A 121271-nucleotide genomic window follows, 5' to 3' on the forward strand; every position below is an offset into this window, starting at 1 on the left:
TTTTTTACTTACATTAAAAGCAAAACCATTAGACACTTTTATACTTATATGTTATAGGTTTAACATTTCAGAATATTTTTTTATTTTATTTTATTTCTTTCAAAAAAAAAGGAAGAGAAATAAGTGCTAATTAAAATAAAAGGGAACTTTAATAAAATGAAAATAAAACGAAACGAAAATAGATAAATAAACAAAAATAAAATAAAAGAAAAAGAAATAAAGACACAATAAAATAAAAAATTAACCATAAAGATAAAGATAAAAGTAAGATAATAATAAATAAAGGAAAAGGAAATAAAACAACAAAAACAAACAGACATCAACTCCTTTCTCCCTAAAAAAGAAAAATCAAGTTTATTTTTGCATTTTTATTATTTCATTTTTATTATTTTGTCTTAACTCCAGACTTCTTTTTTCATTTATCCGGACGAAATTGGGTATTGACACTAGGGAATGAACATTAACTCAATCAACTTGAAGAGAACCGCTTACACCTTTAGACACACTAAAAACAAGTTTCTCCTTTCTCAAGACTTGATCAAGCTAAGACTTAAACTTAAGAACTTTCTCATAACCGATTTTGTGCTCTCAAGAGTTTAGGTAACTTGTAAAACGTTTAGGAGGATTTTATTTATAGGCCAGGGTTCAAAAAATGAAAAGACAGCTCCCAACTACCAGTGATAATTGTTTATCATAAGTGATAATCAATTATTTCAGGCCGTTATGGGTTTTGGAAAAACGTGATAATCGATTATTCTTAGTGATAATCGATTATTCTTAGTGATAAATGATTATTGTCGAACCTTGGACAATATCAAAACTTGCGGTGATAATTGATTATCATAAGTGATAATCGATTATTTCAGGCCGTTATAGGTTTTGGAAAAACGTGATAATCGATTATCCTTAGTGATAAACGATTATTGTCTAACCTTGGACAATATCAAAACTTGCGGTGTTAATCGATTATCCCCTATGATAATCAATTATTGTCACGACAAACCCTTTTCTACTTTTGCTTGTGATAATTGATTATCTTATGTGATAATCGATTATTACCGAAAGAAATCAATAAGTTATAAGACTTCTAAGTGCTTACAATTGTAAAATTATTCTTATACAAATGATTTCTACACAAAATGCTTTTAACAATCAATGTATTTGTTTCTTCAAGTCTTCAAGTGCATCATCATCAAAATCTCTTCATAGCATCAATGCTTCTCATTGGTAACATTGGGTACTCTACCGATAAAACAATTATAAAAACAAGATATATACATACTAATTATATCAATAATAATCAAACACCTCATACATAATAATAGGATTACTAATCCTCTAAACATAACAAATCAATCATATCCAATTACTCACTCCCCGAGCCTCAATCATCCATCATCGACCCTCGATCCTTGATGTCATCACTAACGTCTCACACATAGACCTTGGTCTATCCACTCATCATCACCTATGATAACTAGTTATTATGATCATTATAGTAACACCACTATCAACATAGCATAACCTGAAGCATCTTCAATACCATGATCATCATCAGAGATACACCATCATCATAACTATCTCAATCATGAATAACACCAAGAGCATCACCAAACCATTAACTCTATCATTTTTAAGACTTAGTCACACTCTTGTACCCCACCTCAACTGACTATAGTCGCTCCTACAACCCAATCTGTAGCTTCCCCATACAGATACACTCGAGACATCCTTCTTCTAGCTTCGAACTTGTTCTCCTATCACACAAGGCATAACATTTATCCCCATCAACAAAGAAGATTCAACAGTCGAATATCATTCTCTTTTCTAAAACATTTACCAAAGAGAATGTCACTCTCTTTTCAACAATCAATGCCAAAGAGAGTCACCCATTTTTCACCAACCAATGGCAAAGGGGATATCCCTCCCTTTTCAGCAACCAATACCCAAGGGAACATTTATCCACAGATAGAACTAGGATTTACTAGGTACAATAAGTAGACTAATCTCACATGCCTCATGCTCATTATAACCACACACACTCTTGTGCATTCCATCTTTCACCCATGCTCCTATCTCAACCACAGGTCAAACCTGACCTTAAACACAACCACTAATCTCATTCTCTGATTAGCATCACATTCCACTACTCCTCAAGCTTAGTCCATGTCCATTCTTAATCAAAACACATTGTTTCTAGTAAAAACACTTTGGGATAATCGATAATCATAAGTGGTAATCGATTATTCCCGAAACACACATGTACATAAAATACAATATGATAATCGATTATCAATGTTTCCACTTAGTAAATCACCAGAATTCATCACACATGAAGGGATAATCGATTATCATCCCGGATAATCGATTATCATCTCAGATAATCGATTATTTTCGAAACCAAACTCAAAACAATTGCACAAATAATCGATTATCACTAATGATAATTGATTATTGCTGAATTGAAACACATCGTGGACATAATTCAAGTCTACAAACACACATGCAACAACCTTAAATTAGGAGGGAAACTCCCCCCAAACATAATGCATGCATGCAAGCCTCACGTATCCTTATGAATAGACCCTAATACATACATTACATCACTTGAATAATCCAAATCCAATTATTGACATGTTATACCCCAATAAAACCAAATTATACAACATATGATTATCACCACACCCTTACAATATATTTTTGCATGGAAAACCCCAAGCATCATAACTTTGTTCTCCCTTAACATCAAACCCTTTGTTGGAATAACCTAACAAAACATACATAATACATTCATAAGGAAAATCCATCACAAATATTACCAAAAATATACTCCTATGCACACACAATCTATTGTCCAACAATAACAATAGATAATCATAATCATAATCACATAAACATATATCAAATAAGGATTTTAATGCAAGTAAAATCAAGAATACATTACATACAACAAACAATGGTAAGCTTCCCCATATCCCTTAAGAAAATCAAGAATACCCATTTTCATCATACAATAAAACAAACAAACAAAGGTAAGTTTTCCCATAGCTTGGTCAATTCTAAGGCTTTCTCTATGCCCAAAGATCTTTTCCAATATAGTTGCACTCTTCTGTTCACTCTCTCTCCTTTCCTCTCACTTTTAAAGTTTGTCTTATATTTTTAATGGCTAGAGTTTCTATAGAAGGAGTCTAATATAGTTACAACTATGTGTAAAATATACTTATGATACTCTATTTATAATAAAAGTTCATAAGGAGTAATAACAACTAACTAAAATAAAAGATATAAATAAGATAAAATAAATTTATCTTTATCTTAATTAATTATGATAAGTCTTTAGATAATATATTTTATCTTAATATTTCTATTCTAATTAAGTATGATAAGTCTATCAATAATATATATTATTATTATCTAGCCATAATATCTAATTATATATAATAATATCTCAATATATCTTTTAGTTAACTATATAAAAATATCCAAGAATATATTTTAGAATATCTAACAATATCTAATATTATTCTTTTCTAATAGTAATATTCCTTTTAATCTCAAGATTATATCTCCTATTTTGTTTCAACTACTTTTTAAAATAACAACAACTAAATATTTAAAAAGATTTATATAACATCTTTTTATTAAATTTCCACATTATTTAATTTGCATGTTTTTCCTTTTCACAACCCTATTTTAATTTCTTACACCGCATAAATAAAAAGTAAAAGACCCTTTTTGCCCCTAAGCCAAAAATATAAATAAAATAACATAACAATTATGTTCTAATAAAAGTGTACACTCAATATATATATATATATATATATATATATATATATATATATATATATATATATAACCATTACCTTTCTATAGGATACATACATCGATAATTAACTAGACCTCCAAATTTTGCTTCCTTTATTAGATGGACACTTAAATGAACCATAATTGTGAAGAATAACGGTGAGAATAACATCTCTAAGTGGCATAACCATAATGTGATCTTAAAGCATTTCAAGTTCTTGTAGATTTAAATGTTTATTATAAAGAATTTTAAAGAATGGGGAAAACTCCACCAAGGTTTTAGTGACATGGTTCGATAAGAAATTACATATTGCCAACAATAGTAATTGTTCCATAATAATATGGTAATCGTGAGTTTTTAGTCCTCATATTTTATGTTGCACCTCATCAACACATTTAGAAATGTTACTTAAGTAACCATTTAGTACTAAAATATTTTTCAAAGTTTTGAGAAACAACATTTTGGTGTCAAGAGTTACTAAAAGTAAAGCAAGGTGATATCTTCCATTATCATCTGGCCAAAGATCCCGTCTTATGTCCATTTCCTTTAAATTTTTCCTAACATTAATATTTTGTTTGGATTTAGGCTTTTTATCAAGCAAAGTATATATGATATTGTGAAACACATTTTTTTCAATATGCATAAAATCTATATTGTGGCATAATAAATTAGATTCCCAATATGGAAGTTCAAAGAAAATGCTTGTTTTTTTCCAATATTGTGAAAAAATGAATCAAAATGTAAGTTAGGTTTAGGAAATTTTTCAGAGAGGTGGAAATATAAGAGTATAGGAGGGAATGTAGGTTTTTGAAAATTTAAGTCAACAAGAAAGGTGTAATGATGAAAAGTGTATTTAATTTGTGGAAATCATAAAACTCTTCATAAAACAATTAAAACTCTCACTATTATTACTATTAAGACAATTCTTTTTAATCATCTTAAATAATATTAACTTGTAGAGGGTTTTTATCACCTCACAAAATAATTGTCACAAAATAATAGTTTTTTTAATCCATTACTTCAACTATTAAGAAGAAGGATTTGGTTTTGTGGGAGGAAAACATAGTAGAGAGAACAATTATATAATGCATAATTTCAAACTTTTGAAGAACCAAGGACAGTTTTGGATTTGTGAGTACACTTCACGTTATTATTTATTGGAGAGGTGGTATAAATCAGAAATCAATGGCAAATGTGCCTATAAAAACATCCAAGTTTAAGCCTATAAAGGATATTATTGATGGGAATTTCTTCGTTATTTGTTGATTGGTAAGTTTAACAATGTATATTTCTGTCAATAAAGATATTGTTAAATATGACAACAACTAATCTTTATGTTTTTAACTTAAGATTTTATTGGGGTGGTGGATAATATCAGAGCAAATAGATTACCTTGAGATGTTTTAGCAAAGTCAGAGTCTAAGTACTGAAATAAGTGTATATTGGTTATAATAAACACATAGGAAATAATAGATTACAATCCAAAGTTAATACATGTCTCATACCACGGAAGAGGTTTGGCCATCATTAACCGATAAGCATTTTACCATTGAATGGTAAAAATCTCTAGGGTCATCGTGAGTAGTAGTTGAATTATCATCATTACTTCCATCCAACTCTTGAGAATATTTAATCTCAATGCCTTCAAACCAAAAAACCTTAAATAGGAAGACATTGTCTTCCACATAAATCATATGGATCATATGATTTTCCTATATATTCAACAAAATGGGAGATTAGAAAACTTGAACAATACACCATAACCACTGCCGCTCTAGTAACTCATAGTTATATATTGTTTGTCATTATTGATGTTTTCACTACTCGATAAGTTTTCACTAGTCTTTATTGTTGTAAATAGTTTTATTATTTTATTTTGGAATTATTTTTCTAATTCAATAATTCCTCTAAAGAAACTACCAACTTATAATAAAGTTATAAAAAATATTTATTTTATACTTACTTTCTAATTTTCTTTTTAAATTTAATAATAAAATCTATTTTTTATTTTTTTTTATTATCATAAAATAAAATTGTATCTGCTACCCACATTTAGTTTATATATATATATATATATATATATATATATATATATATATATATATATGTTTCGGTAAATTAGACCGAGAACACTATTCACCTCCTCCTTTCTTTGCTTCAAACTTGTCACTCCTTTCCTGTGGTACCGATCGGGGGTTGACCTGCAAAAGACACTCCGACGCTCAAGTTAGATATCTTTTATAGAGAGGTCTATATTTTATTATAATAGATCAAGGTGTCTTTACTTGGTCATTAACCCTATATTTATAGGGCTTATGGCAATCAAGCCCATTAATTCATATTTGATACGGCAATAAATCCAATAATACTTGCTAATATACCTGTTAATTGTCCATTAATACCATATTCTTGTGCAATATGACCTGTCAATCACTCATAAATAGTGTATGTTCGCATTTAATATGACCATTAAACGTATTAATTGGCCATTAATGATATTTATCTTTCTTGATTAGTATTTGTCTGACAACCGGTCGGTTGTCTGTTTTGGCTCCGGATTCTCCTTAGCCGATCGGTCACCAAGTATAGTACATTAAGCCCCCCAAGCCCCGAGTAGTTGTTTGCAGGTGCGAAGGGGTTTAAATACGCCAGACGAATTTAAAGTGGCGGGAAAAAGTGATTACCCTTTTGAATCACCGGACGGTGTGCTGTGGTTTGAGACCGAATGGACGAATACTTGTGACTGCTCGGTTTAGGACCAGGAGCTCTTAGAGAGCTTTCCCTAGGTTTTGTGGACGAGGGTGAGAGTTCACGAACACTCTTCACCGCTCGGTTTAGGACAGGGAGCTCTCGAAGAGCATTTCCTGGGTTTTATGGACGAGAGTGAGAGTTCACGAACACTCTTCACCGCTCGGTTTAGGACCAGAAGCTCTCGGAGAGCGTTCCCTGGGTTTTGTACCATCGCTCCGCAACCTGTGCTTGGATGGAAATTGTCTGGCTTTATTCATACCAAAAGTGTAGACACATAAGTCGTGTCGAAAGAATTAAATCGAAACAAAATCATGACATCAAAATTCTACTAAAGTAAATTTAAGGCGAGTCGCATTCCAAGTACTAGGAAGGACTTTATATTATTTTCTAGACAATATATCCTCGAACCGAGCGGTCAAGGCTATGACTACGGCTGCGACTTCGCTTGTGCCTTTGTTTCTCTTTTCCATACAGTCGTACGGTACCTCTCTAGGACCCTCTTGATGGTCGTTCTGCCTTCACATATTTATGGAGATGACCCGCACGAATAAGTTCTTCAATCTTATCTTTGAGATTTACACACTCTTCAATAGTATGTCCCAGGTTTTGATGGTAATGGCAATGCTTCCCTCCATCAGCATTTTTTGGTGAATGAAACTTTCTGACCGAAAAGAGTTCAGCACTAAGGGCTTCCTCAAGGATTTTTGCCCCTGGTGCATTTACAGTTGCGTAATGATTAAATTTAGGCATTCAGGAAAAGTCCTTTGAACGAGGACCTCCTTCCTTGTCATTGCCACGGACTGATCGTCTAACGTCCGTATTTTCTCCTACAAAAGTTTCATACTGTTGTTTCTGAAAAGCGCACATTTTTTCAATGCGTATGAATTTAGTAGCTATGTTCTGCAATTCCCCCATTGTCAGCGACGGTTAGGCATATAGGCTATCAGCGAAAGGTCCTGGCCGTAATGCAGTGGTTAAGCTGTTCAATATGAACTTCCTCTCCACATCCTTTACTTGCCGAGCGATTCTATTAAATCGGTCCATGAAATCTCTCAAAGTCTCATCCTTCTCCTGCCTTATCTTTACTAACGCCAGATACGTTAGTCCTTGGGTCTTGTTGGACGCGTACTGCTACCTAAAAAAATTACGCAACGTCCCAAACCCATCAATAGTCATAGGCTCCAAAAAATGGAACCAAGTCAAGGCTTCTCCCTTCAAAGACAAGGAAAAAACCCTACACCATACCAAGTTATCAATAGAATAGACAACTATTGCGTCTATGAACGATCTCAGATGTTCATCAGGATCGGTTGATCCATCATATTTCTCCATGGCGGGTAATGCCTTATTGTTAGGCATAGACACACCCAAAACTGCAACTGTGAAGGGATGAATTCCCTTTGCCTCATCGAGTTGTCCCGGCCGATAGGGGGAGACTTCTGGATTACGCCGATCTTCCTGGGCTGCCCTTGCAACACTGTTCGTCTCCTGACCTCCATCCTCATCCCGCACTATGCGAGGGTTCCCCGCTTCTCCAACTTGCGTTGGGATTGTCGACTGTTGGACCGAATGATCCCTTTGGCCATCACCTCGTTCTGCCCTTAAGGCTACAATCTCTGCCTGCATTGCCTCCATCTGCCGCTGCATCTCCTACATCATCACCCATGGGTCCGCCTAACCTACCATCCTTGTGATCTCAACTGGGTATCCTATATTGTCCTCGGCCCCACGACGGGCGCCAATTGTTTCGGTAAAGTAGACTGAGAACACTATTCACCTCCTCCTTTCTTCGCTTCGAACTTGTCACTCCTTTCCTGTGGTACCGATCGGGGGTTGACCTGCAAAAGACACTCCGACGCTCAAGTCAGATATCTTTTATAAATAGGTCTATATTTTATTACAATAGATCAAGGTGTCTTTACCTGGGCATTAACCCTATATTTATAGGGCTTATGGCAATCAAGCTCATTAATTCATATTTGATATGGCGATAAATCCAATAATACTTGCTAATATACCTGCTAATTGTCCATTAATACCATATTCTTGTGCAATATGACATGTCAATCACTCATAAGTAACGTATATTCGCATTTAATATGGTCATTAAACGTATTAATTAGCCATTAATGATATTTACCTTTCTTGATTAGTGTTTGTCTAACAGCTGATCGGTTGCCTGTTTTGGCTCCGGATTTGTGCAATATTACATGTCAATCACTCATAAGTAGCGTATATTCGCATTTAATATGGTCATTAAACGTATTAATTAGCCATTAATAATATTTACCTTTCTTGATTAGTGTTTGTCTGACAGCTGGTCGGTTGCATGTTTTAGCTCTGGATTTTCCTTAGCCGATCGGTCACCAGGTATAGTACAATATATATATATATATATATATATATATATATATATATATATATATATATATATATATATATATATATATATATATATATATATATATATATATATATATATATATATATATATATATATATATCCTACTTTTTAAAATGAAACTATTTAGTTTATTATAATAATTTTAGTAATTGTAAATTAAGTTATAATTACCATTCAGTTTAAATTATTATGATTATTTTTAGTTTAAATTACAATGTTTTTATGGTTATTTTTGAATAAAATATTTTAATGATATATTTGAACATTTTGATAAAAATTTATCATTTTTTTTATCCTACTTAAAACAATTAAAATATTTGAAAGAAGATTATAAATAAATATTGTTGATACAAAAATATAAACATCTCAAATGATATCATACATTGTCATGAATAAGAGTTTGTAACTAATAAAAATTTATTAATTTTAAGAAATTAAGAATAAGATAAGAAAAGTAAAATAATAAACCGACAAAATAAATAATACAAATGAAGGTTTTAAATCCCTACAATAACATAGTTATAAATAAAGGATGTTTTAAACATTCAGAAAATAATAATAATTACTTATAAGAGAAATTAAAACCCTTCACAATATAAATCAAATATTAGAAGTTGTTGTAAACCTATATAGTATGGATTTGATGAATATATCTATGGGGTTTAAAAACACTCTCAAATTAATTTGCAAAAAATAAAAACTCCCGCAATTTAAAATAAAAACATCGGTAACTTAAAATAAAAACATCTCCAGAATAAATTTTTTGTAGTGTAAGTTGCTATCATTTTAAATCTTTCACCTTTGAAACCAGTACAATGTAGATATCATTTTAAAACATCTCCAGAATAAATTTTTTGTAGTGTAAGTTGCTATCATTTTCAATCTTTCACATTTGAAACCAGTACAATGTAGATAGAAAAACTATATAAGTAGCTAAAAGGAAAAAAGGAAATTTGTTTAATATGATAGATTTTAGTTGGATAAAGTTTTAGTTTAGCATATTTTGTAGATTAATAGATTTCACCTTGACAAATGAAATAATAAATAAATAAATTTCTCCTCAATTAATAAATTTTCGAGTTTTTTTTTTTTTAAATCGTTATGATGATCAATGGACTAATTTATTTACTTCCGATTTTTATCAAATTGAATGTTTATTTATAAAACAATATCATTTATTTCGTAAATCAAACTTTCTCATGCGGCTTACTCACCCTATAAAGATTTGTTTCTTATAAAAAACTTATCTTTTACTATAATTACTTAAAAAGAACACACATTAAGATAATTTCACGAGTTAATGAAATTGTTTTTACACGTACAATACAGAAATATCAAATTAGTTTTTTTTTCTGACTTTTTAACTCGTCAAACATTATATGATCAATATTCCTTTAAATGTTATTAAAATATTATTTTGTTAATTTTATACTAGTTTATTGCTTAATATATGATACAAATAATAGTTTATAGTAGAATTTTTAAAAAGCAAAATAAATATATTTGACTGAAAAATAAAATTTATAAAATTTATGAATAAAATCACTTAAACTTTAATAGTAATATAAATTTATCTTACTTTTAATATATCATTTTTAGTTTCATATTAAAATATGTATGCGTAATATAATACTTGTATATAAATTGTATTAACTGAAAGTACTTATCATAAAAACAAATTATTTAAGTCATGACCGCCATCTTTGTTGATACGATGTGTGAAAATCTAATATTTGAAATTAAATTAAAACTAGGATGGATTATTATCGTAATAACATTATAATTAATTTATCTAAAGAAAATAAAGAGATCTTCAATTTGATATAATACCAAAAAAAATTCAAAATTTAAAGTATATCACAATTAAATCATAATACATGTGAATAGTTAAAATTACGGTTATCATTTTTGAAGATAACCTTACAGATAAGTAGATTATGTGACATTAATCTTTTAAGGATTTTATCATAATCTTTTATCTTCTATGCGAAAACCATGGTTACAATATTTTCCATTGCCTATATATACAAGGGACTCGTCTCACGGTTTTTACTCCTCTTAATTGCTTCAAATCTTCTTCCTCTTCTTTTTGGTGAATTCAGATTCTTCTTGCTTCAAGTTTGAACATTTTCGAAGCCAATTACACGGTACATTATATTCGATTTGATTAATGGTTGATCACATCACGTGTGAACTTTATGAGCATATTCGTTCTATTTCAAAGTTTTAACCGTTAAAAGTTGATCGTGCATGATGATTTGTATAAGAAAGCACAATGATTTCAGGGACAAATTTGCTTGGGCTTCAAGCTAATTTGTCAAACAAGTTTTGTAGCATCTTGCCCTGCCCTGTACCTACACATATATTCTTGTGCAAGTGTCAAAAAATGGTTCATAGATGAACCCTTTTTCATGTTAATGTAAAGTTCTTATTTTTCGTGCATTATTTGTGTGATCATTTAGCAGGACCAACACGGTACATTGATATCTAAGGTCTGTGGGTGGAAGAATGGAGAAAAAGGGTGTGAAGGCAAAGACGAAGATCGTGTGCACTTTGGGACCATCAAGTAGGTCTGTGGAGATGCTGGAGAAGCTTCTCAAGGAAGGGATGAACGTGGCTCGCTTCAACTTCTCTCATGGCTCTCACTCTTATCACCAAGAGACCCTTGACAATCTCAGGAATGCAATGAACAACACTGGCATTCTCTGTGCTGTCATGTTGGATACCAAGGTTTCAAAACTCTTTCACCTTTTACCTGCTTTTTCAAGTTACTTTGTCATGTTGTTTTCATTCTCGACTTTTTTCATTTTGGTTACATTGGTAAAAGAATACTTCAAGTAGGTATACATATACAACAAATTCAAATGAGTGAATTGTTCTTTTTGGGGATATTCTTTGACGTGCTTCATGGCATTGGTGGTGCTTCTTTGAGAACTTCATTCTGCATTGATGATTTGAGAATGATTATTTGACATATTTGGTGTTTGTGTTTATGTTTGATAAAAAAAATGGCAGGGTCCAGAGATCAGAACTGGGTTTCTGAAAGAAGGGAAACCTATACAAATCCATAGAGGACAAGAAATCACAATTACAACTGATTACAGTATAAAGGGTGATGAGAAGATGATCAGCATGAGCTACAAGAAGTTGGCACACCATTTGAGTCCAGGGAGTAATATTCTGTGTGCTGATGGGACAATCAGCTTCACTGTCTTGGAATGTAACAAGGAGAATGGCCTGGTTCGATGTCGGTGTGAAAATTCTGCAGTTTTGGGCGAGAGGAAGAATGTTAATCTTCCCGGAGTGGTTGTTGATCTTCCAACCTTGACAGAGAAGGACAAGGAAGACATTCTGGGGTGGGGGGTTCCTAATAAGATTGACATCATTGCTCTCTCTTTTGTTAGAAAAGGTTCAGACCTTGTAGAGGTCAGAAATCTACTTGGAGAGCATGCAAAAAACATACTTCTTATGTCCAAGGTATCCTTCCATCCTATTGTCAAATCATCAAATGAAATATCAACCTTTCTTCAAAGTTGCTAAATAAATGCAACAGGACTTGTTTTATTAGAGAAAATGTTTGTTTTTACCTTTGTTTTTTCCAAAATTACCTATAGAAATGTCCTGTTGTTTTCACTTTGATTCCCTTTTCAAAGATTCTCAAGTTACTTGAAAACAAGAAAAAAAGGATAAAGCAAAAAGCTCCTATCCTACATTGATCAATCTCACAAATTGTACTTATTAGTCATCTTCTTGTCTTTGTCAGGTTGAAAATCAAGAGGGCATTGCCAATTTTGATGAGATACTTGCAAATTCAGACGCATTCATGGTGGCAAGAGGCGATTTGGGAATGGAAATTCCAATAGAGAAAATCTTTCTTGCTCAGAAAGTAATGATTCACAAATCAAACGTACAAGGCAAGCCTGTGGTAACTGCCACCCAGATGTTAGAGTCCATGATCAAATCACCCCGGCCTACGCGAGCGGAGGCCACTGATGTTGCCAATGCAGTCCTTGATGGCACTGACTGTGTTATGCTTAGTGGGGAAACTGCTGCAGGAGCCTATCCAGACATTGCTGTCCAAACCATGGCTAGAATCTGTTCTGAAGCGGAAAGTTTCATAGACTATGATGATTTGTTCAAAAAAATTATGGAAACAGCTCCCACTCCAATGACTCCTTTGGAGAGCATGGCTTCAGCAGCAGTCAGGACTGCAAAGTGCATCAATGCTGCTCTAATCTTAGTGCTGACTAGAGGTGGCACCACTTCAAAACTTGTGGCCAAGTATAGACCCGGCATGCCTATTCTTTCTGTGGTAGTTCCTGAGATAACCACAGATTCTTTTGAATGGTTCTGCAGTGACGAAGCTCCTGCAAGGCATAGTCTTATCTACCGCGGCCTAATACCTGTTTTGGCCACTGGTTCTCTTGGAGCCTCCCAGACTGAGTCAACACAAGAAACCATAAAGTTTGCTCTTTCATATGCAAAGGAAAATGACTTGTGCGCCCCTGGAGATAGTATTGTAGCACTGCTCCGAGTTGAAACCTCTACTGTGATCAAGATACTGGATGTTTCTTAACTGAAGACAAAAGTCTAGGACTAGGACTGATACCTTGTTTTTCTGTTTAGTATTGTTTTTGTTTTTAGGCTTGTTTTTACGCTCTTGTAGTTTATTTTTCAGAAAATAGCTCTTTGCCTCTTTCGGATTTCATTAGAGGGAATCTCATTTGGGAATTAAGCATTAATGTATTGTTAGTCCTGTAATTTGAGCATTACAGAATTTACTTTTTGATCTTATGAAAATCTAATTTAGATCCTGTCTTTTACAACAATTAATCTGGTCTCTGAATTTGACGTCACCGCTAATTTGGTTCTTGAATTTGACAGTCAATTTGATCCTTGACATTAGAAATCAAATTCAATGTATAAAACAATGAGGGACCAAACTAATTGATTGATAATTGCTAAAGTCTGGGATCAAATTGACCAATGTACAACAATATTAGGGACCACATTGATTGATGTGAATCAAAGTTAAGAACTAAAATATCAGTTAGAGATCATGTGCTGAAAGTAGTTTTTGTGTATTTTTAAAAACTAATATTATTGTTTTCTCGGGAACTAAGCATTACCATGTTCATTTTCCTTTTAGATTGGTAAACAACAGAATGCACTATATTTTACCAGAAAATAGTACTGAAAAAATATTCTTTTTTTTGTAAATATTTACAAACATATGCGTATTTGAGTTGTACAAGAAAGTAAGACTAGGAAATCTAAAACATACATAGAATTAGGAAGGACTTAAGAGGCATGGCAGTGTCTTCTGATGAGGATGAAGACTAGACCCCAAAAGGGTTTAATTAAACGGTTAACTGATGCAATTTTAGCCAGAGCATTAAGTTGTTTTAGCTCTCAGCGACTGCGACTGTATCACAATCACAGTAACAGCTGCATCAATCGCATGTGTGCAATTTCCTACAAGCATAACAACAAGAGAGTTTTGATCAGGGAGAAGGAAGAAAATTGCTGAATGATTGCAGCACTGGAAACCAGTTCCTCCTTCCATTTCTTGGTCTCTCTTCTCCAGCTCTGACTAGCTCACTGTTTTGATTTTCAGTTCCATTTCCCACATTGGCTTCAACATTTGAATCCTCATATGGCATCTGAAACCTGCATACTGGACAAGAACCGTGAAGTTTTAGCCATGAGACAATGCAATCATCATGGAACATATGCTTGCATGGCATCTCCTTTGCTTCATTCCCAACCTCAACATCCTCCAAGCACACTGTGCACTGCAACTTCTCCTCACTAGTCACACTGGGCAACGCTTCAATTGCTGCCTTCTGTGCTGGAGGGTTCACACTAGCATACCCACCAGGACCAATCTGTGCCAAGTGTTGCAGCAACAAATCAAAGCCAGATCCTACCACAAGGTCATTCAGGGAGCTCCCAACAGCATTGTTCTCATTTGGACTACTTGTGTGGTTCATGTTAGGGCCTCTCACAATCAGTGCACCTTCATTGAATGGATCAATCACAAGTATGCTGCTGCCATCCATGTTCCTATTGTCTTCAAGATTTTCAGACTCAGACACCATCCTAACATGAAGTCCTCTGAAAAGATGCATCATGTAGGATGAAGTTCTTCTTCTTCTTCCAAGCACAAGCTCATTTTCCATCTGCTGCTCAACCTCTTCTTCCTCCCCCCTTGAGCTGCTTCCCCCATGTGGAGCAATCCTTGCTAGAGAAGGACTGAAAGCACCCATCAAACCAAGAAAAATTGGGGCATAAAGTGAGAACACCCAAGCTGACCTCAAGTCAATAACATCATTCTGGTCCCTTAGGTTCTCCATTACCTCAGAAACCTCTGTCTCGCAAAATGGGCATATGTTCTCAGTATCACTAATTGGGTTCACCATTTTAGAGCATATGTTGCACCAATGCACACCTTCCATGTCATTATTCTCCATCTCCCTTTCTGAACATAACTTGTGCCAATCTTTTCCCTTTCTTGTTTATCTAAATGTGCAACAATAATAGCTGATCAATAATAACCATTCAATGAAGGTGCCTTCTTTTCAAAATTTAAACGTATTTGGTAATCCTCTCTAGATACCTCATGTCATTTTCTGGAATACCTTCAAATGTAGCATAGTTGAAGCACCTTCATCCGAGGAAGAGGAGAAGAATCTGAAAGAGAGATGTTATTGCAAAGAACAAACAATGAAATATAAATTAGGGTTATGTGTGATTACCCCATTGGAAAATCAGTTACATAAAATAAAATGTGGTTGTCAACATACTAATCAAAAGGTTATTCATACCATTTTTATTTTTGGGTAGTGAAAGTGGATGAAGAATTATCATTCCATCGTGTAATGCCATCTTATACCCCTTGCAAATGTTCTTTTTTAGTTTTGGTTTGTTTTAGGTGGGAGGGTTACACCAATCATTTTTTGCTTTATTATGGCTTTTTAAGGTTAAATTAGAATTCAGTTTTTGCTTGATTCGTTATTACTATGCAAAGATATGTTGATTGGGAAGATAAATTTAGAATGTACTCTTTTTTAGCTTGATTATTACATGTTCATTTCAATATGGAGTTTTCTAAATTTAATGAGAACGAATTTAGGAGAAAATTAACCTTTAATTAAAAACTCAATCTTCATATGAAGGATTTGCCTCCATGGATTTAGAAGAGATATTTTACTGTGCTATTATGAGCTAATTTAACTCATACTCTTAAACTCCATATCATGCGATTAGTGTCCCACCATGGAATTTTAATATTTTCTTCTAAATTATTAGAAAAATTAATAATTTTACATTACTTTGAAATAAAAATTAATACATAAATTAAAAGTAAACAGTGTTATTACTATTCTAACCTGACGATGATCGAGTTTTTTTTTTCTATCTGTATTTTTTAAATGTTGAAAATAAAAAAATTCAATTCAATTATTTATTTATATATATATATATATTGAAATATCTCTTTGCATAATGTTTAATTAGTTGACCATCTTATTTCTTTCTACATCAGAAAAGTCGAATAATTTATGTTTACATATGGGTACTTAAGTGCGGCAATTAATTCAAATGTTGATATCACTACATGATTTGAATGCACTTTTTACGTACCACGTCCGGAATATTAATAGATATGTGAGACATTTAAATTAACTAGGAAAAGAAATCAAATTTAATAGGACAAAATTTATTAATACAATAAAAGTCAAGGACAAGGTGATAAAAAAATATCACCAAGGACAAGGTGACAAAAAAAGTCAAGTTCGATAGGCCAGTATGGTAATTCAACAAAAAAAAAATGCAAGTTGGAATGACATCTTTAACTCGAGAGCCTAATATAATCCATCTCACTTAATTCAATTAACGGCAAGCCAGTTTCGACATCATTAAAAAAATTAAATATAAGATATTTGCCTTCACTCATCCCTGCATGTTAGCTCAGTTAGTCCGTCAGTCACACATCATTATAAAAAACCTAAATGTAAGAAACTCGTTCTTGCTCAGCGCCCGTCCACCCAATCTGATATGGAATAACATGCCTAAATAGAAAGGACACTAAGGACTAAACAAACAAGAACATAAATGGAATTAAAAGTACAACAAATGAAAACGAGAAAGGAAAGGAAACTTAAAAGAATGAAGTCACACCACTTGGAAGGATCCAAGATAAGTGCAAGGCAAGATCACCACTTGTTCTTCACAAGATAAGATCCAAGATTCAGATTAAGAGATAGATTTTATCTCAAAGAAAAAATGTAATTTAATTTAAATCACTCTTGTTTTCATTCAATGAAAGGTGTGTGTTACAAAGGAGACCAAAGGTTACTTATATAGTACTAGGAGAGGAAGTAAGTTGAGTAAACTAAGGGATGTGGGACTTAGAGACCTTAAATATGAAATGTAACGTATAAAATAGGTTTTAAGTCCCACATCTCTTAATTTTACATCATCATAAGGGAATATAAGCTACCTAAGTAACCTAAAGATCAAAACTAAAGTTATACAAGAAGTAACTTCCATTACAATCAACTAAAGGAGAAAGACTTATTTATTCTTCTTTTTTTTAATTCAATATTATGTGAAGTCCCACATTGCTTGCACTTTAAAGAGAATAAGGATATATAACCTTCCCTACAACCAAACTAAGAGAAAGAAACTAGAAAGGAAAAATACAGGTCTATGAAAACCTATGCTACTAAAGGTCAAATTACATCCATAAAACCTATCTACTCTTTTTATTTCTTCACGTTTTCCTCAAGTCTTGACCCGTTTATGATCATATCATCCTCCCTAAGTTGGAAAGGATTTGACCTCAAATCTTGAAAGACTTACACAAAGAAAAGAAATCAGTAACTCTTGGATCAAAGGTCATTCTACAATAAGCATTAAATAGAAGTTTAATTACTTTTTGTCTTCCAAACAAAAGTATATAAACAAATAAAACTACAAGAAGGTCTCCTTAGATTTTGATTGAATTTTTTGGTGAAAATTAGGAGACCTATTTTAGAAAAACTTTAATTTTTATATTAAGTTAAATGTAAACAAAGAGATAACACTAAATTAAGATGTAGTTTGGAAATGGTTTTTGAATAATGCAAATAAGGGAAAAGTAAGGTGGGATATTCTCACAAAAGAGTTTGGGAACAAAGTGCGAAAACTTAATAATGGGAGAAAAGTGAAAGAATGGAAAAACTCTCATAAAATTGTTTAGATAATTTAGAATTATGGGTGGGGAATGTGCCTTGAGTAGCACTTCCTCTAAGACTCTTGCCTTCGCCTTTCCTCTCACAAATTCTTCTTGCTCTCCCTTTGCTTTCTCCTCTCTTTCACTCGTCTCATTTTCTTCTTTTGTTCTCTCATCTCTTTTCTATGTAATCTTGAAGAACCTCTTTATGAGAGATTAAACAATTGAGCTTGAATCACTCCTTTTCTTCACCTCTCTTGGACTTGATTATTAGGTGGTCCTTATGTATATCCTTTGGAGTTAGAGGTTTCAATATAATCTTGCACCCTTGGAAAGTAAATGACATCTTATTAGTAAGAGCATTATGTTGAACATTTCTATCAAATTGCCAAGGTCTACCTAATAGGATGTGAGTTGCTTCTATGGGTACAACATCACAGAGAACCTCATCTTAGTACTTTCTTATGGAAAATGAAATATGGACTTGGTTATTGACCAAGATTTCACCCTCCTCACTTAACCATTGAAGCTTGTAGGGCTTGGCATGCGCGATAGTGTAACTTGAGTTTGTCTACTACACGTGTGCTAGCCACATTGATGTAACTCCCCCTATCTATTATCATCGAGCAAACATTGCTAGCTATAAGACATCTAGTGTGAAAAATATTTTCCCTTTAAGTTTAATCAAAGTCCTTGTGGACTTGTCCCAATAAACGTCTTATAACTAGCAGGTCTCCATCAAATGAAATCACTAGAGGAAGAAGAAAAGTGAGAAGTGTGTGAAAGTGAAGAAGGAGGATAATCATTGGTGACAACCTCTTCTCATTTAATGCACATTGCCTTTTTGTTGGGGCATGAAAATGCAATATACCATGGCCTAAGCACATGAAACATTTCATTTTACTAGAGCGTGAAGGTGACTTAGGCTTAGAAGAAGGCACATTTTTAGTAGAATGATGACGAGGTTTATTAGAGTTCTCCTTAAAAACATTTGTATCCTTCTCCTTTGATGATGATTTTTTGTAAAAAAATGTCTTTGGAAGCATTTGAAAACTTGTTGTGGTAGGACTCTTTTATTAAAATTTGTTTTTCCACTTTCAGAACCTTATGTACCACAACATCCAAAATTTCATCATCATGAAGTTCAAAAATATCTTATATGTTTCTTTTGAGACAAATAATAAATCTAGCTATCTTGGCTTGATCGCTCTCAATTGTATTAATACAATGTAGGAGCACTTCAAGCTCACGAACATACTCCTCCACACTTCATCTACCTGGATTAAGTTGTTGAAGCTTAACCAAGAGTTCCCTAAGTTAGTGAGGAGGTATGAAGCGTTGGAATAAAATGTGCTTGAAATGTTCCCAAGAGCTCGCATGTGATCCCATGGTGGTTAAGTTCATCCTATATAACCATTGCATGACATATCCCTCTAAAGCTAATGTAGCTAATTTTACACACAAAGAATTATCTACATTATACAAATAAAAAACTTGCTCTACTTTAGCTACCCAAACTAAAAAAAAAAAATAGAAGGATCTTTTTTTTCTTTTGAGAGGTGGCAAGTTCAACTTTGGCAATTGAAGAAATTTATCAAAAGCTCTATCTTCTTTATGCTTCTTGGAAGGACAATGACCACGAGGAGAATGCTTGAGCTCTTGGTGTCCATATCCTTGCTTTCCTTTCATCTTGAACTCGTTGGCCCTCCGCATATTAAGAGAATCAAATTGATGCTTAATTTGTTTAAGCGCTTTTTCCATGTCCAATTTGCTAGATGCACTTCCATTATAACTATCTCCTTTTGAGGAGGATTGTCTTGAACTTGAAGACATGTTTGCAATACAAAACAGAAGCAAAACTCAGAAAATAACAGGTTAGAATACCAGCAAAAAATCAAAGAAAACAACAACACACTCCTTGGTTTAATGCACACGATTTTGCCCAAAAGAAAGGGAATGACCACACCAACTCACTTGTAATCTTCACTCAAGATAGAATTGTTTCTCAAAGTCCTATTTCAGAATACTTAAACAATAAAAAAGACAAGTGAAAGGATGTATAATCAACCTAGACACATACAAGGACACAATTCAAGAGACATACACTTCAAGAGGCCAAAGAATCAATTGAAAACTACCAGACAATAATGTAAAAGGAACATAGTAAAGCAAGAAAAGTTTCAACAAAAAAGTGGCAACAAACTAAAGTACTAAAAGAGACAAAACAACAAGTAATATGAAGGAATCAAAATAAAGGAACAGCTGAAAAAATTGAAACAAAAGAATGCACACAAATAAGAAGCAATTACATTAAAAGCTATTTGCATACATGAAGAGAAAGATCTAACACTAGTAAAAAAATTGGATTTAAAATCGCACAATAGGCCTCGTTTTTAGCATAACCGAAGCCTATTAAAACACGGTGGCATATTTGTAAATTAGGCAAACTTTTATGACTTGGTTCACTGTAAACCGAGACATATACAACATACTGCCTCGGTTAACTGGGGACCCGAGGCAATATGTCATGTCCATCACTGCTACATTTGTAAAAAGTTGTTTATGCTTCGGTTGGGTGGTAAGCCGAGGCATATAAAAAGTTTTTCTGAGTGTTTTGTCATACGTTATTGGATGAACCGAAGCATATAGTGGTTTATTGTCCCGTTTATTTGATTAACCGAGGTAGTAGAGGCTGCTTTACTTTACTTCCAGGGGCGTAAAAACATTTTACCCTACCTTTGTTCCTATTTCTTCTCCCCACAAAACTGGTTTTTCTACTTCCTTGGTCACGCCTCCATTGCTCTCTACGGCGAAGCTTTTGTTCGACCATTTCTCTTAGACGAAGCATCCTCTCATGCGCGTTGGTGCCTCCGTTTCGCCATCTTCGTTGTTGCATTTTTGTGTCGCGTTCGTGCCTCCATTCTAGTCATCGTCGCCGCTGCTCCGCCACCCTGCACCGGTGGACTTCAACGCTTTCTCCACGGTGTTCTTCGATTCGCAATCGCACGCTGACGAATCGGAGAGCTGGATTTCGAATAAGAGTTTTGTGTCGTCGGAGCGGCGATTCGCCTCCAACGGTGGAAGGTTTGAGAGAGAGGAAGGTTATTGAGTTTTGCTGATTCAAATGACTGGAACAAGAAGAAGGGCAAATCCAACGTTGGTAGCGAGAGTGTTGATGCTGGTGGAGGGAGACCAAGGCTTGTTCTGCAACCTCGATCTTTGTCGGTGTTTAATGAAAGGGGGGTGGGAATGTGGAGAAACCTAAATGGGTTAAGGAGACATTCGGAGGTGATGCCTTTATGAAGAAGGGTTTTGGGTCTTCAAATGGAGGAGAAACAATTGCGGCATGAGAAGCATTACTGGTATGTCAGCACCCATGATGTGGCTTACTGGTCCTGCATTTTCTGATCTGGTAACATGGCAATATGATTCCATTTGGGTCTTTGTGTTTGCAGGATGTGAGCAAAGGTTTAGTGGCCGAAAGTATATTTTCGTCAATGGACGGGAAAGGCAAGCAGACTGAATTTGTGTTGTGTGTGGTGATGATAGATCAGATGACGACATGTTTGAAATAGTCAGTAGTGCAATTTCAAGGAATATTCTTGCCTCCAATGCTTCTATGTTTGCTTGCACAGTTGGACAAAAGCCAAGCAAAGCAAAGTATTATCTGGATGATACAACCGAGGTAACAAACATGCTAGAATCTTTGGCCGAATAATCAGATTCTTCAACCTGCATACAAGAAGCTAGGGATTCTTCAACAAAGAAGGGTCTTTCTCCATTTCGGCATATTGTTCTTCCCAAATTGGGAGCCTCTGAAAGTCGTTGTATGGTGTTAGAAGGTCCTTCTAGTGCTCGTAATGGAGACATTTCAATGGATCTTGGTGACACCTTTGAGCTTCCAGCGATCATTATATTTGATAAATCCACTGATGATGCATCACGTTCTACAAGTGTTGAGATAAGAAGGCAGAAGAGAGGTGATATTTTCTTCCTAAAAGGTGAAGAAAATAATAAGAACTTTGTATCATTGGTTCTGCGGATAGCTGATCAAGGAGGTCAGTATATAACTTATAAATCTTTTATACTCTATAACAACTATGTTTAAATTTGTTGGTCAAAAGTTACATGCTTTGGTTTTACATGCTTTCGTTTTCTACCTTGATAGTGACACTATTGTCTCAATTTCAAGCGAAATGGTTGAGCAACTTGAGCTTGCTGATCAGAATGTTAAATTCATAGCTGAGTTAATAGATTTGTTATTGATGAATCTGATTGCTGATTGGAAACCCTGTGTAGCATTTGATCACTTGGTTTCTCTTATTAATAAACAAACTCGTGTGAGCCAACAAGGAGAATTGGAGTTAGCAAAATGCACAGGCAGCTCAAAAAATTCGACTGAAGATTTAGGTCCCTCTACCTCCTTTGCAATATTAGCTATAAAAGGAAACCTTGATAATATCGATATCGATGGGGCTTTATGTGATGAGTGCAATGGTCTTCAGAAAGCAACCAAGGCAGATGATCATAGCTCTGAGAAGTCGTATGCATCTGCAACAACTGACTTCAATGATAATAAGTTTTCCACGGTTTCATTTATGTCTGCTAAATCAGAATTTGATGGAGGGAGTAAATCTTCACCTGCATCTGAAATTGAGGCATCTTTTGATCGTAAGAGCAAGTATCAGTTCAGGTTTCTCTGATTTAGATGATCATGATTTTTTTAATTGGGATGTAATCTTCGTGGTAACATTTGGGGCGTTTGCAGAGTATGTTTTCATAATTTTTTTCTTTCTTTTGCTTTTCTTTCTTCTATTATATATCACAAATATTTTTGGGAGAATCTCGTCATTATTTTCTTTTTCAATTTTAGTGCTATTTAGAAAATTTTAATAAAAATTAACTTGAACTTCTATTGTAAGAAATATTATGCTAAGGGATTTTAACAATTCAGTGGCAACATTTAATTGTGTATCCACTTTAACAATTTGTAGGAATATATCGATAGGAAGATGAAGGACATACTGCCTCGGTTCAGAGGGAACTGAGGCATAAAGTCCTGAAAAAAAAACGAAAAAACCTACTGCATCTATTCCTTTGGAACCAAGGCAAAATCCTTCATCATTTTGCCTCGGTTCACAACCGAGGCATAAAAGGATAGACTTTTTGCCTCGCCTGAATATGCCTCGGTTCAAGAATCGCTGTCTATGGTGAAAATAACCGGTGTCGTTTCCTCTGACTGCACTAGTGTAAAAATGAGTGGAAATAATTTGGCATGCTTCAAACCAATATATTATGTAAATTGATGTAAGTAGAAGCTAAAATACTGATGTCAAACACACACAAGGCCAAAAGGAAGTCTCAGTTAGAAGCAATTAAGCAAAAAAAATTTAAAGAGAATTTTTGGTGATTGATGTAGCACTTTGTTTTTCAGTTTCGGCTAAGACAAGGCAAAGTGTGTATGTATGTTTGATCAAAGTGAAGTTTGTGTTTGATGATTACTTCTACTAGTGCAAAACATACGAGAAAAGCATACACACTTAAATCCTAATTTGATCCATCTCAATTCAGCATACAAGAATCAATGATGCAAGTGACTCTAGCAAGTGAAATTCATGAAAATTTCTAGAAAACTCCTAAAGAGGAACCACATATGACTCAAATCAAGGGTTAAATAGAAAATAAAGACTCAATATAGACCAACCAAGACAAGAAATAATAACTGAAAAGACAAACAAAATAGAATTTAGAAGCCTACTTGTTGAAGACTTCCAACAAGAGTTTGTTGCTTTGATATTCAGATTTTCGTAGGTAGTAGTCATTGGTTAAAGTCAACCTCTCAAAGTAGCCATGCTTTTTCAGTTCTTTATAAAAAGTAAGTTATACAAACTTTCTAGCGACACTTTTGATAAAGAGAACATTCGGTGAATTTCTTCTTTGTTTCTAACATCCACTTTTGATTTGTATATGATGGAGCAGGTAGATACTTGACATAGGTAATCTGCACAGAGTCAAGTAGATATGCATGCAAGCAGATATATCATTTTTCTTATCACTTTTGTTGTTGTGAGACATTGTGCATTTAATGGCATTTGATGCGCGTTCAAAACAACTATAAGCATTTTAAATTTTTATCGGTCGATTAACACTAGATCGTTTAAGCATTCTAAAGAAGATACTTGGCAGTTCACGAGAGTTTCATCGTTTGATGAAAACTTCGATTAACATATGGTATCGTTTAGCCTATGAAAGGTTTTTCCTTACAATGCCTTATTTAGTAAGTACTTATTTGATTCAAGAACATGTTTAGTGAGATATCTTTCAACATGTGTTTTTGGACAATGTTGGTACCTTTTAGTACGTTTACCAAAAACATCATTTTATAAATCATAGTGAGAGATCATCTAGCTTTCTTTAGCAAAGTATAACACGAGTGCATTTAGCAAGACTCTCATTGATGCATTTAATAGGAAAATCGTTTAATAGTGTGTTTGTTTATGTATTACCACATTTTTTAAAGCTTTACTTAAGGTATTTAGATTTCACAAAGCTTTTTCATAAACCATGAAGCCCTCTCACCTTACTCACAGTCTTAGGTATAGGCCAGTCTTGGATAACCTTGATGTAAGACCCGTAATTTTGGGTCATGGTGGGGACATGGTGGTTACCCACCTTTTTCATTATTGGAAGCATTTATTGAAGGTGCTTGGGTACGGGGAAAGCTTATCAAGGTGAGAGCTTTCATTTTGGCATGTGAGAAAGAGAGAGAGAGAGCAGCCAAGGGAGGAACCCTTTCTTCCATTTTCCAGCCGTCCAAAGAGCACCCATGGGAAGCTATACCAACTTCTGTATGGCTGAGAGGAGGATCTGGTTGGGCATCTGGTGAGAGGGGAGTCCTTGCAGCAAGATCTGGGAGAAGAAGTGAAGAATTGTTGAGGTTGCAAGGAGATCTTGATCTGCACATCTGGGAGGAGATAGATCCCAAAATTTACAAGGAAGTCTTCAAGAGGTAAGGGGAGTTTGATTTATTTCATTAATTGTTGGTATAATCTGTATTTTGATGCAAATCTGGGAAGAAGGGGATGAAAATAAGGTTTTCTGGGTTTCTCTGGATCTACGCGATTCTGCAGAATTCTGCAGAATGCGCGAACGTCCAACTTTGGTGAAAATTGGACGTTCGTCCAAATGGTGCTCGAACGGTCGGGCAATTTCTGAACGTTCGGTAATTCTTCTGAGCGTCCGCCCGAATTAGCAAACTTAGGACGTTCGTCCAACTAGTGCTCGATCAAATAGTGGTCGGCCAAATTATAACTTGTAGAACGAGCGTTCCCTCAACTAGTGACCGTTCGGTCTTGCCTCCTCCAGTTACGAGCGTTACGATCGTTCTGGGCTTGATCTGTGAGCGTCCAGTTCTGTATTCTCGTGTAATGAGCGCAGCGTTCGTCCTTATGTTAGTTGAATGTTAGACGTTCGTCAATGATATTTATCCAGTGAATGAGTTGTTGGACGTTCGTACTTAGTTTAGTATTCGAATTGTACAGATTGTGAGCGTTCGTTATCAATTGATATTCTAGGTTTCAACTTGAGCGTTCGTCCCTAAATTGGCATCCACTATAAGTAATCTTGGGCGTTCGGTTTTGAGTATTAGTGATTGCAGTCGTTCGTTCTTAAAAACAGAATTTTAGGTTTGAATCCTGAACGTTCGGTTATGAGTGTAAGTGAGCGTTCGGTTTATGAGTGTAAGTGAGCGTTCGGTTTATGAGTGTAAGTGAGCGTTCGGTTTATGAGTGTAAGTGAGCGTTCGGTTTATGAGTGTAAGTGAGCGTTCGGTTTATGGGTGTAAGTGAGCGCTCGGTTTATGAGTGTAAGTGAGCGTTCGGTTTATGGGTGTAATTGAGCGTTCGGTTTTGAGTGTAACTGAGCGTTCGGTTTTGGGTGTATTTGAGCGTTCGGTTTTGGATGTATTTGAGCGTTCGGTTTTGTGTGTATTTGAGCGTTCGGTTTTGGATGTAATTGAGCGTTCGGTTTTTTGGAATATTGTGAGCGTTCGGTTTTTAAGTTGTTTAAGTTTTAAATATTGAGCGTTCGCTTATGTTTGATTTAAGGATCGTTCTGTTAGCTACTGAATTATGTCGTTCGTTCATGCTTCTTTTAATGTCGTTCGGCCAAGTGATCTAGGGTTCGACTAAGTATCAAAACGTTCGTCCTTATCGTGTCCGGATTAATGGTGTTTGAATTGACGCGTTCGTTCTTGGAATTCTTGGGTAGCAATCTTGAGCGTTCGGCTTTAAGTGTTCGGTTTGGATATTGGACGTTCGACATTGGTTTATTTGTGTTTGTGAACGTTCGTTCTTGAGTATATTAATCCTCAGGAAGTACTCGTCAGAGGTATTGTTACGACTACGCTTACTCTTGAGCGTTCGTCTGTTGGGGCTCGGTTTAATAATATTTGGTGTCCATAGGCAGCGTTCGGTCGTTGATGATGATGGATCCCAGAACGTTCGTTCGGACAGCATCAGAGTTGGAAATAGCGTTCGGCAATAATGCATGTATCCGTGGGAGTATTTTGAAACAATTATTGAGAATTGTTGGTTATTTCCTTGATCCAATTTTGGTTTATTTATACATATTATTGAGAATATGTATGAATTCGTAATTGAGCACGTTTATTTTGTTGGAGGTGGTACATACACTATGTTATTTATTTGTAACTTCGTCTGTCTTTTGAGCATTTTTGCTAGTCTCATGCGTGAGACTGAGATTCGAGTGTCACCTTCTTCTGCGCGAGGAGGTGAATGTCTCGCCCAATGACTTCGGCTTGTGTTGAGTATAGTGCATCGTTACGCGTAGTATCGATGTTTTTACTCGTTAGTCCTTGAGGAGTCGGGGAGATAGGTCTGAAGTCGCGATGGAAGACGGCTCGGGTCGCCTGTTATTTAGAGCAGGTTATGACGACGAATTACAAGTAAACGACATTAGTTTATGAAAGACTAGTTGGCATCGTCATGTGGATCAATTTATCATGGGAATTGTTATAGTTTATATGTATTGGGTTATGATGTGATGCTTCTGGTTATTCACCTTGCACGTTGTGGCTGTGGTTCCAACCGTGATGATCGTACTAGTACGGGAGAAATGGTAATGCAGATAAAGCTGGATTTGGAATAATTCTTCGAGAGAGACGGAAAGTAAAACTTGTTGGGTCTATAGGTAGTAGCGTGCGTTATTATTAGTGACGTCCAGTCTTGGTATTATTTACTTTCGGGTAGTAGTCGTTATTAGGTAACGGTTGATCTTGATGTTAGTTGTTCTCAGGTAGTTAGTGTCCGGTCGTATTTTGGTACCCTGTGGTTTAGTTTGATTACGTTCAGTCAGTACTGAGGTGTTCAGTAGAGTACTCTAGGCGTTTAACCCTGACTCAGGCGTTCTTTATTCTAGTGTTCTGTCTTGTAGCGATGGTTCTTAGAGAATGATCTTTATTGGTGATGTTGCTTTGAGGTTGCAATCATTTATGGGGGGTGACCGGCCTTGATATTCGTTGAGGTAGCGATCTATTTATAAATAGTAATTAGTCGTGAGGATGCATGATTCAGGCAGTGATCCTTCATAGGTAGTGCTCGGTTTGGAGGACGCTTGTCTCAGACATGGATTGTTAACGGTTAGTGGTCGTACGTAGGGAACATCCGGCCTCGATGAGGTTACCCTCAGATAGTGTTAAATCCAGTAAAGTGATCAATTAAGTGTTCGTTCGAATAGTACTTAATCTGTGGTGCGCGAGGCTTGATCTTTGAGCGATCGTTTGAAAAGTGTTCGAAATAATGGTAATTGTCCTAGTAGAGTGCGCTGTCTCAGCGTGAAGTCTAGTGTTTGATCTTACTTAGCATTCGGTCTCTTGATGTGCGACCTAGTAGTATCCGGTCTAATAGCGTTTGGTGTTTAGTGTCGAGCCTAAGTGATCAACCTTATTGTTAGTGCAATCAGTATTCGATCTGGCGTTCGGTTTCTAGCGTTCGACCTAGTGTTTGATCTCAGTGTTCATTATAAGTGTGTTCGGTCATTATGGTTTTCTGAGTTTAGCGTTCGGCTCAATTGTGCATGATCACCTAGCGTTCGTAAATGGAATTCAGCCTAATAGTATTCATTAGATAACGCTCGGTAGATGGTGTTCTGCAGATAGCGTCCGTCCAAATAGTATCCGATTAGAAGGTTTGGGGAATAGCTTTGTCCAATAGCTCATCATTGTATCATCCGTATGAGTGTCTAGTAGAAGTTTGGTATGTTGGTGTATGGGAATGTCTAACCTAAATATTACATGATGATTTTATCAAAACAATTATGCATATTTTTATAAATGATATATTTGCATGTTAGCTCACCCTTACTTATTTTGTGCATGTATTGGAAAATCATGTTTTTGCGATGATCGTATAACGTTTTTGTTATACGGGAGCAGATGAAGAGATGTCGCGTGATCTGGTGCAAGTGCAGGAAGAGATGGAAGAGTGTAATTGAAGGATTCAATGTTATCTTTACTGTTTTGTCTGAGCTGTAAAATTTGTATAGATTGAGCTTGAGGTTCGGGGTGTTACCGTAACTGTATTATTGTAATATTTCAAGTTTTGATTTTTTAAAAAGGGCAAAATTTTTTTTGGGGTGTTACACTTGACATTTTCCTCATCAACTTGTATTTCTTTAGCACTCACAACGCTAATAATATTTTTTAGGGTATTCTTTGTATCCATAACTACACTATTTTTTTTTCCTTTTCACATACTTTTACTTCTACCCCTTTTTTTATTGTTAACTTTGTAAATTTTGCTATCATTAAATTTATAATTTCCATATCAGATTACTAGATATGAAAGAATTGCACAATAATAACAATATAAAAGTGAACTCTATTGGCCCACTTTGACATGGATACATTGACAACCTCCAACATCGTAATAGGTACCTTTCTATTCCATTTCAATATAAATTCAACTAGATTATCAATTTATGCTAAAAACATTTATTTTAAATATGTGTGTTTAATGATATTTAAGCAAATTAGTTTTATTTAAAATTTAAAATTTAACATGAAAATAGAAGAAGAGGGGTGGAGAACATGAGATAAGAGAGATATGACGAAATTTGAACCCTCCAAAGGGTTCATAAGCTCCTCTAATGTGTTTCTGTAAGTCTTTTTATATAGAAATTGGATTGAACTTTGTTTTAGGTTTTTCTATTGTTGTAATCTTCTTTATGATATTGTAATTTCCTCGTATTATCTTCTAAATAATTCAATATCTTCAAAATATATTTGATATAAAAATATTTGAGATGATGTTTGCTAGATTAAAAAAAGATTCGCATATAATATCTTTTGATATTTATTGATATAGTTAAATAAGATACTTATTTAACAATATCAAATAAAATATCTTAAGATATATTTTTTCAAAATTATCTTTAATCATGAACATTTATCAAAAACCCTTCTAGTAAAAAAAATAGAAAAAATCGCAAAATTTAATTTTTTTGCCTTTTCTTAGCTTAACCAAATTTCTTCACTTTATATTATGCTCGGATACATTTCTTGTGTTTCTAATTATTTATTATTCTTAAATTTATTTTTAAGGTGTAATGAAACTTTAAGGTTTAATAGGTTCGGAGGTCCTTATATTTGTGGGTTCGTTTCAATTGGGTCCTCCAATTTTGAAAGTGATCAATTTGGTCCCTAATTTAACAAAATTGAGTCAATAATACCCTTTCCGTTAAATATAATGGACGGTGTTAACTTTTTAAACATGTGGCATGTTGAGGCATCCTTTTATTTGCAGGTGGCACAGTTTTATTTGAAGGATGCTTCACCATACCACATGTTTAAAAAGTTAATGACGTCCATTGCATTTAACGGAAAGTGTATTATTGACTCAATTTTGTTAAATTAGGGACCAAATTGATCACTTTCAAAATTGGAGACCCAATTGAAACGAACCTACAAATATAGGGACCTCCGAACCTATTAAACCAAACTTTAACTAATTTATTTCTAGACCTCCATTAATTTAACTTAATTCTTAAATTTTAATAATGGTGTGTTTTATAATTTCTGCAATAATTATTTTTTTAAATACAAACGTTATAAATACTATTTTTTCTGGATAAATACACAAGCTAAATGATAACAACGACTTTTTGTAAGAACGGGTGGGTCTCACTGTCCGGGGAAGAAGAAAAAGAGGAAAACACAGCTTCAAAAATGAGAGACAGAGGTTGAACTTACCTACGGAGAATCGATAATTTCGAAAGAGATTAGAATTTCAGGCCCGAGTTGGATGAGTTGAATCGGCGAAAATGGGGGCGAGTCGGAAACTCCAGGGCGAGATTGACCGTGTTCTGAAGAAGGTTCAGGAAGGCGTCGAAGTCTTTGATAGCATCTGGAACAAGGTTCTTCTCTTATTCATCTTCTTCAATTTCGAGTTTCTTCTTTTTCCGAATGACATGTGGCGGTTGGTGAGTTAGGTTTACGACACGGACAATGCGAACCAGAAGGAGAAGTTCGAGGCTGACCTGAAGAAGGAGATTAAGAAGCTGCAGAGGTACAGGGACCAGATTAAGACTTGGATTCAATCCAGTGAAATCAAAGATAAGAAGGTGAAGATTATCTCTCTTCTTTTAATCTTCTGTTGCTAATTACACAAACACACACGTGTGTGTGTGTGTATATATATATATATATATATATATATATATATATATTTCTTTCCTTCAATGGATAATACTTGCAAGGTCGAATTATATTGTGGGCATGTTAGATACAACCTAGAAGTGGTTTTGAGGCTTTTTTACTGGAAATATATTGCTTTTTCTGGCGGAGAAGCTCCCTGAACCTCTTAAAAGCACTTCTAGCTTTGTATCAAAACACACCCTGTATTGTATTGTTATGAGATAAGGTGAGACTTAGAATCACACCTAAGCTAATTTGTGTGATGAACCAACATATTAAGACACGAAAACGCTGTGGTGCATGGGTGGTGTAGCGTTAGTTTGTTTTATTGCGTGTTTGGTTTCGTGATGAATTACATAGCATTGAAATACCACCTAACATGGTTTATCTTTAGTGTTTGCTTTCATGTTGATAAATTGATTTTGGAGGCCAGAATTGATTTCGAGTTGAAACAACTTTAGGTAACTTTTGCTCTCGAGTAATGATTACAAATAGATCTCTAGAATCTTCTAATAGTAATCTTCTAATAGTTTCTAACAATTTCTAGTAGTACACTTAATATCTTCCTATCAACAATGTCCTTTACGAAGAATTAGATTTTAATTGAATTTAAAAAAGTGGGTGGGCCCTTCAGTATCTAATGCTTTACCTGTTGTGTCATTCGAGGTGTGAATTGTTGAGAAATTTAAAGGGTCATGCTAAAATTGGTACACTGTTAGGAGGTTAAGAGTGTACGAGAGAAGAAAGAAACATTAAGGCAGTTAGGAAAGGTGGGAATAAGAATGTATAAATAGCAATTGTATAGTCTTTTAGAGGACTTTTGGTTAGTTGTTTCTAACAGGAATTTTAATCCTGTGGGGGAGGTTAAGCTCTCATTGGTTCTCTGTACGTTGTTTCTTGTCCCTGGTAATACAAGAAAGGCTATTCTTTGTGTTTCGTGTGTGATCTGGAGTGTGTGTGTGGCTGTCTATTGAGGTTTCTTGAGTAGAAACCTATCAATTTGGTCTGACCTGCCGGATCCAAATTGGGCGCGAATCGAAAAAAAGAGGAAAGGATGGAAGGTCGAATGAACGTCGTGGAGGGACAGTTGGAAGCATTGGAGATAGCCGTGGACGGGATGAAGGCGGAATCAACAGCAGTGCGCCAGGACCTGAAAGAAATCATGAAGATGCTAGGGGCCCGAGGCCGCAACAATGAAGTGCATTCAGATGGAAGTCAAGCTTCTGTCAACGAGAACCAGAGAAGGCGCGAGGAAGAAGCTGAGGGAAGAGGAGGCGGTGGTAATCAAGAAGTACCAACCCCCTGGAGGAAGAAGGTCGAATTACCCATTTTCGAGGGTCTGGATCCACTAAACTGGATTAATCGGGCAGAAATTTTTTTGAGTTGTAGGGAGTGGCGGAAGATGAAGAGAAAGTTCGCCTAGCATACATTAGCATGGAGGGTAGCGCGGGTTACTGGTTTAGATTTTGGAAAGAAAAGGCCAAGAACCGTTCTTGGGAGGGCCTAAAAGCAGCGATGATCGAGAGGTTTGGAGGAAGAAATAGGGGGACTGTTTTTGAGAGGTTGGCTGCCATAAAACAAGAAGGCACCGTGGACGTATGTCCAAGAGTTCGAGATCTTGGTAAGTCAAACTCGAGGAGTTTCAGAAGAACAAATGCTTGGGTATTTTCAGCAGCCTTTAAGACTCACCAAGGCCACTATGAGTTCTTGGTGATGCCTTTTGGCCTCACTAAGGCCCCAACAACTTTTGGCCTTTAATGACATTGGTCTTGGCTATCCAGCACTAGAGGCCATATCTATTGGGGCAGAAGTTTATTGTGCATACTGATTAGAGAAGTTTGAAATACTTGCTGGAGCAAAGGATAATCACCCAGAATCAACAAAACTGGATGGCAAAACTCCTGGGCTATGATTTTGAGATTTTATACAAAGCTGGAAACATTAACAGGGTGGCAGATTCCCTGTCTCATAGAGGAGAATGGGGTGAGGAGGAAAGAGAATTGAGAGTGGTTGCCAGACCCTACTGGCAAGATTTCCAAGAGGTGTTAAAGGAGGTTGAGGAGGATGAGGTGCTGAAGAAGGTGATAGCAGATATTCAGGGGACCCCAATGCTCATTCAGAATACACCCTGGAACAGGATAGGTTGCATTACAAAGGAAGACTGGTGCTATCTGCGAAATCGGTGTGGATAGCTTCTAGCTGAGTTCCATTCGACCAGCACGGGAGGCCACTTTGGAGTGTACAAAATGTATAGAAAAGTAGCCAATCTTTGTATTGGATAGGGATGAAAAAGTGACTTACAGACTTTGTGGCAAGTTGCTTGGTGTTCCAACAACACAAATATTTGGCAGCTTCTCCTCAAGGGCTGTTACAACCACTACCCATACCTCACGCAGTTTGGGAGGAAGTGAGTATGGACTTTATAGTGAAGCTGCCAAAATCCTAAGGCTATGATGCAGTTCTAATAGTAGTTGATCGCCTAAGCAAATATGGCCATTTTTTGCCACTCAAGCATCCTTATTCAGCTCGGACAGTAGCGGAGGTGTTTGTTAAGGAGGTAGTGAGGTTACATGGGATCCCAGTTTCAATTGTCAGTGATAGGGATCCCTTGTTCTTGAGCATTTTCTGGAAGGAGCTATTTGGAATGCAGGGAACCCAACTCAGGATGAGTACAATGTATCATCCTGAGTCAGATGGCCAAACCGAGGTGCTAAACATAATTTTGGAGGGGTATTTACGGTGTTTCTGCTCTGAGTAGCCAAAGAGTTGGAGTGCAATGCTGCCTTGGGCTGACTATTGGTATAATACCAGTTATCAGGGTGCAGCCAGGTGCACACCTTTTGAGACGGTTTATGGTAGGGATCCACCTTCCTTGAGCAGATTCGATTAGGGGAAACACCAGTAGAAGCGGTTTCCCAAGAACTACAAACAAGAGACGAAGCTCTCAAACAGCTGAAGTTTCACTTGACTCGAGCTTAGGATTTAATGACCCAGCAGGCGAATAAAAGGGGGCGACCAACAAATATAAAGGTGGAGGATTGGGTTTACTTGAAAATCAGACCTCACAGGCAATCTTCCATGCCATCAAGACTCCATCCGAAGCTATCAGCTTGATACTTTGGTCCTTTTCAAGTGGTGCAACAGGTGGGAGAGGTGGCTTATAGGCTCAGGTTACTAGAAACAGCTAGGATACACCCAATCTTCCATGTATCCCAACTTAAGAAGGCAGTGGGCGAAAAGAAGTTGGAGAAGGAACTTCCACCTGAGTTGCAAGCAGAAGGACCTACGTTTTGGCCAACTAGAATCCTGGAAAGCAGGCAAGTGCAGGAGAAGAGATGGTTCAACAGGTATTGGTGGAATGGCAAGAAGGAGGAAGAGAGAGGGAGCAACCTGGGAAGACAAGATTACTATTAAGGATCAATATCCCGATTTCAACCTTGAGGACAAGGTTGTTGAGGGGGCGGAGGGTAATGTTAGGAGGTTAAGAGTGTATGAGAGAAGAAAGAAACATTAATTGCCTAACTGCCTTAGCAGTTAGGAAAGGCAGGAATAAGAATGAATAAATAGCAATTATATGGTCTTTTAGAGGACTTTTGGTTAGTTGTTGTTTCTAACAGGAATTTTTAATCCTGTGGGGGAGGTTAAGCTCTCATTGGTTCTCTGTACATTGTTTCTTGTCCCTGTTAATACAAGAAAGGCTATTCTTTGTGTTTGGTGTGTGATCTGGAGTGTGTGTGGCTGTCTGTTGAGGTTTCTTGAGTAGAAACCTATCATACACTCACGATCCTTATCTTTTGGTATTAAAGTGGGTGGACCCTTCTATCTAATGCTATACGAGGTATGAATTGTTGAGGGATTTGGAGGGTCATGGTAGAATTGGTACACCCATGATCCTTATCTTTTGGTATTAAAGAAGCCTACCTCCAGCAAAGAAAACCTGATGCTATGGGAATGCACATTTCACTCTAATTATCAAACACTATCAATTTTCTTTGATCTTAATCAATATTTTGTATCTGTTGATGCCTATTTCTTTGAGTTTATCCCATTTTATACATCTATTTCTTCTGATGAAGACATATGCAGTCACTTTCCCGCCTCTATCAATCTTCCTTCATCACCACAAGATTACTCTACCATGCCTCAAATGCTTCTCCAACACCTCTTCAGGTATATCAACACCAACCATGACCTATTAACATTCCAATGCAAGACCCACCTTCGATGAATAATGATATAGTAGACCCATCTTCTGTTCTTGTTGAAGAGTGCTCTACGTTCTTTCTAGAGAGTTCTCAATTTTGTTCAGAATTTGAAGGAAAAAAAGGTGTCAGTTGAAGATGGTTTAGGTCACGTTGCTAGAAGAGGAAGTTTTATTGGAACAAGGATTGATTTTGCATGTAGTGTGTGTTTCAATTGATGGGAAAACAATAAATTAGGTATAGATATTGTGAGAAAGTATCAATAGGTGGAATCTATCTATTGAAGCATCGTCATCTAGCAAGAACTTTAAAGCAGTCCACAACTTCCATTTCAGATGAATCCTCCACATACTGGGAATGGAAGGCGGAGGTTTTCCATATGTGATCTCAAAAGGAGTTAGACTTGGTTGGAGTGAATAGAGGTATTATAGGATCATTCAGCTAAGGATAATGACTTGGTTTATTGAGAGGCTCAATAATGAACAAATGAACTTAAATTTTGCTCCAAAACTCAGATTGAGAACCTTAGTGTGCCAATTGGCATAAGGTTATAGGAAATGTGCATGCACAATTTAGTGCCACTTGGTTCAAATAACTTGTGCAAAAATTGGTTGATGAGTATAGGATCACTGTCGGGGACAATATTGCGAGGAAATTTGTGGTGTTACCATATCGAGAAATAAAAGAAGCCACCCCAAAACTGTGAAATGTGATGATAAAGCATAAAAGTGAGCATCTTAAGAGAACTTATCAATCACTACCAAAATGCAAGAGGAACCTTGGAAAGGTGGCATGTTCCAAAATATCCACCAATTTGATTTCTGTTCATAAGCTTATGATGGATCTACATTATTTGGCATCTTTTAATCCTTCAACTTGCCATATTTTGGGTAAGGGAAGGTGATTGTACTTGCTAAGGAAGACAATGTGTTGTACCTTTGTTAGAATAGGTGTTAAGTATTGGTACTAAGTAGTTGTATTGGAAAACTGCTATATGCTATGCGTATGAGCTATACCTGTTTTTGTACCTAGTAGTTTTGGCTTTTGATCTTTGTTCTTCTCTCTACTCATTGTATCAAAATTCTATCAATATAAATATAGGAACATATGAGAGGAGTGATAGAGCTCTCTCAAATGTAGTCTCTTTTATTTATCTCAATTGGTATCAGAGGGTTGATCCTGCTTTGTTGGTCTTAGTCTTTGGAGAAATATCCACCGTTTGTTGTTGTCTGCCATTGTAATTTTCTTTGGTAACCACTGGATTTGGAGTGTCTCTTTATGTGACGACCAACCCTATAGGTCTTGAAAGTTGAATCAGCTCCACGTGTCACCACACACACTCTTGTTCATTGCTACTAGGTGCTTAACATCCACGCATTGCCTTCCTTGCACTGGAGTGACTTCGCATGTCCTCCATAGGTCTCGTTGGACCTCTCGTCTTCGTTCTGACTGAAAGTACTCCATTTTTGATGTGGTTGAAGATCAAACCTAGTGCTCTCTTTTTGTTTCTTGTTGGCTGTTTTCTTCTCTGTCAACAAAAATATCTTTTGGACCTGTTGTCTCCTTCTTTGAAACTCCTACCATTACCTCTTAAAGATTAATGGAAAAAAGTTATCTCTCTTGGTTTGTTTGAATTGAACTTCGGTTCCTCGTCCAAGGTTTCCATTATCACCTTAAACAAGACGAGAGTAATGACAATATGTGGAATCCAAGTTATTGGGTACTCAGATCGTTTAAGATGTGCAACTACTTTTGGAAAAAAGGCTTAAAATATATTTGCAAATGATATTCAGCGCATTTACGTCTCTACCAATAGGCTTGCCTCTCTTAAACAAACAGACCATAACATGATGTCTTTTATTAGTGAAGCCCAGTCTATTATTGAAGAATTAAATACTTTCTTGGAGGTTTAGTCTTTAGACAAGATCAAGAAGATGCTGGACAAATTCTCTAAGGCGATGATCCTCCGTGCCATTCTTCCAAACTTTAAACATGTTAAGATTAACTTTTAAGAGGTCTCAAAGTCCATTGATGGAAAGTTTGACAACCGAACTCCTTCAGGTTTCAACACTTAAGTCTTATCCTATATTTTGATGAAGTATTTTCTGGTTAATACGAAGAAGATTGGTTTTTATTCACTTTGACTGAATGATAAATCACAGAAAATCAGAGCATATTTTAGTATGGTTCAGTTAAGTCTTGTTTGCTATGTCTTTTCTGTTCATCGTTTCTATATTGCATTTTTTTTTCTTCTGGTTGTACTTAGATGGTGGTATTGCTGGATTGACTTGTTTAAGTGGTATGAAATGATCTTATACTAACATTTTTATTTTTAACTTGATTTTGAATTTGACATTTGTTTGTCTTTAACTCATTGGGACATAGGTTAGTGCCTCGTATGAGCAGGCTTTGGTGGATGCACGCAAGCTTATTGAGCGTGAAATGGAAAGATTCAAGATCTGTGAGAAGGAGACAAAGACAAAAGCATTCTCTAAAGAAGGCTTAGGTCAACAGCCCAAAACTGTGAGTTTTTAACTCATTATTCTTTTTTATTTTATATATTTTTGGACTTTGTAGGTGTATTTATGACAGTTTTTCATTCTCAATCTTTTGTGACAGGATCCTAGAGAGAAGGCTAAATCGGAGACAAGGGATTGGTTGAACAATGTGGTATAAAATTGATTGCCATGAATAACTATCATTTTTAGTTTTGTTTTTCTTGAATTTGGTTTGGAAGCTAACTCAACGCAAAAGTTTAGCTCATGATGTCATTGAAGTGAGCATTACCCAAGGCTTTTATAAATACACAAAAACACACACACCTCATGCTGGGACATGACATATGGAGTGTAGAGATTGTTTTAGAAAGGGAAAGTCATATGGTCAAGTTGACTGTGTGTTAGTTCGTGGGGCCAAGTTCATTTTTTGGATACTTGAAGATGTATCAATTTAAAATCTATCGTGGGATCTGAAACTATCTTGGGGCTAAGTCAATTCCAAAAACTATCCCTTTAGATGAAGATTGCCAAATTGTCTTTATAAATTCTGCAGTGGCCATATTTGTAGTTGATATGGGATCTCTAGAGTTGTGATCAAAGTATGGACATTAATTATTGCTTTAATAGCTTGTATACTTCATGTAACTTCATAGTATTAGGAAAATGATTAGTCATGTTTGCTTTGTCACTCATAGTTCTTGCAGGTTGCAACGTGGAAAATATTGCAGGTTCACTGTTGACTGTTAAGATACCTTTTCAATGATGAATTTTGTTTTTTTGAAGTTGGTTCTCAAAATTTTCTTTCCATAATGATGTTTTCACAAGTATTCTGCCTGCTTCACATCATATGATTAATATTGTAGTGTCTCTATTTATACAAATTTACTGCCTGTTTACGTCATGATTAACATTGGAGTGTCTGTGATATCTAGAAACGGTTGTATTTATTCTGAACTTTTAATAGCTTATTTATATTTCTTCATCTGGAAATTGTTATTTTAAATGTTTGAGTAGGTTGGGGAATTAGAATCTCAGATCGATAACTTTGAAGCTGAGCTTGAAGGAATTTCTTCAAAGAAAGGAAAGAACAAGCCACCCAGATTGGTATGTTGTAGTAAAGGAAATACAGTTTCTGGGACTGATTTACGCTGCAGATAATATTTCCTTATATATTGTTAATTACATAATTAGGAGATTTAGTTAGATTTCGTAATTAGGAGGACAATTAAGAGGATTAGTATGCTGACAGTATATTTTATATTTATTGTACGGAATCATTTGTCCTGAATTATAGGGATAGATTATATCCATCATAAATTAGGATTTTCAATTATTAAGTCTTTGTATTATTCTATTCAAGACCAATTGCTCCTCTATGAATAATATCAGAAATAGTTTTTCTGTCAATCTAAGTCATGGCTATTCAGATGTTTGTGTCTGTTGATCAGATACATCTAGAAACATCAATCACTCGGCACAAGGCTCATGTAAAGAAATGTGAATTTATCTTGAGGCTACTTGATAATGATGAACTAAGTCCAGAGCAGGTGAATGATGTCAAAGATTTCTTGGATGACTATGTAGATCGTAATCAGGTTTGTCTTGCACAGCTTAAACATTTTCCATTCTGCTTTTAAACACTATAATTGAGTTACTTTATTTATCTACCCTTTATAGTCTTGAGTTAGTGTGAGCAAATAACCTCTTTTATCAAACAATTAGTTAGTTTGTGGGAGTGTGTAACTCCTTTTATCGGACTGTTAGTCATAGCCATCATTATATGTTGCATTCTGATAGAGTAGCTTGTTACGTTGGTCACTGTCAGGTTGTTATTCTGAGAGAGTGGGTTTAGGTCTTATTCAATCCTTCAAAGCCAGCCTTTAATTCAAGGTGTGTACCTTATTTATATACTCTATTTTAGCCATATCTCTGAATGGTATGGGATCTTCAACAAGTTATAACTGGTCTAGTCAGTTAGCTGAGCTTCTTGAGTCTATATATAACTTCTGTCAATAGAAGTTCGTGAGCTGTACAAATCTCAGAATAATAAATACAAAGTTTCTTTTCTATTTTTGTTTTCAATAGATACTGTCAGAATCCCATGATTTATGCTGCAGTTAATATTTTCCTGTACCGTTTTAATTACAGAATTAGGAATTAATTGCAGGACTAATAGGATAATTAGGAGGATTAGTAGGCTGAAAGTATATTTATATTTATATTACAGGATCACTGCTCCTGAGTTGTAGGACTAGATTAGGATTTATATCCATCATAAATTAAGATTTTTAGTTATTATGTGCTTGTATTCTATTTTAAGAGGAACTGCTCCTCAATGCATTATTTGAAACAGTTTTTCTGACAGATACCGGGCAAAATTTTTGAATTGGTATTAATTTTCTGTCTAACCTATATTTCTTTTTTTTATAGGAGGACTTTGAAGAATTTAGTGATGTTGATGAGCTATATAGTTCATTACCCCTAGATAAGGTGGAGTCACTTGAAGATATTGTAACAATTCCCCCTGGTCTTGCTAAGGTATTTGTTTAACAATTATTGCTATGTTGGAAATACTGAGAGGTTCACACACTAACACATATTGATGCATCTGTAGTTGCATGATTTCTAGCTTCTGTTGAGATACCCTTTTTCTTCCTATGTTTATTACAAAGCTGTCATAAACTGCAAATTAAAGAATTACTTCCTGAAAATTAGTTAATAAGTTAATCTTATGCAGATTAGATTTGTGTTACTGGATTGGGACACACTTTTCTTAATCCACCAAGGCACTTTTTTAGAAAAAATTGTGATGGAAGCATTGAGCTTCAAAACAGATGATACTTCGAATTGATAGATTCTAATGATATTATAGTGGACCTAAATTAGAACATTGTTGTTATATGTGGGGACAAAAAATGAGTTTCATGTCACTCCTATCCTTTAGCCCTTGACATGGGAACTTGTTTTAGTACGTTCTAAAGTATTGGAAGTCCCACATCGACTAGAGATAAGACCAATTCATAGTTTATAAGTGGGTGCAAACTTCACCCTACAAGCCGGTTTTGTGGGGTTGAGTTAGGCTTAAAGTCCACTTCTAACATGGTATCAGAGCCATGGTTAGAGCTTATCTTAGTGATATTTGTTGTTTGTTGAGCATATTGTTTCACCCGCTATCGGACCACCCATTAAAAATGTCTAATCCCATGCTTGAGATGTACATACCTCGGTGTGAGGGGAGTGTGTTGGAAGTCCCACATCGACTAGAGATAAAGCCAATTCATAGTTTATAAGTGGGTGGAAACCTCATCCTACAAGCCGGTTTTTGTGGGGTTGAGTTAGGCTTAAAGTCCACTTCTAACAGAAAGTCCTATATTCCTAAGGAGCCAATTTCAAGGGAAGCTCGCATACACCCTACTTTCTTAACCCACCCAGATGTCTTTGAAAAACAAAAGCCCTGGTAGAAGCACATAAAATAGACTACATCTCAATTGCAGTGATTGATCCTAATGATATTATCGTAGCAAATTGAAGTCAGAAAAATAACTTTAAACTTTGGAATAGAGGTCATGTTTGTGTTAACTATACAACTATAGTGATTTTGGGATTTTGCTGGTCCGTGTCACTTCATGGGATTGGCAGATGAATTGTTGCTTGCAGTAATTGTTTTTTCCAAACTTAATGATATTTTGTACTGGGTTTTGATTGTTTCTGCTGGTTCAAATGTATGATTTTGCTATCCATATTTTTTGTTGAAATTTCCTGTATGCATATTATAATTTTTCTATAAATGGATCTCCTAATTTATTTGCTATTTTGGCAGGTGGCACCTGTTCTTAGCTTGAAGCCTTTGCCAACATCAGCTTCAGCATCACAAACATCTGTGTGTATTCCTCTATTCTTACTTTTACTTTCTAAGTGTTTTTTGATGGTCTTCATTGATATATAAACGCTTTTGGATAGGTTATGCATAGTTTTGGTTCAACCCAAGTTTATGGGAATTTTTATTTTTAATTGTCAAGTGTGTTAACTTATTGTTAATGGCATCAATTTATGAGATGTCTTAACAAATTGATGAGTTGATTAAAGAAAAATAATCAAAAATTCGTGCAAGAAATGAAGAAAGTACTCAAATAGTTGTTCAAGACCATGTTAACAATATTTGTTACATATGGCACCACTCAATCCAATGTTAACATTTTTTATAGTGTTATTTTTCTAGTGGAACCTTTTAAGAATAGTACATGATGGTCAATCATGACTGTAGTTCCACCAAGTGGTTGTGTCTGAACTACCACTTAACACAGAAAAACCTATTGCTTATGGGAAAATCAGTTGTTCATTAGTCCTTGTATGGGTGACTCCAATTTCTAATCTTCAAATGCTTCTTTCCAGGAGCAAGCTGATGATACAGCTTCTCAGGATAGCAATTCTGATGTTGGTGCAAGAACTCCACCTCCTAAAAGTAGTACAGTTAGTTCTACTGCGACAACACCAGTGGCAACACCAGCGGCAAATTTTGCTACTCCTGTTTCTATAAATGTTACGGTGCCTAACTTGTCAAGTCCACCGCCCATTTCATCTGTCACACCTGGTTCAAATTCTCTTCGGAGTTCCTTGGAAATTAGTACTGCTGTCAATGCTTCATTTGTAAATCAGTCTAGCACTGTGAAAGAAGATGAGATTAATAGTTTCCCTGTCCGAAGACCATCTCCATCACTTTCTGATGTTGCACTCATAAGGAATATCAGCAGAAACAGCCTGTCAAATCAAACAACAAATAACATACCTGTTGTATCTGGGAACATGGTTTCCAGCAATGGGCCCCTTGGTTCAGTTTCTTCAACTTCTGAAATAACCAAGAGAAACATATTGGTTGCTGATGATAGACTCGGAAGCAATGGGATGGTACCAACTCTTGTATCCCCTTTAAGTAATAGAATGATTATTCCTCAGGTTGCAAGGGGTACTGATGGAACTTCCTCAGTTGACTCTAGTAATGCCAATGAAGGTGCAACTTTGTCTGGGAGAGTTTTCTCCCCTTCTGCTATTCCTGGCATGCAATGGAGACCTGGAAGCCCCTTCCAGAATCAAAATGACATGGTACACTTTTGCTCTTAAATTTTTTTTGCTATTCCAACTGCCACGTTGCCTTTTGTTTATTTATTGTACTTGAAGTGTGAACTGTTGTTACTTTTCTTCTCCAATTATAAAGTATGTCATTCATTAATGATCTAACTTGGAATTTGTTTGTAATGCTATATTGGTTGAATTTGCAACTTTTATATAATTCCAAACCGAAGATAGACGTGTAATGCTATCAACAGACCTTAAAAAACTAACCTACCGTTGCACAATGAAAGAGGCTGTTTCTGGATTTGAATCCATGACCAACTGATCACATAGGCTTAACTTTACTGTTGTGTCAGGCTTGCCTTCAACGCTCTTAATAGACAATATTGGATAAAATAATAATATGCAATTAGATTGCTATACTATTGGTTGTTGTTCATTTAGTTACTTATAGGTACAGGACATCGAATTCTTCAATTGAAATCTAACTAAATACTTAAGCCGTGTATGCATTTAGTTACCAGAATCCATCATTTTATTAAACTGAGTCGTACATACAGTTACTTAAATTGCATGCTACGCTCAGTTCTATTGTATTTTATTTGTTGTACTTCCTAAGTGATACAAACTGGATCAGAAGAGATGAAAAGAAAGAGGGATGGAACACTTTATAAAAAAGAGAATGATAAAGTCCCCAGGTAATTTGGGAGCACTAGCAACTTGCAACTTCAAGAAATTAATACCCTTCTGCCCCTACCCTTAGTATTTTACTATTCTCACTTCTATTCTTCAACAAACATAGTGGTGTTTCAGTTATTCTGGTACAAGGCCCAAGGTTTGATCTGCTGCTACCCTCATGTTTCTCCTAACATAGTCCCATCTCTTTGTAGAGGATCTCCTATCGCTATCATATTTAATCATGTTTTACGATAAATTTTCACCTAGTACATAAAGACAAGCTAAACCATCTATATCGTGATGTATATGAAATGTGTTTTAAGATATGTGTAGAGAATCCAATGATATGCATGGAAATTTCCAGAAGACTAGAACAATGTACACTCTTCAAAATGAATTATGCATTCAATAATTGTTTGGCTTATCATTTCATTAATCATATAGTTGTATGTGGTTCATCACAGGTGATGATTGTAGGTTGAACTTGATTGTTTTTGTATGTTTTATGAGAAATACCTGTAACTAAATTTTTCTCACCTGCTCTTGTCATTTTCCTTTTTCTTTTTGTTAGAGAACTAACTGAGACATTTTATTCATTCATATATTCCTAACAAGGTTATGATATTCTATATATATAGAATACCATGACAGAATACAACCCACCTCTTAAGTTGGGTACACACTCACAAAACAACATAAACTTAATACATTTCAACACTCCCCCTCAAGCTGGAGCATATAAATCATATGCACCAAGCTTGGAACATATAAACTGAATCCTAGGCCCTCTTAAAGACTTAGTCAAAATATCTGCAAATTGTTCATTAGAATTGACAAATTCTGTAATGAGATCCTTGGACAGCAACTTCTCTCTGATGAAATGACAATCAATTTCTATATGTTTTGTTTTCTCATGGAACACTGGATTGGAGGCAATGTGAAGAGCTGCTTGGTTATCACAATACAACTTCATAGGCTTATTTTCACAGAATTTTAATTCTTGAAGGAGTTGTTTGATCCATATAAGTTCACATGTAGCTATGGCCATAGATCGGTATTCAGCTTCTGCACTAGATCGAGCAACAACACTTTGTTTCTTGCTTTTCCATGATACAAGGTTCCCTCCAAGGAGTACACAATATCCTGTGGTAGATCTTCGATCATTTGGACAACCAGCCCAATCTGCATCACAATATCCTTCTAACTCAGTACTTCCCTTGTTCTCATACAATAGTCCATGACCTGGATTCCCTTTTACATGTCTAAGTATGCGTACCACGACATTCCAATGATCAATATGAGGATTTTGCATAAATTGGCTCACAACTCCCACTGGATAAGAAAGATCAGGTCTTGTTATGGTGAGATAGATTAGTTTTCCAACCAACCTTCTGTATCTTTCTGGATCTGAGAAAGGTTCACCATGGTCTCTCATTAATTTTTTATTTGAGTCCATAGGACTATCAATGGGCTTGCAATCAGTCAGACCTGTTTCCTCCAAAATATCAAGGGCATATTTTCTTTGTGAAATGATGACTCCTTCTTTTGATTGTGCCACTTCAATACCAAGGAAGTATTTTAAACGACCTAAGTCTTTGGTTTGGAAGTGGTTGAACAAATGATCCTTTAATTGAGCAATTCTCGCAACATCATTTCCTGTAATCACAATATCATCAACATAAACCATAAGATAAACACATTTATCAGGAGTAGATTGCCCATAAAACACTGAATGATCTGCTTCACATCGTTTTAATCCAAATTGTTGTGCAACATGGCTAAATTTACCAAACCAAGCTCGAGGTGATTGTTTCAAGCCGTAGAGTGAACGACGTAATTTACAAACTAACTTAGACTCCCCCTGAGCAACACGACTAAATCCAGGAGGTTGCTCCATGTATATCTCCATCACCATGAAGAAAGGCATTTTTAATGTCCAATTGGTGAAGTGGCCACTGTCTAATGGCAGCCATGGCAAGAAATAGACGAACACTACTGATTTTGGCCACAGGAGAAAAAGTATCACAATAGTCGAGACCATAAACCTGAGTATATCCCTTTGCGACTAGACGAGCTTTAAGACGATCAATGGCACCAGTAGGACCAACTTTAATAGCATATACCCATCTGCATCCCACGGGTTTCTTATCAGGAGGAAGAGGTACAAGTTCCCAAGTGCCACTATTGTCAAGTGCCTGCATTTCATCAATCATGGCTTGTCGCCATCCAGGGTGATCAAGTGCCTCACGAACATTATTAGGAACTTTGATGTTAGAAAGGGAGGAAACAAAGGAGAAATATGTAGGAGACAGACGATGGTAACTTAAAAAATTATAAACAGGATAAGGATTACGAGTAGATCGAATACCTTTTCGAAGAGCAATAGGCCAAGCCTGATTTGAGTCAAGAGAGGACGAGGAGGATGAAGGATCCATGGTCTGGGAATCTGATGGAGAAGGAGCTGAGTCTCGAGGATCTTTAGGCAAGGAGGAAGGTGGTTGAACAATATCTTGTGCATTCTGAGTTTGAGCTGAAGATGGAGAAGCGGGAATGACCAAGGGATCACATGATGGTATAGGAAGCATCTCTTCAACAGATGACCGGTCCTCCTTGGAAGACAAGAAGAAGGGTGTATCCTTAAAAAAGGTGACATCAGAAGACATATAATACCTTCTTGTGGAGGGAGAATAACATCTATATCCTTTTTGAATGCGATAATATCCCAAAAAGACACATTTAATAGACTTGGGAGAAAGTTTATCAAGACCTGGGGAGACATTATGAACAAAACAAGTGCTTCCAAAAACACGTGGAGAGACATGGTAAAGAGGATCATTTGGAAAAATTATTACAGAGTGAGGAACTTTATTGTCAAGAGATGAAGAAGGCATCCTATTGATCAAAAAACAAGAAGTGAGGATTGCATCCCCCAATGATGAACAGGAACATTAGTATTTAACATAAGGGAACGTGCTGTTTCAATGAGCTGTCTATTCTTTCTCTCAGCTATGCCATTTTGTTGTGGAGTGTGAGGACATGTTGACTGATGTAAAATTCCTTTGGAAGATAAAAATGAAGAAAATGCAGCAGAAAAATATTCCTTAGCATTATCACTTCTGAGAATTTTAATTGTCTTTCCAAATTGATTCTTAATTTCATTAACAAAGGACATAAAAATGACTAAAAGTTCAGATCTCTCTTTCATAAGATAAACCCACGTACACCGAGAAAATTCATCAATGAAGGTTACAAAATAGTTAAAACCAAAGGAAGTAACTCGACTCGGTCCCCAAATATCAGAGTGAATGGTAGAAAAAATAGACTTACATCGTGTCTCAGATTTCTTTGGATAAGAAGATCTAACATGTTTTCCTAACTGACAAGACTCACAATCTAAGACAGGAATGTGTTTAAGACTTGGAACCATCAACTTCAGCTTAGATTAATTTGGGTGACCCAAACGATCATGTAAAATTTTAGGAGATGAAGTTGAAATGCAAGAAACAAAAGAGGTAGGTTTTAGGAAATACAGTCCTCCTGACTCATATCCTTCTCCAATTCGACGACCCGTACCATGTTCCTGTATGACAAAGGAAGTAGCAGTAAAGGTTATAGAACAATTTAATGAACGTGTCAATTGACTCAAGGAGATTAAATTATAAGGACAATGAGAAATATACAAAACAAAATTTAAGTTTAGTGAAGGAGATAAGGACACTTTGCCAATTCCTTGAGATGTCAATTTGGATCCATTGGCAACAGTAACTAACTGAGGAACTTTTTGAGAGGTAATGGAGGAAAATAAACGAGTGTTACCAGACAAATGGTTTGAGGCACCTGAATCAAGAATCCATGAACCTTGACATTCCACAGATTGTGAGATACATGCAGTTGACAAACTTGGCACTGAAGGAAACTAACAAAGGCCAGTGGATTTGTCAGACTTGTATCTCAAAAATTCTTGATACTCTTCATTTGAGATTCTTGATTCGTATGAGCATTGCACATACCCACTTCGACTACCATGGCCTCCTCGATTAGCTCCTCTCCTTGAAGTGGCAGATAAGGAGAAATTAATTTTAGTAAAGGATGCCATTCTAAATCTGTGAGTAGGATCCAAAACAGAGACAAGGTCTTATGACTATGGGAAATCAGAATCCCTGTCCAACCATACTAAGAAATGAAGCTCATCAACATTAGACTGTGAAATCTGGTATTAATGAGCAAGAAGGCTCAATATGGAAAACTGAATCTGGTTCCACAAGTAATGAAGCGTAACAACGTTGAGGGAGAAACTCAGCTTGAGGGAGAAAACCCTAGGTGCAAACAACAGCCACCAAAACAGCGAAGCAAGGGCCAAAACACGCTCAGGAAGCTACGGCGAAACTGTCTGCAGTGGCGCGGTGTCGATTTGACACCGAGAAGGTGGCGCGTGAGGAACACGCGCCAGAGACTTGCCGGAGAGAAGCGGCGCGTGGAGGAGCGTGCGGAGGTTTCTGAGGAAGCGACCACTTGGGTACACACTCACAAAACAACATAAACTTAATACATTTCAACACTTTTGATACATTTCTTGAGGATTTCTTGTTCTCTTACTTTTCTCTTTTGTATCTTATTCAATTATTTGATCATCAAAGATTAGAAAAATCTTTTATGCTTGTTTTAGTGACTTTAGTGATCTTCAATGCATTTGAGGTCAGCACATCTGCTAATTTATATATGAAAGTATTTTGTGGATGAGTATGTATATAGGCCTATTCAATTGAAAAATGTTACTTGGGTGCACATACAGGCCTATGTTGGGGAGATGCTGGCTTTTTGCATCAGTTTTGAGTCTGGTACATGTAGATCATTTAATGTATCTAGGTGTTCTTTTTTTCCTTTTGTTACGGATTAGTTGAATGAAAGTATGTAGTTCAAAAGTTGTGATGCGATATATTTTTAATTACACAGAAATGGGTAGTTATGGCATACAAAATTGCAGTAGAAAGCATAACATACTAATTAGTACATGTGATAATCATCTGGGAGTAAGGACTTCATGGGATGGGACATATGCTGTGTAGTTTGTTATTTTTTTTATACCTCTGAAGGGACTTATTTATTTTGTACTTCAGGGTCATGTTCGTGCAAGAACTGAAATAGTTCCTGATCAGAGGGAAAGATATTTACAGAAGTTCCAGCAAGTGCAACAAGGGCAAAGTGCTCTTCTTTATATGCCATCCTATGCTGGAGGAAATCACAAGCAGTTTTCTGCTCAACAACAAAATCCTCTCTTACAGCAGGTATCATTTTTATACGTGCTTTTCCCTCTCCTTTACACAGAATTTAAGGATTGAAGATTCATTATTGGCCAAAAGATTGATGATTCATTGCATAGTTAGAAAATTAAAATTTATCTACACTTTTTTACTGCCTGTAGTAAAAGGTAGATATGCTGAGCCTTTTGAATTTGCTGGAATCCTTGAGTTATCTAATTTAAATATGCAAGTTCGTGTATTCCCTCTGGTGTATTGTAGTCATTGTTTTTGCTTGGGCTGTATATTGTACACATACACATGGTCAAAAATACATTTGGGAGTTGAATTTATTGCTTTTGTTTCTTTAGAATTCATAATGAAATTCAGGAGAAAAGCGTAGTCCCATTATTTTCTTTTAATTAGTTTAATTATCAATTCATTCTGGTTGAATTGAAGCATTTATGAAGACAGTTTAAATTGTTAAGACCTCTTGTACTTGTACATGCTTTAATAACTGTTAAATTATAGGAAATAGATAGATATTGGGTTGAAATCGTGTTTATGAGACAACAGGAATGCTTTATTTATATTGAGAAAACAAAATCGGTATAATATATAGAGGAGATTGATATTCCCTAATAATAAAACTTGAAAAATAAAGAATTAATTTATTGAGATCGACCACTCGAGTTACATTCTCATATCTTTTGTAATAAATTAAAATTTAAAAATAAGGAATGTCAATGTAGGTTGGTCCGATCCCATCTGTGGTGGCATCATCACTTGGATCAAGAGTAACTATAAAGATAAAAATTGTAGCGACAAAAAGGAGATATCTAATACCATATTGAGGTAGTGAAATTTAAGCCTAACTCAACCTTATTAAATCAATTTAGTAAGGTGAGGTTTGCCTTCACTATTATACTATAATTTTGGCCATATCTCTAGTGATCTACAATCACTATGACAAAAAGGAGATATCTGATACCATATTGAGACAGTGAAATTTAAGTCTAACTCAATTTTATTAAATCAATTTAGTAATGTGAGATTTGCTTTCACTTATATATTATAATTTTGGTCATATCTATCTCTCTAACACACCCTTCACATTGAAGATATTGTGTGTTCACATTGAGGACATCGTGTGTTCATGGCAAGGACATTGAGCGTGGGAATCAATATTTTTAGAAATCATCATGCTTCTATTTTGGGTTGTTTCTGGTCATATCCCGGTCATATCCCGAAAATTTCAAAGCAGAACGAAAGACACCTTGATTCTTTGGCTAAATTTTTTACGTTTGACTGGTCTACATTGTCCAACGTTCGGCATACAGCTCTATTTTTTACACTTGGGCACTTTATTATATACCTTAACTCGTTGACTGTTACAATTCTCCTTTGAGATACTCTCAATTACCATGTTGAAGAATTTTATTAATGGTCTAGGCTAGGCCCCAGAAGATTTTATTTCTCTTCTCTGTAATTAACTCTATCGAATACTTGAATATTTTCTTTATCATACATTGCATCTTCATAACCTAACTTGATTTTTCTCTAAAGTGGAAAGATATATTTTACATGACATATACTGGTATTTGTGAGCTTTAAATTTTTTGTGATTTTTCACTATATGGTTTGGACCTTCTTTTTATTATAACATCCCACTATATGTGCAGTTCAATTCTCAAGGCTCATCTGTTGCTTCTCAATCTGGTATGGGACTTGGAGTCCAGTCTTCGGGTCTTAGTGGTATTTCTTCCACCTCAGTACCACAGCCACCCATTTCGGTCCATTCCCCATCTAGCCAACAATCACTGCTGTCAGTTGTTTCTAAAGATCCAGGTATATTTTGATGTTTTAACTTAAAAGTTCATGTTTTTGGTAGAATTTATTCATAGTATGTTGTTACAATCTAATGTTATCCTGATGTTGGCCAACCTATAAATGTTGAACAACCAATTTATGGCATGACAGCCCCTGATACTATTAGAATAAGAGAGAATTTTAAAACTGTGAGAAGAATTATCATTCAACTTACTGAAAAGACACAGCTGGGATCAATTTATACGAAAAACAGGGTTATACTAATCTAACTAACTTACAGCTAACAAAAACATTGTTGTATGAATATATTGTAGAAAGAGTAGTTCTTAACTGTTCTATCGAGAGAGTAGTTAGGTCTAAGTTAGTATATGCAGCTGTCGTTAGACCAGCTCTCTTATAAATAGTTTTCTGTACTATCATTAAGAAATAACAATTCGATTTATCTCCTTTTGTCCTTTATTCTGCTTTTCAGTTTTAAATATGGTATCAAGGGCTTAGGGTCCCATACCATTTTTGAAAAACTGAATCAAATTTTCTTCCATGGCAACAAGTGGAACTTGTAATCAAGGCTCACCGGTTGCAACATTTTATAGCTTATTTGAACATTCCTCTTTGATTCTTGAAAGAATCATATCATGATAGTGGCAATGTTAATCCAAAATACACTAAGAGGAAGCTACAAGATGAAATGTTGTTGTGTGTTCAATCGTTGATAATGAATTCAATATTCTCTCAAGTTGTAGACAATAATCATTCCTATCATGTTTGGTACAAGGTTCATGATCATTTTCAAAATCAAGTTCACACACAAGCTAGGAAACTACAGAATGAGTTGCTATACACTTTGCTTGATGAATGGATGGTTGAGGAGTAACCTTTTCACATCAAAGCTCTCATTGCTACAGAATGAGTTGGATGCTGTACATTTGTATTCTTGTTCATCAGAGTAATATACAATATTGTTTTTCGTCCAATATTTCTGGGTGTGTGTGTGGTGAAAGATTGATTTCTTCACCAAAGGAATCTATCAAATTGGTCCGACCTACCAGATCATTGGGAGAGGAGCGTGATGGGAGGAACAATGAATGCTCTGGAGGGAAGGATGGATGCGCAGGAGACAATGTTGGAGGAATTAAAAGCAGAGACACATGGTATACGCTAAGAACTTAAAGAACTCACATGAGTTCTTGGAGGAAGTGTGCGGAACTAGGAAAAAGGATTAGAAGGCAGTCCAAGGCCTGTAAATGGAGATCAAGATTTTGTTAATGGAGGAAAAATAGGAAGGAGAGAGGAATTTCTTCAGGATGTCTTGAAAGGAAAGAAAGAGGGAAAGATAAGTATGGATGCTAAGAAAGATATTTTACAAGACATCAAGAAGGCAAAGAAACCCTCAGATAAGGGAGAAAATTCAATCAAAACCCAACCATCAAAGAACTTGGAAGAAAATTCAGTTAAGGGGTTCAAGACCTGGCAACAAAAATACAAGAATTTTTCTTGGGAAGATCTGGCAGCAACTCTGCAAGGATAGTTGAGGGGAATATGAGAAGCATGGTATTTGAGGGTTTGATAGTAGTAATATGGACTGGGAGTGGGAAAAATTTCATCCAAGAATTCAAGATATGGGAGTCCTAAGTAATATCAACACCAAGATATCAGTTGAGGGAGTATTCCTTGGGAAAGCTACAGGCCATATGCAAAAAGGACAAGTTTCTCACCAACATCACCAATGTGGACATGGCTGAGTATTTGTCTAGGTGTTTGGAAAGCAAGGAAACAAATAATAGTGTGTATGTCAAAACAGTGAAGAAGGGGGAAGAATTGTTGAAGCCTATGGTTAAAATAGTGGTGTTAGGGCAGTAGCCAGTGAGTTCCCTTCATATGATAACACATTGATGAAGAGGAGCCATGAGATCAAGCTTCATGATTCCAACCTTGAGGACAAGGTTGTTCTGCAGTAGGGTGTAATGATAGGATATAAGGTAATAAGATATAATGGGTTTAGGATAGAAGGAAACAAATTAGGAATTAGTTGGTTAGTTGGTTGGGGGGACCTCTATAAGAAGATAGGGAGCTTGTGTGAGAGAGCTTTTGATTTAGTTGTATAGACAGGAGGTTGTTCCCGTGGAGGGAGAGTGCTCCCTTGAGAGTTGGGTGTTGTACAATGTATTCTTGATTACCAAAATAATATACTATTTTTTCTAGTAATTTTGGGTGTGTGTGTGCTCTTTTGAGTGAGATAAAGGAATCTATCACAAGGTATGCCTCCTAAAGCAAGCATTGTAGGGTCTTAAGCAATCCCCTAGAGCATGGAAGATTTATAAAAGCAATTGGTTTCCTTGGGATATAGACAAGGCCAAGGAGATCATACTCTATTCATATAGCACTCTTCTACTAGTAAACTCACTCTATTGCTTGTCTATGTGGATGATATGATTATTGCAGGAGATGATAAAACAAAAAAATTGGTGTTAAAAGAAAAATTGGCACCCAATTTGAAATAAAAGATCTAGGAAAACTCAAATATTTTCTTGGAATCGAGGTTGCTTATTCCAAGAACGAAATTTTCATCTCCCAAAGGAAATATGTACTTGATCTCCTAAAAGAAAAAAGAAAGATGAGATGTAGAACCTCAACAGTCCCTATAGAATAGAATCACATAATTGAAGTGAGGAAAGTGCTCCTGTAGAGAAGGCTCAATATCAGAGATTGGTAGGAATTTATCTATCACACACAAGACTAGACATTGCTTATGCAGTTAGTGTAGTGAGCCAATTTATGCATGACCTAAGAGAGAGACATATGCAAACAATTGACAAAATTGTCCAATACTTGAAGTCAAGTCTAGGAAATGGGCTATTATTCAAAAGGGAAGAGACATTGACCATGAAAATATATATTGATGCTGACTATGAAGGTTCTATTATTGACAAAAATTCTACTTCTGGGTATTATATGTTTTTTGGAGATAGTTTGGTAACATGGAGGAGTAAAAAGCAAGATAGAGTATATCGTTCTAGTGTAGAAGTAGAATTCCGAGCTCTTGCTCAAGGAATGTGATATATTTCTTTAGTCAAGAAATCAATCTAACACACTTCACGTCACTCACTCACATAGAGAGAAGAAAATGTATGTATATTACTTTTGAAATCCAGTATACAATGTACACAAATAGCACTCTCAAGGGAGCACTCCTCCTCCATAGGATACACATGTCCTGTCTATACAAATGAATATCAAAAGCTAACCCTTTACAAAAGCTCTCAACCATTATATAAGGTTCCCCCATTCTGACTTGAAATGCTAACAGTTAAACACTCTCCCTAACCGACTAACCATCCTATTAATTTCACTTCCTCCTCTCATACACTCTTAATACTCTATCAAAATGTGTGAAGGACTTTGGATGAAAATAATTTTGGATGACCTTAAAGTCAAGGTGGATAACCCTGTGCAACTACACTGTGACAATAAGTCTGCCATGAGCATAGCCTATAATCCCGTACAACATGACAGGATCAAACACATTGAAATTGACAGACATTTCATCAAAAGTAATCTAGACAGAGGCTTTGTGATTACAACTTATGTTCCTACAGAACTTCAGCTAGCAGATATTTTTACAAAAGGATCCCCTCCGGGTAGATTTCAAGATCTTGTAGGCAAGTTGGGAATGATTGATATTTATTTACCAACTTGAGGGGGAGTGTTGTAATTAGAGAGAATATCTATAGAATCTTCTTAATTAGAGAAAATATCTATAAAATCTTCCTAATTAGAGAAATAGGTGTATGATCTTCTAGATTATTTTTTAGTGCACTATTTCCTTATTTCCCTTTTCTAGAAGATTAGATTGCTACAAATAGAGGTAAGGAGGATGTAATTGTCATGAATGAAAATAATAAAATCTTTCTTTACACCCTTAACATTACATACAAATAATAGTAATTTTGTGAAAGATTAAATACAACAAAGTTTTTAATATTCTGCAGATGTTGGCAATTCTAAGGTTGACGAGTCACAGCAACATATTTTTCCTGATGATTCGGGGACTGAATCTACTGCCAGTACTGGAATTAGCAAGAATTTTATGAACGAAGATGAACTGAAATCCACATATGCTATAGACTCTCCGGTATACCGACTAACTCATCCGCTTTTATATGCTTTAAGACAGATTATCTTATATACTGCAGCATAAATTTACACATGCACACAGATACCTACATGCTATGTTGTCTGCACAAAATCGGTTGCCATGCATCTGATTTATATTTGTAAACCCTGGATCATATGATGGTTGAGCCAGTGAGTCGGCCATCCTAGTTTGACTATAAAGATTAGGTGACAAAGGAGGTGCACCCAAAATAAAATAAGTTCAAAATACCCTCACAACGTCATTTGTGAGAGTATTTTAGGTTTTTCAAATGTATTTTGTATATTAAGTGTTATAGTGTATTATGTGGAATGTAAACAAAAACCACCCCTGAATGTTTCTTCAACACGTCGTTATGTTCTCTCTTCCCCACAGTAAGCCTTCTTCTCCTCAGACCACCCCACCCCAGCAACCATTCTTCTCTGTTCTTTTTTCTTTGTTCTTTTTCTTTGTTCTCGTTTAATATTTTCTTGAAATAATTTAGTTCGTTTTGCATTCTGCTGCTGCCAACAAGCTTTTTTATTCTTCTAATGTCTTTAATTCAGCATCTTATTATTTAAAAAATAATAATTCATTTTGCTTTCGCCTTTTATTCAGTCTTTATCTCAGTATATTTTTAAATTTGTTTAATTCTGTTGCCTTCATACTAATTTTTTTTATTAAGTTTTATGCTCTGCTTCTCTTTGTTTCAATCTTTTATTAAGTAATTTAAGAAAACAAGTTAATTCTTTTTGAGTTCTTGATGACAATCCTCCTATAGCTAGGTTGGACCAAAACTAGAAGAAAAGTGGCTAATGGAGGAGCAGCTCTCGGTTTTGGAGTGTTTGAGGATGATGGAGGTGATGTTTAGTGATGATCTAAGAGAGGTTATGCCAACTCTTGGAGGAAGGTGGTTAGAGGAGGCCGCTTGGGTTACTCTAGCCTAAGGTGACTTAATATGAGTAGTATGACTCAATCTCGACAACATAACATTACTCAAAATTCATGGTGAATACAAGAGTGGGAGACACCTTTATTTATAGGCTAAGGGTGTCTTGAAATTGTAGAAGCTAGACTTAAAAACCCTACCTTGGCTAACTTGGAGAGCAAGGAGAAAAATCCTCTCCAATAGAAGGAGGACATGTGGTAAAAATCTTCTCCATTAGGAGGAGGACATGTGTCCACTATCTATGGAGAATCCTCTCCATTCCTATAGTGACATGTGGCCACTATATATGAGGAAAACTCTCCAAAGGAAGGAGGACACATGGCATGGAAGTCCCACACCTCCTTATCCACCAAGCTAGCTTGAAAACTTTGACCCTTTGGTCAAACTAGCTCCTTGGACGTCCCACTTGGGTCAACATTGGGCTTTGGTCCTTTGTTGACTTACGTGGTCAAAACCCTAATTTACTTGGCCCAAAATACAAAGTCCAAAATAAATCGCAGACTACTTGGCCCAAACCGGCTTGTTAGGTGAGGTTTGCACCTACTTATATATTATAAATTGGTCTTTTGTATAATCGATGTGGGACTTCCAACACATACCTCTCACGTCGAGGTATATACATCTCGAATGTGAAACTAGACATTAATGGGTGGTCCAGTAGTGGCCCGATAGCGAGTGGAACAATATGTCCATACAAATCTCGGTAGAATAGGCTCTAACTTGGATTTGATAACATGTTAAGAAGTGGACTTTAATCCTAACTGTTGTAATTTGAGATAATATCTTTAGAATCTTCCTAATTAGAGGAAATAGATACATAATCTTTTATTTTATTTTATTTTTCCTAGTTTTCCTAGTTTCCCTATTTCCCTTTTTAGGAGAACTAGATTATTACAAATAGAGGGTATGAGAATGTATTTTTTGATTAATTGAGAATAATAAAATAATTCTTATTTTCTACTCTAACTCAACCATACAAAACTAGCTTGTAAGGTGGAGTTTGCACCTACTTAAATATTTTAAATTGGCCTTATCTTTAGTTGATGTGAGACTTCCAACACAAGTATCATTGGCCAAGACTTAAGCTGCCAGAAAGTGCAATAAAATGCACAAAACAAAGAGCAAAAACACACAAAACAGATTAACCAACAAGATAGTGGTAGTGGTCAAATGCACAAATTTTCAGCCCTTTTTCTAGGCTCTTTTGGTACATCTTTTGGAGCCTTTGCTTAAAAGCTTTTAGTTTTTTGTTTTTCCACTCTTTTTAAGTGCAAAACAATACCACCACACACCAAAAACAAAGATGATATTTTGGTTTTGAAAGCTCGAACAACAAGAAACATAAAGTACAAGAAAACCTATTAAAATCAAAGTAGAATTTGAAACTCAACAAGACAATTTTTTTTATGAACTTACCAATGATCTAATGGTAAGTATGAACCCAAAAATGTAAAGATAAGGCACTCAAAAGCTTGTATATGATGCAGTTTTGAAATCCAAGTTGTACATATTTTTTGTTGATTTTTCAAAGTACAAACTAAAAGAAAATGACAATAAAAGAACTACACATGACTCTAGACAACATGAATGGATTTGAAAATCAAAATGATCCAAAAATTTGTGATATAACCGAACATAAAATGAAGAAAAGACTCAACAAAAATAAAATCACACAAGAACCCAAGTATATGGAAACCTAATAGCAAAAACTGAATGGTTCAAAGGAAAGCAAAAACTAGAACCATGAAAACACAAAATATGATAGATGGAAAAACATAACAAGGCAAGTAAGGAACAAACATAACAACACGGAAAATAAAATGATAGTAAAAGACCAAAAGACTTTGCTCTTGTAGAACCTAAGCTCTTGATACCAAATGATGACAATCCTCCTAGCTAGGTTGGGCCAAATCTAGAAGAAAAGTCATGAAGGTGGATAAAGGGTGGTATGGTGTGGAACCAAATTTGCTAATGGAGGAGTAGCTCTCGGTTTTGGAGTGTTTGAGGCATGGGGGAGGTGTTTAGTGATGCTCTAAGAGAGGTTAGACCAACTCTTGAAGGAAGGTGGCTAGAGGAGGCCACATAGGTTGCTTTACCCTAGGGTGACGTAATATGAGTCGTATGGCTCATTCTTGGCAGCATAACATTACTCAAAATCCAAGGTGAATACACGAGTGGGAGACATCTTTATTGATAGGCTAAGGGTGTCTCCAAATTGTAGAAGCTAGACCTAAAAACTCTACCTTGGCTAACTTGGAGAGCAAGGAGATAATTCCTCTACAATAGGAGGAGGACATGTGGAAAAAATCCTCTCCATTAGGAGACGACATGTGACCACTACCTATGGAGAATCCTCCTTATTCCTAGAGTGACATGTGACCACTAGCCATGAGGAAAACACTCCAAAGAAAGGAGGACACATGGCTTGGAAGTCCCACATGTCCTTGTCCACCAAGCTAGCTTGAAAACTTTGACCCTTTGGTCAAACTAGCTCGTTGGACGTCCCACTTGGGTCAACATTGGGCCTTGGCCCTTTTTTACTTAAGTGGTCAAAACCCTATTCTACTTGGCCTAAAATACAAGGTCTAAAATAAAACCTATACTACTAGGCTCATAATACAAAGCCCAAAATAAATCCTAGGCTACTTGGCCCAAAATACAAAGCTCGAAATTCTTCCTACTCTAAAAGCTCCATAATGGCCCAAGATAGCCCTAGAGATAGAGCCTAGGCTCATCTTCCACATACGACTTCAACTCTTCTTTGAAAGTCTATGACCATGACTAGGCGGTATGCCATCAGTTCTTATTCAGTTTTTCATTTTTGTCTGATTGATTTTCTCTTGGTTTGTGATTTTTTTAATATTAGTTGTGTTCTGCAGTCGTTTAATTTATGTTTTTTTATTTGAAGTTGATTTTTTGTTGCAGTTTCTTATTCAACTTTTGATTTTTAGCAGAGCCATGAAATTTTAATTTCACATTTAATTTTATTTAACTAAATTTTGTATCTACATAACGGAAGCATGGCTTCTGATTCCCAAACAGTGCTGTCCCAAAATCAATGGCTTCATCGGTAATGTATTTGATGTCCTACTAACCTCCTTTTTCCTAGGTAGATACCATTACTGAAGTTTTAATAACTTTCAGATCAAGTCCCACTATTTTTCTAGGCTAGAATACTGTTAGAATATTTACCATATTTATCATGATTATATTATGTCTAGGGTTATCCTATTTATCATGGTTATATTGTATCTAGGATTATCCTATTTATCATAATTATATTGTATCTAGGTTACCCTATTTATCATGATTATATTGTGTCTAAGGTTACCCTAATTATCATGTACTCTTATCAATTTATTTTTATAAATAGAAGATTATGAGAGGGATCAATCAAGCCCTCAAGAATTATTTCTTTTCAATCTCAAGTTGGTATCAGAGCAGGTTGTCTGATTTTCTTCCTACTCTGTCTTTGTTGCCGTGGCCTGTGGCTGCTGCCACAGGCAGCCTTAAAAATTTCATCTTTTATGAAATACCTCAATGAGTAGTCTTGTTCTGGTTTCTGTCTAGTCTCCAAACCCTAGTTGTTGTCCGCAACTTGCCGGTTTGGTGCTGTTTGCCGCTATCTGGTGTTGTTTGCCGCTGTCCAGTGCCGTTTGTCCACTGTTCGGTGCTGTTTGCCGCTGTCCAGCGCCGTTTGCCGTTGTCCAATTGGCACTGTTTTGCCACTGTGAGGAGCTGTCCACATAAGTTTGTCACCATCAACCTCTGTTCCCTGCCATTCCGACATCATCTGCCACTATCCGTCGATGGCTATCGCCACAGTTTAGTCTGGCGACCAATGAATCTGGATCGCCTCTTTGAGCGACGGTCAACCCCGCCTGTGTTGAGGGCTAGTTCTCATCCAAGCTCCGTCACACATGCCACATCTGTCCGACCTCCGTTGCTGCTGTCGTCTCGTTTTCTCTAGGGAAGTTAGGGGTTTTGTGCGCATCGAGGAGCGCGACCCATCCCTGGTGGTCGCTACCTCATTCTCCTCCACACGCACTGTCAAACACAACTTCTCTTCGATTAGCTTCCAGCGTGTGTTTGTCACGCTTGTCGAAATTACACTTCGACATTGGCATTGTTTTCGTTGGAGCTCCTGAGTGCGTTTTGGTACTTGTTTCTTAGTTTCGATGTCTGTAACTCAGACCTAGGGTTTTATTCTTTGATATTTTTGGAACCCTAGGTCCTTTAGATCTCTGTTTCATCATTGTTTTACTCGTCGAATCATGTTGAGTCCATATATGTCCTTGGTTCCTGATTTCAAAGTCAATAAACCGCTCTTGACGCCACTTTGTCACTTTTTTCTTCAATCATTGTTGGTCATTTTCTCCTTGGGCTCTAGGCTAGTTTGTTTAGCCCGTACTTCTTCTGATACAGTGCTAAGTATCACTATTTGGGAGTAGTTTAGGACAAAACCTTTGGACCTCCAACCTGTCGTTGGCCTTTAATGTCATCATAAGTCTCAATCTTTGTTCCTTGAATCTGTCATCCTTACTGTTCTCAACACAATCCAACCACGGTTCCTACTGGTGCTTTGATGAATAAAGGAGATCATTATGACCTTCCACCTTCACAATTTCTTTGTTCGCCGTGAGGGGGAGTATCTTTCAACCACTACAGCCCCATCAGTCATTGATGGCAATTTTATCCTGTAGTTTGTCACTTTTAGCCACTACAAGCCCCATCCTTACTTGATGGCAGTTTAGTCCCTGCAGTATGTTTTCGTTCACTGTAGGCTCCATCCTTATTTGATGGCAATTTAGTTCCTGCAGGCTCTATCAATCAGTGATGACAATTTAATCCCTGCAGGCCCCATAGTTAGTAATGCCAATTTAGTCTTTGCAGTGAGGGGGAGTATGTTTCTAGCCACTAGTCAGAGGCCCCAACTAGTCAGAGATGACAGTCCCTGCTTTCAGCCACTAGAGGCCCTAATTAGTCAGAGATGGCAGTCCCTGTAGTTTTGTCGCTTTCAGCCACTACAGGCCCCAACTAGTCAGAGATAGCAGTCCCTGCATTTTTTTCGCTTTTAGCCATGCAGGCCCCATCCTTACTTGATGGCAATCCAGTCTCTGCAGTTTTTCGTTGTCTACCACTCATCATTCACTTTTGATGGAAATCAACTTTGTCAAAGTCATCCTACTTGAAGGTTCATGGTGCTAGATGATGTTTCGTGGTTGTCCAATATTATTCTCCATAAGCTTATGAGGAGTTTCTTTGGTTACGCTGGTTTGTAAGTCTAATTTGGTTTATAGACATTCTCTCTTGATGGTCTGAAGCATATGTACATCTTATTCGAAGCCAGAGTTACCACGTCTATTGCCTCGACATTTTAGACAAGTTGATTTTGTTGGACTGAGTTTATTTATTCCAAGCTTGGCACATACAATTTGTATGCTCCAGCTTGAGGGGGAGTGTTAGAATATTTACCATATTTATCATGATTATATTATGTCTAGGGTTACCCTATTTATATGATTATATTATGTCTAGGATTATCCTATTTATCATAATTATATTGAGTGTAGGTTAGCCTATTTATCATGATTATATTGTGTCTAGGTTACCGTATCATGATTATATTGTGTCTAAGGTTACCCTAATTATCATGTACTCTTCTATCAATTTATTTTTATAAATAGAAGATTATGAGAGGGATCAATTAAGCCCTCAAGAATTATTTCTTTTCAATCTCAAGTAATACAAAGAAGGCATTCTGCAAAGTCTTACATTGAGAAACTTCTTGACGTGTCAAAATTTGACCACCAATATGATTAAAAATTGGGTTTCGGGATGCATGACTAACACCGTGAGCAACTTATCAAGTTTCTTTTTCATTTCATACACCAAATCGCCTTCCAAAAGCATTTTTAGTTCCGCTATAGACAAATTGGACTTGAGCAACAAAAGAGACTGAATGATTTAATTGCTTGATAGATGCCAACATTTGAGGTGAATCATATAGGCATTGAATATCATTGGAAAGGATATTTTTGGACGTACTCCAAAAGGAATTATAGGTTATGAAAGTCCTCATGGTTCCTAAAATGTAGGGCTCTACAGATTGTCAACAAAACTCAGTTAGAAATCAAACACTACTTTTAACTTGTTTTTTAATCTTTTTAGTATAGGTATATGTAAAGACATCATCATTGTAGAACTTAAATATCTCTAAATGGTTGTGATGCCTCTAACCAAGGAGCCATAGTTCCACAAAAGCTGACCAAGATAGATAGATTTTGTCATTGAGTTTTTTTGAAGTTGTGGTTGGAATTGTAAAGATTGAAAAATGATATCCAGAATTAGCCAAGGGAGGAGTGTAACAAATACGCACATTCCAAACAGAGAAAAGAAGGAAGGTGGACCTTGAAATGGAGCTAGAAGGTGCTGACGAGGTTATTGGTGGTAGCAAGACTGTTTTTCCAATCTGAGAATAGTGCGTATGGCCTACACGTCCCTAATGGAACAATATAAAGAGTACAAATTGATTTCTCTGCCCCAATTGCTACAGAAGGAAAATATGTAGAGGAGCGCATCATTGCAAGACAAAATAATAGTATAAAATACATACACACACACATATATATATATATATATATATATATGTGTGTGTGTGTGTGTGTGTTAGAGTCTGTTTTATTTCTGTCAAAATCATTGTTTTTCTATTAGTTATATTTTTTTCCTTATTTAACAAATTATAATTATTGTGAATAATGGGGATATCCCTCAATCATAGGGATCTAGTTATCTTGGAGTTATTATTGCTTCCTAAAATAGCTTCCTAGTCTTGTATATATCGATTGTATTCTTAGTATAATAATAAAATCAGATTCTACCCTAAATTGTGAGATGGTATCAAAGCTCTCAAATTCTTGGAGCTGCCTCTGACTGCGCACACCAAAACCCTAGACGACAACCTTCATTGCTGTCGCACACAAAACCCTAGACAACAACAATCTTCATTGCTGCTATATTATTGCAGTGCAACTTTCATTGCTGTTGTGTTTCTTACAGTACTCTTTACGGGTGTGTGGACATGGCAGACCAACATGCTGAAGTGGTAAATATTGGGTCACAGAGTAATCAGGAACAACTGCAAAACCTCAACACTGCCTATCGATTGAATGAGAAGAATTATTTGAAATGGGCCCAGCTTGTTCGGAGAACTTTGAAAGGAAAAGGGAAGGCTAAGCACTTGACTGAAGATACTCCTAAAGAAGAAGATCCCAAATTTACAAAATGGGATGAAGAGGATTCTATGATCATGGCATGGCTATGGAATTCCATGATCTCAGAAATCCCTGATACTTGCATGTTTCTTAATTTTGCTAAGGAAATTTGGAATGCCATGGAGCAAATGTACACCAAAGCTAAAGATGCTGCTCAAATATATGATGTGAAGGTGATAGGATTTAATATGATAGGTTATAATGGGTAATAGGTGTGCAGGAGAGAGAAAACAGTTGAAGAATTAATTGTTCAGTTTAGGAATTAATTGTTGTTGGGTAGTTAGAAGTGGGCTGCCTTTATAAGAAGGCAAGGAGAGGTCTGGTAGAGGAAAGTTTTTGATATCAATTGTATAGACAGGAACCTTGATCCTGTGGAGGGGGATTATGCTCCCAATTACTGGTTGTATATGACATTGGTTGATGTGAATACATATTTTCATTCTTTTCTTACCATTTGGGTGCTATTGTGTGAGTGTGTGCTGTGAGACAGTTAGGTTTCATACCCAGAAACCTAACAATTTGGTCCGACCTGTCGGATCAAAGTGGGGGTGAAGGATCAAGAAGCTGCTCCGCTTAGGAGGGGACTGCCGGATCAAGAAGGGATCAAGAAGTGATCAAGAAAGGGTGGAAGCATGGAAGGAAGAGACAATACCTTGGAGAGAAGGGTCAGTGAACAGAAAATGGGGATAGCAGAATGGAGGAGAGATATCCAAGAAATAAAAGAAATGTTGCAGGAAATCAAGATTCACATAATGGGCTCAGAAAGAAGTGAGAAAGCTATCATGAGAGGAAAGAAAGATGGTTCAGAGGAAGAGCTGGAGGAAGACAGGGGCAAAGGGCAGCGGAATTGGAGGCAGCGGGTAGAATTGCCCAGGTTTGAGGGGTTGGACCCGTTGGGATGGATCTCTCAAGTTGAGAAGTTTTTTGACACCCAAAATATCACAGAGAAGGAAAGGCTCAGGTTGGCTTACAGCTGCATGGAGGGAGGCACAATTTATTGGTTCAGGGCCTGGAAAAATAAAACCAAGAACCTTTCTTGGAAAGGGCTGAAAGAGGCATTGATAATGGGGTTCGGAGAAAGAGATAGAGGTTTTGTTTTTGAAAAGTTAGGCCAAACTGCAAAAATCACCAAAGCTTCTGATGAGAAAGTTGTTGGTGTTGCTACCCAGGAAGTGGCAAAAGCTGCTCTTTTTGGGAAGGAAAGAGAAAGAGATATCAGTGCAGAAGACAAAAACTGTGATGGAGGCATTGTTTGTGTTGCTGCCCAGGAAGTGGCAGAAGCTGCCGTTTCTAGGAGAGATAGTGGGATAGGTTGTGATGTGTATGATAAAACAGTGAAGAAGGGTGAAGACAGAGGAAAGAAAGCAGAATATGGTGGGAAGAGGGTGACTATGATGGCTGGAAAGAAAGTAGAAGATGTAGCTGTCTTGAGTGGGGAAAAAAATATGGTTGTCACAAACATATAAAACACTAGAAGACCAATGGTAGAGATGTTTCTTTGCAGGGCTGCAATTTAACATTCAGAGGAAACAGTTAGCTCAACATGATGATGAAGGAATTGGATGGTCAGATCAACAAGTTCTTTCCTTTTTAGCTTCTAGGATGAACAAATTTGGGCAAGGAGAGGGCTTCGCCAGTACTGCTGCTATAAAAATACAAAAAAGGTTTTGGGGGTGGAAGAAGAGAAAAGAATTCTTGATCATTCATCAGAAAAGAGTTAAAATCCAGGCCCATGTAAGTGGTCACAAGGTCAGAAGGCAATATAGAAGAATCATAGGGTCCATGGGAATTCTGGAAAAAAAGCAACTCTTAAAGGAGTCAACAATTCTTTCATATAGACCACCACCCAAGCCTCCAGACCTGAATTGGAGGCAGCAGCCAGTGGGTTCCCTTCCTATGATGAAGATGAGCCATGGGATCAAGCATTACTGTACCAACCTTGAGGACAAGGTTGTTTTGCAGCAGGGTGTAATGATAGGATTTAATATGATAGGTTATAATGGATAATAGGTGTGCAGGAGAGAGAAAACAGTTGAAGAATTAATTGTTCAGTTTAGGAATTAATTATTGTTGGGTAGTTAGAAGTGGGCTGCCTTTATAAGAAGGCAAGGGGGGTCTGGTAGAGGAAAGTTTTTGATATCAATTGTATAGACAGGAACCTTGATCCTGTGGAGGGGGATTATGCTCCGAGTTACTGGTTGTACATGACATTGGTTGATGTGAATACATATTTTCATTCTTTTCTTACCATTTGGGTGCTATTGTGTGAGTGTGTGCTGTGAGACAGTTAGGTTTCATACCCAGAAACTTGACAATTCCTAACAGAAGGTGAAAATTGTTGCTATAAAACAGGGCAACAAGACTGTTACAAAGTATGCCAATCAACTTAATTCCCTATGGATGGAGTTAAACCATTACAAGGTCATCAAAGCCAAGTGCTCAGATGATTCTGCAATGCTCAAAGAGTATATTGAGCAAGATAGAGTCTATGATTTCTTGGTGGGGCTAAACTCTGATTTTGATCAAGTGAGAGTCTAGATCCTTGGAAAAGAAAAAATTCCAGGTATTAATGAAGTAGTAGCTATGGTCAGAAGTGAAGAAAGTAGAAGGGAATAATGCTAGAAACTTCAACCATGGAAAATTCAGCCATGGTAGCTGTTGGACCGGCCATGATGGTTGACCCGAAAAAGAGGGGAATAACCAATATGGAGAAGAAAGGTGAAGGAGTGTGGTGTACCTTCTGTAACAAGCCTTGCCACACTCGTGATAAATGTTGGAAGCTGCATGGAAAACCACCTAGTAGAGATTGGGGATCCCAACACCGTGACAAGGAGTGGGGAAAAAAGGGAGACAATACTAAAAAGGGTGGACAGGCACACATAGGTGCTGCAACCAATGAAGAAAACATAGGAGGAGTGCTTCCACTTAACCAGGATCAGGTAGAGAAAATGAGATCATTCCTCACCAAGTTGGATAAGTCACCAGGTAGTTGTTCTGTGGCACTTCAGGTACGTTTGGCGAGTTCCTTTCTTTTGGATTTAATGCCTCAGATAAAAACCCTAACTCATTGGATACTAGATTTTGGATCTACCAACCACATGACACCCCTACCTAAAAATTTCTTGTCTTACACCCCTTGCCCCAGCAGCAAGTTAATATCCATAGCCGATGGCTCTCTAATGATTCCAGCAGGTCAAGGAGCAGTTCAAATAAGCCCATCTACAACCCTTAAAAATGTCTTTCATATTCCTAAATTGTCTGTCAGTTTAGTTTCCCTAAAAAAACTCATACAGATCTATTATGTAATGCTATTTTTTATGACAATGTTTGTATTTTATAGAACAAGTACTCAGGAAGGACGATTGGACATGCTAGAGAATGGAATGGCTTGTATTACTTGGACCATCCAAATCTGCCACCAGACCTGGAAAATAACACCTATTTTTTCTCTGATTCAATAAACACTAGCAAGGAAAAGGTCTTCCTACATCACTGTCACCTTGGAAATCCTTCCTTTAGGGTGATGAAATTGTTATTCCCTTCCCTTTTTAGCAAATTAGATGTGGCAAGTCTCAATTGTGATGTGTGTGAACTTGCTAAGCACAAACATGTTCCTTTTCCAGTTAGTAATAATAAGAGCACTTTCCCTTTTATTTAATTCATACAGGTGTGTTTCTGGTGCCCGTTGGTTTCTTACCTTTATAGATGATTGTACTCGTGTCACATGGGTTTTCTTACTAAAACAAAAATCCGAAGTCAGCTATGTGGTTCAATGTTTTTGCTCCATGGTAAAAAATCAATTTGGTGTTAGCATTAAGAGGATTAGATCCAATAATGCCAATGAATACTTTGAATCATGGGCTTATATCCTTTTGTCAAAAGGAAGGCATCATTCATGTGTCATCTGTGTCAAAACACCTCAACAAAATGGGATTGTTAAGACAAAAAATGGACACCTTCTAGATCAAACGCGAGCCTTGCCTTTTCAACCTAAGGTTCCTAAAATGTTTTGGGAGAAGGCTGTTCTCACTGCCTCTGTTATCTAATTAATAGACTACCTTCTAGTATCCTAGCTTCCAAAAGCCCTATGGAGGTTCTGTCCTCTTTTTATCCTAATTGTCCACATCCAACCACCTTATTCCAAGAATATTTGGTGTGTTTCTTTTGTTCATGTGCACAGTAGTGATAGAGGTAAACTTGATCCTAGAGCCTTAAAATGTGTTTTCATAGGATACTCATCAACACAAAAAGGATATAAATGCTATCACCCACCATCCAAAAAATTCGTTGTGTCCAGAGATGTTACCTTTTTTGAACACCAAAGTTACTTCCCCAAGATCATCTTAAGGGGGAGATTGCAAGAAATGAAAATGATCTTCTTATGCTCCCTGACTTAAGTTTAGGACTAGAAATAGGGACTAATAGTGTAACAGCTGAGAAGGAACCCACTGAAGATGGAGCTGATGTAAGATTTGGGAAAAAAATGGTTTGTACAAGGAAGACAAAGGCCATTCCAGAATCTGTCCATGTCCAACAATCCAACCGAGCATTACATGAGGTAACTAACCCTAATCTTTAAATCTCCATTGAATCAACCTCTGATTTTCAGAATTTGCAGCAACCTGAATCCGGTTTAGCACCACTTTATGAAGACCTAGATATTGCAATTGCCCTTAGGAAAGAGACTAGGAAATGTACCACCAAGCCGCCATACCCTCTAGCCAATTACTTATCCTTTAAACACTTCTCTCCTACCTATAAAGCCTTCCTCACAAGCCTAAACACCACAACCACACCTACCTCTTTATCTGAGGCGATGGATGTGGAAAAGGAAACAAGCCATGGATGTCGAAAAGGAAGCATTAGAAAAAATAGTACCTGAGATTTGGTTGCTCTCCCAAATGAAAAGAAACCAGTAGGGTGCAAGTGGGTATATTCATATCTCAACAGAAATACATCACTGATTTGTGGAAAGAAACTGGTAAGACAACATGCAAGCCTGCAAGTACACCAATTGATCCTAGCATGAAATTGGGAAATGCAGAAGAAGATATTGCAGTTGACAAGAAAATGTGTCAAAGGTTAGTTGGTAGACTGATTTATTTATCTCACACTAGACTTGATGTTGCATTCGCCGTGAGTCTAGTTAGCCAATTCATGCATCAACCGAAGGAGGTTTACTTACAAGCTACACTAAGAACTGTACACTATTTGAAAGGAACCCCAGACACGAGAATTTTGTTTGAACGAAATGGGAATGTAAGTCTAGAAGCACATACAGATGCAAACTATGCAGGGTCAATTGTGGATAGGAGGTCAACTAACTACAGGATATTGCACTTTTCTTGGAGGGAATCTCGTGACTTGAAAAAGTAAAAAACAAAATGTGGTAGCCAAATCTAGTGCTGAAGCAGAATTCAGGGCAATGGCACAAGAGATATGTCAACTACTTTGGCTGAAAATCATCTTGGCAGACTAATGTGATCACTATCACAGACATAGGAATAAAATTGAATGAACCAATGAGACTCTATTGTGAGAAAAAATCTGCTATTAGCATAACTCATAATCCAGTGCAGCATGATAGAACCAAACATATTGAGGTTGACAAACATTTTATCAAAGAAAAATTAGACCGCGGGGCTAATGTATCTCTAAGAAGGGCTAAACAACAACAACTTTGAGAGTATTGTTTCCAAGGTGGGGATGGAAAATACTTATTTACCAGCTCGAGGGGGAGGGTTAGAATCTGTTTTATTTATGTTAGAATCATTGTTTTTCTATTAGTTATATTTTTTTCCTTATTTAATAGATTATAATTATTGTGAATAATGGGGATATCCCTGAATCATATAGGGATCTGGTTTTCTAGGAGTTATTATTGCTTCCTAAAATAGCTTCCTAGTCTTGTATATATAGATTGTATTCTCAGCATAATAATAATATCAGATTCTACCCTAAATTGTGAGAATATATATATGTATGTATATATATGTATATGTAAATATATATTTAACAGTTTCGTTCCAGTTTTTCATGTTTGGAAAACGAATTAGTTAGCTAATGTGGTTTTAAACATGAAAGCTAGAAGACTAACTGTGGTTGGATTTCAGTTAGGAAACTATGTCAGTTTGAACTCAACTAGAGTTAAAAAAAAGGGTAACACATTTTAAACTTACATTCAACTGAAGTTCGAGTTAAATTTTGCCTCTAACTGCATCTAAAAAAGTGTCAAACGTTTTGGCACAGTATTCTTTGGAAACTGAAAGTTGGTTTGGGTGTTTTCAACTAGTTCTTTAGCAATAAGATGGGTTGGGTCCAACAAAAACCGTATTCTGCTTTGTACACAGCAAATATACCTATTTATATTTTGATTCATGTTGAAACATGGCGTGGAAGAATCTAATGGGCATGTTGTGCGTGTATTATGTAAAATATATTCAAGCGTGATTCACACTGTTTGACATTTATGCTGCAGGCAGGAGTACCTGGCTCTCTTCCAGAGCCTGTTCAGACTTCTAGGGGTATTGATTTGTCTCCCGGCCAACCTTTACAATCAAATCAGCGTACTGGTAACCTTGGTGTTATAGGAAGAAATTCTACTGACCTTGGACTTGTTGGTGACAACTTTAGTGCATTCACTGCTAATTCTGGTGGAGTTCGTGATCAGTTATATAATTTACAGATGCTTGAGGCAGCTCACCTCAAACTTCCGCAACCTAAGGACTCAGAACGTCCCAGGACCTACACTCCTGTATACTATTTTGGTTTTAATAATCATCATTTTAATTGAATACTATATTATGTACTACTAGATTATAAGACAAAAGTTTCCATTTTTTCCGGTTATGCAGAAACATCCTACGATAACTCCTCCTAGTTTTCCTCAAGTTCAGGCACCAATTGTTAATAATCCAGCCTTTTGGGAGAGAGTGGGTCTAGAACCATACGGTACTGATACCCTGTTCTTTGCATTTTACTATCAACAGGTACGGGGACTTTTTGGGTGATTCGTATTACTCTCATTCTGTCATGTGAGCTTACATTCATTATTTTCTGTAGAATACTTACCAACAATATATGGCTGCAAAAGAGCTAAAGAAACAGTCTTGGAGATATCACCGTAAGTATAACACATGGTTTCAACGGCACGAAGAGCCAAAAGTTGCAACAGATGAATATGAGCAAGGAACATATGTGTACTTTGATTTCCATATAGCAAATGATGACATGCAACATGGGTGGTAAGTATAGTGAACGTATAATTTCATCTATTTGCACTAATCTCTTTATACAAATTGTTATTGCTAAAGAAAAACTGTAGCACACTTGAAGCCAGAAAACGTCAATATTATTAATGTAAAACGTTGCAATATTTAAAACTTGAAAATGTAACTACTCACTAACAGTTTGATCCTAATTTTAATCCATCACTGCAATGCATAATAAACAAAATAACTAAATCCTAAAAACCAGGAACAAACTTTGACTCAATCTAATTAACAGTAAACACTCCTAAAGCATTTTCTCAATCTAATTAACAATAAACACTCCAAAAGGTAATAAAATAAAGACTACCTTTTAAGGAAGGTGTTATGTGAGGGCCTGAAACATTCGTGTGGATGAGCTGCAATTTGTGAGTGGCTCTCCATGTTGACTTCGGAAATGAATTTCTTTTTTGCTTTCCAAATTGACAAGCTTTACAACTTGAGATTGTATCACTAAGCTTGGGAACATCAAGTGCCAACCCCTGTTCTCTTAGTTGCAACAATCTTTGATGATGATTGTGTCCTACTCTCTTGTGCCAAAGTTGAGTGACATCTTCTTTGAGAGAAAAAACAAATTGCTTCTCCCCTAAAGGATTGAGTGAGAAACTCTTTCCTTTCATTTTTACTTTGAAGATATCTTGATTAGTTGCATCCTTAATCAAGCAATATTCATCTTCAAAAACAACTTTAAGGCTTTTTTCAATAAGTTGACCAACACTCAACAAATTTTGGTCAATGTGAGGAACAAAGAGAACATCCTGTATAAGCTTTGTACCTGTCCAGCTTGTGATCGCATAAGTTCCTTTTCCTTTGACAGATGTATAATTCCCATTGCCAATTCTGACTTTGGTGATGTTAGTTGACTTCAAGTCTCTAAACAACTCCTTGTCATGAGTCATATGATTTATGCATCCATTGTCAATCAGCCAACTTTCATTTGATTCATTGCTCATGAAGCATGTAGCCACAAATAGTTGATCCTCCTCTTCCTGATCAACAATCTTAGCCTCTTCACCTTGTTGTTGATTCTTGCTCCTACAAATTACAACCTCATGCCCCATTTGGTTACATTTGGTACACTTAGCTTTTGGTCTTCTCTAGCATTTGAAAGTAGGATTACCCTTTTTACTGCAATGTTGACATGGAGAGTAGGATCCCTTCTTGACTCCTGTTTTGTTGTTGGCTGAAGATTCTTCAATAGGATTTTGATTCTTTTTAAAAGACTTCTTGTTGTTGTTCTCATTCTCATGATGTTTTGCTTGCAAGGCTCCTTCAATGGCACCTTCTTGCCTCATGGCTCTTCTTTGCTCCTGTGCCTGCAAAACATTCAGAAGCTCTACAAAAGTGATTTGAGTAAGATCCTTTGTATTTTCCAAGGCTGAAATAGATGCCTGAAATTTTTCAAGCATTGTCACGAGAATTTTTTCAATAATTCTTGGGTCTATAAACACAGAACCAAGTAACCTGATTTGGTTTGCAATGTCCAATAACCTATCAGAATATTCTTTAATTGATTTTGTTTCCTTCATTTTTCTGTAACTTGAATTTTGGAATCAAGTTTAGCACACGCATTCCTTTGATTCTTGCATTTCCCTCATACTCTGACTTGAGATAATTCCATATCTTATACGGTGACTTCAGAGTCATAATCCAAGTGAAGATAGTAGATGGGACTGCAGCAAACAAGTAGGCTTTTGCCTTGGATTTCTTTGTCTTCTTCTCCTTGTGTGATTTGATTTGCACCGTGGTAGGATTGTATGAGAGAATAGGAATTTCATAATCCTTTATAACTGCTTCCCAAACATCCATAACTTCCATGTACGCCTCTATACGAACTGCCCAAACTTTGTAGCTTTCGCCATTAAACACTGGGTGGAGAGAGACTTGGACTTGCTTCAACGTCCCTAACATAGACTCACAAACCCCTTAAGAATAAGGCTCTTGATACCAATTGTAATTGCTAAAGAAAAACTGTAGCACACTTGAAGCCAAAAAACATCTGTATTATTAATGGAAAACGTTGCAATACTTAAAACTTGAAAAAGTAACTATCCACTAACAGTTTGATCCTAATTTTAATCCACCATTGCAACGCATAATAAACAAAATAACTAAATCCTAAAAGCCTGGAATAAACTGACTCAATCAAATTAACAATAAAACATCTGGTGATGGCTATCTTTTAAAACTTTGTGCAAATATCCATTTTCTATTTTACATACATTGTCAGGTTTGTCATTTATTTAGAAATATGTTTAGTTTACTGTCAATTTATGTCATCAGATGGGACGTTAAGTTGGGGACAACTGGTTCCTTGAAGGGCAATAGTAATGGGCATTTAGTGTCTACTCAAACCCTACCAGCCTTGTCATCCTTGCCTGAAATATGATTAGTTAATGTTTGGCACTGTGCTTCTGGCTACTATAAATTTAATTCAAAAACAATCCTATTGACTGTATTTTCCTGTTTTACCTTTTTCTGGTTCAGAAGTCCATTAAATGGTTCATATGTTCGTAATTTGGCACTGCACTTCTGATTGTCCTGATTTGATTATTCTCAGGTGTCAAAGAATCAAGACTGACTTCACTTTCGAATATAATTACCTCGAAGATGAGCCTATCGTCTAGAAGATGCCCGCTTGTAAATATGTGATTTCATGTTCTTATTAGTGTGTGTATCGATAAACTACATTTGCCTTCCAAAGGAGGAAAATATATATTTTGTAAAAGAGAACATCGCAGAATGTTGAATAACATTACATGTACAAGGTTTGTGTTCCGTATTAGTTCTAGCTGATGTTAAGAAATTGCTAATGCTCAATTTTATAGCTTGCGTTGTGTATCATGCAGCTTTTAAATTAACGTTACACACGTAAACTGGTTGAAACTCGTCTTTTTTGGACATGCACCTCCATGAGGTGTGAGAAATGTCAAAACTATTCCTCCATATCTCAAAGACTACAGATTGAGTGACTCAGATTTTGGATTGACCAATCGGAAAGTTAAAAGTTTAGTGTTCATTGTACAATTCATTTGTTTTTTCAATATTGTTCAACATTTCTCATTGCATAATTCCAAAGTCACCCTGGATGTTAGCTAATCTGAAATTTAATAGTCTGAAATTAATTTGAAGGTTTGATTTTATCACTAGAACAAGACCATGCATAAATGTAGAGGATGAATAATTTGCAATGCTTCTGTACCATATGCTTTCAGTCAATTCTTTTGCCACTTTTTCAAAACATGTCTATATAGTAAGTTTAGTTACTAAAACATAACAAAAAGATCAAGGCATCACCATTGCCAATAAATTCCTAATAGTACTTGAAAAATACTATAAGGGGAGAGTTGAATAGTGTTAATGAAAAACTTTTCTTGCAAATTAGTCAAGGAATGAAAGATTTTATGCAAAATGTTAAATGCTTAACTTTGAAAAATAATAAAATCTTTTTAATAAATGTTTTTATTGAAAATCTTTTGCAAATAATTTAATAGTACATTAGTTAAGGATTGAAGATTTTACATTAGAATATTTTTGCAAATAATGTAATAGTACATTAGTCAAGGAAAGATTTTACATTAGAATATTTTTTCTGCAACATTTTAATACTTCCTTTTTAATAATTTTTTTTAACAGCAGAAACGTTAATATCAAAAGTAGGTGTAATTGTAGGTTTTATTAGAGAAATGATTAAGAGAACAAAATAATAAGCATGTACTCATTTTTATTTTGGTTCACTTCGTTAAGCTAAGTTTAATCTCTTCTAACACCTTAGAGAGTTACATTATAATATTCAACAAGATTATAATTGAGTATTCTTACCACTCCTAGTATTTTTAGTCAACGAATAACATTAGTTACCCTCACTAGTTGAGTTTCACCTATTCATGGTTGTGCAATATTTCTCACCATTCTTACTATCCTTGGTCAACGAATAAACACATGTTACCTGGACTAGTTGAATTTCACCTACTTTTGGTTTTCACTAGACAGTCTTGGTAAGCATGTCTAGTAATCCTTTAACTCACATGAGTTAAATTCTCTTCAGAATGTGTGTAATCAATCAATTTGTTTACAAGTCTTAGACAATTATTCTCATAAAGACGATATATTTTTAGTACAATTTAATTTACAGATTCATTAAGTGTTTTTCTCTCTTCTCTCTTCTTACAATAATTGGTTTATGTAACAATGAAGCGCGAGAATGTTTTTAGACTTGAGTTTTTTCTCTTGTGAGATATTTTCTTGAGTTCTTAAGCTCTTCTATGCTTTTCTTTCGACGATATTTTCTTGTTCTCTTTTTTTCTTTGTATTCTCTTCTCTTCATATGTTATTCTCTTGATTTTTTCTTCAAATCATCTTCTATATAAATGCTTCTCAAAAGATATCCATTAGACAGAGTTTTGGCCTTGATTCTTGAGTCTTCTCAATCTTGTTGTATGAAACAACCATTAGTTAAAGTCAACTTGTCAGGGCATACTTGCTTTTCCAATACTTTGACAGAAGTATGTTGTATTCTTTTTCTGGCACGACTGTTGATGGAGAGAACATTCTATGAAGGTCTTCTTTTATTAACGTTCACTTATGATTTGTATTGGATGGAGTAGGTGGATGTGTGTAATAGGCAATATGCACAAAGCATAGTAGATATGCATGCAATAGATATGTCTTTTCTCTTATCACTTTTGTTATTTTTAAATGTTGAACATTTAATAGCTTTTAATGTCTGTTTAGAACAACAATGTGCTTTTTACGTTTTCTATCATTTAGGTAGGATTTTATCATTTAAGCTTCTCACTAAGATACCAAGCATTGATTGTAGACTTCATCGTTAGATGAAGTATATTGTTTAGCTCATGGTATCGTCTATTTTGTATAAACGGTTTTAGGTTTCGCTCTATTAAGCAAGTGCGTCTAGCAAGTTGTCTTCTATCACAAGTCTTTGGAATATTAATTGAGACTTTCAAAGCACTTTCTAAAAACATTGCCTCGACACTTTTACTTTTTTAATGAAATTGAGAGTTTAATTGATAACCATCTGGTAAGTATAACTTTTGCATGTAACAATGCTGTCATTGACGCCTAAGCTTAGGAATCATTTAGTGTTGCGTTTAGTTTATGCCTAGGTGATTTTCTAAGACTTTCCTAAGTTATTTGGTTTTCAGAGTATTTTCATTTACCACTTATATTTCAACTATTCCGATATTCTAATGATACCATCTTCATATGCTCATTTCATTTAACGTTGTTTTGTGGAACTTCAAAACATATAAGAGTGGTTAGACATTTTAGTATGATAGAAGAATTTGTCTTAACAATCTTCCCCTTTTCGATGTTTAACAAATACACATCTAAACGATATGATTTTTCTCAGTTCATTTCAAAGGTGCATTCATAAAACATTTTAAGGATTTTTAGTTGTTTAAATATCTTGCAGGTTCATTTTTATTAATATTTTGTCTCATGCATGTCGGTTAGTGTTCAAAGCAGTTGAAACAAATAAAATAAAAATATTTAAAGCATGATATGCAATTATAACACAACATAAATACTTATATTTAAACAAATAAACATGTTACATTTGCATGAATGTGTACAATGTTATGTTCTAAGGATATAGAGACTCCCTCTGATTCTTGTGTATCCTATTTTATCCTATCGTTTGGTGTACTCCCCCTGAGTACATGCTCTTAGATGTTGGCTAAGTGACTATGCTATCTTTTATCCTATACTATGTTGACTATGCTATCCTTTATCTTATGAATTATCTCCCCCTTATTTGATAAACGATAAAAAAGGGTGATTCTATGTGATGATTCTATGTGGAGGCTGACAAGACAATTTATTGATACAGGTAGCTGTATCTAGCTATACCCATCTAAAATATGTGTTTCTGATGATGAATAAAAGAAATGTTTTATAGTTTCTTGCACAACAAATGACATAACAATTGCTTGATCTTTACTTTTTTTGTGCTTGAAATGATTGGTATATGTATTCATTGATTGTAAATGAATCATAAGTTGAAACATCTTGCACTTTGTCTATCTGAAAGAACTAATCGATTAAAGTGTTTATATAATCTGTTAAATTTCTTCAGATTTCAGTATATGCTTAACAGAGGCAAAATAGTCGTGTATTAACTTATTGCATTAGTTGTATAATCGATTAAAACACGTTGTTATGCCAACATGTGTTTGCCGAGTGCTTAGATGTGTTTGGAATTGGAAATGATTTGATATTTTGCTCAAGTATGAAACTTAACCGATTACATAAGTTTCATTGAGAGCTGGGATTGCTCTCAAGGTGTACAGAAAGTTGGGATTACTTTCTGGGTTTGTGAGACTATGAGGTGATGTACATCTTGTATTGTAATTGAGATTTTGAGTTGGGAAATGAGAGTGCATTGAGAGGGGATATCTCTATATTCTTGCTTGTATAACCCTATCATTATAGTGGTTCCTTTCAACTAAGGTTGTTGAAGGAAGACGATATTTAGGCTTGGCAAAATCATATTCAGCCCCCTCTTGGCTTGAGATATTGGCATCACTTTTTCTACAATTGGCACCAGAGCTAGGTATTCGAAATTTACTCGAATTTTAATTAGTTAGGTTTTTCGTATAATCGATTAAATAGTTCTTGATGGCCAATATATCTCAAACTTTTTGGAGAAAGGACATCTACAAACAGACCACCATTGTTTGAGAGTGACAACTACCCTTTTTGGAAAATGGGAATGAAGATTTTCTTAGAGTTAGTAGACTAGGGTGTTTGGGATGTAGTGATCAACGGTCCCTTTGAACCAAAAAAATGGAAAATGGTAAGATGACGGTCAAGAACCTTTTTGATTGGACCTTAGATGAAAGTAAGAGACTACAATGTTAAAGCAAAGAATATCATCTCCTCTGCACTTACAACTGATGAGTTCTATAGAATCTTCACATGCACAACGACTAAAGATATGTAGGATGTTCTTGAGGTGACTCACGAAGGAACGAATGAAGTAAAAAGAGCCATAAAGAATTCATTCATCCAAGAGTATGAAATATTCGGGATGAAGGCTGATGAAACAATCTTTGATGTTCAAAAGAGGTTTACTCATATTGTCAACCACCTTCTTACACTTGGAAATACTTTCTGTAAAGAAGTCATCAAAAGTCTGGGTTTAGCTAATCAAGGGATTTTTTTTATGTGACAACAACAGAAATGTTACATAATGTTTCTTACACAACAACTGAAACGTTTTTGATATGCATAGCTGCATTTACATATTTGTTTGTGCTTGAACTGATTGGTTTGCATACTTACTATGGTCATACATGTGTTTATATCTATAGTGTTCATACTCATGTTTTAAATGACAAAACCACTTGCACAAAGCATATCTGTATGAAGTAATCGATTACAGTGTTTATGTAATCAATTAAATTCTTCAAATATCAGCTAATGCTTAACTGTGGCAAACTACAAGTTTTAACCGATTACATTATATGTATAATCGATTAAAACTTGTTCCTTTTTTAACATTTGTTTGCTGTATGCAGTGATGAGTTTTCAGTAGAAAAAGTTTTCAAAATTGTTTAAGTGTAATACTCAACCGATTACACAATTTCCTTAATCGGTTAAATCTGGTACACATTAAAAACTGTTTTTATGTTAAGTCTTAACTGTTATAACGGTCTTATTTTAAATTGTTTTGACTTATAATAAATGTGCAATCGATTACATTAATTGTTTAATCAGTTAAATATGTTTTAATGTAATTCTTCTGGCGTAGCAATGCAAAATGCTTAATCAATTACATTAATTTAGTAATCGATTAAAATGCATCAGAATTATGAAAATCCTATAAATAGTTGTCTTGCTCATTGTTCCAAAACAACAGACACAAAATATACAATTTCATAACTAACATTTTATTGAGCTTTTATTACAAAAAGCGTCCAAAAACCATCTTGAAGAATCAATATCAAATATGGGTTAATACATCACGATTATGTTAAGATCTGTGCTTAAAGGTTTCGGATCATATCTGCACTACTGGAGTGTCTGTTGTGAAGATCAGGTTTATCTTTTTCATTATGTTGATTGAGTTTCAGTGTGTTTGTGCCAGAGGGAGAGAACTGTGTTTGTTCTCATTGAGAGTTGGGATTGCTCTCAAGGGTTTCTTAGAGTTATAATTGCTCTAAGGTGATAGAAAGTTGGGATTGCTTTCTAGGTTGTGAGAGTGTGAGGGTGTTCACCTCTTGTTTTTCTATAATTAATTTTGAGTGGGGAAGAAGAGGGCATTGAGAGGTAGTCTCTGTATTCTTGCTTGTAAACTCAATCATTATAGTGCTTCCCTTCAACTAAGGTTGTTGAAGAAGACTGGATGTAGGCTTGGCCAAACCAATATAAAAATCTGTGTTGGTTTTTCTATCCTTAACTCTTTTATTGCATTATATTCTTTATTGTCTTGTGTGTGAAAGAAAGTTCTAAAGATTTGCCAAAAGATAATAAAAGAACATATTTTCAATAAGAACCAATTCACCCCCTCTTGGTGTTGAGAAATATGGCCTAACTATTCTTACACGACGGACTAAGTTCGTTGGTAATCTCAACTATTTTTGCATGAAAACCTCCAAACACCACAACTTTGTTCTCCCTTAACATCAAACCCAACAAAACACACAATACATTCATAGGGAAAACTCATCACAAATATTACATAAACCCTATGCCCATTCATACACAAACTCTTACCATTAATAACCACAAATAATCATAATCATATACACATGTATCAAAACAAGGATCACCAGTCAAGATAATAAAAATCACATATAATATACAACCATAAACAAAGTTAAGCTTCCTCATACCTTTGGCAATCATAAGGCTGTATCTACAACCTTAAAACACCACCAGTCTTCTTTTACACTAAGAGTTTTCCGTCGTTCTCTCTCTTCTTCTCCCAAAACGTCATCTTCTCTCTTCCTCTGTTTTCCTTCTTTGATTTTGAGTTTCTAAGGTTTCTAAACATCAAATCATCCCTTAATTAATTTCTACACCAATTAAATGAAAGTAAAAGACCATTTTGTCCATAGACAAAAATATAAATATAAAGAAATAACATAACAATTATGTTCTAACAAAATATACACTCAAAAACACTAATTTCAAATAAAAATCCAAAGTCTCAAAACTACTTTATTTTTAAAACTCTTATTTTTCTTGAATCTTATATTATATATTGTATACTGTATATTGTATATTATATTATGCATTCATATTAAACGTTACAATGAGTTATGTGGAACGTAAACGAAAACCACCCCTGAACGTATTCTTCATCAACACGTTACGTTCTCTCCTCGGATCACCCCACTCCGGCGACCGTTAGTCTCCAAGGACCCAACATCTCCGGCGACTTTATGTAAGATTGTTCATTTCTTCTATTATCTTCTTCATCTTCTTTTTGTTTCGTTTTCTATTTCTGGTTTTTATAGAACCCCTGTATCTTTTTTTTTTCTTGAAATAGTGTAATTGGTTTTTGCCATTCTTCTTCTACCAACAAGTTTTAAGTTATCTTTTAATTTGTATTTTATTCAGTATCTGATTATCTAAAAAATAATAATTCGTTTTGCATTCATCTCTGCGCACAAGTTTTTGATTCTTTTATTCAATCTTTACCCCAGTATCTTTTTAAATTTGTTTATTCTTTTGCCTTCATATTAAATTTTTTACTAAGTTTTATGTTCTGCTTCTCTTTATTTCAATCTTTTATTAAGTGGTTTTAGAAAACAAGTTAGTTCTTTTTGCGTTCATATTCAGTTTTTATTGCGTTCTTCTTGCCTTGTTTCTGATTTTTCTAATATCAGTTTTTTGTGTTCTGCTGCCATTTAATTATCTTTTTTAATTGAAGTTGAGAATGTTTTTTTTATTCAGTTTCTTATTCAACTTTTGATTTTCAGCAGATTCATGAAGCTTTTTATTTAACTAAATTTTGTGTTCTACCCAGCTGAACCTTTGCTTCTGATTCCCAAACAATGCTGTCTGGTGAGAACTGAAACAGAAGATTGATGTCTTTCTGGAAATGGAACAGCTTAATTAAAGAACTGAAACAATAGGAAGTGACATGTCATTTTCCTAAAAGCATAATACTAGAGCCAAAAAAACATCAACTTAAGATACTAGGAGATGTAGGTGCATGTAGGAAGATACCGGAGGATGTTAAATTGAAGATGAAGGCAGTATTTGGTCAGAAAAAGGCTGAAAATGTTATATACACACACACACAAAAACATGGAAATAACGCAAGATGATGCATTAACTGCTAACCTTGGTGTTATAGGAAGAAATTCTACTGACCTTGGACCTGTTGGTGACAACTTTGGTGACAACTTTAGTGCATTAACTGCTAATTCTGGTGAAGTTCGTGATCAGTTATATAATTTTCAGATGCTTGAGGTAGCTCACCACAAACTTCCGCAACCTAAGGACTCAGAACGTCCCAGGGCCTATACTCCTGTATACTCTTTTGTTTTTAATAATCATCATTTTAATTGAATACTACATTATGTATTACTAGATTACAAGACAAAAGTTTCCATTTTTTTCTGGTTATGCAGAAACATCCTACGATAACTCCTCCTAGTTTTCCTAAAGTTCAGGCCCCTATTGTTTATAATCCAGCCTTTTGGGAGAAAGTGGGTCTAGAACCATATTATTTTGATACCCTTTTCTTTGCATTTTACTATCAACAGGTACGGGGACTTTTTCGGTAGTATTGCTCTCATTCTGTCATGTAAGCTTACATTCATTATTTTCTGTAGAACACTTACCAACAATATGTGGCTGCAAAAGAGCTAAAGAAACAGTCTTGGAGATATCACCGCAAGTATAACGCATGGTTTCAACGGCATAAAATGCCAAAAGTTGCAACAGATGAATATGAGCATGGAACATATGTGTACTTCGATTTCCGTATAGCAAATGATGACAAACAACATGGGTGGTAAGCATATTCAACTTATAATTTCATCTATTTGCACTCATTGAATGTTTTTGCTTTATCGAAAGATTGGAGATGGCTATCGTTTAAAACTTTGAGCAAATATCCATTTTCTTTTTTAAATACATTTTTGTCGGCTTTGACATCTACTTAGAAATATGTTTTGTCAATTTATGTTATCAGATTGGACGTTAAAGTGGGAATAACTTGGTTAATTAAATGACAATAGTAATGGACATTTAGTGTCTCTACTTAAACCTTACCAGCCTTGTCATTTTCCCTTTTTCTGGTTCAGAAGTAATTAAATGGTTGATATGTTCGTAATTTGGAACTGCATTTCTGATTGTCCTGATTTGATTATTCTCAGGTGTTATAGCATCATGACTGACTTCACTTTGAATTATAATTACCTTGAAGATGAGCCTATTGTCTAGAAGATGCCCGCTTCATGTTCTTATTAGTGTTTGTATATCGATAAACTACATTTGCCCTCCAAAGAAGGAAAAATATATTTTGTAAAAGAGAACAGCGCAGAATGTTGAATATGTAGAATAAACTCAAATGGTGCCCACATGTCTTCCACTGCACCAAAAACCTTGTCTGGTTATGAAAAAAATCTGCCGAAAGAAATAAAATGATTGAAGGGAGAAATGATAAACCCACCGAAAGTTTTTGTTGGCTTGTGATTATTAAATCACCGATAGCACCTACCATACAAATGCACCGAAAGTGGAATTGTTACATTTGCTTTTCCCTTCTATAAATAGATATCCCTATGGGAGACCAAACTCAGACCTCCAAAAACAGAAAATTAGTATTGTATAAGAAGAAGAAAAATAAGTGTTTGTGTCGTGAGGGAGTGTGCAAGTGGAGTGAGAAAATAATATTGTGAGTTCCTAAGAGAAATAAGTGTTGTCTCTGTACCCTGTATTTCCAACTTTTAAAATAATAAAATTATCTTTGATACCAACAAATTGGTATCAGAGCTCTGAGAGTCTGAGTGTCCGAGTGAAAAAGAGAGTAGAAATGTCAAACCTTGTAAACAGTGTGTCCCTTCCTCAGTTGACAAAGAAAGTCAACTTTGATAATTGGAGTGTGCAGATGAGAGCTCTTCTTGGATCCCAAGACGTATGGGATGTAGTGGAGAGTGGGTACGAAGAACCCACAGACGACGAAGGACTGACGGCTGCCCAACTTGTAGCGTTGAAGAAAACGCGTGTGAAGGATAAATCAGCTCTATACATTTTGTACCGAGCTGTAGATGAATCTGGCTTTGAGAAGATAGTGAATGCTAAATCTTCAAAAGAAGCATGGCAGATTCTGGAGAAAGTCTATAAAGGAGACAGTCGAGTTAAACAAGTCAGGCTTCAAACTCTCAGAGGCGAATTTGAAAGCTTGAGAATGGAGGAGAAAGAACGAGTAACCGAGTATATATCTCGAGTAGAGGCAGTGGCAAATCAGATCCGCAAAAACGGAGAGGAGTTGCCAGTCAGTCGGGTGGTAGAGAAAATTCTGAGATCATTAACAGATGATTTCGAAAGTATAGTTTGCGCTATCGAGGAATCGAAGGACCTGTCAGCACTCTCAGTTGAAGAGCTCACTGGGTCACTTGAAGCCCACGAACAAAGGAGAAGGAAAAAGAAGGAACCTCTTGACCAAGCACTACAAGCACAACTTGACTTGAAGGGAACTCGGAACACTCAAGACCGAGGTCCTGGAGGCAGAGGAAGAGGAGGTCGAGGACGAGGTGGTCGAGGACGAGGTGGACGTGGCAGAGGTAACATTGAAGCCTTTACAGAACATACCGGACAACAAAATTGGCGTGGTCGTGGTCAAGGAAGGGGTCGAGGAGGTCGGTCCAAGTCTGAAGTGGAATGTTTCAAGTGTGGTAAGAATGGTCACTACGCAAATGAGTGTAGATCAGAAAGTTGCTACAACTGTGGGAAGCCAGGCCACATAGCGAAATATTGTCGGTCCGAAAAGAAAAGGGAAACAAATTTGCTTACTGAGGAAACCAATGAAGAATTAGGAGTCTTGTTGATGTCAAAAGGCCCAGAAGTCGAGCTTAAGCCAAACTGTTCAAACAACACAGTTTGGTACTTAGACACAAGAGCAAGTAAACACATGTGTGGAGATGAGAATCTGTTCAATGTACTCACCAAGATTGAGGCCGGACATGTTTCATTTGGAGATAATTCCAAGGTGGCTGTAAAAGGACGTGGGACAATCCGATACATTCAAAAGGATGGACGGGTTGGAGAAATAAGAGATGTTTACTATGTTCCTGAGCTGAAAAATAATATATTGAGCATGGGACAGATGATGGAGAAAGGTAACTCAGTTCACATGAAGGATCGTGTACTATACTTGAAAGATAAAATTGGTCGTCTGGTTGCACGAGTAGAGATGAAGAAAAATCGAATGTATAAGTTGGAGTTAAATATTCTAAAAAATAAGTGCCTGAAGCTTGACGTAAATGATGAAGCCATGGTATGGCATTTCCGGTTTGGTCACTTGAACTTCGGAGGCCTAGCCGAGCTGTCAAAGAAGCAGCTGGTACGTGGATTACCAGGCATAGAGTTTGAGAAAAAGTTTTGTGAAGAATGTGTACTCGGAAAACATTCAAGGACTAGGTTTCCAAAGTCAGTTGAGTTCAAGGCAGAAAAACAACTCGATCTGATACACACCGATCTGTGTGGACCAATCTCTCCTGATTCATTCAGTGGTAAGAAATACTTTATTTCATTCATAGATGATTTCTCTCGGAAGACTTGGGTATATTTCTTAGAGGAGAAATCGAAAGCATTTGAGGTATTTAAGAAGTTCAAGCTGATGGTGGAGAAGGAGACTGGCAAGCAGATAAAAGGTATACGATCTGACAGAGGAGGTGAATTCACTTCAACAAAGTTTAAAGAATATTGTGAAGAGCATGGAATAAGGCAATTTCTTACAGCTCCATATTCACCACAACAGAATGGCGTGGCTGAGAGGAAGAATCGAACCATTCTTGATATGGTTCGAACTATGCTTAAAGGAAAAAATATGCCAAAGAAGTTCTGGGCGGAAGCAGTACAATGTGCAGTCTATGTGCAAAACAGGTGTCCACATACTAAACTGGATGGAGTGACGCCACAAGAAGCATGGAGTGGGAAGAAACCGAGTGTCAGCCATTTCAGGGTTTTTGGTAGCGTGGCTTATGGCCATGTTCCAACTCAGCATAGAACAAAACTTGAAGACAAAAGCAAGAAATATGTTTTTATTGGATACGATGAAAAATCAAAAGCATACAAACTGTATAACCCAATTACAGGAAAAATTGTTGTAAGTCGGGATGTTCAAGTTAATGAGGAAAGTGAATGGAGCTGGGACAACATGAAGGAGAAGTCCTCATGGAGCTCGGAGTCTGGGGGAGAAAATTCAACAGTAGGTCACATAAGCTCGAAAGCTATTGGGAGGAACCTAGAAAACATAACTGAGAGAATCAATGATTTTTCGGAAGAAGAAGATGAACCTATGCAATCTAGATCTCGAAGTTTACAAGACATTTATAACTCCACTGATGAAGTACATGTAGTATGTTTGTTAGCAGGAGTAGAAGATCTTAAATTTGAAGAGGCCGTGCTTGATGACAGATGGAAGAAAGCAATGGATGAGGAGATCGACTCAATTGAAAAGAATGAAACATGGGAGCTGACAGATATACCCAAAGGAGCTCAACCAATTGGCTTGAAATGGGTATATAAGAAGAAAATCAACGCAGACGGAGATGTGGAACGTTACAAAGCTCGACTCGTGGTGAAGGGTTATAAACAACAGAAAGGTATTGATTATAATGAAGTGTTTGCCCCTGTAACAAGGATGGAGACAATCCGACTGCTATTTTCTTTGGCAGCACAACATGGTTGGACGATACAACAAATGGATGTGAAATCTGCATTTTTGAATGGAGTTTTAAAAGAAGAAGTCTATGTGGAGCAACCTCTCGGTTACATGCGAAGAGGAGAAGAAAAGAAGGTGTTGAAGTTAAAGAAGGCGTTGTACGGCTTGAAACAGGCTCCTCGAACCTGGAATGAAAGGATTGACACCTACTTCAAGAATAATGGTTATGAGCAGTGTCCATATGAACATGCTCTATACCTAAAAAAGAAGAAAGGAGAAATGTTGTTTGTTGCCCTATACGTAGATGATTTAATTTTCATGGGAAGCAAAATTGAGCTAATCAACGAGTTTAAGGAGGTAATGAAAAAGGAGTTTGAAATGACTGATCTAGGTGTGATGAAATACTTTCTAGGTTTGGAGGTGGATCAAAGCTCGAAAGGGATTTTTGTATCCCAAAAGAGATATGCTGAGGAGATACTGAAGAAGGCGAAGATGATGAAGTGCAATCCAGTTTCTACTCCTATGGAACCCGGAACGAAGCTAACCAAATATGGAGACGGACATCGAGTCGACCCAAGCAAGTATCGTAGCCTAATCGGAAGCCTAAGATACTTGACCAACACGAGGCCAGACTTAATGCTAAGCGTGGGGATTACAAGTCGTTTTATGGAGGAACCAAGATATTCTCATTGGAAAGCAGTAAAGCGGATATTAAGGTATGTAAAGGGTACAATATCTTTTGGATTAATGTATACTATGTCAGACAACTACCAGCTTAGTGGATATTCAGATAGTGATTGGTGTGGAGATATTGATGATCGAAAAAGCACGACTGGCTATGTTTTCTTTATGGGAGATACAGCATTTACTTGGCTTTCCAAGAAACAACCCATTGTGACGCTATCGTCATGTGAGGCAGAGTATGTGGCAGCATCCTGGAGTGTTCGACACGCAATTTGGCTAAGAAACCTACTGAAAAGTTTGGAGATGATGCAAGAAGAGAGGGTAGTGATTCGAGTAGATAATAGATCAGCAATCGAGCTAGCAAAAAATCCAGTCTATCATGAAAGAAGCAAGCATATTGATGTTCGTTTTCACTTTATCCGGGAAAAGATAAAAGAAGGAAGTGTTGAGTTAGAACATGTGGGAACTAAACAACAAATTGCAGATATATTCACAAAACCGCTCCCTGCAGTAATATTTCATGAATACAGAAAGCTTATTGGGATGAAGGATAAAAGCATTTGAGTTTATGGGGGAGTTTTGTAGAATAAACTCAAATGGTGCCCACATGTCTTCCACTGCACCAAAAACCTTTTCTGGTTATGAAAAAAATCTGCCGAAAGAAATAAAATGATTGAAGGGAGAAATAATAAACCCACCGAAAGTTTTTGTTGGCTTGTGATTATTAAATCACCGATAGCACCTACCATACAAATGCACCGAAAGTGGAATTGTTACATTTGCTTTTCCCTTCTATAAATAGATATCCCTATGGGAGACCAAACTCAGACCTCCAAAAACAGAAAATTAGTATTGTATAAGAAGAAGAAAAATAAGTGTTTGTGTCGTGAGGGAGTGTGCAAGTGGAGTGAGAAAATAATATTGTGAGTTCCTAAGAGAAATAAGTGTTGTCTCTGTACCCTGTATTTCCAACTTTTAAAATAATAAAATTATCTTTGATACCAACAGAATAACATGACATGCGCAAGCTGTTTTCCGCATAGTCCTTCTTGCTGATGATGCTAAGAAATTGCTGATGTTCGATTTTATAGCGTGTATTGTGTATCATTCCAGCTTTTAAACTGTCACTACACATGTAAACTGGTTGAAACTCTTTTTGGCCCTGCAACTCCATGCAATTTTGTCTGAAAGACTAAGGATTGAGTGATTAAAAAAGTTTTTAGATTGTCCAGAAGTTAAGAATCAAGAGTACAACACAAGAAGCATGGCAAGGAAACAACAAATGAAGAGAAATTTTAAGGAAGATATTCAAGAAGGACTATTAAAGAAATTGAGTAAAAAAGAAAGAGGCAAAGAAAATGTAATCCTTTTAGAAGATTATAAAGTATATTAAGAGAATCAAAGAATATTATGTAGAACCTAGCACGTTATGTTTGGACAACAAAAGTAGAGAAAGAGATACATGAAATGTATCTATCTTCAACAAGTTATTTTAAAGGTCATCTCTTAGCTGCACTTCCTCATTTTTTAGTGTAAGTGAAAATTGTAACTATTTCACATGTCTCTTCACTTTTAGATGTGTGTCTTTTTCATTTGTCTCGAGTGTTGATGATATTGTTAAGGAGTGGACTTTAAGTCTAATTCAACCCCATAAAACCGGTAACAATTCTTTAACAGTCGCTGATAACGTGTTAAGAAGTGTATTTTAAGCTTAACTCAACTCCACAAAATTGGTTTGTAAGGTGAAGTTTGCATCCATTTATATATTATAAATTGGTCTTATCTCTGGTCGATGTGAGATTTCCAACACTTAATCTCAAATTCAGATGTAAGGTATTGTTGTAAACTAGAAATCTCATCTTAGTCATTTCCTGTTACAATCATGTCATCTATATATATAATTAAAGTTGTGATTTTTTCTTTTCTTTTATTAAAAAATAAGGTGTGATCAAAGTTACTTGCTCTAGCCAAAAATCTTCATAGAAATATGACTAGTGATACATAAATGTAATCATTAGTATTGCCTTTTCTTGAAACTCATTTTCGAATTCTTTGTTTGGTTATCTATAAATAGAAATCAATTCTCTCTTATAAACTTATGCTTGAATGAATGAAATACACTTTACTTGTGATATTCTTTCAGTGTCTTCATATATGAAATCTTTGTTTTTGGTTCTTACCTTTAAGAGTTTTTTTAAGTGATGAATCTCCCTTCTCTTTGGATTTTAGTGTAAAGTGACATGTATAAACCATTTTCTATTTTCATTTGCAACTTTGTTCTTGTTTTTCTCTTATCCCCATTGAAATGTCGCAAGCTTATCCTCTTAACATAGAATGGCTTCATCAACATCTAATTGAATTGATAGAACCATCTTGTTTCCAGAAAACACATCACTTCATGTACCAATGGTAGAGTTGTTTCCAAAAAACACATCACTTCATGTACCAATGGTAGAGTTGAGTGTGTTTCATCCCACATTTTAAAAATTTTCCCTATATTAAAACAAAATCTTGTATTCCAAAACTAAATATACTTGGATAAAAAAATATTATTTAAAATAGACAAAAAAATTATTCAAAATTATTATATATTATAATTAATATTATTTTCAAAATTTTTACACACATCCATATATATATATATATATATATATATATTGTTAGTTAGACTCAATATCGTTCGGTCTTTAGCTATTTCTTTCAGCCTTCAACTGTTAGCATCGTTCGGCTTCGGCCTTACTATTTGGCTTTCGACCTTTAACTTTTGCATTCGGTCTTTCATTGTTTTAATTGTCAATGTTACAATTTCTTTGCTTGGCTATATATTATGGCCCCTTCCTCTATTTTTGAAATATATTCATTTAGATCATTCCTTTTGCTCTCTGGGTTTTTTCATTCTTTCTATTCTCTATTTTGCTTTTGGACTCTTGTTCTCTTTCCTCACGAACCAACAAGTGGGGCAATCAAGACAAGAAAATCCAGAAGTTATGGTAACCAAGTTCGACATAGAGAAATTCAATGGATCGAATGACTTTGGGCTGTGGAAGATCAAGATGGAGGCAATCTTGATACAGCAAGGCTACGATGAAGCATTGAAGGACGAGTTGAACATGGCTGCTACAATAATGCAAGAAGGGAAGAAAATAATGGTTGATAAGGCAAGGAGTGCAATCGTTTTGTGTCTTGGTGATAAGGCATTGAGGGAGGTTGCAAAGGAAAAGACTATTGCTGGGATATGGGCAAAGTTGGAATCATTATACAGAACAAGATCATTGGCTCATAGGTTGTGTCTAAAACAACAACTTTATTCGTTCAAGATGACAAAATCAAGAACCATAAAGGAACAACTTGCAGAATTCAGCAAGACCATTGATGATTTGGAAAAACTTGGGGTAAGATTAGAAGATGAAGATAAGGTTGTTATTCTTCTAAATGCACTTCCAAGAACCTTTGAGTATTTTAGGGATGCCTTGCTCTATGGAAGGATCAGGTGATTACTCTAGAGGAGGTTGTGACATCAATTCGAACCAAGGAGTTCCAAAAACTCCAAGATTCGAAGGCAACCAAAGAGGTGGCGTTAGGGCTCATTACGTTGAAAGGCAAAGGGAAGAAGTAGAAGGAAAGTTGGAAGAAAACAAAACAAGAAGATAAGAAACATGTGAGATGTTTCAAGTGTTAGAAGATTGGACATATCAAGAAGTATTGTCTAGAGAAGGGCAAAGGCTCTCGGATGCAAGAAATTGTTGATGTTGTAGAGGCCTCTGAAGGATATGAATTTGCTGGTGTTCTGGTGGTTTCATCCGAAGATTCTCAAAGAAGTTGGGTCATGGATTCGGGCTGCACTTATCATATGTGCCCAGTGAAGGAGTTTTTTTAGAGTCTTGGTCAAAAAGAGCATGGAAATGTGCTTCTTAGTAATAACAAGGCTTGTAGAGTGCAAGGAGTTGGGTCTATAAGGTTGAAAATGTTTGACAACCATGAAATGATGCTGCAAGATGTGAGATACGTGCTTGAACTAAAGAGAAATATGATCTCTATAAGTTCTTTTGATTTTAGGGGCTATTCCATGAAAGTTGAGAATGGAATGATGAAAGTGTTCTCTTGAGATTTTGTGATAGCCAAAGGCAGAAGAAGGAATGACTTATACATTCTAGAGGGTTCGACTGTCATTGGTCATGCCTCGATTGCAAGTGAGAAGTCTGAAAATAAAACTCAGCTTTGGCACTTAAGGATGAGAAATATCAGTGAGAAGGACCTAGAAGAATTGGAAAAGCAAGGTTTACTTCTGGGTGATAGACTATTGAAGCTTGATTTCTGTGACCATTGTGTCTTGGAGAAATCACACAGAATACCATTCTGAAAAGGAAAGCACTCAATCGAACGACCATTTGAGTATGTTCACGCTAATCTGTGGGGGCCGACAAGAACTCAAACTCATGGTGGAGGAGCTTACTTCCTAAGCATAATTGATAATTTTTCAAGAAGAGTATGGATCTACATTTAGAAGAACAAGTCTGAAACGTTTCAAAGGTTCAAGGTGTGGCATACTCATATTGAGAGTAAATTAGGATTCAAGCTGAAATGTCTAAGAACTGACAATGATTTGGAGTTTGTTTCAGATGAATGAGTTATGCAAAGTCAAAGGAATCAAGAGGCATAGGACTGTGGTTGGAACTCCTCAACAGAATGACTTGGTTGAGAGAATGAATAGAACGATTTTAGAGAAGGTTTGGTGCATGCTTCTTGGATCAGGTCTTTCTAAAGCTTTCTGGGGAGAGGTTGCCAATACGACAATATACCTAATCAACAGGAGTCCTTTCACTACTCTCAATCATAAAACACCAATGAAAGTTTGGAATGGACAGCTAGCAGATTACTCCAACTTAAGGGTGTTTGCATCCTTGGCTTTTGCTCATATCAAAGGGGATAAGTTGGAGGCTCGGGTTGTGAAAAGTGTATTCCTTGGATATGCTGAAGGAATTAAGGGATACAGACTATAGAGGTTGGATGTTAAACCTTCAAAACGGATCATTAGTAGAGATGTCATTTTTGATGAGACAAGAATGGCAATACATGCTCAAAATCCATAATGTGAGAAGAGCAGACTCTCATTGAGGTGGAACATTCTATTGATGAAGATCAAAGAGATCATATCACAGATCTTGATGATGATTCAGATGGAATGTCTGGTGATGCTACTCACTCAAGAAGAGTTGATACTGAATTAAGGAACTATCAACTTATTCTTGATAGGGAAAGGAGGATCTCTAAGCCAACCAAACGGTTTGGATAGGTTGATCTAATTTGCTACGCCTTAAATGTTGCTGAAGATCTTGAAAGCACGGATGAACCGAGAAGTTTCAAGGACGCTCATGATAGCAGTGAACGACAACTTTGGCAAGGTGCTATGGAGGAAGGGCTTGAGGCTTTAAGTAAAAATAACACTCGGAGATTGGTGGATCTGCCAAAGGGTAAGAAGGTTGTAGGTTCAAAATGGTCCTTAAAGAAAAAAGGAAGTTATACCAGGAGGTGAGAAAACAAGGTATAAAGAAAGACTTGTAGCCAAAGGTTTCATCGAGGTTGAAGGTATTGATCACCATGAGATCTTTGCTCCTGTTGTGAAGCACTGATCGGTCAGAGTCCTAATGGCTATCATTACTCATCATAATTTGCACCTAGAACAATTGGATGTGAGAACTGCGTTTCTGCATGGAGATTTGGAAGAAACCATTTATATGAAACAACTGGAGGGATTTGCTTTGGATGATAGGGTGTGCCTGTTACATAAATCTCTATATGGCTTAAAGCAAAGTCCAAGGCAATGGTACAAGAAATTTGATGATTTCCTGATAAAGCTGAACTTCAAGCGGTGTAATTATGATGATTGTGTGTACATTCTGAACTGAGACAGTAAGGTACTGTATCTTTTGCTATACATGAATGACATCCTCATTGCCAACAGTAATAGGTGCGTGATCTGTGAGCTGAAATCAAAATTTGAGTGACGCTTTCGGGATGAAGGAGCTAGGTGAAGCTAGGCAGATCTTGGGCATTGATATATAGAGAGATAAACTGAAAGGAAACTTGTTTTTATCTCAACAGAAAAAAGAGAGAAAAAGGTGGCAGGAAGAGCAGAGGAGAGAGAAAAAAAGTGCAGTCACGTAAGTGTGAAGTTAACGTTGATCCTACTAACTTAACAGATAGGACTTTATTTATACAATTTTTACAATTTTGGGACTCAATGTCTTCACTTTTAAAACTGGGTACTAAACAAAATTCACCTCTTAACATGGGGACGAAGTAAACATTTAACCCTTGTTTTAATTGTCAGTGTTATAATTTCTTTTACTTAGCTATATTATTTCCCTTTCCTCTATTTTTGAAATATATTCATTCATATCATTCCTTTTGCTCTGTGGGTTTTTTCATTCTTTTTAGTCTTTGTTTTACTTTTGGACTCTTGTTCTCATTCCTCACGAACCAACCTTTATATATATATATATATATATATATATATATATATATATATATATATATATATATATATATATATATATATATATATATATATGTGTGTGTGTGTAAATATATATATATATATATATATATATATATATATATATATATATATATATATATATATTTTGTTACTAGGGGCCCATATCTAACCGATCGGATAAGGTGGCAAAATAGTTGGATAGGACCGAGCGGTTGACATGCCAAGAAAGCATTTCATAACCGTCTGGTTTCGACAACCGTTGAGCAGAGTTAAGGCGCAATTAATGTCACAACGACTACTGTTAAGCAGTTAAGGTTTGCATTAATGATCATTAAGAGGTAAATTAATTGGTCATATTATTTTAATATCGAGGTAAACTCTCTTTGACTCATCATTTAACTACAAAATACCTACAAAGAAAGATTCTGACTTAAGCATCAGAATGTATTCTGCAGGTGACCCTCCTTACACCGATCGATTATCTGTAGCAAGGAGCAAGGAGGACGTTCGGCAGAGGCAGGAACTCTTTAGGCGGCTATCCTCGTCCCATTTTAGCAAAAACATTTTGGCGTCCACCGTGGGGTCGAGGATTTTTTAAGACACCCTAACGAGACCATAAGGATGGCAGCTTAGGACCCGATAACATTTATGCAAGAGATATAGAGGAGGATGGAAGCCATGCAGGCTGAAATCGAAACTTTGAGAACGGAGTGTGATGCGGCGCGAGGGGCCCAATCGAATCAGCAATCGTCTGCACGCGCCCAGACCCTACCCATAGTAGAATTCCCTGAGATTGATTAGAACACTCATCAAGAGGAAAACAATTTCCGGAGGAGTCCTATTCGTTTGGTTAATGCCGCTCGGGCCAGGGCTCTTTATCCCATTACAGTTGCGGTCATGAAGAAGCAAATGCCGGAAAGGGCGCTTCCAACTCATGAAAAATATGATGGGTCAAGGATCCAGAGGAGCACCTGAGGTCATTTGTTGATGCCATGACTATCTATTCACCATGTGAGAATGTGTGGTGCATGATTTTTTCTTGTCGGTTAAAGGAGAAGCTTTGACATGGTTTCACTCTCATCAGCCCAAGACCATTGATAGTTTTATGACCTTGAGAAACTTGTTTGAACGACAGTTTGCTTCCAGTAAGAAACAAAATCTTACGTACATGGAGCTAACTAAAATCAAGTAGGAGAAAGGTGAAGGTCTGAGGGATTTTATGGACCGTTATAATTGGACCGCACGGCAGGTGAAGGGCGTGGGCAAGAAATTCACAATGAGCACCTTGTTTACTGCTCTAAGATCTTGTTCTTTTGCGGGCAGCTTGTTCGCACGACCTCCCATGATAATGGACGAATTACAAGATAGGGCGACTGAATTCATTTGCATTGAGGAGATGTGAGCGGTCCAGAAAAGGCAACACGAAGAGCATACTTCATTTTCAGGCCAAGAGAAGAAAGAGGGCAAGAGGATTCCAAATGACCAGAAAAAGGGTAAAAAGTTTAAGGATGGCCTGAAAGGGCCCATATTTGAGCGGTATACCAGTTGAATGCACCAAGGGCAAGAAGTTTGGAGGAAGCTCCTGAGTGCAGATCTCCTTCCCCCATTGAAGAAAAAACCGACGCCCAAGAACGCGAACGATACTAAACATTGCCTATACCATTAGAACATGGGGCACACCATTGAAGAATTCACCACTCTAAGAGACAAGGTTGAAGAATTGTTGAGGGCGGGGCATTTGAAGAGGTTTGTGAGGAGTGAGCGGGTGGAAATAAGTCAACCGAGGAGAGGCAGATCCGAACGTTTTGATCGGAGGGACGATTGTCGCTTAGACTGCCGCCGTAGAAGTCGAAGCCACGATCAACCGCTACGCAGCGTCATTAATACTATTTTTGGAGGCTTTGTTGGAGGAGGGTCGTCGGCATATGCAAGGAAGAAGGGTTTGAGGGAGCTGAAAACTGTGCGTATGTTTGACGTAAAGAAATGCTCGATGCCACCGATCACCTTTACTGATGAGGATTTTCATGCTCTCGATCCTGAGCAGGACGATCTTATGGTGATTACCGCTATTATCGCTCAGTACAACGTTGGCAAAGTTCTGATCGATTAAGGTAGTTCGGTCAATATCCTATACTGGAAGACTTTTTAGTAGATGGATTTGTTGGAGGACTTGATCGTGCCCTACAACGAGTAGATTATAGGGTTTTCTGGAGAAAGAGTAGATACCCGAGGGTACGTAGATTTGAGAACGTGCTTAGGGACCAAACGAGGTGCTAAGGAGCTGAAGACCAGGTTTTTGCTGGTAGAAGCTAACACTTCATATAATATGCTAATATGAAGACCATGCCTAAACGCTTTTGAGGAAATCGTCTCGACGCCTCATCTCACCCTTAAGTTTCCTTCTGACAAGGGGATCATTTGCACCGTTTGGACAGATCAGAGAGTCGATCGGGAATGTTATGTTGCGGGACTAAAGGTTGAACCCTCAACCTCGTGACGAAAGGTTAGACGATCGGAGGTAGCAATGGCGGACTTGGATCCAAGGGCCAATACTGATGACCGGATAGAACCACTAGGAGATACGAGACCGTTCGGTCTCAGGCGAAAGGAGGACCAAGTTACTTCCATTTGGAGTGAGTTGGAGGAGGCACAAACCAAGCTAATAGGCGGTGAGCTAAAGAAAAAAGAGAACTATTCGCTGGGACTGCAACCGACCTCCTAGGAATCCATCCAAAAGTCATGTCGCATAAGTTGGCATTGTTCAAGGAGGCCTGCTCGGTGGTACAGAAGAAGAGGAGGCTTGGGGAAGAGAAGAGATTGACGGTGGACATCAAGGTGAAGAAGCTCTTCGAGGAAAACTTCATTCGAGAAGTCAAGTACACTACTTGGCTAACGAATGTTGTTATGGTGAAAAAGTCGAATGGGCAGTGGAGGATGTGCACAGACTTCACAGACTTAAACAAAGCTTGCCCTAAAGACTCCTATCCTCTGCCGAGCATTGATGCTTTGAAGATGGGGCGTCGGGGTATCAAGTGTTGAATTTTTTAGATGCCTATTCGGGGTATAATCAAATTTTCATGTACCCCCCTAATAGTGATAAAACAACTTTCATTATTGAGCGGTCAAATTACTACTATGAAGTAATGTCGTTCGGGTTGAAGAATGCAAGGGCTACATATCAATGCTTGATGGAAAAAGTCTTTTGTCATCAAATTGGGCAGTGCATGGAGGTTTACGTGGACAACATGGTTGTGCGCAGCCGCTTGATAGAAGATCATGTGAAGGATCTTGCAGAAGTGTTCGGCCAGGTGCGCAAGTATGGTATGCGTCTGAATCCAGCCAAGTGTACTTTTAGGGTGTCAGCCGAAAAATTTCTAGGCTTTATGCTAACAGCTAGGGGAATAGAAGCAAATCTTGACAAGTGCAAGGTGGTGCTTGAAATGAGAAGCCCACAGAATCTTAAGGAGGTGCAACGCTTGGTGGGACGACTGATTCGTTGTCCCGCTTTATTCCAAAACTAGCGGAACGTATAAAGCCGATTTTGAAGATAATGAAGAAGAGTGTCGAGAACAACTAGGACGATTGGTGTGAGGTGGCCTTTAGTGAGGTAAAGGGCATACTAGCTAGTCCGCCCGTTATGAGTCGACCTGATCCAAAGCACGAATTCTAATTGTTCTTGGCCGTTTTGGAGGAAACGATTAGTGCGACTTTGATGTAGGAGAATCCTGAATTCAAACTCATATACTTCATCAGTAAAATACTACATGATGCGGAAACAAGGTATAAGCAAGTGGAGAGACATGTTCAATGTAGTCAATATTATGTAGTCTCGTTTCCTTACCAAAATTACATTTATTTTACATGTCTTGTCCAGACTGTGTTATACCCTATAATATTTAAACTCTATTATATTCAATTTCTTTTTTGTTCAATTATATTTAATCCGTTTTATAATATCTTTGCGCACTACGAAAATTTTAAAGAAATTTATAAATAAACCATTAATTTCGTTGTTAATTAGTAAGACTTTCTTTTCTATGAAGTAACTTTTTAGCTAATGGTTTTATATAAATATTAACTACATTCTTATAAATTATGGCATATGTATTTTAAAAATGATTCCAAAATACTAATATTTAAATAACTTATTATATATTTTTTTATGTTAAAGGGTTTTAACCAAAATGGAAGGAGAATCGAGATATGTAGCTATTGAAATAGAACGTTTAGAGAGAAAATGGACTGAGATGCTTCAAAATGTGAAACCTCCATATATAAATGAAAAAATCTATATGCAAAGTATTTATAGGGTACCAAATATTCGTCAAAATAATCCCAAAGCCTACACACCTCATCTGTTAAATTACCTTAACAAGCAAATACCAGTGTTCGAGATTTCTGATTCATCTGATGAGTCATGCTTTTTTATAAAAATTCCTCAAGCTAAAACCAGTTTTTCAAAGTCAACACTAATCCAAATCTAATGCCCAAATTGCACTTCATTAATATATTCTTTTAGCAAATGACATTGCAGGCTATTATAAAAAGAATTTCAATATAATATAAAAAGAATTTCAATATAATATAACAGAATGACATTGAATACAATAGATTTTAAACATTATAGGGTATACCATAGTTAGTACAAGGCATATAAAATCAATGTAATTTTGGTAACGGAAACGAGACTAGTGAATAAAATGTATCCACCAAACGTTATTTTAGTATAAGGCGTGTTGACTCCTCAACTCTTGAATTAATAACAAATGGTGTTATCGAAATAATGGAGGATGAGGATGAACATATACATGATTTTCAGAAGGATGATGACGATGAACATATACATGATTTCCAGAAGGATGAAGATGACGACCAAGACTGGGATGTTGATCATATAGATGATTAATTTAGGTCTATATTATATTTATTTGAATTTCTTATACTGAATTTGATAGATAAAGAAACTTATTGCAAACTTAAATTTTATATTCCCTTTTGTAGGAAATATACTTAGCATGCGAAGAACGGAAGGTAAGGTCATCCCGTCCGGTCAACATAGACATGTTGTGCACGGAGCCATGCATGGTCGAGATTGGGGTTAAGTGTTTACAAGTTTTACGAGGGAGGGAATAAGCAAATGCTTTTCGCGTGACTAACAGTAGGACGGATACAAATTTGATTTTCCAAAAATGGGTGGAGGAGCGTAATGAAACTTTAAGTTTTTTTATATTATTTTAGGCCACGATTTTAATGTATAGGCCACAAATTGTAAAATCAACACTTAGATAATCATAGAAATATTTTTTGTCAGTACTACGTTTAGACAACACTTTTATATATGTGTACTCTGATTTAGAATGGTTTAAAGTAAAAGTTATTTATATATATATATATATATATATATATTATTTTTTATTTTTAAAAAATAAATTTTAAATCTAATTCAAATCTTACAAAAATCAGTCAAGTTTGCATTCACTTTTATACTTCAAATTGACTTTTATTTCTGGTCAACTTGAAATTTCCAACCATTATCATGAAAACTAACAAGACACTTTGTTATATTTTATAATGTTTTGTTATCATACAAAACTACTTGAAATTTTTCTCTGAAGTTATTCTATATCCTCTCTTTTCAATACACTTTGTGGAAATTTCGGTTTTGTGAGAATTTTTTAGAGGAAGTATGGGAGAATACAATGGTGGTTTCTTTATTTGTTTGGATGTAGAATTGTTTACATACCTAAACCATGGAAGATATTTTTATTATTGAACATTCTTACAGGTTTAACTTTAGATATATTTGGTTGGAAAATTACTATATTATGTGAGACCTTTTTTTTAATTGGTTTTTAGTCTCTTAAAAAAAAAGGAAAAAATGCTTAAAGATATGGAAATAGTAAAATTTAAGTCTTCTCACATTTCAAGAAAAGAAATAATTGTGCACTTTGTAAGATGGTATCAAAGTGTATCATTGATTTATTAAAAGGCCACTCACCAAGATATACACATACCACACCTCACCTTATAACACGTTGGAGACTCATTATGATTTCAAGCATGAATTTCAATATCCCATTTAAAATGTGTTTTCATGCTTTTTCGTCTTGCTATTTAAAATGTGTTTTCATGCTTTTTCGTCTTGCTATTTCTAACTGAATCACTAGTGCAGTTAGAGAAAACGACAACGGTTATTTTCGTTCATAGGCAACAATTCTTGAACCGAGGCATATACAGGCGAGGAAAAAAGGTGGAGGATTTCGCTTCGATTCAAAGTTAACTGAAGCAATAGAGTTTTTGATTTTTTTTTTAATTTTTTTCGCAGGACTTTATGCCTCGGTTCCCTCTGAACCGAGGCAGTATGTTCATCCTATCCAGTTAATCCATCAAGTCCTTTCAGCACCAATGATGACTTGAATCCAATCTTCCATTGCCCATTCTCTACCAAGAAATATACCAGCTCATACTCTTCCTTCATCATTAAGCATCAAACAGAACAAAGGGACCAAATCATGTCTCATTGCCAACTCCTTTCTATTCACCAAGAAATTATGATTATTGTTAGTGTAACATAAAAAAAATATTTCTCATTCATGGGTGAAGAGGCTAATGAATAAAAGATTTAGCTTACCTAGTCAATTGCCTATCAAAACCTATAGCAGCCAAGATCCCTCTGTTCTCTTTAGCTCTTCTAATGAGGTAGGACATTGTCATTTCTACTGGCCCAAATGGCATATACTTGCTAACCTGAAACCCTACATTGCTCAACCCATAGGAAAGTGCCTCTAACATTCCATATAGCTGTGCAAATTCTAGCTTCTGATTCACCTTTTAAACTCCCAATTCATGTGCTTTTTCCACAACCAATTTGCCTGCAAACCATTCTCACATAGTCTCAAACACTTGAATTGGGATACTAAGATTTTCTTACAAGCAAACAAACAGTTCGAGGAGTGATACAACTTTTATATTGATAAATCATAAAAATTTAACTTTTATGTCATAAGAAATTGAGTAATACAAGATTCAATATTGTGGGTTGCAAGAACAACTGAACCAGGTCCATTGGCAACTTTCTCGAGCATAAATTATGAGCAATCATTGAAGCAATTGTATGTGTCTTGAATGGTACTGTGAACTGGGGATGCAAATCCAAGAGACTTGGCCAATTTACTCTCTTTGGACATGTAAGCCCCCCTCACCAGTTTCAACCCCATTGGAACTCCCATTTTTTCTGCTGCCTTTGTTGTCAGCAACAACCTCTCATTGGCATCTTTCAGGTAAGTTTGAATTTCCAAACACAATGGGCTTGTTATCTTTCAGCCATCAACCATCCCATTCTTGAGTTTTCACCTTCTCCATTTTTTCGGTCATCAATTGTTTCCCCTAATCCCCAATTGGTGAATCCTTCGTGTGAATCCTCCATCAGAAGCCTGCATCAGAAGCCAACACCGTGGCACCATCGGCACCATCTTCTATGCTTGCCAAACACCTTAGATCGGCGAGCCTCCCATCATCGTCGCCGCGATACTCGTCTCTACCATCGCGCCTCCCCTCCGCTTTCGATGCTGGCCACCATCGTCATCCTCACCGGAGTGCAAGCTGCTGCAATGGAGGAAAGAGAAGGATTCACCGATTGAATTGGTGAAATGGAATGAGAAAGTGTTTTGTTCGGTCAAAAACGAAGGAGAAGGTGTGAGAAGGATGAAAATGATGTTAATCGAAGTTTCAATCGGTGAGTTCAGAGGCAGGATGCATTCAAGCGGTAGGATTGAAAGAAATCAGTGGTTTAAACGACCAAAAATGGAGAAAACTGGGTGAGTGATGATGAACCCTAGTAGAGGTCGAAGATAGGGTTTCAGGAGAGGCTATGCTGCGATAATGGAAATGTCTCGCGAAGGCACTGGAAGCAATGAAGATGTGGCGTGAGGATGGCGCAGATTCAGGAGAGGATGTGGCAGATTCATGAGAGGATGGCGCAAATTCAGGAGAACATAGGAGAACTTTTTGCTTGGATGCAGGGAGAGAGAAGAACAGTGCAACAGTAGGCTAACTAGGGTAACTTGCTTCACGTATTGAACATATATTGACTCGGTTATACCCTTAACCGAAGTAATACATTTCTACTGCCTCGATTCCTTCCTCCAACCGATATCTATACATAGATGATACGCTTTGGGTGGTTTCTAACCGAGATAATATGACTATTATGCCTCAGTTCCTGTTGAACCGAGGCTTATAAATTCGCTTAAATTGTAATACTACCACCGCATTTATATTTGCTTCGAGTTTGTGTAAATCGAGTCTTATTAGTTGTGTTAGAAAACCTTTTTTTAGTAGTGAATTCACTACCTCAAGGCTAGTCAGTATTTGGAGAAAGCATACAAGATGGTTGATATCGGTCCAAATGCTGAAAGTAAAGAACAAGTATATATTCATCTGCTCATATCTTTTTTCTCTTTTTGCTTTCACATTTGGGTTGTTGCATGCATTGTAGTGCTCACCCATTATTTGAAGCAGGCTCTTGAATTTCAAAAGTTTTGGGGAAAGAAAGCAGAGCTTCGAAGATTTGAAGATGGTAGAATAGCAGAAAGCACAGGTGATGCATTTATTCTTACGATTCACTTTTACTTTTTTTTTCCTATCAGCTTCACAACTTTCTCATACTGTTAATATCTTGACAACTACTAACATGGTGGTGGCTTTTGCCCTATAACATTTCACAGTATGGTAAACTGAGCAATGAGCTAGACATCTTCTTTTGAAAAGAATAGCGGAGTACGTATTTAGTCGACATCTTTCTCTATTGTAGTTTTTGTATATCAACTTGATTTCTCTTTGATTCACAGTGCTGTAGGTAATTATATTTGTGAATTCTCCCTTTTCTAGTCTCATGTCAGATGCTTGGTTTGTTAATTGTTGTGATGCTTTTGAAATGATTCATCTACATGATCCTATGTCGTTGCTTGGGGCATTTGATGTAAGCGCTTGCATCTTATTGCAAGTGTCCAGTGTACTACCTTTAGACTATTGTGTTTTACCATCCTAGACAAATATTTTATTTATTCATTCAAGTATAAGATCCTTATATATTTTCTTGAATAATTTTTTTACTTTAGTATCTGTACTATACATGGGTAGCCGACCGTCCCAGGAGAGGACCATCTACACCGACCGATAATTCAATGATTATGAGCCAGGTAACATGGATGTCGTTAATGACCAATTAATACACTTGTTGACCATATCAGTGGGAAATATACGGTATTTATGGGCAGTTAGCAAGTATATTATTAAATATTAATGGTTTGTTTGTCGTATCAAATATGAATATACGACATTATTGCCATATCCAATATGAATTAATGAGTTTGATTCCCATAAGCCCTATAAATATAGGGTTAATGTCCAGGTAAAGACATCTTAATCTATTAAATTAAAATATAGACCTCTTTATGAAACATATCTGACTGGAGGGTCGGAGTGTCTTCTGCAGGTTAACAACTCATCAAAGTGGATTGTATTCTCGGAGAGGATTGAAGATAAAAAAAGAGCAGAGCAAGGAAGGACGACCGACTCTCGGACGAATTCCACCGAAACATTTTCACGCCCACCGTGGGGCCGAGCGACATCCCCATGAAACCACGAGGAACCAGACGTGTAGACATGCGTTCGGCCTCAACATTACTACTTCGGATCAATACCAAGTTTTGCAACAAGAGTACAAAATTCTATAATAATTTCTAAAGGCATGTTTTTTGTTTCGAGAACTTTCAAGAATGTTAAGCCCTACATCCAACCTTGTCAGGTTCCAATACTTTTTAGTATAATTTATAAATTATAATTTTTATTTTGTTTAACTCATTATTTTTTGGGTTAAATATGTTTTTAGTCCCTAAACTATTGGCCGTTTCTGGTTTTCGTCCCTCTTTCAAAGTAAGGTACAATTTGGTCCTCATTCTTTTCGAAAACGTTCGTTTTAGTCCTCGAAAACTAACACCGTTTAAAAATTTGGTCCTCATTTAGCAACAAAATGAGGACTAAAACCAAAATTCCGAGGACTAAAATGAACGTTTCGAAAAGAATGAGGACCAAATTGTACCTTACTTTAAAACAGGGACGAAAACCAGAAACGGCCAATAGTTTAGGGACTAAAAACATATTTAATTTTTTGAGTAAAAATATCCTCCACGGGAAGGTTCAGTTCTACGTTCAACCTTGACAGGTTCCACTTTTCATTACAATTTATAAATTATAATATATTTGTTAAACTCATATTTTTGTGAGTAAATATATCCTGCACAGGAAGGTTCAGTTCTACGTTCAACCTTGATAGGTTCCACTTTTCATTATAATTTATAAATTATAATATATTTTTTTAACTCATTTTTGTGAGTAAAAATATTCTATACATGAAGGTTCAATCCTACGTTTTAACAGGTTCCACTTTTGATTATAATTTATAAATTATAATATATTTCTTTAATTCATATTTTTGTGAGTAAAACTATTCTGCACAGGAAGGTTCAGTCCTACGTTCAACCTTGACAGGTTCCACTTTTCATTATAATTTATAAGGTTTAATCCTTTCGGACATCCCTATTTGTGTAGGATTGTCTCAAATAGGTCCTCGTATTTATTTTTATCTCAAGTAGGTCCCTATTTTTGTAAAATTGAGTCAATTGGAACCCTGCCGTTAATTTCAGTAGACGGCGTTAAATTTATTGAGTCGTGGCATGCTGACGAAGCAAATTTTAATGACGTGGCACGTGATTGTGTAATTTATTTTATTTCAAGTTTTAAATAATTAAACCTAATTTATACTATGACTGATAACAAAATAATTAACCCTAATCTTCGTCGCCACACCCCTTCAGAACCTTGTTCAGCATTCCGTCACGCACACTGCGTCCTCCACCAGCTTCGGCACCTTCACCGCTGCTGCTCCCAGCTCCGCCTCCGCTAACAGCCTCGCGTGAAACCACCATCTTCTACAGTGGTCCACGCAGAACTCCCTCCCCGAGCCTCTGCACGCCATCCTCCTCCACAACAAGCATCACAACATCATTCACGCCTAGCAATGAGGCATCTCATTGATCAGGGGATCCGTGAGCTTCACCGCCCTTGGGCTCTTGAAATCTGCGTGTAGAAAAGTTGGTTAGCCTCGGTGATGCAAACCAAGTCGTTCCCCCAAAACGTGCAATCTGCAACGTTGTCCTCGAAGCACTCTTTTTCTAGAGAGAGGTTAGGTCGCCAGAGGAAGAGAAGAGAAGAGGCGGCCGCCAGAGGAAGAGAAGAGGCGAAGCTTGCGGAGGGCAGACTCGGCGTGTAGCTGGACGATCTTGGAGTCGTCACTGATGACGGCGATCGGGCCACCAAAGGGCGCAACGACGACCTTGGTAGTAGCGGTTGTAGAGGAGCTGCCACTCCCCAACGACAGAGACATTGGCCATTGAAGGGGTGGGAAAAAGAGGGCAATGCAATTGATAGGGTTAGGGTTTGGAATTGAATCAGACAATGAACATTGATCGATCACGGAAGCGGTTCAGAGGAATTGGGAAGAGGAAAGTCGTATACTTTCTTCCTAATTTCTTAGTTAAGTGTTAAAAATGTGTAGTGGGACATGGGATTTGTGTACTTTGTTCCTAATTTCTTGAACGCTTGTCCCCAAGTTCCACTTCTTGGCCTCCGAGGCATCTTGAAAGGTGTATTCTTTTTAGCTTGGAGATACTGTAATTCTAGTTTTCTCTATCTGGGTGAGCTTCTTAGTTCTTTGGGATGCACTTTCCAATTACCCAACAGGAAGAGGATTTACTGTTTAAGATTTGAAGATTCTGGAATATATAAACCCCTTATGTTGTATTGAATGAACGGAACTGAGGCACTGGTTGCTTATTGACATAAAAGATAAAATACTTTTTGAAAGATCTGCGTGAAATCACTGCAACTTCAAAAACCCTAGTGAAATCACTGCAATTTCAAAAACCCTAACAGGAAGAGGACACCAAGGAAGAAGACAATGCTTTAAATTTCACCTAATGCATAATTAAATTCCACCTAATACAATCTCAGTGTGTCACGTCATTAAAATTTGCTTCGTCAGCATGCCACGACTCAATAAATTTAACGCCGTCTATTGAAATTAACGGCAGGGTTCCAATTGACTCAATTTTACAAAAATAAGGACCTACTTGAGATAAAAATAAATACGAGGACCTATTTGAGACAACCCTACACAAATAGGGATGTCCGAAAGGATTAAACCTTATAATTATAATAATTATAATAATTATTTAAAATAAAAACATTATTAAATTACTATAGAATTTTCATAAAAGTTGTTATAAAAATAAATAATTAATTATAGATTTTTTTATTTTACATTATTTTTTATTAAATTAATTATTTAAATTTAAGAAAATAGATATTTAAAAGATAAATAAAAAAAATTGCGTACCAATAAAAAAGATAGTTAAAAGTAGATATTAGTAAAACCTCTTGGCCTAATTAGCCCGACCCATCATTGAGTCCCTCTCTATCCATTGAGAAGTTCCCAAACAGAAAACCTTCTAAAATGCATTGAAACACAAACGCCTAGTGCGCGCCCCTCGGTTTTGAATCCCTCAAACTGACAGTAACTTTGCCATGCCACCGAGCGATCTCCGCCGTCCGTTCAAGCGACCGCCGATATCTGATCAAGAGAAGCGCAGGGTACAGTCTCTTCTCCGCCAGGCACAGAATCGCCAAGACGCCCAGCGCCATACGCGTTTCTTAGTCAGCACGGTCCTCACTCTCCCCTCCCAATCCTACGTACCAGAATACCAACCCGAACCCGAACCCGAACTCGAACTTACCGAATCTGTTTCCTCCTCCGGCTCGAACTCGCTCGAGAACCTCGACGTTGTCGGAGCCTCGAAAAGTTGACAGAGTTGTACATTCGCGAAATAGTGAGATTGCATGGTATACCTGATAGCATTGTCTCAGATCGAGATCCAAGGTTTACATCAAGGTTCTGGCAGATGTTACAAGAAGCTTTGGGTTAAAGGTTGAGGATGAGTTTGTTGAGAGCTTGCGTGTTGGATCATCTGGGAGGTTGGAGCGAGGTCCTACCATTGGTGGAGTTTACATACAATAATAGTTATCACTCTAGCATAGGGATGGCGCCTTTTGAAGCTTTGTATGGGCGAAGATGTAGAACTCCTTTGTGTTGGTTTCAAGATGGAGAATCTATAGTGGTGGGCCCTGAGTTGTTACAACAAACTACTGAGAAAGTGAAGCTTATTCAAGAAAGAATGAGAGCAACTCAAAGCAGGCAGAAGTCGTACGCAGATCAGAGAAGAAGACCGCTTGAGTTCAACGAAGGAGATCACGTATTTCTACGTGTGACACCGATGACCGGCGTAGGTAAAGCTATCAAGTCAAGGAAGTTATCACCAAAGTTTCTTGGTCCTTATGATATTATTAGGAAGATTGGACCAGTAGCATACGAGGTAGCTTTACCGCCACAGTTAGCAAACCTGCATAATGTGTTTCACGTATCGCAGCTAAGGAAGTACGTTTATGATCCAACTCATGTATTGGAGGAAGACAACATTCAAGTTCGTGAAGATCTTACTTTTGAAGTCGGACCAGTAAGAGTGTTAGAAGTACAAACGAAGGAGTTGCAGGGAAAAGAGATTCGCACGGTGAAAGTACTCTGGAATGAGAAAACTCAAGAGATAACTTGGGAGCTAGAAGATTTTATGAGAAAAGAGTACCCACACTTATTTGAGTAATACCTTAATTTTCAAGGCCGAAAATTGTAAAAGTCGGGGAGAATGTAAGACCTGTGTAAAATAAAAATATACTTTTATTTTACTATATTTTGTGTTACTAAATAATTAATTATGATATGTATTTGTGTAATGAAAATATTAAGAAAGTGAATAAAATAAATTAATTAGAACTAATTTTATCTTAATTTTCGAAAATTGTTTGAAAGAATAGTTAAGTAATGTTTCCTAGTTGTTTTATTTTCATTGGTGGGGAGGTGTGGGTCTTATAGTGATAAAAATAAAATATAGGTGAGAAGGCTTTGTTGGGTAGAGCACGTGAAAGTGTAAGAGGCTTGAAGGGAATTTTCTAAAGTTTTTATGCTTTTGGCTTTTCATGTTTATGATAGGAGAGAGAACATAGATTTATACTTGTGCTTCCTCTTTTTGCATGATTTGAGTTTCTGAAGGTGACATTGTCGGCAGTAGGTGTTGAAATATTTTTCCATAGCTTGGCTTCTTTTGTTTTGTAGGGTTTTGGATAGATTATAGAGTTAAGTAAAAGAAACATATAGTTAAGTTGCATGGTGCGTACAAAACATGAGCAGGACTTAATGAGAACCCTACCATCTTATATAAACCATATTATGTGTGAGAGAGTGGGAAAAATCTACTAAATAGTAGGCTTAGAGGATAGTTTTGGACGAGTAGAGAACATTGTTACTACGCAAGGGAAGGAAGGCATCTTGGTGGTCTTTGCTTTGAAACTCAAAGGATTTTGGAAACTCACTGGAACTAGAGGTAAGGGGGGAAACTAGGATTTATATAACTGTATGCATGTTGGGGTAGTTAAAAACTAGAGTATATATGTATGTTTGACGGTGCATGTATATTGTATGATAGGTAGAAGGTAAGGGAAGCTATATTTATTTCTTTGATTGTTGAAATAATCTGTATTTGATGCAAATCTGGGAAGAAGGGGATGAAATTGGGGTTTCTGGAAATCTGGTGCGATTCCGCAGAATTCTGCAGAACGCGCGTTCGTCCAAATGGCTCGCCCAATTAGTGGTCGGCCAAAATACTTGAGCGTTCGGTTTTATTTTCTGATGTACCAGCGTTAGCGTTCGTCCTTGGATTAAAGTTAGTAACATATTAGACGTTCGTCCCAACAGTGCTCGACAATAGTGGTCGTCCAAATAACCATTCGGTCTTGTATCCTTCAGTAACAGGCGTTAGCGTTCGTTCTGGGCTTGTTTCGGTGAGCGTTCGGCGATCGGTCTTCGTGTATGGGTGACTGTAGTGTTCGGCTGAATTTAGTATTATCAGGCTGGAATCCTGAGTGTTCGGTATTAGTGAGCATAAGCGTTCGTAGTTCTATCAAGAATCAAAACGTTCGTCCAAATGGTGTCTGGATTAACAGTGTTTATTTTGAGTGTTCGGTATTAGTGAGTATAAGCGTTCGTTCTTAACTTGGAATTCTTGGTTAGTAATCTTGAGCGTTCGGCCTTAAGTTGGTATTCTTAGGTTTGAATCTTGAACGTTCGGCCTTAGTTTAATTGTGATTGTGAGCGTTCGTTCTCGATGATGTTAATCCTCAGGAGGTACTCGTCAAAGGTAGTGTTCGAACTAGGTTTAATCTTTGAAGTTCGTCCGAATAGTGCTCGGTTTTCACGTTCGGCCTGATAGTGTTGAGTCCAGCAAAGTGTTCGGTTTAGTGTTCGTCCGAATAGTACTTAATCTAAGGTGCTCGTTTTTAGCGTTCGGCCAAATAAAGCTCAATCTATTATGGTGCTAGGTTTGTAGCGTTCGGCCTGATTATGTTTGATCTTATAGCGTCCGTCCAAGTGGCATTCGGTGAATAGTGTTCGACCAAATAGCGTTTGGTAAATAGTGTCCGTCCAAATAGCGTTCGGCGATAATGTATGAATCCGTAATTTCTTTGGTAGTATTTTAAAACAATTATTGAGAATTGTTGGTTATTTTCTTGATCTAATATTGGTTTATTTATACATGTTATTGAGAATATGTATGAATTCGTGATTGAGCACGTTTATTCTGTTGGAGGTGGTACATACACTATGTTTTTTACTTGTAACTTCGTCTGTCTTTTGAGCATTTTTTTGCTAGTCTCGCGTGAGACTGAGATTCGAGTGTCACCTTCTTCTGCGCGAGGAGGTGAATGTCTCGCCCAATGACTTCGGCTCGTGTTGAGTATAGTACATCGTTACGCGTAGTATCGATGTTTTTACTCGTTAGTCCTTGAGGAGTCGGGGAGATAGGTCTGAAGTCGCGATGGAAGACGACTCGAGTAGCCTGTTATTGAGAACAGGTTATGACGACGAATTACAAGTAAACGACATTAGTTTATGAAAGACTAGTCTGCAATGTCATGTGTGTCGATTTATATTAAATCATGGAAATTATTATAGTTTATATGTAATGGATTTATGATGTGATATTTCTGGTTACTCACCCTGAAATGTTGTGGTTGTGGTTTCCACCTACGATGATCGTACTTGTACGGGAGTAGATGGTATTGTAGATAAAGCTGGATTGGAATAGCTCTTCGAGAGAGACGGGAAATAAAACTTGTTGGGATTTTTATAATGTTTTCTTATTTATGTTCGTTTGATTTTGTTATTTTAAGAAACAATTAAGATTTGGTTTGTTGTAATGTATGAACTTATGATGTGTGTATGGTTTGTTTATGTGTGGTATATTTTAAAAAAAAAAATAAACACTTTCATAAGATTCATGCTTCAAGATTATTATTATTATTATTAGTAATATATCCTATAAGGGGTGTTACACGGATGACTTCTTAGACGTGAGCATGAAGATCACCTTAGTGCAGTACTTGGAGTACTGAGGGAAAGAAGATTGTATGCCAAGCTGTCTAAGTGTAAATCTTTGTGGTAGAATAAGCGACTCTACCTGGAAGTCAGAGGTCGAGATGAGAGAAACTTACCTCGACTTGTTCAAGTAAGCTTAATTTTCGAGGACGAAAATTTTTGTTGTTGGGGAGAATGTAAGGACTGTGCGTCCATTTTAAAAGAAGAAGTGGGGAAGAGGGCGGCTGCACGTTCATGTAGTGGTGGTGTAAGAACTTGTATTTTTAGAAGTGGTGGGGACATGGTGGTCACCCACCTCTTGCATTATTAGGATGCAATTATTGGAGGTGCAATTATTAGAATGTCTCGCCCAATGACTTCGGCTCGTGTTGAGTATAGTGCATCGTTACGCGTAGTATCGATGTTTTTACTCGTTAGTCCTTGAGGAGTCGGGGAGATAGGTCTGAAGTCGCGATGGAAGACGGCTCGGGTCGCCTGTTATTGAGAGCAGGTTATGACGACGAATTACAAGTAAACGACATTAGTTTATGAAAGACTAGTCTGCAATGTCATGGGTGTCTATTTATTATGGAAATTGTTATAGTTTATATGTAATGGGTTTATGATGTGATGCTTCTGGTTATTCACCTTGCTTGTTGTGGCTATGGTTTCCAACCGTGATGATCGTACTGGTACGGGAGAGATGGTAGTGCAGATAAGCTGGATTTGGAATAATTCTTCGAGAGAGACGGGAAGTAAAACTTGTTGGATCTATAGGTAGTAGCGAGCATTCTTATTAGTGACGTTCGGTCTTGGTGTTATTTATTTTCAGGTAGCGATCAGGCCGAACGGTGGACAAGGGGGAGCGATCAGGCCGAACGGTGGACAACGGGGAGCGACCAGGCTGAACGGTGGGAGGCAGGGAGCGACCAGGCCGAACGGTGGGAAGCAGGGAAGGACGTGAGCCGAACGGTTGAAGAATCACCATCTTAACTGCGCAACGGTTAGGGTGGGCGAGAGCTAATTACAATAAAAGGAGCCACAATAGGAGAGAATATTCAGTATAAGTTAATTAGAGTAAATAAATATATATCCTAGGGAAATATTCAATATAAGATATTTATAATTAAGGATATATGCTAGGATAATATACGGGGGATATTTATATTAAATATAAAGATATTTATATTAAATGCAGATATATTCTAGGGAAATATTTAGTAAGAGATGGGGCGGGAAATAATTAGTATAAATAAAGCTAGAGTCTAGGGTTAAGGGTATGCTTTTGATTATTGAGTTTGGTTGACAGGCGACTATGCGTCCTGTGAGGGAGGTTATGCTCCCAAGTAATTGAAGGAGGTTATGCTCCCAATTATTGTTTACTTTTGTTTATTCAGATATTACCATCAATAAAAGAGATTCATTCGTCCATTATCATTCATTCTTAAGCTATATTGCCTATTGGGTTCCTGGATCGTTGTGTATCGACCTCAGGTACGTAACAGGTGTGATGAGAAGTTTGGCCCTAATCATGTGTAGAAATAAACAACTACCCATGTTGCTTATGTTTGAGGAGGAACTGTCTGGAATAGGTGACTTACAGAACAACACTCATAATCAAGAGGAAGTGGAGGAAGAAGCATGTCACGTTTTGCAATTATCTCAATGTACCATGGTTGGGCTTACTACTAAGAAGTTGTGGAAACTTTGGGGGACAATTGGAAGCAAGCATGTGGTGGTTTTGTTGGACTGTGGAGCCTCACAATTTCATTTCACAGGACTTGATAACAAAATGTGGGCTACAACAGGATGCAACTCTTCCATATGTGGTATAGGTGGGGGATGGACACAAGGTGCATTGTCAAGGGTTCATTCTTGAATTACAGGGCTTGAAAATTCAATTAGAAAAATTTCTGTCTTCACCTTAGGGGTGCTAATATTGTTTTGGGGTTGGAATGGTTAGCAACTCTTTGGGAGGTAAGGGCTGATTTTGGAAATTTTAGACTTACAAGGGGTAAAGGAGCACATCCTTGTGGGTGATCCCACACTATCCAAATCAGAATCTTCCTTGAAAACGTTGTTGCATGACTTTAAGCAAGAAGGATCATGTTTGTGATTAAATGGGGCCAGGAGAAGGAAGTAGCCTGTAGAATTGTTCCTGCAGAAATTCTGAACATTTTGAGATGAATGAAGAAGTTTTTCATGATCCAGTTGGGCTACCTCCTAACCGCCTTTATGATCATGCTATACATCTTCAAGAGGGAGCTTTTATTCCTAATCTTAGGTCGTACAAGTACTCCTATCAACAAAAGAATGAGATCAAACAGTTAGTTCAAGAGATGCTGCAAGCGGGAATCATTAGGCCTAGCATCAGTCCTTATTCGAGCCCAATCATATTGGTAAAAAAGAAGGATAGAAGATGGAGGTTTTGTGTGAATTATCGGACTCTTAATAAAATAACCATCCCAAACAAATCCCTTATTCCTATAATAAAAGAGTTGTTGGATGGGGCAACTACATTTTCAAAGTTGGATTTAAAATCAGGATATCATCAAATTCTCATACGAGACGGGGACATTGAGAAGATTGCTTTTTGAACTCATGATGGCCATTATGAGTTTTTAGTTATGCCCTTTGGGTTGACTAATGCTCCAGCCACCTTTTAGGCTTTGATGAATTAGATCCTTAAGCCATTTTTAAGGAAGTTTGTACTTGTCTTCTTTTGACAACATCCTGATTTACAACCCTACTATGGATACCCATGTTGAACATCTAAAGGAAGTCTTAAAGGTGTTGCAACAACATCAATTGAAACTCAACTGAAAGAAGTGTGTTTTTGGCCAACTAAAATTGGAATATCTAGGTCATCTAATTTCCCAAGGTGTGGCTGCAGACCCAAAGAAGGTTGAAGCTATAAGGAGTTGGCCAATTCCAAAAATGTTAAGGCTTTGAGGGGATTTTGGGGGTTCACATTTGTGCAAGGGTTTGGCAAGATTGCCAAACACAATTATTGACCAAAGATGGGTTTCGGTGGTATGTAGAGGCTAAACATGTTTTTGACACTCTTAAAGGTGATGTTTCTCAACTGCCAGGGTTGGTAGTACCAGGTTTTTCAAAATCTTTCACCTTGGAAACAGATGCATCTAGTATAGGATTGGGGGCTTTGTTGTTACAGGAGGGTAGGCCCCCAACATAGTGGTTGCCATAGGCTGAATTTTGGTTTAATACCAACTATAGTGCCTCTACAAAGATGTCCCCCATCAAAGCTCTCTATGGATGTGACCCTCCTTTACTTTTAAAGGGCACTACTATTCCACTAAGGTACAAAGTGTTAATCCACTCCAACAAGAATGGAATGACCTATTGTAGGAGTTTAAAGGGAATTTTTTCAAAGTCCAGGAGCATAATCGCGTGCAGGCTAATAAGCATTTGCGAGTGGTGGAGTATCAAATAGGTGATTGGGTTTATCTTAAATTGCAGCCTTATAGATTGAGATCTTTAGCACGCAGACCCAGTGAAAAACTCAACCACAGTCTTTAATCGAAGCCCACCCATGTTTAAAAATCCTTTGATATCAGAGTTTGTTTAAAACCTAGATAGATCCGTAAAAAAGATGAATCCACCCCTTTGGATTGTGATACCAAATGATGTGAACCACATTTACAAAGGGTTGATTGAGGATCTTTAGGGTTAGAACCTTGAAGAAAATTTCAAAACTTAATAAATATGGAGAACCGAATTTTCAAAACATCAATATCTCGAGCTACAAAACTTTGATTGGGGTGTTTCCAAAATTAGGTGAAAACTCACGTTCTGAAGTTCAATTTTGGCTCAAGAAACATTTGATTTGGATATGTAAAACACAATTTATGACTACGAGATAAACTGGACAAAATTGAGTTTCTATAGTTCGGGAGAAGAAAGAAAAAAACAAAGTGACAAACAAATGGAAGGAAAGAATCACTCTTTCCAAGGGAGACAACACACAAAGGATGGGAAAATCCTTTGATACAACCAAGGGTTGTTGAATCACTCAAGTTCTCACTAAGATAAAAGAGATAAAACTCTAATATTTTTTAAAGAAACTCAATTCATATTCAGTTGATCAAAATGGTTCATCTTATATAGAAAGCTTAAATCATTAGAATTACAAAAATTCATTAATTACATTCCACTTAAGCTAATAATTTTTCCATTAAGCTAATAATCACTAAGTTAATAATATCCCACTAAGCTAATGGCTGATTGTAACTGAAATTGTGGTAACCAAAAGGTCACATAAAAGCATTCAGCTTTGCATCCTTCTGGTCTCCCAAAGGCTGATGACTAAATTGTCAATTGGGCCCTTATTAAAACTTTGAATAAAACCAAACTATAGCCCATTAATTGATTAACCCAAAACATAATTTGGTCAACCAATTTTACAAATGATTGGGCCATTAATTAAACAAACTAATTACTTAAAAACTGTAGCAAAGATGGCACATCCCCATCATTGGTTGGATTCCCATCAGGTTCTATGGCCCTTACAAAATTATTGAATGCATGGGGACAATTGCTAACAAGTTGGAACTTCCTGCTCAAAGCAGAATCCATCCAGTCTTCCATGTGTCTCTCCTCAAGCGTCTAGTCCAACCAACCACTCCAGTCTAGGCCCTACCATCTACACTCACGGAAGAGTTAATCCTAGACATTTATCCAGAAGCACTATTGGATACACGAATCAATAAAGATGGTGATATGAATGTTTTAATCCCGAGGCAACATCTTCCATCCATTGAAAATAGATGGGAAGCAGCACCTACCATTAGTAAGGTGTTCCCTGCATTTCACCTTAAGGATAAGGTGAAACTTCATGGAAGGGGTATTGATAGGTTTAGTGGCAAGTAGGTGTTATAACCTCCTGAAGTTGTATTGTATAACAGACTATTATATATAGTCTATGTTAGGTTTTTGCAGGGAGTTTATTTTTTGGTTGTTTTGAAAAAGGATGTTAGGAGAGACAGGTCCTCTCGAAAGATCTTGAGTGTTGTACTTGGTTGTTATTTGTTCTTACCACATTGGTAGAACAGTTAGTTCATTCCTAATAATACAAGAACTGTCTTGTAATTCTCAGTAATTCTGGGTACCTATCACAAAGATGTTGGACAATTGAGTGCTTGTTTCATTTGATGTGCTTTAATTTGAACTGATTTTATTTGGGTCCTGTTAGAAGTGGACTTGAGGCCTAACTCATCCCCATAAAACCGGCTTGTAAGGTGAGGTCTGCACCCACTTATATACTTTAATTTGGCCTTATCTCTAGTCGATGTGGGACTTCCAACACACCCCCCTCACGCCGAGGTATATACATCTCGAGCGTGAGATTAGACATTAATGGGTGGTCCAATAGCGGCCCGATAATGGGTGGAACAATATGCCCAACAAACAACCAATAATGCTAGGATAGGCTCTAACCATAGCTCTGATACCATGTTAGAAGTGGACTTGAGGACTCATCCCCACAAAACCGGCTTGTAAGGTGAGGTCTGCACCCACTTATATACTTTAATTTGGCCTTATCTCTAGTCGATGTGGGACTTCCAACAGGTCCCACGGTGTAAAGTTTATTTGTTGTATTTATGAGATTTGAAAAGAAAGTCACTGTGGCTTCTAACTTATAGGTGAAAGAGGTAATATAATTGATTATATTAGACATACAATCGATTATATTGTATGCATGGTTGATTATGTTGCCAAAATATTATGTTTTGTGAAGTATTATTTTCTTACATAACTGATTATGGATTTGTTTTTCTTTTTTTTATTATAATAATAATAGATAATTACTAATAAACAATAGTCAATAAAATTATGAGTATCAACAAAATCATCTTATCCACTTATTCCTATTCGCTTTGAACTCATCCAAATGATCTGACCTTCCATTTATATCTAGTCCTTTATTTTGTTTTCCACTTGCCTTCCATTCATTCTATCCAAACAAAGTGTTAGTGTTGTTGGAGATTTGCCTTATAAAAAGTATTACATGTATCTAGTTTAGATGCTTTATGAGTGGGGAATTATTCATAGGTTTAACTTATGTTATGGTTTATCCTCTCTTTTTCTCTTTTCCTCTTTTCCTCTTTTCGTTATTATTCTATTTTACATGTGCCTGGCGATTATTCTGTTATTGCTATGATCTTTCAAAAGTTTATAATTTCTTCAACCTCTAGACGTGGCTTGTGATGATTCCTTTTATTTTCTTTTTTGATAAAGAAATAATTTATTAAGAAAGAAATGAGATGCAAATGCAAGAAGATAAGGTATCATCAAAAACTAATCCAAGACTAGAAGAAACGTGTAATTTTCCATGCCAATATCCGCGGATCAACCAAAGACAGTCCTCCTAAAAAGACCTTTAGCTGAATACCACAAGAAACCTAAGAAAACAAGTCTATCCCCTATGAACACCAAAAGCATCACTTGACCAGTAGTAGTTTTAGCATTTTTTCCAACCACACACTAAAGACATGTCCTTCAATTTATGTTATGTTTTAGGCTGAGGCCCAAAATGGGATGCACAGTAACGAGGCCCAAAATAGAGTGGCCCGTGGCATGGTAAAGGCAGACAGCCTCAGCCTTTTCTGCAAGCGTGTCCAGAAATCTATCAAACGAGTGAGGAGAGAGAACGGAGCTTCCAGAGAGTTCCCTTTCCGAGCATGGAGGTCCAGCGGTGGTCCGGTGGCCTTGGGAGCCTTAGATCACGTTGGTGCAGAAGTGGAAAATGTAGAGGGGAGAGAGACGAACCAGGAAAAGGTAAGCTTTCTTGAATCTGATATATTGTTTTATAATATTGAGTGTATTTCTCTGTTTCTGTAACTTGTTAAATACAAAACAGAAAACAGTACATTAAAAGCAAGTAACAACCCCTAAACCGAATGTATTTCGGTCCATTGAATGTAGCCCTAGTAGCAAAATGTTTGATTCTTAATAGCCTCCCCTCAAACTGGATGGTGTATGGTCACCAATCCAAGTTTGGGTACAATGGTTTTGAATTTGACGCGATGAGGGAACTTAGTGAAAATGTCGGCAAGTTGCTCGTCGGATCTCACGGGAAGGAGAGTGAGGAGTCGTTCTTGAAGCTTTTCACGAACCACATGACAATCAAGCTCAATGTGCTTGGTGCGTTCGTGGAAGCTTTGGTTGTGAGCTATGTGTCTCGCAGATTTATTGTCACAATACAAAGTAGGGATCCCTGATTCCTTAACTTGAAAATCCTGTAATAGGTAACAGAGCCACTGTATTTCACATACAGTGGCTGCTAGTGCTCTGTACTCGGCTTCTGTAGATGACCTTGAAACGGTCTTCTGCTTTTTAGACTTCCAGGAGATAAGGGATGAACCTAGGAAGACACAGAATCCCGTTGTAGATCTTCTAGTGTTAGGGCAAGTAGCCCAGTCAGAGTCACTGAATGCCTTCAGCTGCATGGAAGAATCAGCAGGGAAAAATAGCCCTTCAGAGGGCTTAGCCTTAATGTACCTGAGAATGTGCTGAGTGGCACGGTAGTGATGGTCAGTTGGTGATTGCATGAACTGACTAAGTAAATTAACTGAAAAACATAAATCTGGTCTAGTATTTGTAAGATAAAGCAACTTTCCTATTAGTCTTCTATATGGTCCTGGATCATCCAGGTAGCTATCCTTTTTATATAAGGAAGTTGTTTCGCTGAGGAAGGGAGTAGAGGAAGGCTTGCATCCTAACATCCCAGTTTCTTCCAGTATGTCCAAGGCATACTTCCTTTGGCATAAATGAATGCCTTTCTTTGACCTGGCAACTTCCAGACCCAGAAAGTACTTAAGCTCACCAAGGTTCTTTATTCGAAACTTCTTGTGTAACAGTTCCTTCATCCTGTTGATTTCTGTTATAGAGTTCCCTGTTAAAACAATGTCATCTACATACACAAGTAAAGCAGTGAAACTGGTAGAAGTTGTTCTGATGAACAGAGAGTGGTCAGACTTAGATTGTATATAATCAACAGATATTAAGAAAGAGGATAATTTTTCAAACCACTGCCTGCTGGCCTGCTTGAGGCCATATAGGGACTTTTTTAATCGGCAAACTTGCTCTTTGTTGTGGTTGAACAAACCTGGAGGTGGCTCCATGTATACCTCTTCATTGAGGTCCCCATGTAGGAAAGCGTTGTCTACATCTAGTTGGTGTAGAAACCAATTATTGGAAGCTGCTAGGGCAATAAGCAATCTGACTGTAGTTAGTTTGGCAACAGGAGAAAACGTGTCCAGGTAGTCTATTCCCTCCTGTTGTGTGTAGCCTTTCGCCACCAAGCGAGCCTTGAACCTTTCAATGCTCCCATCAGCTTTATACTTTGTCTTATATACCCACTTACACCCTATAGCAGCCTTTCCTGGGGGCAGCTGGGTTAGAACCCACGTGTCATTATCTTGCAGGGCTTTAATTTCTCTCTGCATGGCCTCTACCCATTCAGTGATACCTTTTGCTTCACTATAGGATTTTGGCTCTTTGCTAACCGTGACAGCCATGGTATATCTTAGATGCCTCTCTGTAAGATTATCACAGCACAACAGGTTGGATATAGGATAAGGGGTTTTAAGATCATTCTTCAGAGATAGAGATTGATGCACCTGGTGAACATAGTCTTGAAGGTATTCGGAAGTCCTTCTGGTTCTATTTGATCTTCTTTGCAATTGGAGGTCCTGGTTATCTCCTGCTGTGTCATTGCTGTTTTCACTAACAGTGAGCTGTTGTGTTTCTTCCTGACTTGTATTTACAGATTCAACATGTAGAGGATCATCCATGTGAAATTGGTCTTCTAAGAGATCTTTTAATGAATCAGTTGTCTCCCTCCTAGTTGCTGAATCTGTATGGCTTTCCTGCAGATTTCTATAGGGAAAAATGTCTTCGTGAAAAACCACATTTCTGCTTATGAGAAGCTCTTTGGTGTTTATGTCAAGGACAAGATACCCCTTGACACCAGATTTGTAACCTAGAAAAACAGCTTTTCTAGCTCTTGGGTCAAGTTTATTCCTGTTATGTTCAAGGGTAGAGACAAAACACAAGCATCCAAAGATTTTAAGATTTAAATAGGAAGGGGACAGATTGTAAAGCAGATCGAAAGGGGTTTTGTTATCGAGAATGGGGGTAGGCAACCTATTTATGAGGTAAACAGCATGGCTAACAGCATAGGACCAGTAAGTGTTAGGCACATTGGCTTGAAAAAGGAGACCACGGGTAACATTCAAAATGTGCTGGTGTTTCCTTTCAACTACAAAGTTCTATTCAGGAGTTTCAACACAACTCCTTTGATGAGTAATACCATGTAATCTATAAAAATCTGTGCAGTTAAATTCAGGGCCATTATCAGACCTAATAACTTTGATTCCTTTGTTAAACTGATTCTTAATCTTAATTACAAAATTCTGCAGCAAATCTCTAGTTTGGCCTTTATTATTCATTAAGAAAATCCAAGTATGCCTACTATAGTCATCAACTATGGTGAGGAAGTATTTATGGCCATGAATAGAAGCAGTACCAAACGGGCCCCAAATATCATAATGAATAATATCAAAACATTCAGCAGTAGTAGTAGTACTAGGCAAAAAAGGCAATTTTCGTTGTTTGGCATAGTGACAAGTATCACACACAATATTTGTGCCTAATTTGACATAAGGAAAATCACCACATATCTGTTTCATAATTTTTTCCCCTGGATGGCCTAACCTACAGTGCCAAAGATTTACATTTGTCTTTTTAAAAGAAAAGGCAGTCGTGGCAGTGTGTCTTTGGTCAATCTTAGGAATGTCTTGCAAATAATAGAGCCCTCCCCAACAGTTAGCATATCCAATCATCTTCAATGTATGGTTCTGCTTTATCTGACAAATCTTAGAGGAGAAAGTTAGACTACAATTCAAGTCCTTGATAAGACTTTGAACAGAAATCAAATTAAAACAGAATTCAGGAATGTATAACACATTGTAAATGACAAGATCTTTAGACAGTTGTATTGTACCAGCATGCCTAGCAGTTAAAATAGTATTGTTAGGCAATCTCACAGATATAGGTTTGATACGATAAAAAGTGTTAAAATTTATTTTATCATGTGTCACATGGTCAGTGGCACCAGTATCTAGTATCCAGGATGAAATACCTTGCTTATCTGTACTATCAGCTCTTTGAATTTGATTAATTTTGTGAGTTGGTTCATCATCCTTGTCAATCATGCGAAGCAGCTTCTGCATTTGTTCTGCAGTAAGAGAGCTGAAAAGGTCGTTGTTGTTATTAGGTTGTGCTCTCTGATTTCCACCTTGTTCAGTAGTGTTTTGGCAAGCATTGGCAGCAGTCCATTCACTCTTTCGGTCTTGATTACCCTCTGCTTTCTTGTACCAAGGTGGATAGCCATGTTTAGAGTAACATTCATCAACTGTGTGGTTCATTTTGTTGCAATAGGAGCACTGTTTCCCATAGTTGGGATTTCTACCTCTTCCTCTTCCTTGACCACGCAATCCAGATCCTTTTCCCTGGCCTTTCCACTGGCTGTTTCTGTCAGTGGCATTAACCATGACCTTAACATCAGCAGACCCATGTTTTTCTTGTCTCTCTTGTTGCATGATAAGAGAGAAAACCCGATTGATGTTTGGAAGGGGATCCATTAGGAGGATCTGTGTTCTAACAGTGTTGTATGAGTCATTTAATCCTTTTAGGAAGCATATCACATGCTCCATTTCTCTGTACTTCAAGAAAACTTTTGAGAGAGCGCAACTGCATGGTATCTTGCATACGCAAGTGGGAATGGGTCTTAAGAACTCCAATTCTTCCCACAGAATCTTTAAATCTGTAAAGAATTGGCTAACTCCTCTTTCCCCTTGTCTAATGGAGTGTATATCTTGAAGAAGATCAGAAATCTTGAAATGATCACCTTTAGAGAACCTTTCTTTCAACTCTTCCCATAATTCTTTTGCCTCTTCCACATATATCACGCTCTCGGCAATTTGTGGAGAGAGTGTCTTGGTTATCCAAGACAATATCATCATGTTGCATCTTTCCCAAGCATCATACAAGATATCATCTTTCTGTGGTTTCTTTATGGACCCATCAATGAATTTCACTTTGTTCTTGGAGAGCAAGGCTCTTCTCATGCTTCTGCTCCAAGAGGAGTAATTGTTTTCATTCAGAGTTTGTGTAATGAGGGTGAGTCCAGGATTCTCTCCTGGATGCAAGTAGTAAGGGCTGGCTGGGTTGTTGTATTCAGCATGGTCCATGGGATCAAGAATTGTATGGACCAGTTCAAGAACCTTATCAAGAAGGAAAGCAAGTGGAGCGGAAGCAGAGCAGGTACTAGACCTGCTCTGATACCATTTTAGGCTGAGGCCCAAAATGGGATGCACAGTAACGAGGCCCAAAATAGAGTGGCCCGTGGCATGGTAAAGGCAGACAGCCTCAGCCTTTTCTGCAAGCGTGTCCAGAAATCTATCAAACGAGTGAGGAGAGAGAACGGAGCTTCCAGAGAGTTCCCTTTCCGAGCATGGAGGTCCAGCGGTGGTCCGGTGGCCTTGGGAGCCTTAGATCACGTTGGTGCAGAAGTGGAAAATGTAGAGGGGAGAGAGACGAACCAGGAAAAGGTAAGCTTTCTTGAATCTGATATATTGTTTTATAATATTGAGTGTATTTCTCTGTTTCTGTAACTTGTTAAATACAAAACAGAAAACAGTACATTAAAAGCAAGTAACAACCCCTAAACCGAATGTATTTCGGTCCATTGAATGTAGCCCTAGTAGCAAAATGTTTGATTCTTAATATGATTACTGAAACTGCATTGTACTACAGAGTGGTAATTAAGCTAGAAATTTTGAAGGCTTTCTCAATTTTCGGCAAAAGAAAATCAGAGTTTCCTGAGACGACTTTATGAAGTTAATTTTGTTGTTGCTTCCTTGTGCTTTTTTTCCCCATAATATTCATTTGACACTGACCTGTAAATGTTCAGATTTGAAATGCAGGAGAGTTGGACAATTTTATCTAATTGATTTGCTTATTTCGCTTGTTGCTCTGATTTTGGAGGTTCTGCTTACAACAATGCTGCAATGTTACACTTTCAGGTTATGTTCCAATACAGTATTCGACACTCCCCCTTAAAAATTGATGTTTTGTTGGAATCTGTCAGCTCACCAGTTGATCAAGAAAGCACAGCTTGTGATATTGAGATGGATGGTTGATTGAGCAAGCTCTCTGGATTGCATCAGTTTTTTTATCCTGAGTGCAATGTTAAAGTTTTCACATTAAATTTTTGGTTCATTAGGATGCATGTTTCTGTGAAAGCTTCAATAATTTATAGAGGATTCAGAAGATTGACGCGCACCACACGTACCGAGACACAGTTGTAATAACCATACCTAAATTGTGATCTGTAAATGAAATTTCTTCTGCCCAGATGGGTGAGTTGTGCATACGCAATAATGTTATTATCTTGTGTCTGGTTGGTTAATTCTATACTACTGGTAGCCTCATCGTTGTATTTTGATCGAGTTATTCCTGAGTCAAGCAGTGTACGGTATAGCATATGAAATGTACAGTCTATTTTAAATTTAAAGTCGAA

The 121271-nt window shown here is 36.6% G+C and overlaps 5 protein-coding genes and 1 pseudogene across 10 annotated transcripts; 4 read left to right on the forward strand and 2 right to left on the reverse strand.

The window, feature by feature from the left end:
• Positions 1-11342: 11342 nt before the first annotated feature.
• LOC108345127 (pyruvate kinase, cytosolic isozyme) lies at positions 11343-13770 on the forward strand. Its single transcript, XM_017583700.2, has 3 exons — positions 11343-11690; positions 11976-12437; positions 12724-13770. Exons 1-3 carry the CDS (start codon positions 11469-11471, stop codon positions 13534-13536), a joined length of 1497 nt encoding a protein of 498 aa, XP_017439189.1. The 5' UTR covers positions 11343-11468; the 3' UTR covers positions 13537-13770.
• Positions 13771-14201: 431 nt separating this feature from the next.
• Positions 14202-15670, reverse strand: LOC108345442 (E3 ubiquitin-protein ligase MPSR1). Its single transcript, XM_017584037.2, has one exon. The coding sequence runs from the start codon at positions 15431-15433 to the stop codon at positions 14465-14467; it is 969 nt and encodes a 322-aa protein (XP_017439526.2). The 5' UTR covers positions 15434-15670; the 3' UTR covers positions 14202-14464.
• A 5853-nt stretch (positions 15671-21523) lies between these two features.
• Positions 21524-22880, forward strand: LOC108344372 (probable serine/threonine-protein kinase WNK7). The gene is made up of 4 exons (XM_017582821.1): positions 21524-21589; positions 21633-21687; positions 21900-22239; positions 22346-22880. The coding sequence occupies exons 1-4, from the start codon at positions 21524-21526 to the stop codon at positions 22878-22880; spliced, it is 996 nt and encodes a 331-aa protein (XP_017438310.1).
• A 7459-nt stretch (positions 22881-30339) lies between these two features.
• Positions 30340-72854, forward strand: LOC108345526 (general negative regulator of transcription subunit 3). Of its 4 annotated transcripts, none has more exons than XM_052866701.1 (16): positions 30340-30609; positions 30685-30816; positions 37477-37614; positions 37711-37761; positions 38604-38693; positions 39017-39184; positions 40020-40127; positions 41410-41469; positions 41982-42689; positions 48455-48622; positions 50257-50422; positions 54394-54536; positions 69238-69513; positions 69590-69748; positions 69822-70003; positions 72588-72854. In XM_052866701.1, exons 1-16 carry the CDS (start codon positions 30517-30519, stop codon positions 72652-72654), a joined length of 2709 nt encoding a protein of 902 aa, XP_052722661.1. In that variant the 5' UTR covers positions 30340-30516; the 3' UTR covers positions 72655-72854. The 4 variants fall into 4 exon arrangements, with proteins under 4 accessions (XP_052722661.1, XP_052722662.1, XP_017439593.1 ...); XM_052866702.1 differs by having other exon boundaries at positions 69614-69748; XM_017584104.2 differs by having other exon boundaries at positions 39038-39184.
• Positions 72855-79337: 6483 nt separating this feature from the next.
• LOC108345481 (uncharacterized) lies at positions 79338-81678 on the forward strand. Of its 3 annotated transcripts, XM_052867939.1 has the most exons (6): positions 79338-79442; positions 80028-80065; positions 80361-80536; positions 80638-80772; positions 80842-81023; positions 81388-81677. In XM_052867939.1, the coding sequence occupies exons 2-6, from the start codon at positions 80056-80058 to the stop codon at positions 81452-81454; spliced, it is 570 nt and encodes a 189-aa protein (XP_052723899.1). In that variant the 5' UTR covers positions 79338-79442; positions 80028-80055; the 3' UTR covers positions 81455-81677. The 3 variants fall into 3 exon arrangements, with proteins under 3 accessions (XP_052723899.1, XP_052723898.1, XP_017439555.1); XM_052867938.1 differs by having other exon boundaries at positions 80028-80536; positions 81388-81678; XM_017584066.2 differs by lacking the exon at positions 80638-80772 and having other exon boundaries at positions 80028-80536; positions 81388-81678.
• Positions 81679-97058: 15380 nt separating this feature from the next.
• LOC108344373 (proline dehydrogenase 2, mitochondrial-like) lies at positions 97059-99355 on the reverse strand (annotated as a pseudogene).
• Between the last annotated feature and the right edge of the window lie 21916 nt (positions 99356-121271).

This window comes from Vigna angularis, chromosome 8, assembly GCF_016808095.1.
Source record: "Vigna angularis cultivar LongXiaoDou No.4 chromosome 8, ASM1680809v1, whole genome shotgun sequence".
NCBI lineage: Eukaryota > Viridiplantae > Streptophyta > Magnoliopsida > Fabales > Fabaceae > Vigna > Vigna angularis.

Coding starts and splice junctions, on each gene's coding strand:
- LOC108345127 (XM_017583700.2), top strand. CDS start 11,469: ATGGAGAAAAAGGGTGTGAAGGCAAAGACGAAGATCGTGTGCACTTTG. Junction 11,691..11,975: donor CTGTCATGTTGGATACCAAG/GTTTCAAAACTC, acceptor AAAAAATGGCAG/GGTCCAGAGATCAGAACTGG. Junction 12,438..12,723: donor ACATACTTCTTATGTCCAAG/GTATCCTTCCAT, acceptor TGTCTTTGTCAG/GTTGAAAATCAAGAGGGCAT.
- LOC108345481 (XM_052867938.1), top strand. CDS start 80,285: ATGTTATATACACACACACACAAAAACATGGAAATAACGCAAGATGAT. Junction 80,537..80,637: donor GTCCCAGGGCCTATACTCCT/GTATACTCTTTT, acceptor CTGGTTATGCAG/AAACATCCTACGATAACTCC. Junction 80,773..80,841: donor TTGCATTTTACTATCAACAG/GTACGGGGACTT, acceptor TATTTTCTGTAG/AACACTTACCAACAATATGT.
- LOC108345526 (XM_052866701.1), top strand. CDS start 30,517: ATGGGGGCGAGTCGGAAACTCCAGGGCGAGATTGACCGTGTTCTGAAG. Junction 30,817..37,476: donor GTGAAATCAAAGATAAGAAG/GTGAAGATTATC, acceptor ATTGGGACATAG/GTTAGTGCCTCGTATGAGCA. Junction 69,749..69,821: donor TTGCATTTTACTATCAACAG/GTACGGGGACTT, acceptor TATTTTCTGTAG/AATACTTACCAACAATATAT.
- LOC108344372 (XM_017582821.1), top strand. CDS start 21,524: ATGAGAAGCATTACTGGTATGTCAGCACCCATGATGTGGCTTACTGGT. Junction 21,688..21,899: donor TTCGTCAATGGACGGGAAAG/GCAAGCAGACTG, acceptor CCGAATAATCAG/ATTCTTCAACCTGCATACAA. Junction 22,240..22,345: donor ATAGCTGATCAAGGAGGTCA/GTATATAACTTA, acceptor CTACCTTGATAG/TGACACTATTGTCTCAATTT.
- LOC108345442 (XM_017584037.2), bottom strand. CDS start 15,433: ATGGAGAATAATGACATGGAAGGTGTGCATTGGTGCAACATATGCTCT.